The sequence below is a fragment of the Rhamphochromis sp. 'chilingali' genome (genome assembly GCF_963969265.1).
Source record: "Rhamphochromis sp. 'chilingali' genome assembly, chromosome: 18".
Classification (NCBI taxonomy): Eukaryota; Metazoa; Chordata; class Actinopteri; order Cichliformes; family Cichlidae; genus Rhamphochromis; species Rhamphochromis sp. 'chilingali'.
The window spans coordinates 7,721,156-7,865,334 of record NC_137945.1 but is presented as its reverse complement, the minus strand read 5'-3'; the positions used below and the strand labels follow the sequence as shown (position 1 = coordinate 7,865,334).

Sequence of the window (144,179 nt, the reverse complement as noted above, 5' to 3'; positions counted from 1 at the left end):
AGGGATTTTTGCTACATTGGTTTTCAAAAGTAATTAAGAGAACATTGTATGGACAAAACCGATTGCTGTCCAGACCAGAAATTATGCAGTGCCAGGTCAGCCTATAGGCCTATTTGTATGAGTAAAAATTGTGTCTAATATTTTCCTCATCACATAATCACAGTAAGTGCCTATAGCTGTTTCCAATATTATGGACCAGATAAAGTACTGACTGGGTTTCTTGACATGCACAAGAATAATGTAATCAGCATTCAAGTTGGTGTTTGTCTCCTAATGCCTTCTGTAAACTGCTAACATTTTGCTATTCTGATCTTTGCTTGCTTTATCCCGACTAAAAAAAAAACGCTTTCTTGAGTGACTCACTGGGTTAAATAGGTAAATCCTAACATAAATACAGAAATAAAGTGAATATTCAAATGATCTGCAAATGTCCTAACCTTATTCACCCCACTGAAGCAAGCTAACAAACAATATATTTAGTTGTACTGCCATAAGGGTCATAATTTCTTTCAAGATTCAACCTTTGATACTTATTAAAATTCTATGTTTTGCTGAGTGTCAGAAAAGCAATGTTTTCATGAATTATGAATGCTAGTTTAGCCAGCCAAGAACCGTGTCAGGTTTACATATGCATCGTGCATAGATTTGTTATGTAGCATGCTTCTCCTTTCAAAAAAGTATTACCAATTTCAGATGGTGTGTTATCTTCTCAGACAGTAATTCTAGGATTTTGACCAATTGTACACCAGTCCATAATGCACAACTGTAAAAGTTTGCACTTTTAAAACTAGCTATACTTTTGCAGAACTTGTTTCGCTGGGTAGCATTTGCCTTGAGCAGCATACAAATGTTGATGACTTAACCTTTTTATATATCTTTATATTTAGAACATGTTTGGATCGTTCATGATTTATGACAAATCTACAGTATGACAGAAACAACCTTTTCTGAAGAAGTAGCATATGTCTATTTTGGGACACAGAATTCTGTAATTTTTTCATTAAAGCTGGTTTTTCATATGAAGTAAGCCACTCTTTCATCATGACTAAATCTAGTAGTTCTTCCTTATGTCTGTATATGTCTCAGTTATCCAGAACATAGTTGAAGGCAACTAGACTTCTTTAGGTTGATCCAAGAGGCTTCTTCAGTTCTATAAACAACTGCTCAACATTCACAGGTATTTAACATCTAGCGGGGGCCATTGCTTTGGAGATATTCCTGAGGGTCGCTGACCAGCTATTCCTTTTTAATCGTCTTAACAATTAAAATTATATATGTAGTTTAGAAAATACTAACCATAACAGTTTGTGTACATTGTTAGATGCTAATGTCATTTCATGGAATCCAACATTAGCTCGTGTACATCCATCCATCCAGCCCTTTTCTTCAGGTCACGGGGGGCAGCAACCTAAGCAAGAAGGCCCAGCCCTTCCTCTCCCCAGCCACCTCCTCCAGCTTATCTAGGGGAACACCAAAGTGTCCCTAGGCCAGCCAAGAGATATGATCGCTCCACAATATCCTGGGTCTGCCCCAAAAACAAACACCTCACCCAAGAGGCATCCTTGTCAGAACCACCTCAACTGGCTTCTTTTGATGTGGAGGATTAGTAGCTCTACTCTGAGCCCCTCTTGAATGGCTGAACTCCTTACCCTATCTCTAAAGGTCGGCCACTCCTAGGAAAAAGGTCATTGTTGCCACATTAGCTAGTGTACATAAAATTTTAAAGTCCAGTTAACATAAGTGGGACTGGTTTGGGAAGAATTGGAATATTAGTCCTAAGATTATTGCTTTGATGATCATTAGTACAAAAACTGAGCTCCCCATTGAATCTACCAACTTCATGCTAATACTAGTTGCTGATATTTAAATTTTTGTAATGCTGAGATGATATTAGTGGAGGAACTGACAAATGCTTGAAAATTACAGTAGCTAAACTGAGGTCATGAAAAAAAAAGTCTTATTTCATATCTAAGTCCTACCTTTCATTCAAAGGAAATATAAAAACTTGTGCGATTAGGATTAAGATTCAACTTTGTTTATGCACATGTATAAATACAGGGTAACGAAATACAGTTTGCATCTAATCAGAAGTGCAATTAAATTTTCTGAGATCTTGGTGCATTTATGTTTCCAGTACTTTCATATTAAACACTGATATCTGAACAGAAGCCTGAACACAGTGTTTGCTGAAAACTATCAGTACACCCAAACATACTATGGTTATATTACGGATAAGAATTTGAAAATTACAACGATCTATTTTTTTTAATGTTTCAATGCATGTTCCTGCATTATATCAGTCAAACCTCTGCTGATTAATTATACGCTGCATTTATTATATAGGTGATATGTTGTACTTTGCATCCCTATTGCTGAACAAGTGGTAGTCCTCGCTGCCTTTTACCTCACACAGTGGTCACAAAATTGCACATCTGTACCACACCTGAGGGGAAAAAACAAAGTGGGAATTTTAACCCAGACAAACTGTTTTCTATTGCTCTTCAATTCTCTGTTATATTAGTAAACCTATTACTGTATATGGCAGCAGACAATTCACAATTACACAAGTTCCAGCCACTTCTCATCTGCATAAAGAACTATCCATATTGAGCATGATCTAAAGAGTAAAAAATGGGCTGATAAAACAGAGGGAAAGGGTCATTAAGCACCAGGTTGGGAGACAGACAGAGACAGCTAGGGAGACATAGAGTCCCAACTTCATCAAGATTAATCACTGACATCTGGTGCCTTGGAGGACCTAGTTAGTAACCCTCTGTTTTCCCCCTGGTTGGGTGTGAATCATCGATGGCAGGCGGAGACGGAGGAAACGCAGCCCCGGATGCCTGTTGTATCTTTTGTCACACTGGGTGACAAAAGTGTGTAATGAATGACAGAGAGAAGGTAAAGAGTATGCCAAAACAGTTTTTTATTCAGATTGTACTGCTGCCAGATATCTACATATATACTGTAATTGAGTAATGGGATTTAATACAGTATTTATGACATAGTAGATATTTGCAGAACAAACAGATGGATAGACAGATAGATAGATAGGATTGCATTAAACTGAAAGCTTATTAAAATTTGCACAAATGCCAAAATACAGTAATAAATCCTGGTGTGTGTGTGTGTGTGTGTGTGTGTGTGTGTATTCACGAATCAGCTTAATTATGTGTACAGTGTTATTTTCATTTCTCCAGTGCAGGTCTATATAATCGATTATGATTACGATTCTAAAGCTCATAATTTGGTAAAAATCCAATCCATGTAGCTTGCCAGGTAGTAAAAACCAGCCAGCACATTATACTGAATTTAGAATAAATAAATATAAGGTGAGAATCCTTGACACCTATCGGTTGATTTAACAGCACCCTCCTTGCAGATTGCATGGAGAGAGATGAATTGACGGCGTGGTGAGGATAGACAGAGAAGGTCGTGCAAGAGTGGGAGCTGGGGGAGAAAGAGAGGGGGTGAGGGAGTGCGGAGTCAGAGTTCTCTATTAACTAGAAGCCTAAAGGAGGCTCCTCTTACTAGAGCCCTGTTCTGGCTACGCTGTTTTATTATGTTCAGTTTTAGACCTTGGGCTCTGGCTTATATAGAAAGACTCTGACCCACATCTATAGAAGCTTTGTCATAAACTTATTTTTATTATGAAAAAGCAGGGCCATGGGGCCAGTGCTGATGCTTGTAGAAGTGGAGCAGGTGAGCCGGTTGATGCTATTACAAACTGGATGATTAAGTCTGAATGAAAATTAGATAATTAGATGTGATACAAGAGGAGATGGGAAACAGGGCAGAGGTCAGTCCGTACTGGCATTATTATGGAAATGTGTGTTAGTATGATGTTCAGTGTCCGTCTTTATTTTTTCAGATAACTGTTGTCTCACTTTGGATTTATGATAACAAGTAAGCAAGTTTTTAACTGTTAATTGTGACCATTTAAACAATGAAACAATAGTAATAATACAAATCTAGTTACCATTCAGTTAACTACAATTAAGGAAGGAATTAAAAAACATTTAAACTGTGAAAAGGTTTATGTTATATTTAGCTTGGTCCTGGTCTAATCTAAAGAAAGTCTAAAGTAAGATTTAAATATTTGAATCTTTAAGCTTTAACCATGTCATGTACACCTTGGTGGTCCTGAGTTTTTTTCCTGCCTTAATTCTAAATCTAGATTCAACAAGGTGCTGGAAACACTCCTCAGAGATTTTGATCCACATTGACATGATAGCATCACGCAGCTGATGGAGATTTGTCAGCTGATTCACATCTGTGGTGTGAATCTCCCGTTCCACCACATCCCAAAGGTGTTCTACTAGATTGAGATCCTGTGACTGTGGAGGGCATTTGAGTACAGAAAACTCAATGCCATGTTCAAGCAACCAGTTTGAAATTATCTGATCTTTGGGGCTGGAAGCAGCCATTAGAAGGTGCATACACTCCAGCCATAAAAGAATGAACCAGATAAGCAACCGTACTTTTAAACAATGCTTATTTGGTTAAACTTAACCCAAAGTGTCCTGAGAAAATACCCCTCAAACCATTACACCACAAGCCTAAATCACTGATACAAGGTAGGGTGGATTCATGCTTTCATGTTGCTTATTCAAATTGATACTTATCAGGCAAGAAATTGTTGTTTTTCCAATTGTCCGTTGTCTGCAATTCATTTTCTATTTGTAGCTTACAGATGTGGCTTCTGATGTGGTCTTTCACCATAATCCACATGTTTCAGTGTCTGATGTGTTGTGGGAAGATCTTCTGCATAAATTGGTTGTAATGAGTAGTTTGGGTAATTCAGGTTACTGTTACCTTCTTATGATATAGAATAGAATAGAATAATCCTTTAATTATCCCACAAGGGGAAATTTGGGTGTAATAGCAGCAAGAAAGACACAAACAAACAGTACACAAGACACAGAACAGAAAACATACACAATTTTTACATATTCACATCAAGGACAAACAATCTTTACATATTTATTTCAAGGATATGAAAACAGCCTGGGCATTTTCTTCTGACCTTCTGTTCACTGGATATTTTTGATTTTGCAAATCCAAGAATAAGTTGTGTGGAAAAATCCCAGTAGATCAGCAGGTTCTACAATATCAAGGCCAACCCATCTGCCACCAACAACCATGCAATTTTCAAAGTAATTTAACATCAGAACCACCAAAGAAAAAAACAAATCCTGTAACTCTGTTAAATTAAATCTCCGTCATGTTTTTGACTTTTCTTAAAATAGGCTTATTCATCAAATACTGAAGCTCCAGGTGTACGGGATCAGAAGAAAAAATGATAAAAAATAATCACCACATTCACCAAGTACTAAATGTCAGGTTGTCTGGCAAAATGGTTGTTTACATGCATTTTAATGTGAAGGCGGCTGTAATACTAGCCAGAGCTAGCTAAATGGGATTGATAAATTAATATCTAGCGTACTGTCGTTAAATAAAATATGAATAATTTCTGCTGGGATTTTGAATCGGGGCGGAGTGGGGAGCGTAACCGATGGTGTGGCGGAGTTGCTGGCTGTTCTGAGCAGGAAAACGTAGCTGAACTGAGCAGAGAGTCCAGAGTGTGGAGAACTAATCAGAGTAAATAAAAAGTGAAATTCAGATCACGGCAGCCAAACAGTTTTCTGGCCTGAGGAGAGGAGCTGAGGAGGGCTGTGGATGGTGAATGAGAGTTTTGGTGATCGGCAGCAGATGTGGACGAGGTAAACTTTGACCGCTCAACTTTTTACAACAATTATTTCAAATCTGTTTCTTATGTTTTTCTAGCCAGCTGTGAGGTCACTTTGAAAATGTAGGCAGTCTGTTTTTATGTTGTCTTTATTTTATCTAGAATTCATTTTTATTTTTTTAAATTTAAATAATGTACATAATATATATGCATAATGTCCTTCGTGTGTGAAAATATTTTTTAGGTGTTTTTGTGCTATCTGTTATACCCTTTGTTTATTGATCTGTTTAAACTTTACAATCTGTAATTAAATGATCAATGAAGTCATTGATAAAACTAATAAAATGCCTAAAAATTCATCTTAATCAAAATTAAGATTAGAAAAAAAAACAGATGAAAGTTGTCAAACTTACTTTTTTAAGAAGTGACATACTTGCCGTTACTGCTGTTATTTTTTTCTGGGGAGTTATCTCCTTCATCTGAACTACATTAATAAATCCTGACCTGCAATTGGCTGATTACATATTAAAAACAACAAGTTTACCTAGTCTTAAATCTGTTACTATGTGTCAGCATCGTGGATGAGAGTCATTCATTCCTTTAGCCTTATGGACACTAAATATTAATCGCAATAACGTTTGTACCTAAAACTCTGAGTGTAGGTTTAAAAATAAATTCCACCGTCATGTCAATCTAGTTTAGAAAGGCGCTGCTCTCTGTGGTCTCAACAAATATAATACCCCATTTGAGTAATCTATCCTGCATTTCCAAGGGTGTCATCTCATTATTGATTGGAGGAAAGTGAAGAGATATGGATATTAGGAGGCTGAAGGCCACAGAGGTACTGAAGGTGATTCATGGGAGGGTCTTCCTCATCATTCAGACCCTGGACAAATAGTTCATTTCCAACAGTGTTGGCATTTGAAGAAATCAAATTCTTGAGGTGAATTTAAAGCAGGGCAAGAGGCGGGTCTGTACCTTCCGCATACCTGGTAGACTCCTTTGAGGTCTCGAAGTTGTCTTTCAATTACAACCACAGTAAACCTCTCCTCCACACACAAACACCCATTGCCCCTAACACACTGTAAGCAGTGGCCTCTGAGAGTCCCTACTGTTTCAGTCGAATAGCTTTTTTTCCTTCTATTTTTCCTTCTTTTTTAGAAATCAGTGCAGTATATTTCATTATAATGGTTGCTATTGTTGCACAAAATCACTAGAAGATTATCGTTTTGCAGATGGTGATGAAAGAGTAGTTCTCCCAGTGCTGCAGGGACTAGCCATTATCATTTTCCTGACCATGCCCTTCCTGGTAATTCTCCTCCATATAGCCTCAACCTTTCTTATGGCTGTCAGTTGTAGAGAGCCAATTAACATATTGTGTCCGAGGGAGTCATTCTTCCCAGCGCTCCTCAGTTTCCCTCCTTCTGTTGTTTTCACACTGCTAGCTAGTGGGCAGAGTCACACAAATTAGTGGTGTGGGCTGGAAGGCTCAATTACCTTTTAAGGACTTTAGAGGTAGTCTGTGTCCATGTCAGCCTGTCTCAGAGCTTCCTCCAACCTGCCTCGATAAGGGCATAAAACAAGAAGTGGAGCGGGAAGGGGCACAGCAGAAGGAGAAAAGCAATTGGTGTGCAAGAGTTGAATTTCTAAATGATCTAATTTCTGTGTCTGCAGAGCGTCTCACTGTTGGCATCCCTGTTCCCCTTAGAGACAATGGCAACTCTCTTCTTCTCATCAGCCCACCTCAGGCTCACCTCAGCCACCCTCCTCCTCTTCTTCCCTCCCACACCTCTTGCTATCTTTTGTTGTGAGCCGCGGAGAGCAAGGGGACAGCCAGCAGAAAGTCCATTTGAATATGATGGCAGGGGTGTATTCTCAGAGGAACAGGGCCACTCTGTGAGCTGTGCCAGGCATGGCCTTGTTATCCATCTGTGACCATGTAATGGAGATGGATACTGTACCACTGGCAAGCTAAAAAGGAAGAGATACATGGGCCAGTAGATATCACGCCTCTCAAATGCTGGAAATGCTGCAAGCATTGGAGATGTAAAGCACAAGACACGTATGGAAGTGCTATGATTTGTGATTTCTGTCATATCGCTCTTGCTGAAGGTGGGAAGCACTCATATGATTTCCACACCATAGATACTATAAGGATTCTTGAAATAAGGCAATGGTGCATTAAAGTTTGAGTCAGTTTGGTTTTAGGTTTTTCTACTCATGCAAAATGATACTGCACTCAATTATGGAGATCTAAGAACATAATGGAATCGCTGTAACAAAGCCTTGGTAATTCGAACATGAGGCTGAATGATTGTCTTCATTTTCTACAGAAGTGTGAGTCATCTCTCTGGTCATGCAACACTTATTTGCAACAGTAATCAGGCTTTAAAGGACAATTAATGCAGATTCCAGATTGTGCTTTTTATCAATACAATCTATTATCATAGCTTGTCAATAGTCAAATTAGAAAAAGAAGTCCATCACAATGTTAACTGGCAACATGTTTCATCTTGTGTATTTTCGTTATGTGTTCTCATTCAAAAACTACTTGTAGAAACTGAAGCAGTGAGAATGCCTTAGTGGAGTTTTAATGTCATAATATTAACATATATGTCTATGTAAAACTTGATTTTTTTAAAGAAAAAAAAGATGGCGCTTTTAAAAGTAAGAGGTGAATATAAAGTTCTGCTTACTCCACAGATTAACTTTCCTTATTATGCGTCAAACTCAATCCCTCTATTTGCAGCTCTTTTCACATGATAAAGACATTGTTGATAATCCAAGGGGAGCTATATCTTTAAAAAATGATAACACTACCAGAGCTACCAATTTCTAGACATTAGAAGAAGGCTCCAAATCAAAGCAAGATAACCAGTTAGACAGCATGTTTCTTTCTGTCTTTCTTACTTGGATCGCAGTCTTCAACCTTATCTGACTTCAGTGACGTCTCTTCAGGCAAATTCATAAAGACTTCCCATATCATCCTCATATATTCCTCTCATATATCACACATGTAATCAAAAACTTACAGGGATTGGACTGCAAAAATTAAAAACCTCACCTGATTGAAATTTGGCCAGCTCTCCCTCTCAAGGTCGTCTCTCTGGAGATGTCTGGACAGCTTCCAGCAGCAGCTGTTTGTACCTTCCTCTCCTGACAAACATCAAATCTGCGAAGAAAGCCAACACCCAATTTTGTTTTTAAAGTGACACAGATTTTTCATGGAGAGCCATCACTGGTGATTAGAGCTGGATCTCTGGCTGTGAACAAGCAGTTTTCAGCTGAAAGGTCTGCAGCGTCCAAACCTGAAAGCAGTGTGTCAAGGGCAACACCAGGATCATACACAGTACTTTTTTGTTTTTTCTGACTTTCAGTGGGTTGTGGATCAAGAATTCATCTCCTAAGCTACATTGAGAATGAATGTTTTTTGGGGGGCTTTCTGGCTTTCCTGAAAAAATAATCAAATTATAGTTTGACACACTGGAGGTGATCCAGCTATCACAGAAGTGAACAGGAGGGACTTCAGCAACCTTGCTGAAATTAGTGCAGAGCAAACTTTATCACGTAATTGAACCAGCATCTTTTACAAAAAACATTTTCCAGTATTTCCCTGCTGCCTTTACCGAACCACAAATGGATATAAGATGTGAACCCAGTCTCTGGAATAAGTAATGTCCACACCATATGTTGCTCTTACTTGTTTATAATCAATTGTATAATATGTGAGGTTTAACGTTCCCTCTGCTGCTATTGGACACTTTAATTACCAGTGTCACATCATTTTAAGTTTTATATTCTGGGCAGCATTTCTAAAAGGGAGGTAATGAGAGTTTACCAAAAGTCTGCAAATATTACCTGATCCTGGAAGCTCTCACAGTATGAGTCTCACAGTATGCAGACCTTTGGCTCCTACAGCTCTGACCCTCTGACCCTGTAGTGGACACAGACACCCTCCAAGATCTAGAAAATGTAGGTGTAGAGTTGACAGAGGGCATACGATCCTCTTCCATTGTTTTTTCTCGAAGTGAGGAAATAAAATATTAACATTTGGTGTAATCCAGCTGAAATCCAATCATCGCTGAAGGGTGTTTCATGGGGGGAGAGCCAATAAAGGCAAGCTGAGCGATCAAAGATTTCAAACTGATTTCTAAAGTGTTCACTGATGACTGATGAATGACATTAATTGTTGCACTGAATAACATGGAAATAAATAAATACATAAACTTTAAAATCTCTGCTGGTGTCCACATTTACAAGTGAAGAGAAGTCTGGGAACAATGTTGTTTTATCGACATGAACTTTATTTCATCTCACTGACCTTTATTTACCTCAACTGCTGAGGGAAGCGTGTCTTTTCTGTTTCCTCCTGTTTGTTATAGTAAACAAAGCAATGTTATAACGAGCCATCAATTCATTTCAGTTTGTTTGATCCTCTCATCACTGTTAACGTTATTACAAACTCACTATTTAGGGTATTTGTCTCAGATTAAAAACGCTTTTCCTACTCTGAAACTAACTCAATTGAAAACATATGTGACGTGTACGATAAACCAAGATGCACTCTGCAAAATTTCGATGGAGTTAGTTCCATCTTTTACACGTAAACCTCTTCAAAAATAAACAACCAAAAAAACATAATTAACCATAAATCGTTGACTTTCACCCAAACATCCTGAGCAAATATTTGCTTGACTCGAGTAGGAAACAACATTATGAAAACAAATTCTGTTTTAATCACTGTGCTGCACTCATATCAGTTTTTACTTTACAGAAACAAAACAGTACATTCAACATGCTACAGAAAAAACAGAGCACCTATGCCTCACTACTGTTCTTAAAAGTGCTTAACATAATTTATTGCCAAATCATATCAACAGTCAAGCGCCTTTGTTCTGTGAAGTAAAGACTAAACAGTATTCAACACATCTTTTTAATGACAGCATGGTTCTTGTCAGTTAGAGCTACTTTGAATCTGCGCCACACTATGAACGACTTCGCATAGAGCACGCAATAATCTTTATCCACACTGTGAGTATAAGGACAAAAGGTCATATTGTGTTACTATATTAAAGTTAGTAATTCAGTACTATTGGGTACTGTATGATGATTTTAATTAATAGTCATGAAGTAGTAATTAGAATGATTTGAACCATTAGCGAAAAATAGAGTGAATTATTGTTTTTATCACGTGGTGGCATTCGGGAACATTTGGATATTGTGATGGAGAAAAATGCTGAGGGGAAAAGCACTCTCTCAGCAGTGGAAGCGCATTGAGCACATATAGCTCAATTTTGTATGACAATATTTCAGTTAAAAACATTATTTAGTGCCCTAGGTGCATTCCAATAAAATATATTTTTGTTATGCTCAAGCTCACCAAGAAGTCCCAGTCAGCAGTTAAATTCACACATTACAGAAGATGGCAGGTTACATTTTATTTATTGATATATTTATAAGTCCAAGCTCATGCATTATACATTTAGTGGTATAAGGTCCACATAAATCTTTGCACAACAGAGAGGGCAATGTGATGAAAGAAATACTGGCACAAGAATAGGTAGGCACAGTCATGATCAGTGGGTTCCTATTAATAGAAGAAGAAAACTAAAGATATTGAAACAATTGTGCATATTTACTTGTATATAACATTTAGATTGTTGAATCAACACTGTCAGACCAAATGGCAATGAACGAAACAATGAATTAAATTTACATTTTATGCACAGTACATTTATTTTAGACCAATCCAACTAGATATTATGCAATAAGTTGTGTCTTTGTTTGATTAATGAACTGCTTGCTGGCTCTAATCCATAAATGTCAGCTCTACCATTTTTTTCTGAAACAAATAAAGTACCCCTTTTTTGTCCCATGAATCTGAAATAAATCGCTCATTACCTATTCTTGTCAGAAACAGTCTTGCAGCTGTTCCTACTGTATCTGGTGCATAATTGGAATGAGTAGTGGTGTGCTTTGTCTTAACTGTGGTATATGGAAAAATGGTGTGGGAGGTGCATGGAGAGAAAAATGATTTCCACATGCACTGAGCACTGCATGGGGGCAGCCTTTGCCTCCCTCTGCCCAGTTCTGTCATCCAGACTGCAGTTCTTTGTGTGCAAATGTGTACAGAGATGATGGAAAACCAGATACATCTTATTTGAATTTACTACCTCTCTCACCTTGCGTGTCAATAAAATCCCTCTGTACTCTGCTCATTATTCACTCTCGCAATTTAAAAAGTGAAATGGCAATTTCAGTCCGACTAAGAGTTTTTACATCATGCATCATGAAAAGATTATTTTGGAATTTGAGATGTTGCCTCATTTATTTATTTATTAATAACGGGGGACGCGGAAGGAGCTGCTAAGACGTTTGTCTTGGTTGTTAGGGGAACTTTAGTCCTCCACCAGGGGTCACTGTTGTGCAGGGAGATTGATCTCCACTAACCCCCTCCTGAGAAGATCAATGAGTCCAAGTCTCTATGGTAAACCCCCCCACCCCCCTTCTGTGCATCTCTGAGTATCTCACTGTCTGTGTGTTTTTGTGCTTTGTATTGATGTATGTGTAAGAAAGAGAGTGATAGAGGGAGAAAAGGGAGGTTTGTGTGCGGCTGTGTGTACACATCCACATGCAAACACAGTTGTCATTTCACCGTGCTGTCGTTACTTTATGTGCTGAGAATGTGTAGTGCTAAGTAGTCACAGGAGGAGCAAACTGCTGAATGTGAAAGTGGTCCTTGTGCCGTGGCCTTGTGCGGGTGCCAACATGGACTTGGGTACGGGTGCAGAATGTGAAACGTTTTCTTCAGAGCTTACATGCGATATCCCGGCAGCCAGGTGAGTCAGTTATCCCATACAAGTCAGAGTGTTATCTATGCAACTCCTCACTAAGGAGTCTTGGCCTGCTCTTCTATTGATCTGTCTGTCCATCCGGTATGATTAATTTCATAACCCTGTACAGTGTACCTGCATGAGGAAAGACAAAAAAAAACAAACACTTAGCTTCAAATTAAGTAATTATCATAGTCTATACAGTCTGAACAGTGAACTAAACATAGCCATTTGCAAAGACACAAAAACAAGAGTGTAAACTCTGGTGATAGTTAATGTTTATAGGATCAGTTATCCAAACAATATAATATTAAACTTCACAGACAACCCCATATTATCACAAGGAAAGTTGTGTAGGGGCCTGTCTCCTTTGTGTCAAATCAGGTATAAATACTTCAAGATGAAGTGGGACTATACAACTGCTTTAAAACGAAACACACACACACATGAAAATCAGTTGCAGGAACAAGAAGAGACAAGTGTTCTTTCTCCTCCGAGTTTGATTTCATCAGATAACAGTAACATTAAGTTGGAGTGTAGCTTGCACTTCATCTCTCTCTGATCGGTCTGTCTTGCTAACCTAGCAGAGCAGTGCATCTTTTGCTTCTTTACCAGACATTTCCAGGGCTGTGTTATTCTGTCACTTCATACCTGACAAGAGTGTTAAATGCAGCTATTGTGTGTGTTTAATAAATGGCAACTGGCAATGTGTTGCCAGTTGCTATTATAAAACTACAATAGTCAATATATGCTTGTGACGGCACTCACCAAAGGCTTTTCTGTGTTTACCAAAATTTAGTAGGTGTACTCCTAATTTTGATTATGAATCATTTTAACACAACAAAAAACTTAAGCAACTACTTCCAGATGCTTGTACAGGTGTTGGTGAACTACCATTTGAATAAGAAAAAAAAGGGAGAACAATAAGCTACGAACTGGATCAGTGGTGCAGTGAGATGAGATGTTACTATACAGACAGGATAAGTGAAAGCCAAAAATGACTACAGCCATCTGTAGTATTGTGTGTGGATCTCAAAAATATAAATAAATGAAAAGATGTGTAGTGCAGACCCCAGTTTGAACACAGCATATATGCACATTCATTCGGGAATCTCAAATTCCAAACCCTCTGTTTATGTTTTTATCATACTTTCAGATGGACATGCATAACTACACCCATTGCCTACATACCTATTTATGTTTACATTGAAATGTTAAAGCTAACCAGCAGAGCTAAAATTCAGTGTTTTCCGTGTACATTTTTGTATTTTTCATGACCAGTTTAATGTCTTAAGTTTATGTATAACATTTTTATTTCAATAAATAATCCTTGTTTATGCGTCACTCTGTTTTGTTCTGTATACGTCTGTTTGATTCTGCTACAGGCCTGCTCATCTCTGCTTTTGTTACCTGCTGAAAATCAAGCTGTTGCTGCTTAGTTGGGGTCCGCATTCAGTGTTAGCATGCTGCCTTTGCAAGTGTGTGGAGAAATGTGATGTCATGTTTGTAGCAGTGGGTAGTTGTTTCTGGTCTCGACATGGTTTGCAATTTAACTTCACATTCACCTCTCTTCACAGCTTTCTCACACACACACACACACACACACACACACACACACACACACACACACACACACACACACACACACACACACACACACACGCGTGCCTGAATTGTGATTTAAAAAAATTAAGATAATATTATTTTTATTGTGTTTTAGTTATGATGTGATTGCAATAAGGCGTTATCACGAGGATTGTTTTTTGTTTTTCTTTCTTTGGTGTTGTGACCTGTGAAAAACATGTTTGCCATCTATGATCTTGAACTACTTCATTGTAATCTGAACTAAACTTTGACTTTGAAATCTTAAACGTACATAAAGCACCTCTGTTGTTTTTGTGACAGTTAGCGTTATCTTATCACTAGCAGTGAAATTTCTCTTCCAGTTTGCAGATCTGAAGCAGTCAGGTATGGTTATCATAACCAGAATCCTCCCAGGAGTGGACATCCTAACAAATTCATCCCAAAGTCAGGCTGTGCAATACTAAGTAACTGGAAAAAAAATCAAACAAACAAAATAAAGACTTACATTTCAGTTCAGGAACGCACAAGTAGAAAAAAACTGAACACATATGATGTGTTGCCAGGAAAAAGTCTCTTTCTAAAAACAACATCGCTTATCTGAACAACAAATCAAAAGACTTCTGGAATAATGTCCTTTGGACAGACAGTAATAATGCACAGTGCCACGTTTGGAGAAAACCAAACACAGCGTATTAGCACAAACACCTCATGCCAACTGTCAAGCTTTATAGCGGAGGCACTGACTGGAGCATGAACTCCTCTGTATACAAAAGTATGCTACAGTCAAATGCGAGGCCATCTGTCCAACAGCTAAAGCTTGGCTGAAACCGGGTCATGCAACAGGACAATGATTACAAGCACAGCAGCAAATCTACAAAAGAATGGCTGATAATAAAGGAATCAAGGTGTTGCAGTGGCCCATTCAAAGTCCAAATCTCAACCTGATTGAAATGTGGGGTAAAAGAGTTGTATTTAAATAATGCTTGCAAACCTCAATGAACTAGCATATGAATATAAACCTGCTGAAGTTGTACAGAAAACTGTTTCTTACATTTATTACTGCCAAAGGTGGTTCTATATGTTACTGAAACAGAGGGTTGTACTTTGTTTTTCACAAGGCTGTAAGTGAAGTGACCATTAAAAAAACCTATATTGGTTTATGTACCTTGTGTTTTAGTATTTTTTTAATTGTGTGTGTGTGTGTGTGTGTGTGTGTGTGTGTGTGTGTGTGTGTGTGTGTGTGTGTGTGTGTGTGTGTGTGTGTGTGTGTGTGTGTGTGTGTGTGTGTGTGTGTGTGTTATTATTCATTACCACAGAAAATCTGTAATTTTATAACTGAAATCCGGCATATTTGCCAACAGCTTTCTTTATCTATGCGCAGCTTTAATGTGGAATATCTTTTCCATTAAAATAACATTTGTTCAAAAACACTTACCTACTGTGGTAAACTGCAACAAAAATAAGACACAAAAGCTCAAGAATACTGAGCTAAGTGTTACTAATACATATGTCTGTAGTTTCCTTTAATGGACAAACCATCTGTCCCAGGCAGCCTGGAGCTTCCCTCTTCTAATTGTCCCGTCTGTGGTGTTTGATATGCATAATTAGACTTTTAATAATCTTTGCTATGTAGGTGCTGTTTGCCATGAGTTCATAGAGATTAGTATCTTCCCATGGGTTGTAAGGGGTTTGGTGAATCTCCAATTACCTGTTTTCTAGTCAGTCAGTGACACAGGACATTAACGTTCTTAGATACACACTGTAAATTTAAATCACAAGCATTTATTTAGATATGATAATAAAATAATTTTAAAAAATAACATGCCTCTGATAGGACGTAAGTAACAGTTAGCATGCTAATGTGCTGTGTCTACACAAGGTGCAACTCTGACAAAGTACATCTGAAGCTAACAAGCAGATTTAACTACCTGTTTGTTTTATTGTATCTTATTGTGATTTTCTATTAACTATTGTGACACTAAATGTTCTTATTTATTTTATTCTTTTCTGTTGTGCAACATTTTGTGACTCTAAACTTTAATTACACATATTTTCAAAAAAAGCTAGGGTTACTGGGGCCCCGGTGTCTGAGGGCCTTAGTCCATGGGATCCGGCCCCAGAGAGGGGACATGGGCCCACCCTCCTGTCGGCCTACCGCCCACAGGAGGTTCTGTAGAAGTTGGGTGCAGTGTGTGCTAGGCGGTGGCCAGGCTATGGCGGACCAACCCTCAGTTAACAAACGAGCAAGATTGGGACATGAAACGTCACCTCTCTGGTGGGAAAAGAGCCTGAGCTAGTGTTTGACACTGAGAGGTACTGGTTAGATATAGTCGGGCTCACCAGTCTCCTATACCAGGGTTGGACTCCGTCTCAGTCTGGATCCGCCCTTGGTGAGAGGCAGGGTGGTGGGGTAGGTATTTTAGCATCGCCTTGGATGGATGGTGCTTACATATAGAAGATAATCACATTGTTTTGGATACATGTTTTGTCAGTACTTACACATTAAAGAAAACTGGTAAAACTGATTATCTGCACTTTCCTTCCTACTCCTTATTACACCTGAAAAATGATTGACTCTTTGCAGTTGATAAAAGATATAAACATTCCAGTACTGATGCTTGAATTGTGAGGAAACAAGAAGAATGTATCCTTTGATCCTGTTAATATCGCCACGTTCAACCTCACGTGTGAGTCTCACGACTTTACTATATATTGAGCTGTAAAGATTGCTATTGCTGACACATTTTACAAGAACAGGAATGAGCTTTTTGTGAAAGGCTGCATAAAGAGTACAATATCATAAATAATTCCTTCATTATACCCATTCACACTATATACCACTTGATAGTAGCATCGAGTGCATATTGGATAATAGTCATTGATGGAAAACTGTGTTAAAAGAGCTAAAAATAAACTGTGAAACTTACAGTATATAAAAATATTTTATATCCTAGCTACCCGAGATGTGAACAGCCTCTTGGTTTTCACTGTAGTGCTCTATTTAAGTTTAAGAAATGATGCAGGAAGTCCTCTACTAAAAGAGAATATGTTGACGGGAATTAAAAGTTACACTATGTCCCACTATGGGAACTCTATGAAACTCTATGAAAAATACAAGCGGTGGGAGCAGGCGAAGAAATGCATTACCATACTGCAGCATTTCAAAAGTGATGTTGGACAAGGCAGCGTTACGCACATGTTCAACATTATTTAAGATGATTTGAGCACAGCAAGCATTAAAGGAATGCTGTTTGATCGCTCGGCTTCATGTTTTCGTATGCTCTCAGTGAGTTTTATAGAGGAAGATGCTTTAGCACAATGGTAGTGTTGTGGCATTGCTGCTGATGTCCCCTGAATGCCCACAGTGGCAGCGGAGATTTAAAGAGCACACTCAAAGGACTCGCTGATCAAAGGAGTGTTTCATCTGTGAATTTGGCTGCTGCGTCGAATGCCAGAGACATGTTATGACAGAGATCTGATGCTAAGAGACTGACAGCAAAGTCTCTGATGACCTCTCTGTACAATGCAGAAGAGAATAAACAGGAAAATAAAGAGATGTAACAGATGCCTCATATTACACTGTATCTACAATACATTTTTAATTAAAAGTTAAACACAAGGTAGAATTACAAGGTAATATACATATACTGACACAAGAAGTCTACTCAGTCCTCGTCCAGAGATCAGTTCCTTCATTAACGTTCGCTGCGTTTTTAATTGAAAGCTAGATTGGCTGAAGGTATTACAAAATCTTTTCCTGTGCAACGGCAGGTTGGGAATTCAACATGAAAGCGAAGAGGGCATTGCTACTGGTTACTGAATGGGTAAGGGAATAATAATTACTTTAATATAAATTGCACTGCAGTGGTTCTGAACTTGATTGGTAATGGCGCAACCTTTTATGCACTGGTTGTAAACATGGAGTATATTATATCTTTTCTGCATGTTTTGTTGTTGCAAAACAGAACCTGGATAAAAATGTAAAACTAATGAGCAAATCTAAATTGTCTGTACCCAACTCTCTTGCACCAGGTCAGGGACATGACCATGACCATATTTCTTTTTGGTATTGGCTGAGTAGTGCATGAATTCATCTCCCCATAGTCAGACTATGTTTGAAGTTATACTGTAACATCCAGAGGGATCTGAGGGAGAACATTTAGCCAAAGCACCCTGAACTGGTGCATGCCATTGTCTTCCAGTACACAGTGTATTAAAAATGCATTACTTAGTGGACCATACCAGTGCAGTCTTAACTCATCACACACTGCACTAGCCAGATTTAGCTCCCTGGGACTTTGTCCTCTCCAGGTTATGGAGTAGCTGTTTTGACAGGACCAGTTCAAACACGAGACTTTGACTTGCATGGAGCATTGTAAAAATAGCAGCTGCACTTGAAGCCCTGTGTCATGCACATGGAGACGCAATGAGAGGTGGACCAAATTCAAATTATGTGGGGTTTTTGTTTGTTTGCAAAGAGTCCATTTGAACACGCCTCCTGTGTTTATTTAAAATATATTTTTTAATACCGTGAGGCGTTAAGCTTAACATGGAGCAGTGAATTGGACTGCGAGTCTTTGACCACGTTTTTTGTCAAAACTACAGAGAGGTGGAAAACAAGTCTGCACACCTGACGTTTTTTGGTTTGTTGCTTATCCAAGCAGAGTTACAGGAGAGGGTGCTGGAGCCTGTCCCAGCTGAGAGGACAAGAGGCAGGGTAGACTCTGCACAGGTTGTAAAGGAAAAGCAGATATCCATTACTGCCTAGACACCTACAGCTAATTTAAAATCACCAGTTAACATAACATACATGTCCTGGGTCTGCAGGAGAATATTGGAAACAGAAACAGAACATCCAAACAGAAAGTCCCCAGTTGATCCCCATCATCCAAAGGTACCAAAGGTATTATTTCAAAGTGTTTAATGCAGAGAAAATGCTTTTTAAAAATAATTTAGTGTAAATACCGTCCTAAAACAGCATTAAAGTGAACATCTGGAATAAAAGTACAAGAAATATAAGAGTTTTCTTTTTAGTAAATATGTACATGCAGTATTTATCAAAAAGACAAAGATATGTGAAAAAATTGCATGTAAATCTAAGCAGCCCTGGTACTTTGATTGCTTTGCATTTAAGTGAAAGAAAGTTTTTTGTTTGTTTGATTAGTCCTTGACACATCTACATTTACATACATTTATGACCTTGAAAAGAATGCAGGTTGTTTTCGTATTACAGCTTTTTATTTGCACTTATATAAGGTTGGGAGACTTGTCAGGCACATAAAAAATAAAACACAATGGTTCAAATCAATACGGGAGAAGTGGAGCGCTCCAAAGACTCTGGCTTTTGCACTTTACACAATCCTTTTGTTAGGTCTTGTCAAACTCTGTGCCCGCCGTAATACAGACTTTCCATCAAAATTAGAACCTCTATGATATCACCAGTATTATTTTCTCAGACTTTTGAGAGCTCCCACTAGAGCCACAGACAAGTGCACAAATGTTTTCACAGGCACTCTCCCGTTAACAATCTGCCGCTTCAAGCCAACACTGTACAAAAATGTACAAAGCTCTGTTTTTAATGGATGCTCATGCCAGAACAGAGTGAGCCATGTTCTTAATGACCATACCCCCATTTCAAATTCCACAAATAAACCTTTGTTATTGGAAACACTTGATTACACTCTGTTCCATCTCTAACTTAAAACACGCATCATTCATTGTTCATACATGTAACACATGCTAAACAAAGCAGGAAAACAGTTTCACCGTCACATGACCAACAACTCATCCGTCACTGACCCTGAACTGAAAAGGTAAGAGGTCAGGCGTAGTTAACCTTATTGCCTTTAATTGTTCCCAGGTGCAATCAAGCACACTCAGATTCTCCGAGGGCAACAGCCAACTCATTGTTGAGGTCACAGTACGTCTACTTTGCTTCCTGGCCCAGTTCATTACAGAGGAGATCTCTTCACTGCTGAGATGTGAGAAGTCAATTGCAGAGCTGGAGCGAGGTTAAGTCTTCTTTTGAGGAGTATTTGTTCTCATCAGTTATGTAAACACATTTAGATTGGGGAAAATTTCATGCCATTCGTCAGGGTGATAGAGTGCATGTGCACGGCACCCACGCAGTCATTTTTAACTGTTTCGAAATGTGCAAATAAAAACTTATATATAATATTATTTCCCCCTTGATGCTGTTTTTGTTCACTTTAAAACAACTCATTTTAAAGACAAATTGTCATGCATTTGAAAAAAGAGGTTGGGACTATGCGGACAAATGCATAAAAAATAAAAACAGTTATGAATTGTAGTTTGATCTGTTTAGTTTTGATGTTTGCTTTGGTTTATTTATAACTCGTGTGTCACTGAAGATATTTTTGTTATTTCCACATAAAGACCTGTTCTAATGTTTTTCTTTATTTTTATTTTTGTTAATCAGATCACCTTATAATTCATTTATCGCGTTTCTTTAATTCCCACACCTTTCCATCATTCTAATGTCATCCGCCACTTGATGTTGCTTCCACGCCTCACAGTGAGATTGCAATGGATAATGTTTTAATGTATAATGAATACACTTTTCAAGCTTTCATGAGAGCAGCTCTGATTTTGGCAGCTCTCTGACAAACTTCATAAATCAGCCAGCAGCTTGATAAATCAACAGCTGCATTCTACCTGCCCTGGCTCGGCACATACCTAAAACCTGGACTTCGGCTAATCCAAAACAATGACACATGTGTGCGGAGGCTGTGGGCACTGGAGTGTGACATGTTATGGTGCTTGAGTGGCTTTTCGAGGTTAACTGCCCATGAAACAGCATTGTTAATCTTTGCTGCATTGATGGTTGTGTCTTTTACTCCAGATCAGCACACACTGAAAAACAAATTTTCCCAGCACAGTACATTTATTCTGTGCAAACAAAGCCCAACCTTAGGAGCAAACACTATGCATATATGCATAGTTTATAACCACAACATTTGCACAGGTTTATAAGTCAAAATTTGCTTAAAAGATTTTACTGGGGAAAATGCAACACCTACAACACTCCAAACATAGCGTTCTCTATCCAGCCTGTAAAGTCAGGGTTTTATTACAGTGCATTAAGAGCAGTACTCCATGCAGGCAGGAGCACAGCAGGCAGCATTATGTTGCTCTGTCTAGAAGAGAAATACACCTTTGGTGACTTTAACACATAGTTGAAGCCCATCAATCAATCTGTTGTTCAGTGCATCACAGGATAAAGTGTTGTAATTTACCCTTTTGGTGTGCCTACCCTCTCACATTCTGCCTCGTCTACTTGTACTTTAGGTAGTGATTTCCACCACCGCAGAAGGGGGTTATCTGTTGCATGTAGGAAGTGAGAGTGAGAGCTATAGCACAGTAAGAGTTTTTTATCCTATTTTTTCCAAAAAAGAAGAGTTCTTTTAAATTCAAACACAGAAAGATATATAAAACCCATGCATCTATTTTCTTTTGCTTATCCGCTTACTTTGCTTTCTTTTTCTAATCTCAAATTCAAAGAATTAAATTGCAAAAAAAAATTAAATATTTTTCCCTCCTTACACCTTAGTGCACAAATTAGTTTTATTAGGACATTTTTAAATTTCCTTTGGTAAATCTGCTCTTTAAGGGGCTGTTTTTTAGTGACAGTGAGTCATAAAATCAGCACACCTCTGACCCATGATATTGCTCTGCTAGCTATTAAAGCATGAGCTAATGGCCCAGGAGAGTTTTATATAATGAGCAAGGTTAGCTGGTTGCCTCATATGCTCTTTTATTGGCTAGATGAATGAATATGTTTTACTGTTCAGGACAGAAAAATAATAATAATACTGTAAAGAAAAAGAGAGGCATAGTGTCTGGGGATGTTTGACAAACAAACTGATAAACGAACCTTTAATCCATGGACATTGAACTTTGAACTTGGCCTTTAGGTGTCCTATGCCTTAAGCAATAGTTTTAGGTGTTTCTCTGTTTGTAATATTAAGTCCCTGCCAAATTTTCTGGTGCAGGAGTCTGAGTCAGACTTTGTGCATCGCACCTTATGAATGCTTATTGTTTATTGACAAAAACATCATGGCTATTAGACAGCTGTGGCTCAGGAGGTCGTCTACTAATCAAAAGGTCGGTGGTTCCATCCCTGGCTACTCTAGTCTGATGCTGAGGTATACTTGGGCAAAATACTAAACTCTAAATTCCCCCAGATGCTTCCATTAGAATGTGAATGTGTGGGGGTGAGTGTTGGGCAAGTATGAATTAGTGAATGAGACTTATAGTAAGAAAATGCTTTGAGTGCACAAACTGAGTAGAAAAGCTCAATATACATTCAGCCCATTTACCAAAACATATAAGTTGCAGTTATCTCTGTCTAAACATTTGAGCTCGTGCTCACATGCCTATTGTGCTCTATTGTGTTCTATTCTATCCATTTTATACTGTCAAAGTAAGGTGTTCATTACATCATCTTAACCTGAGTCAGTTATGCAAGTACTGTATTTTACCCCATTACACATTGTGAGTTTCAGTCAAGCTAGAGTAGAGTGGAAACAAGGACTATATTGCACACATTGCTCCCAGACTGTCATGCAAGGATTCCAAATGGAACAGTCAACCAAATTTACGATTCTTACCATTACCCGCAAAGCAGAGCTCCTCATTGGATCACATAGACAAGACATAAAAATAGCCTTCGGGGAAATTTGTCAAGCTCCTTAAACCTGCACAGTAATTTGAGGTTTGGATCAATTAAATTGCAATGAAAAATAAATCAAGGTGAATTTGTCCTAGTTTAACTTACAAACACAATTAAGAACACGAAAACAAGCATGATGCTCCTGGATGACTGACATCTCCAAGCGTGCATATTCTCTATTATTCATCAAAGTAACCACAGTTACTGCATAATAAATTAAAACGATGATAGACTATAGGCTACAGTTTCAGTTTGTTTGCTCATAAATCCGCATGGCCTATTTTAAACTCACCAGGAATCCGTGCAGGTGTCAACAGACTCTTTTCAAAGTGGAACTACTTCTGGAACAAAATCTGTTACGATGTCATGATGACTTGTGTTAAGTTAATTTTCATATGATATGATAAATGCATGGCCAATTCAGGACTGCTAACGTAGTCTAACATAACGGTCTGGACACGTCATTAGTTGTACCTCACTAGTACCAGGCTTTTATTTTTCCATTTTGAGGTGATAGCATCACACAGTCGCTGGAGATTTGTCAGCAAGTTTTATTTAGTGCCAAGTCACAACAACAGTATCGTCAATGCACTTTATATTGTAAGGTAAAGACACTACAATAATACAAAGAAAACAACAATCATATAACCTCCTATGAGCAAGAGCTTTGGTGAAGGTGGAAAGGAAAAACTCCCTTTTAACAGGAAGAAAACTCGAGCAGAACCATGCTCAGTGAGGGGTGTCCATCTGCTGTGAGTGCATAAAGGCAGGACAAAGACATGCTGTGGGAGAGAGCCACACATAAAAATAATAACAAATAATTAAATGCAGAGAGGTCTATAAACACATAGTAAGTTAAAAATGGCGATTGAAGAAGAAGAAGAAACACTCACATAAAGGAATTCCCCAGCAGCCTACACGTACTGCAGCGTAACTAAGGAAGGATTCAGGGTCACCTGATCCAACCGTGCCACTAAGCTTTGTCAAAAAGCTGTTTTAAGAGAAATCTGTCTGTCTCCTGAATACAAACTGGAAGCTGCTTCCATAGAAAAGTGGACTGAATGCTGAAAGCACTGAGCATCTGAGGTGATGTGGTACTATAAGGTCATTAAGATAATATTGGGCCTGATTATTCAAGACCCTGAATGTGAGGAGCAGGATTTTAAATTCAATTCTGGATTCAATTCTGACAGGGACCCGAAGATGAGAAGCCAATATAGGAGAAATATGCATGAACTAGTTTGTCACTCTGAGACAGGATGTTTCTAATTTTGGAAGTATTCTGCAAATACAGTCCTACATTTTTGCTTAATATGTGCATTGAAGGTCCTGGTCAAAAATGACTCCAAGATTCCTCACAGTGTTACTGGAGGCTAAGGTAATGCCATCCAGAGTAAGCATCTGGCTAGAAACCACATTTCTAAGATTTTTAGGGCAGAGTGCTGTTGCTGTTGCACTCTGCCCTAAAAATCTCAGTTTTATCGGAATTTAGAAGCAAAATGAGTATAATTAGCTGTTGAATCAACAGAGGGTGTACTTTGGATAAAGCATGTGAAGATTATATGATGAAATAAGACGTTATCTATACTTTTTTTAATTAAATTGGCTATGCAGATAAGCTACACAAAAACAACACTGTGGGCTGTAACAGGAACAGGAAGTGATACTCTGATACTACAGAGAGAGCCAACACCAAGCTGCACATTCGTTATGCAAATTTCCCATTCCACCAGCTCCCAAAGGTGCTCTATTGATTGAGAGCTGTTGACTGTGGAAGCCATTTGTGTACAGTGAACTCACTGTCATGTTCAAGAAAGTAGGTTGCGATGATTTGAGCCTTATGACACGGTCTGTTATCCTGCTGGAAGCTGCCATCAGAAGATGCGTGCACTGTGGTCATAAAGCAATGGACACAGTCAGCCGCAATACCCAAGTAGACTGTGGCATTTAAACAATGCTCAGTTGGTGCTAAGAGGAGCAAACTGTGCCAAGAAAATGTTTCCCAGATCATTACACCACCACCCTCAGCATGAACAATTGATACAAGGAAGGATGAATCCATGCTTTCATGCTGTTTACATTGTTCTGAACCTACCATCCAAATATCGCAGGCGAAACCAAGACAACAGACGAAGCTTTTCCAATATTCTCTTGTCCAGTTTTGGTGAGCCCATGTGAATTGTGAAATCTCTGTAAACCAATGTGTGTGATGGAAAGTTTTGAAATACTCACACCAAGAAACACGCCACCTTCAAAGTTAATTAAATCCTCTTTCTCCCCCCATTCTGATGCTTGGTTTGCATCAACAACTGGAAGAAAATGGATGTATTCAAATGAAACACTTTTGATTTAAGTGGGTCACCACTTTGTGCAACATACATTAGGCTAAGGAAAAAGGCTACGTCTGCTTTTTGTGTCTGGATTGTGAAAAATCAAGGAGCAACTAGACTGTCAGTTAAGTCTGTGACGCAAGCCGGTTGTGGGATTTGTCCACATATTTACAGCCGAAGCTGTCTGGTCGGACAGTGTTGTGAATGGTTAATATTTCTGTGGATGACAAGGGTAAACAGAATGAACTTGTGATGGCAGTTCACAGCCTCAGGACGGTCGGACACGGATAGCTGGCTGACAAAATACCCTTAATCCTCATCCCTTTAGATTAGGGAAACAATGCTTGCAACAGGAAAGGGCAAAAAATGATAACTGCTGACCTGACAGAGAGCCAGCATGAAAATTGCTTTCCGGATTATTCTATTTAAAATATGCATTCACATATATTACTGACCCAAGATGGAAGGTATGCTTTTATTTTCTCATGAGTGTGGGAGAAGTTGGGTGTCACATTAATCTGTGGTTTATGTATTCAGCCTACATTTCCATCCAGTCTACCTTCTAGTAAAACCAGAGGTATAGGAGTCCAATTTGTTGCTCAAGGACACATTTAAAAATGAGGATGTTTTACTATAGTACAGAGCCATGATGCCATTAAGCTGTTTTTGAAATATCACTTTTTTGAACATCTATTATGAGCGTGCATTTCTAAGACTCACTACAAAAGCTTTTTCATAAGACAAAAAGTAGCAGTAAGTCATTGCTTTTAATACAGAATAAACAATAGAGGAGTGTAAATCAGAGTTTCAGGAAATAAGTCACCTTCTCCTTGCACAGAGGGTAAAAAGCTGAGTTAACCCACTTTACCAGTGGGATTGAAGTCTAATCTTTGCAATATTCCTGTCATCCAGCTGTACTTCTCATTCAAAATACAATGAGCGTGTTTATATTCAGGGCCACAAACCCGCATGAATCTCCATGATTGTAAGCAAGTCAAGTGTGGATTTTTAGAAAAAGATTGCATTCTTCTTAACACATTTTCATTCTATACTTTGATGTTTTTTTCATACCAACTTTTGTCTGTATTTCAGTGTCTTTTTATAAGCATGTGCATAACAACAGAATGGTAAAAAGCATATTACTGTTGTGTTGTGAGAAGAGGAAAAGGACAGGGTCTCGAAGAGAGTAAGGGCACATAAAAGAACATTGGCACCCAAGAGCATAGTTCATTGTAATGCTAAATAGGAAGCAGGAATGACTCTGCCTGTGTTTATCTGCCAGGCAAAAGTTATCACACCCAGTTACTTCAGCTTAGAGGCATTCATAGGGCGCTTTTTCAAGTGCTACTGATCTAGTCCCGTGCCAAAGGTTACGCAGATCAGCAAAACCTACTTGTAAAATGCAAATGCTGAATAAGAAATTAGAAATGAGACTGTAGAGGATAGATAAGGTGGCACTAGTCAGATTCTGCACGTTCGACTGAAACTCTTGCAGGAATTTGTATTATGACGTGAAGACTTTTGTGTGTAATGCTGGCACCAAAGGACTGCTCTGCGGATGCACAAACCTTGAACCACAATAAGCAATTCGATACACTTGTTCCAGCTGATTTCACCTACAGCTGGAAGAACAACACGACTGCTCGGTCAGGGACCACTAACACTTTTTACACTTCATAAACAATTTGTTGTTTTTAGAATATCTGCAAAGAAGTGCCACAGGCGTATAGTACATACAGTTTAGCAGAGTGCAGGGAGAACACGGCAATGCCCGTGGATTTGCAGGATTACTGAGGATAGGAATGATGTAGTTGAAAATAGGAAGATCATGTTTCCACCCAGCTCCATTTCAGGAAAATCTGGGTTAAATGTTCTAAAATAATGCATTTCTAATCTCATGTTTTTTTTTCCTCTTTACCTTTTGGTCAACAATTTGACCGTGTGCATTTGTGCATGTGAAGCTGTGTTGTCATTTTGCTGTCTTCGTTTTTTTATCTTTTAATCCTAAATCAAATCAGTTCATCTTCACATAAATTCGGTGAGATAAGTCATAATGTCCCCATTCCTTTATATGTTGTCCAGAAACACAAATGCAGAAAACAGGGAAATGGGAAAACCTCTTAATAATAGATGAGCCTATTTGGGACAGTGTCCAGTCCAACCGCAGGGGTTTGTGTCCTAATATTTCAACAACAAAGTGGCGTGCATGCCCATGCTGCTCGACTGCCACCAGTTCTAATTCACCCTTGGTCTCTCTCTTTTTCATTCAGCCACGTGCACACATAAAAAACTCCCACCGGCACAGCAGGTTAACGTCATCACTTATGAAAAGTGCAGCAGAGTGTACATACACACAACATTGCGAACAATGAAAATTTTTGCTGTAGAAACTAGAAACTTGAATAAAAGGACCATTTTTTGTGGGGACAGAGAGAAAAACAAAGGACCGCAAGGTGTTTGTAGACTTGGTTCATGAAGGTTGATTGAATGCTTAGAAGATAAGCTCGGCGACATTAGATATCCCAGTGGGTAGAGGATGGGAGGTTAATCTCATTCTCCATGATGATGTATCCGAAGTGACTCTTTTTGCCGGTGGTATCGTGAACACTCCTTGGGTTCCAAGGGCAAGGAAAGTGTCCATTGGAACTGGTGCATTGATTGCTCCAAGATTTGATTAAACCCTCGGCTGTACTCCAAATGTAAGACAATAGCATTGAGATAATCTCACCTTCTCTCCTCAGGTCACACATAATGCAGTTTAACGATATGGCTGTGCACTCCTCCTGTGTAATACCTCACCTAGGACATTTCCAGCTAGCTTTGGGCTTTGTTGAGCTATGCCATGTCTAAACTGCTGCGATACCAAAAGCATGTCATTAAGTCTTGTGTGTCTCTTCTTCAGGCTTTTCACCAGGCAAGCAACACCCACTACTATAGAATTCATTTACAAGGGAAGCGAATGGAGGCAGTTTGGAGAGGCTTGTGCAGCTTGTGCATCACAAATCAAGAACAAGGCCGTTCACCTTCAAGATAAAAAGTTGGCAGAATGGGGTTCATTTTTCTTTTATCCAATGAGATCACACCTTACTTTGAAATGACAAGACGGAAAGAAGTTGAGCGTTTTGGCAGTGATGGACTACCCACCGGAGCGTAAACCTGAAGACAAGTGTTGGGGAGGCGAATCTCAGAGCAGCCTTTTTACTTCTTCTGACTGTTTCCTCTGTAATGCTTTTGTGGTGGCTTTGGAGTGCAATCACAGCGCTTTTCCTCTTGTCTACAGCCATCTGCAGTTTGCAGATTTGAGTGTGTATGGAAACAGGTCAGAAACAAATTAGAAACCAAACTTTTGCAAATTCCACAACTGTCCACCATGTTCCTGTGAGCCAGCTGGGATGCTGATGTGATCCAATGTTTGCAAGTTAGCTGATGGCACTAACAAGCGCTATCTTTATCATCCAAAGTGGTGCTGTGTGTGCTTAGATTTAAATCCCATTAACTTTATTTCAGGCTGCTGTAGAAAAACCTTGAGTTGAAAATATGTTGTTACTGATTTGATTGCTTGATTACTATACTGCTTGAGATACTGCTTCCTCTAGTCATGACAATATGATGTCTTTTGAATGAGAGGCAGGGCAGACAGCGCTGGGTGGGAGGGCATGAGATCTGTTCCCATGTAAAAAGCAATTTACCTTTAATCACAAAAGAGGAAAGCTTGCTGTTAGATAAATTATCATCCAAAATGGCTACGCTGATAATTAAGATCTAATATTTAGAAAGAAATGTTAAGGTAAACACCCTAACAACCCTGCAGTCTCAGATGGGTCATCTCTGCCCAAAGGGCAACTCCTGTGACTCTTAAATAGGACGCCAGTCCATCTACTGCAGCCCATGGCTAACATCTTTATTAGTCCTCATTAGCAGCCTTCCTATACAAATTTATTCACTGCAGATTACAAAACCAGGCTCTGGGGTGGGAAACCACAGCCCGGTAAATCATTAATTGATGATCCTGCAATTCCAGTCCCGCTACAGTATTTCTCCGAGCTGTACGAGGGCAGACTCAAACTAAAATCCTCACATTCACAGCCTGAAACATTCTCCTCACTATAAGATCATTTTCCTAATAGGGTCTGCGGAAAGGCACTGTGTTTCTCCAGCAAGGATCTTTAAATGACCTTGTCCCAATCCATTCCTCCCTAAAGCTGCACATTTATTTTGCTGTGCAGTTTCAAAGTTATAATCTTCAGGGGGGGAAAAAGAAAAGAATACTGTATATAAAAGGCCTTTGTCTCACAGGATTTAACAAAGGATATGGGGATTAAGCTGTCACGAACTGGGTATAGTAAGTAGGGTAGGGGGTCTGAAATAATACTTCTGCCTCCCAATAGGGGAGTAATTTCCTTGACTGGATGGGTTCTCCAAAAAAGCGTGGGTTTGCTATTTCTGGGAAAGAAAGATCTCATTCACTCACAGTTAAATCAGAGATCCTGCTGAGGTGAGATGGTTGCTCTTCTGCTCTGTCTTCTTTTCTTTTTTTACGGTGTGTTCACACCAAACGCGATGGACGCGAATAGAGCGTCAGGTTTACATGTAAAGTCAATGGAAAGGCGCGATGACGCGCGATTGCGGGTCCCGCGAAAATTCGGAAGCAGATTTGCGTCGCGAAAACGCCAAAACGCGTGAAACGCGCGTCAGTGTAGCGCGTCTGGCGCGTTTGACTCGCGAATAAAACCACGCGCGTGAGTTTTTGTGTTGCATTTTGTGCATACGCGCGTTTCGCGTCTACCGCTCGAGTTGGAAAAATCTGAACTCCAGCGTCAAATCGCGCCGCGACAACCAATCAGGAGCCTGGTGACGTGGCTGTTACCTAGGTCAAAGGGGCAGATCCAGCCAAAGCCTTTCATACTTCAATGGAGGGGAAGGCTAATCAATGCGGTAGCAAACAACTCGGAGCTGTACAACACCAGCTGCTTTCAGTACCGAGACAGGAATAAAAAGGACCGAGCTTGGAGGAAGATATGTGAAGAGATCGGGCAACCTGGTAAGTTCATTCATTTCTCTTTTGAAAGTTTTCACTGACCCGGGGAAGCCGCACAAAAGCTAGCAAGCCACCGCTATTTTCCCACTGACGTACAAATACCGTTCTGCTTTTATGCATGTTGTCATTTAGGAATATATTTTATTGTTTATTAATAAACAGCACACAGTGGTCCCGCTGTTCATCCGTCACTGCTTTGCTTTTTCGCTGATTTTTTATTGCACAGTACAGCATTGCATTCTGCAGCCTGATTGACAAATCTCCTGCGCTTGCCAAATTTATCACGTTTGGTTTTGATAACCATCGCGTCCAATAGAAAAAACAGCACAAAAACACCCATAACTATGAGCCTCATTCGGAAATAGACACCTGCACCGTGAGGGAAAAAGGCGCACGAAAGTGGCGGGCAGATGAAGACAAACCGCGGCATAATAATACTTTTACGTTTTGCAATCTACAAAGGTTTGCACTTTGAGAATCAATTGTGAGAACTGTGACCAGGGGCTAGTTATTCTGAGAACCCCTGCAATAAATGAGGGACCACTGTCTACTCTACGATTATTATATCCAACCTGTTAACATTTAATACTGTATTGATAGAACCAACTGATTCTGCAGCAGAGCATCCCCAGTCCCTGAGCTCCTGCTGCTGCACCCACAGATATGTACAGCAAGCACTGATACCTTTTTAGTCGGTGGGATTCCCTTGTGATCACCTTTACTAAATATCTACAACCAATCTGATTATATCCTGTTATTGTTTTTTTTTTTTTTTCAATGTTGAAATTAAAATCTAGTAGCAGCCTTCTCATTTCTTTGTGTTTTGTGCTGTTTTACAGGCCCACAGAGGAGGACAGCTCCGAGGCAGATGAGGGACGGGTCCCAGGACGGTCCATCGGCGCTGGAGCTGGCCATCCTGGAGTCCCTGAAGAGGCCACACCAGTCTCCAATGGAGCATTTCCTCCTCAGCCTTGTTCCTGCTCTGGAGAGCAGCTGGTCCTTTTTATCCCTGTCTCTCTGTAAATTCTTATATTTTATATATTTATGTTTAATGTTTTTCTGTTTGAGACTTTTAATATTATTTTAAATAAATGTTTATAATGAATAATGTCTCAGTTCTACTACACAGCAAATGTTGGCACACAACTTGACACATGTAGAATTTATTTCATATTATACTAATGACAAAATATACTGATACAGTGGGATGCAGAAGTTTGGGCAACCTTGTTAATAGACATTATTTTCCTGTATAAATCGTTGGTTGTTACAATAAAAAATGTCAGTTAAATATCATACAGGAGACACACACAGTGATATTTGAGAAGTGAAAAGAAGTTTACTGGATTTACAGAAAGTGTGCAATAATTGTTTAAACAAAATCAAGCAGGTGCATCAATTTGGGCACCACAAAAAAGAAATGAAATGAATATTTAGTGTATATCAATGTGTGTGTCTCCTATATGATATATGGGGTGCCTTTGTCTGGATGTGCTTCCCATCCAGAGCTGCACAGCACAGAGGAAAGTTCCAGCGCTCCTGGAATCCCTCTGTGATGGACCGCCAGTCTCCAGGTGAAGGCACAGCCATGAAGTCGTCCACTAGACAGTCCCAGATGGACGTCGCTGCCTGGGGGGTGATCTGGCTCACCGTGGACACACCGACTCTGAAACTGAACGCGATGGTCCTGAAGGAGTCCCCGGTGACAAGGAACCTGGACAAAATTGTTCAAAATCAGTATTATGTGTGCTGCAGTTACAAAATACATTATTCAAATTCCAAAATACTTTTGTGATGTCAGATTTAAATCACAAAACTTAAATCTTACATAAAACATTTTGTAATTATAAGGATAATTACAAAATGTATATTAGATAATATCTAAAACAGTTGTGTTTTGTTTTAACTTTAATATATCATAATTTGATTGGTAGCAACTTTCACAACTACAGTGAGCCAATCACTCATAATTCCTAAACATGTCAATCAGGTAGGAATGAAGTAAGACATTAATAGAAATAAAGAGTTGTGTGTTGACATGTAGCCCTTTCCTTGCTTAAATCATTAATATTTTTGAAAAATTAATCTGTGATAAGACATAGCTTATCAAGATAGAACCATGTAACTAGAGATGAACCAAACTGTTCACAGTTTTATCTAACTCTGTTTTAATAAAGGCTGTGACCCCTGCTATAGAGTCTGACAGCTGCAGGGATTATATACAAATATTCAACTATCCCAGAATCAAACCAGGTCTAAATAAAAAGGAGTGAGTATCACTACAAGGTTAACTCAGTGGTCCTAATGCTACAGTTTGATATCAGCAAACACCGAGCGCATACATTGATGTGACACCACAGCCATGCTATCATGCAAACACTGATAACAGCATAAATCGAATTAAATCGGGACTTGATGAGAGCTTCTGAGTATCACTAGAAATATTATAAAGAGTCGTCTCTGTACCACAGTTTGCTTTCAGTAAACACCGACAGCATTCACTGTTAGCATAGCACATCCATGTTAGCAGTGTATAACTGGATGGATTAGCATATTAGCACAGATATCAATAAAGGACTACCGTATTAAATAGTTTTACTAACCTCAGGCAGACGGACAGGCGCTCTGCAGGTGGGATTGAGCGTCTGTAGTTGGTGTCTAGGCGGGCGATGCTGGGACCGACGAGGGAAAGCAGGTCCTCAAACTGGCCGACGGTGATAGCGCTGGAATCGGCCGTCATCCAGGCGCAGCTCCTGGAGCAAGTGGTGAAACTCACCAAACTGCTCATGCCTCTGGAGGACCTGATGGACCCAGGTACGGCGAGGACGTCTTTTACGCTGCTGCTCTGCTCTCCACAGTACATAGAGAAGGGAGACTCTCTCTTCAAGCGCTAGCTCGATAGCTGCCATCTTGCAAAGATACCGGTCTGGCACAACTCCCTCCCACATTCCTCCCACATTTCCGGTTCAAGCGATGGATTTTTCTTGGACACGCGTTGAGACGCGAATGTACACGCGTCAAATTAGGGGCGTTTGGGGCGTTTTATTCGCGTCCATCGCGTTCGGTGTGAACACACAAATTTAGAGTTTTCCAGTCCATTTTGTCTGCTCAGCTCACTCCATTAATTTCTCCGATGCTCCACTGAATCCTTCTGTAATGATGACAATTAACCTGGAATCACAGTAATATTAGAGACTGGAATCAGTGCACATCAGCCTACGATGAATGCTAATTGACTTGATTGTTATTAATTTTGACATTACGTTCCAATTAAAGATAGCAAAACACTGATTTCATTTTCTTTTCATTTTATGGTTGGAGATTAAGAGGGCATTGATCACACCTGAATGACTCAGTGTGTGTGTAGCTAATTAAAGACTGAGATCGCAATTAAGATAATGAGTCAAAGTTTTTAAATGGAACATGCAAACAGTTTTTTAACCCTGTCAGTCAGGGGCCCATCCCTTTAACCACTCAGTATATAGTTTAATGCATGATACCATTAACACGCCTAGAAAAATGTCCTTAAATGAGTGTGACAGAACAAATATTTGCCGTCTTAAATTCACCGTAATGTCTGGAATGTGCTTCTCTGGGCGGCTACCAGCTTGAATCTAACATAACTCATTGCTGAAATTTGGTAAATGTGAGTAATCTACAGTTGTCCATTTGTATAGACATGCGGAGAGAAGCATGCATGTAATTCCATCTTTAGGCAAATTACATGTTTTCTACACAAATTAGTGACGAGCAAAGAAAGGAGCTTCATGCACAGGATTAAAAGATGGCATAGCATGTTTAGATGCAATCTCCGATCTGGTCACGCCTTTTTCTGGCAAGATTTTCAAACTGACTTTATCAAAATGGTAGAAAGTGTATACTGACAAATGCTCTGACTCAAACAGTTTTACAAGAATTGTGTTTGAAATGGCTTTTTCTTGTAGCCTTGGAAAACATTAATATGATCACAGATCAACACTGGCAAATTTACACCTCAGTGTTCTCAGGTAGAAAGGTTGGTTTGGGAAATTTTTATTGTGAGGGGAAATGAACAGCCTAAATCACAAGCTTTTGTTGTCGGGCAGACATTGTGAGATTCTGAAAAACCTTTGGATAATGTTGAGCAACAACAGATATTTCACACAGTAGAGCTGAACATTGAGGTTCATAAACACTTAACATTTATGTTACCCTAAGATCAAATGTTAAGTGTTAAGGCTACGATGGAACATGAGCTATATAAGGAAGCTGCATATAAGGAAACAGCGCATCTCATATTTCTTCATGATAATTTTACACTTACAATCATCAAAAGAAAGACTGTGCTCTTGACCTGTGCATATGCAGAGAAGAGGACTGTAGAACTTGCAAATCTATTGGCAATTTATGATTCATTTGTGAAACAGGTTGTGCACCATTTGCTGCAGTAGAGCTCTTAAATCACTCTTGTGTAAAAGACACCCACTACCCAACCGTCTACCGGCAATAACCTCTACACTCTTACTCTTCTGCTTTGTGCATAAAGGGCACTCTGTTTCCTGCTTTAGTAGTAAACTCGAAATTATGAAGTCAACAAAGGTCCAATATGTATCTATTCGGGGATACCCTTTGCACAGTTTATTTCTGTAACGGTTGAGTGGATTTTCATATTAAGCTTTTCTTAACTTTGCGAAACAAGAAATTTCAGTGAACAGAGCTGCCACGTCTATCATAATTAGCGTAGGTTACAGAAATAGAATCGGATTGCCTCCTCTTGTTTCCACTGCTGCTTAATTTTCTGACTTTATGTAATGGCAAGTTGCCAAATGGAGTTCAATAAACAAGGTCTCTGTGACTTCATGTGCCTTTTGTTCAGTCACCCAGTTGCTTGTAATTTGCAATTGTGAACATGAATTAACCAAAAACAGAACTGCAACAAAGTCAATGTTTTCAGTCTTGTACAAGAGGAGAAATCACTGGTGTGACTCCACCATTACACTCTGAGCAAATCAGATGTGTCGATACTGTTTTGGGAGTTTTGATATACTCAAGCGAGAGAGCAAAACTCTCCACAGTCCTCATCTGAATTCATTCAACACCTTCTGATGTAGCTGAAAATCAGACTATAGGTAGTCAGTACTAACAAATATAGTCTTTTAGGTGGGACTTCCCCAGTTGTTAAGCTGTTTGTTTTATGAGATTTAGGCACTTTGCCAAGATCAGTCTTAGACTCAGTCAATTTACCCATGTTAATCAGTCAGCTGCTTGTTCTTGGATACGAATTAGGGGTACGTGTCAATTAATTTACCATCTTCCTCGTCCATTTCTTCTTATAATAAATGACACCCAGCGGTTCTTTCCTTATTTCCTTCCATATTTTAATTGTGAAAGTAGGCATGCGCTCCGAGGTGCAATGCCCTTCTTAGGCTAGTTGTTTAGAAATAGCTCATTAACAACAATACTGACACGCTTGAGTGTAATTACATATTTTGCCTTGGATTTCCTCCAGACGCGAAGCCTGACCTGATTTTCTTAATGACTAAAACCTCGAGTCCATGCTGGTCCCAAAGACATTTCTGCACAGTGACTTTGCAGAGCAGTTGAAAGGGATCTGGCCTAATTAAATGGAATATCCTGATGCAATGGGGCATCCTAAGGAGCGTGCAGTAGGATGTTCTTTGATTAGAGTGGTAGCCTATTTATTATTGGATGGAGCGAACTTACACTTACCTTCGTAAGTGTGGCCGCTGATGCTCAGTTTCTCTGCCTAATGCAGTGAATATGATTTGTCCTTCATTTTTTATTCATCTTACTTTTACATAACTTTCAATTGAAAAACATTAATGACTGGGAACTATGACCCTGTACTGATAGTAAAGTTCTAGACAGAAAAGTGGCTACATGAAGTTTGAGTGAGGGGAATTGTTTCACTTAAATAAAAGCTTTTTGTGTTAGCGTGATGGTTTATCTACCTGCTTGTTAACGAGTACAAGGCAAAACATAAATAAAACAGAGTTTAGTAATAATGGATTATAACAGACTGAGTAATGCCATTTGGGCTGAGTCATGCATTAAATGATATATTGTAGCTTGGCACATAAATGTCAGTGACATTAGCTGCTTTAATGCTTTGCCTCATAGATGCATTTCATTTTTATTCATACTACAAAAAAATAAAATAAATAATAAACAGCTTGGTGCTTTTATTCATGAAGATTCACACCTGTATGTGAACCACTTTGGTGTAATTTAAAACCCATTCATCAACATTAGGCTCTGACTGATTATTCAGGTAAGGCAGAAATGCACATTTTAAACTGCACAGGCATGGCATAGCGATACAGAACAGACAGGTGAGTTCACAAAACTAAGGTTAGATGGGGAGAAAAAAATGATGTGCCTTAATCCCCTTTATCACAATCAAACCGATCAAATTCCATGCTGTGTTACTTAATTAGGGCATTTTCCTGATTAGAAGCTCCCGGTTCTAAACTGATTACAGTTTAATATTCCCAGACTTAAAAAATATAGACTCGCTCATGATTAAGAACGAAGCCTGTCCAAAATTGTGTCATTTGTAGCATCATAATTGACCCGCGTCTGCACATATTAGCCACAGAAGTAAGCAGAATAAAATAAACGTTTGAGGGAATACAGCATGCGGTTCTTTAAATGTGAAATGCTCAACTGTATAAGTAAAATAATTCCTCATAGGCATCGCAGCTCCTTATATCTGGCCCCGATGGTGTTTCTTTTTCCTTTTTCTCATAATTTTATCATGTTCTTTTCTTTCAAAGCTTACAAAACGCCTCTTCAGAGGAGAGGAAAAAAAAAAAATTATCACAGTTCTAGAGTAGAAAAAAAAAGAAGAGGTAATTAGCACCAGTGAATTAATCAGAGATAGAAAAATTGCAATTATACTTGTTCTTATTAAGTTCCATTATTTTCTGGACCACCATGAAATTATTTTTGCTCGTATTGCATTCCCTTGTAGAATTTATTAATAACAATGGTGTATTCTTTTAAACTTAGAAGTGTTGTGTTACAATTTAACTTAATCCTATTGCTAAAAGGTCAGTCTGACACAGGCTGGGCTGCATTAGAATACAAATACGAGAGCCTTAACTCTAACAAGGAGCAGTTCTCAGGAAGTCAAGTTCAGCTGCAGACTGCTATTCAGGCCAAAACTGAAATCGCCTAACATAGTTTTCTTTTTATTTCTGTATATTAAGAACATTTTTCACTTGACTATAACATATGACAGCAGACTGCATGAAAACAGTAGTTAATAATGTGTTCTTCAAGTAGTATAACGGAGTACTCTTTCTTTCTTTATGCTTATTATTTGCATGTCCATGTGGGGAATCTCCTACACACTTTTGAGGTAATTTAACATTTTTACAGTGCAGTAAGGAAGACTTCTAAGTAAACATGGATGTAAAAAAAAAAAAATAAAGAAAACAAACAAATAATCTTCTTCTTCTTCTTCTTTTCTTCCACCATCTCCAAGCCATACATCATAACAGGTCTTTATACAATCTTATAAACGTTCCTCTTTACTCTTGCAACATAACAATGTTGGCTTTAAATTAATGTTTTATTGCAAATATTTTATAAGAATGGAAAGGCAGGCCATTTGTTCAAGGAATTATTAAGGTATTAAGAATGCCTTGTTTAGAGAAAAATTCCAAAAGGCCCCTTCAAACCTAGAATATACTCCATTGTGGACAAGAACATGAACAGCTGGAGACTTGACAGCCTGTTATACTGTAACGTCTGCCACCAGGTGATGATAAAATTTACGTCACCGGAACCTGAGCGGACTCGGAGACACGGAAAGTATAATGTAAAAGCAGGACTAACAGACATTAAATCCTTAAAAGTATAAAGGCTACACTGTAACAAACGTCCATGATTCCAGGAAATAACTGGTGACTAGATTCCCCACCATGATGTTGTGACTTTACATTTCATCGTCTATAAGCTATAATAAATATAAGCATTACAGTATAATACTGTCAGCTGTATGCTTATTGTTATTCAGTTATTTTTTGTGTGCCATTAATATTCTGAGAAAACAGTTTCTTTCTGAAAATGTATGAAACTACTGTTGATGTATATCTATAAAAACACCTTTCTTCATGTTCCCTCTGTACCTTGGATTGAGTGTGTTGTCTTTTTTTTAAGTAAGTGAAGTTATCTGGAGCCAGGAGGGTTGGGGTTTTCATGATTCACCTATTTGTTGCAGCACACAGTTACAGGCTTGCTATTACTGCTGAATAATTGCTACAGAAGCGCCAGTCATGGTGAGTCATTGCTAGCCAAACCTTATAGCTGTTCTCTGACGCATATCCACTGGAAATATGATCACACAAAAATCAAAGTCTGCACACAACATAAGCACAACACTATTGAACTGAGAGGCTCACATTTGCTTTAGCCTCTGCATTGGACAGTGCTAAACTCCGCTTTATCTGAAGGAAAGGGGTCACTCCTTCTTTTTTCATTGGGTCCAGTCACCAAAATTAACATTGTGGTGTGATAATACTTCACTGTTCTTACCTTGATGTGTGAGCTGGTATGTTAGTTCGAGTGTGTGCAATATTCTGATTCTTTTTCCTGTTTTGTTACCATGGTTTATCCGCACTTCTTCTTTATTGAATTAGCGGTAGTGAAGGCAGGTTTGCAAATTGTGCACAGCTGTGAAGAATAGGAGAGAGGTTTTCTGAAGTCACTGACATTTTTTACTGGCATCATATGGATCAACACTATAGCCAGTACATATAATAGGTGGCCATATTTAAGGCTTATATCAAGAAGATATATGGGGGATATGACGGGATATGGCAGCATCCACATGGAGACTGCATTTTGTTTGGTTTTATTTTCCTTCTCTTATGTTTTATTGAGTTCCTTATGGGGTTTTCCTTTGTTGCATCCATCCATTTTCTTCCACTTATCTAACTCAGCGTCGTGGTGGGGTTGGAGCTACCCGGCTCTCATAGGGTGTGAGGCAGGAAACACTCTGGACAGCTTGTGAGTCTGTCGCAGGGGCAAGTGCTTTATCAAGAATTTCAATAAATGCTTCTTGCTTCAAGAACTGATTCTTAACCCTTTAAGACCTACCATAGAACCAAGTTCGCCAGAGCTTATATTATATTTTTACCTGCTGTGGAGCCATTTTTGGGAGCATTTCAAGTTGATATACATCAATACAACCATTATAGCCCATATTTTAATAATATGTCTGCATTAAGTGCACAGGAATTACATAACTTGCAAAAAGTGCAATAAACTACAAAAAAATTGAAAATCGTTTTGTTTTTTTAACATATATTTCTAGTTAGAGAAATTTAAGAGGCTTATCCCTCAAAACTGTAAATACAAAAAAGTTGCACAAACAAGTTTCCCACCACAGGAAATTTATTTTAAGTGTCTTCATAGTTTTATTTTTGAAATACACCAATCTTCATGTACTGCAGGAAAAACGAAAATAAATATTATAATGCAAATTTGCAAAATAACAGCATGTGCATCAAAATAAACTATTTCCAGCAGTGCAATACGAGTCCTAAGCATCCCAGAAACGACACAGAAAGTCATAAAGTCAAACATAACTTTTAAAAACACCAGTATAGGCTCATGAGGCCTTGATGATAAAAAACTACATTTCCGCAAAATGACGTCACTTCCGGTTTCGGCCAGGTCATGCCGGACATGCGATAGTTCACGGCGATGGACGTAGGAAGTTTTCTGAACAGCTGATCGGATCGGCAAAGTGTGTTTCTGGAATATTATGTTTTTGTTGCTGCAAGTGATTTTTATGCAGTTTTTGCAAAGCTATATGTGGAAGGAAACTGTGACCTAGGACAAGCTGATGGCATAAGATGTAAGTACAACTCCTCCGGTTTCATATGCAAAAACAATTACTGCGCTTGCTTACGTGGTTGCAGTGCTACCGGGATTTAAAAATCGTTAAGCAAAATGGAGCGTGTCCACTCCGACCCGCTTTAAAGGGTTAAAGATTGGTTGGAAACATTCTGATACCAAAACAAGAACTGCTACCTTTTGCAAGAGGGCTCAGACAAATTGACCATCTCTTCAGGTTCTGTGGTGAATGAGGTAACAAGTTTGACCTCCTGTAAGGGACCATCGTGGGAGCAGTAGATTCTAAGTTATGATGCATTTTAGATAATAATTTACTTTTGTTTTGCTTAAAGTCATAAGAAAAACAGTTGCTTGCCTGTTTTTCTCTGTGTTGATCAAATTTTGCTGATTGTTAAGTAAAAACTTGAAAACTTTGCATTCGCAGTGCGTTTCAATGTGAAGACTAATCGCTTGCAGGTGTGGTTGTTTAACTCTCAGACTGATGGTCCAGATTCAGCTGGTAACCTTCATGTTACTGAAAGCTTTGGCCTAAGAGTTTTCTGTCTGTCCCTTAAATCAGTGGAGTCGTTTGGTAGCGGGCCGCGAGAGTTGAGGCTCGGGTGTGAAATTTATGGTTTTCAGGGTTTTTATCATTAACTCTGTTTCCCTGGGTCTTCTCCCGTGTTGTAGTTGTGTCTTCTTTTGAAAGAAATAATTACGCATTACCAAACGCAGAGAGGAGGATATTACTCTCAATGTTGTTGGCGCATTTCAGGAGGATCCTGCTAATAAAGTTACACAATTACACAGTGAATTTGCATTTATTATTATATTTACAAAATACCATACAAAATATTTTGTTGTATTTATCTGCGACACCTTAAAGGCCGGTCCGTGAAAATATTGTATACCATTAAACCGGTCCATGGTGCAAAAAAGGTTGGAGACTGCTCACTTAAATGATATATCATGAGCACCTGGTGAGAATTTCATTATATCTGGCAGAAACCTTCACTTGAGCTCAAAGGTGAACTGATTAGAATCTGATGGTCAAAGGTCAAGCTTGCTGTAACCTCATGAAACATAATTTAATTTTTTTTTTTTTGTCATAATAGACCTTGTACATCTGATATCTTGTGAACCTTTGGATAGGATTTCTTAAAATCTGGTAAATGATAAAGGTTCAGCCACTTTATTTGTAAGAGATATTCTCATCACTCACCCATATCTCATTATTGTCTGCTGGCTATAATTCTTTTGTGGAGGACCTGTGACTGTTATTAAGAGGGTTAACTTGAAGTGGATGGAGGAGCACAGTTAATAATAATGATGATTAAAAGCAAAAACCTTTCTTCATTGATGACTTTCTGCTTCTTTGTCTCTTGAGTGTTGTCAGCATGACATGCTATCGGTTAATTGTGTGAATTTTAGTGTCAAATTTTACTAAAGTTGAACCTTTTTTCCCTCCATCATAGAACCCACTGATCAATAATTTGTTTGCAATTAATTAAAAGAGTTTTACTTCTGAAACGCTTGGTGACACTTTTTTCCCATTTATTCTTGTTCTAACACCAACTTGTTCTTACCTTGTTTTGCGTATTTTTAATATTTCAAAAACCATTCTCATGTATCATGTATCAGCCCGTCCTCTGTATCCTTAATGTGTAACAAACCACTGACTCCTTAGATTGTCAATGTTTAATGCACAAAGTTTCTAATCTAGTTACAGCCCTGAACCATGATCTGTGATGACCTGTTACTGATACGTGTATCAGTTATGTACACACAGCTCAGCGTGGGCCCAACCAAACCACAGATCTCCCACTCAGCTCTTATGTCTATAATTAGTTTCATAGTGAGAGGAAATTCATTTTCACATGCCTAACAGCTTCCAACTGTCAGGCACTGCCAATGGATATGGATGGACTTTGTTCAGCTAATTACCCGAAAGCAAATTTGCCTTTTTCTGCCTTAGCAATAAAAAAAAAGAAGAACTTGTACCTTTAACTAAGAGTTTGCTAAGTTCCTGTTTATTAGTTTTGGTGTACATATGAGCAACATGAGGTATGAACAATAAATAAATCAATAAATTATGTTTACAATGGCTCTCTAGTATGACCCCAGTGATGACAAATCAATTAGCACAACTTTTGAGAAATTCCTTTAGCCAGTACTTTTCTTTTTAGCTCTTTGTGATTGCTGGTCATATATTTTTTGTGTATTGGTTTACTGTTATCAAGGTATAGCACAAGACTGTGGCCATGCTGTCAACTGAATATTGTGTTTACCATTTCTTCTTGAAATGTCCCTTGTAAACTTTTCATTTTTTGATGTGGCTCAAGCACTTTAATTTCACTCCAATGCAGCAATGAGTTTTATTTACAAAATGTTTTTTATCAAAGTAGATGTTACTTGTTATGATTGGTAGGTATATCATTACGCTTCCTTTGTTTTTTTTTCCTGACATAATCTTGACATTGCAGCTGAAATCTGAGCAGGTCCATCATCGTTTCCAGTCGGGCTAAATTCTTTGCAGGTTAATTATTCAGTAGGTCAGATAACTGGTTAAAAAGATTATTTACAACTACAGCTTAGTTTGTGATGATTCATGTTGAAAAAGTTTTAGTGTTTAAGTTTATAGTATTCCGATATGAAAAAACTCTTCTATTGCCACACATACAATGCCATGGTTCAGTGAGCTTATTTTAGTACACAGTTTGTGCCAATGGGCTAAACTATAAATTACTTGCTTAGAATTGTTGTTGTCAGGTAACAATTAACATACATGCACATTCATTGTAATAAAACATAAAGGTCACATTTATTTATTATCACTTCATTTGCATTTCTTATCTCATCCAACCAAAAGACAGATGAGCTTATGCCATGACAAGCCATCCATCATCCATCAGCCCACCCATCAAGGTCAAGGTCACATTTGTTGTTTTACAGCCTATCCACTGTTACTGGTCATATTTTTATGAAACCGACACATGATGATCACTTAATGAGTCGCCCCTCACACTGTGCTCATTGTCAACATACAGTTTGTCATTTTATAGCCATAAATATGGCCAGCAGGGTGAAGATGCTAGCAGGCAGGACATTCATGGAGCACCATAATCAAGTAGCCGGCATAGTATACAGAAGCAGATCCCAGGAACAACATCTGAGGTCTCTAGAGCACAAATGCACACACACATATATACAATATCAGATCAACCATAATGAGATATGCAGAGTCTGCAGACAAGGGACAAAAGGGACAACACTAGCTTGTAGTCTGAGAACGACTGGCCACTCATGTTTGAGCAAACCTAGGCTGCATGCATTTTTTGCACTGCAGAGTGCCCTGTCCATCTGCTTTTGTTGTAAATGCTTATATATACATATCGATGTTTTAGAATTGGAACAACACTTGCACTACAACTTGAATGTACACCTTGAATTACAACTCCGCTTGATAAGGTAACTGAAAAGGCCGTTTCCATGGATATACCACAGGCAGACCAGCTTCCCAAATCTCCCACCGTTCAAAGAAAAAAAAAAGATTCCTAGTTATGGCCATTTTAGAAGCACGACTGGAGATGTGTCTCCCACATTCAGCAAAGACGTATGCTATACTTGTTTTTCTGGCACATCCTATTAGTAAGTAAGAAGCCACTGCATCTATCAATGCAGCATGTTTCCAACTGTCATAGCTGGAAAATTAGACCTGAATTTGAAAGTATCTTTATGTTCAAAAGCTTCCACATTTCAGAATAAATGACTAAATAAAAATAAATAAAAGTCATTTCCCATCTATCTATTATGTGCATTTGTTGTGTTTCATCAATGTCTGTAAGCACTACTTCTAATCACCTTTATTGTGCATACACTTTGTTTCGCGTGAAGTCCTTACAGATATGCAGTTGTGATTTATATTGTTGCATAGAGGTCGACTTTGATCTATAATGCAGTGTCATTTCTTACAGGGACTGCTGATGAGATTTTCAGCTTCATTTGGCTGAGGTCTGAAAATCATATTTTGTCTAGAGGGAAAAGGCATATGGCTAATAAAGCCAGGGAGTGAGCTATCAGTGAAGTTCTCTGTAGTGCATAATAATGCAGTGTAACCACCAAAGTGTCACAGAGTAATTTTACTTTGATAGGAAATGCATATTTGCATTTGTTGCCGTGTTGTCAGTGGAGGTTTAATGTTTTCTGTTGGGAGCTCTACTTTAAAGAGTAACAGCATTTTTTAGCGTCTTCAGGTGTTAACTAATTATTGTATCCTTTAATTTATCCTTTTCCTGAAATCCAAGTCATGACATTATTTCTTTCCTGTATCATTTGTCATTACTGACCAAGTATAGTTCAAATGCCAAGGGAGACAAAGATGGTTGAGAACCAAACATGGTAAATGGCCTGTATTTGTATAGCGCTTTCCTTAGTCCCTAAGGACCCCAAAGCGCTTTACACTACATGCACACATTCACACACACATTCACACACTGGTGATGGCAAGCTACATTGTAGCCACAGCTGCCCTGGGGCGCACTGACAGAGGCGAGGCTGCTGGACACTGGCGCCACCTGACCATCTGACCACCACCAGCAACGGGTGAAGTGTCTTGCCCAAGGACACAACGTCCGAGACTGTCGGAGCCGGGGCTCAAACCGGCAACCTTCCGATTTACAAAATGAACTGCCAACTCTTGAGCCACGCTCGCCCCAACAACAACCAAAAGCAACCCTTATAGCCTTGGCTTACCACAACACATGAGGCTACTCGGTGAAGGTCATAAACTGAGTCTCTGACTACATGGACTTCTGTTATGGGGAAAACTAGCACATTTTGCTTTTGTGGGCCCTCAAGGCAGCAGCGAAGGCTTTGACAGAACTTCTGTTGCTAAGACTCATGGGATGTATTGTTGAATTGTAACAAAACAACCATTACTTTAGCACTACTGATGTGTTTATGTCACTTTCTAGTACACTTGCAGGAACCCATTCACTATTTATCAACAGAAAGCCACTGTATGGTGCTTTGTTCTGAAAAACAGGTGAAAGAAACTTTTCATAGAGTCTGGACAAGCTAACAAAAAACAGCTTAAAAATGAAAAAGTGTACAAGGCCATATTCTTTAAACATAGGAGTGACACTGAAAATGTTACAGCTGTAGTATTCAGTTCTGAGTATTATATGAAAATATATTATATATTCTACAGTTGTGGTCTGAAGTTTCCATACACTCACAATGGGTATGAATGTCACTGTAATTGTGGGCTTTTAATGACATCTTTGAGTGGTTCTTTTTACATGGGGTAATGATTATACGGTGTACTTTTTAATGACTTTAAAAGACAGGAATTGTTTGCACAAGTTTTTATTTATTTTGGCTATTCTCCACTCAACACAGAGTTAGAACTACATATACAGATGTATACACCTCAGCTAATATCTGGTAAAATCCCCCTTAGCAAACTGCAAATCGATCAGATGCTTTTGGTAGCCATCAATAAGCTTCTGCCTGGATATTTGACCATTCTTGTTGGCAGAATTGGTAAAGTTCATTTTAATTGATTGGTTCCCTGGCACAAACCCAGTTTTTAAGTACAAACTTTTGATGGGGTTGTGGTTGGGGCATTGAGAAGGCAATTTAAGAAGCTTATTGCTGACCCACTTTATCCATTCCTAAACCAGTTTTGATGTGTGTTTGGCATCATTGTGCTGTTGGAAAACCAAGTACTGTCAAAGTTTCAACCACATATTGCTGCCGGGTTGAAATGAAGTTGAAGAATTTAGATTGAAATAGATTATTTGAAATTTAAAACAGCCTCAGCTACCACCGCCATACATGACAGTGGGTACAGTGTTCTCAGGTTTTAATGCCTCACCTTTACTTTTCCAAACAAACTTCTTGCTATTGTGGCCAAAAAAAACTCATTGTTTGTCTCATCTGACCATACGAATTCTCTCCAACAGGCATTTGTTTTTTGGGGGAGTTTTCCCCTTGGTTCACACCCTATCCGTCCACCAGGATGTAAAACTTTCTTCACTGTGGACAGTGACACTGGTGTTCCAGCAATTTTCATATCATGGCAGGCTTGAGCCGTGTTGGTTCCTAAGTTGTTCGTAAACATCCTGACCAATTTCCTCTCATCTTAGGATTCTTCCAGACCTTTGCAAAGTGGTAACACTCCCAAATATCTTATACTTACATGCCAACGTTTGAGATGATGATCTTTGAATCTCCAAGAGACCACCCAACTTGTGTAAAGCGCTTAGAGCTCTTAGAGCTTTGCAGACTTTCCCATTGCTCTGAGGTTTGAGTGCTGGCAAACAAATCCTTTTTTTAATTCTGGGAAAGAGAAACAACGAACTGTAGTCAATCATGATTACTAAAGAGACGTTAATAGGCCTTGACCTTATCAGACATTGTAGAACACTCATCACCACTTATTAAAATATTTAACTTAGAGTATGAATATATTTGAGCTTGTATTTGTTTATACTTTTTAAGTATGAAATAAAGAAAATCCAAAATAAATTAATTAAAGATGTATATTCAAAGAAATCATTAAAAGCTCGAAATGACCATGACATTCATGCCCATAATGAGTGTGTGTACACTTCTGCATTTACACTAGATAGAAAGATACTGATAATAGTGATGATCAAATAACTCAGGGATTATAGTAAGGGAGAAAAAAGTGAGAAGCAGACACAAAAACCTAAGCAAAGATGCATCATACTGATTTTGAGAAGATAACTGAATGAGGTGTATAAAGGACATCCAGTTTGGCCATTAAGTCACCCACAGACCCTGTGTAATGCTGTGGCATCTGTGACTGTCACTCTATGGTTGGATTAATGTCTAGTAATCATACTTAATTATTATCCCCACCTGCTTGTGGACTGCCTGAGACTGTGGGACCTTGTAAAATGCAGAGCTGAGAGCCAAGCAACCATCTCTGGGGAGATGATTGAATGTCACAAAGCAAGCCTGGCCAGCCAGGGAACATTCAAGGCTGTCAGGTTGGCCCAGTGCTTTTGGAAACCATATAAAAACAAAAAGGTCACCAGTTCAATGGCAGCAGCCAGTATACCCGTCTACTCTGGTGAATGCTTCCCAAGTGGCTGTCTGTGTCTTAAAACTGAGACACTGAAAAAGTTGATTTTGTGTTAGAAGCAACATCTGCTCAGCAGAAGAGGGAATAACATAAACCCAAATTTGCTTTGTTATGGACCTATTTCATAGTATGCAACACAAAAAGGGTTGTTTACATCCCAAATTTTTCAAATATTAACTTCCAAAGAATATGTGCACTGTTCTCATGTGATTTTAGTTTATTTTTATATTTATTTATTTTTCCTGCTGTAGGGAAACAAACAGTGCATTGCAAAATACTATAAAACCTAAATAAATATTGGTATGTGTAGCTTTTACTTATGGGACGGTGATAACTGATTTTTAGTGGTACCCTAATGGCTTAAAATTACATTCCCATACAATTAAAATGGATTTTAAATGACATTTTATGAATCCACATTCTCATTTGGATTATAATTTCTTTGTGACAATTCATTAACGAGACATTTTTGCCCTTTATGTTTTTGGCTTTCCTACTGATTCTCCCTTTCAGAAAACCAGTTATATGTTAGATGGTGCAGGATTAATCCCCCATAGGGGAAACACTCCTAACAAACTCACTACTGGGAATTGGTGTATTTTAACCCTGATCTCCCTCTCAAACCTAATTAGTATTTTGCTGTCTATACCTAACAGAACAGCACCTGAAAATGAAACTAAACAGCAAGTAAAAAACTACTTCAAAAGATATACATACTAAACTGAGTTATAAAAAAGTAGAATAAATAAGACTTTCATCCAGGAGTGTTCCTGGATGAAAGTCTTATCGATTATCCCTCCATCAACTCCCTGCTTAACCATTCTTATAACTGTAAGGCATTTCTTTGCAAGAAATACATTTCTTCTCAAAAATAACTGAGAATGCATTTCAGTGGTGAAAACAGTCATTTTTAGGAGACAGATTAGTTTTGAGACCATTTTATGTAAATCTATTGACAAAGGCACTGACTCATAAAAAATTATTAGCAAATATTTCTGCATCTAATAAGCATCGACTTCTCTCAATGTCTTGGTTAAAAAAATACTTCCAAAGTGAAACTTGTGCTGAAGTTGGAGATGCAAGTCTATTGAATGTACTTTTTTGAAGTCCCATGGATGTCCTTGTTGGACTTCTTGCAAAGGAAAGCTTATGTGTTTCATACAGTCATGGGGAAAAGAAAGTTTTCACAAGATTCTTTGCAGTCTTGTGAAAAACTGAGAACGACTCATGATTCCATAACAAAAGATTTTATTTTTTTGTGCATTTTTTTGCATGGTTTTATTGGTCTCTGACACCCCACTGTTTTCCCACTCTTCTTTACAGTGTTGCTTCAGTTCATTGAGCTTTGCATGCATTCATTTTTATAGAACGCTCTTAAAACTCCACATTTCAGTCAGGTTGAGGTCTGAACTTTGGTCGATCCATTGAACCACCTTGATTCTTTTCTTTGTAAGTCATATTTTAGATGTGTTGCTATGTTTAGGATCTGTTGCATGGCCCAGTTTCAGCAGTTGTCTGTAATTGCAAAGTGCCGAACTCATGTGGCTGCAAAGCATGCCCAAATCATCACCCTCCACCTCCATGCTTGAATGGCATGAAGTATTGGCACATATATGGTGTGTTTGTGTTTTTGCTTGATGTGGCATTGTGCATCTGTTCAAATTACATTTTTCTAGATATGATTTAGCAAACCTAAGCCATGCTGCCATGTTCATTTTAGAGAGAAGAGGACTTCTGTTGGCAGTCTTAGATAAACCTCTTGGCTTTTTTTTTCTGTGTGCCTATTCTCTGAGCACTGCATGGTCTGAACTTGGGTTAAATTTTCTTGGATGTTTAGTCCTGCAAAGATTATAGCATTTTGTTTTAACACACAACTGAATGCTCTAGAGCAGCAAACTGACAAAACATCTGATTTTATAGAGGTGCTCACATTTCCTATGATCAGTTAAATGACCATGTATCACCCCAGTATCACACAGACCTCCTGATCACGATTAAATAATTCTCATCTTTCTGGAACCATTAGAATTTTCTTTCTAGCCCGAAATGGTTGAAAGTTATGATAATGCGAAGCACACATGGTAAAATCTAGGCAGAGCTGATTTTTCTGTCTGTGTTCTGACAGCAGTACCTTTTGAATGCTTTATGATAGCATGACACACTGACTGTCCCTGCAAATCGTACTTTCTATTTTTTTCTGAAACCGTTTGGATTTTGTCTGAAACACAAACAGTAACAGAATTACAGTCATTTAAAAAGTGCTTGCAAAATAGGCCCAGTAAAAAAATTGCTACATAGAGACCTGTGAACACCTTGTTTTTGACTGTAGTATTTGCTTTTATCTCTCTTAATTAACAAAACCATAAAAATTCCAGGAAATAAAAAATAAATAAATAAAAGTAAACACTTGAGGGTAAGTTCTCACCTTTAAAACTAAGGAACAAATCATGTTAGACAAAAAGCATTGCATACACCAATATGCACAGTCCAAAATGATTTAAGGTAAGTGCTCTGCATATTCTGTTGCCTTTTCGTAATACTAGTCACATTTTATTTTTACCATAAGCAATCTCAGTTGTAGATTCACCAGTTTGTGCCACGCGCCACCTCTGGTACAATCCGAGGATGCACGCATTATTTCTGCATCTTCCTTCTGTTGAATCTGTTGATCTGATGCAATTGAAGCAGGCAGTTACTGTGCAGCAATAATTAGCTTCAAATCACAGAATATCATTTCAGACTTGGGATTTGCAGATGCAGAAAAGGTAAATTTGCATCCATTTCCAGTGATCAAAGGTATATGAGTTTTTGTCGGGTTTCCCGTGAATTTCTGTGGTATCTCATTATAAGTTGTTTTGTTTATCTTATACAGTAACTTAATTACTGCCTTTGGAAACAGATGTCTCGACACCTTTCATTATGAAAGGGTAGCCTGCAAGATCCAGCAATTGTGCTCCACAGGCAATGAGAACAGAACATGAATTTCAATTCACACAAGACAGAGAGAGTGGTTCTATTAGATTAGCAACAAAACAGTGAAAAATAAAGTGAAACATAAATAGCATCTTCATTTAGTTTCCAGCTTGGTCAACAATTGAACATTCTTTGAATGAGGAGCAAAATAGTTTTTTTTTCTTTCATGTTTTTCTTTTCCTTCCAGTGTACAGCTTCATTTGATATATTCACTGTGGGATATGAGGACTCTGGAAAGAGCATTTCTCTGAGTCTTTTTTAATACCAATATCCTGCTGGGTGTGTTAAGCCAGGGAGCGGTATAATTATGCTAGAAAGGAAATCTATGAAAAAAAAAAAGAAGGTAAAAAGACATTTCTGTTTCACTCAACGCACCAGAAAAAGACAAAGCTGTTTTGTGTTCTGTGTATTCCTATATTTACAGTCGCGGAGAGAATATGTGCTTCGCTGTTACTGAAAGCAATATGACATGGACTTTGCTAACAGAGTTTAGACGGGAGTAATGAAGTGCGTCCGAGATGCCTCTTCATATCACTTTCATACTTGTAGCACACTGGAGGACTGATTGCTTTGTGATATTAAACTAAAGACAACAGATTACTTTGGAGAAAATTCAATGATAAAAACCAGCGAACCTCGCGGTTTACTACTGCTTTACCGAGGGAGAACAAACTGAATGAGTAAGATGATAACATTTCAGTACTTTGTTTTATTTAACTGGAAAGACCACAAAGGTAAATATCTCATGTGCCTTACCTAAAAAATTATTCTGACCTCTTCTGGCATGATGATGATTATCTACTGTAAGTCAAGATTTTCTTCTATTTTCCTATCATTTCCATCTAGTTTGTGCCTCCTCATAAGATTTGACAATTCCCTCTTGAATGAATGACTTAAGAAATGGAATAAAAAACAGCCATCAGAAGCAGTCAGGTGATGTCTGATTTACCTGTTTAAAGGTTTGAAGCTGCACAGAGATAAATTCTGAGCCTCAAAATCAGTCAGATATACCAAATGATGCTTGAAAGCATCGACCTTTGGCCATTAAGAAAATACAACTTATTTTCTTCCCACCTGGCTCATTAAACCCTCCAGTAGTGTTTTATAGAGACCATATATGTTTTGGACTATTTTTCATCTTTCGGTGTTGATATGTATTTTACTAATGCTTTATGGATAGAGTTGAAATCTTTAACCTGGCCTGCTTCCCTAAACTCTTCATAACACAAATGTTGTAATAAATTAATTAGTAACAAAAATTTGGCAAATTCTAAAGTTTATTACTGTGACTAGATCTTTCCATCTTAGAGCAAGCTAATTTGCATCGATGTGATGGAAAGCTGTACTGTTTCTATGGAATGCAGGGTATTGATGTTAAAGTCCAGCGCAAACTACAGCATTGGAACTGTTTGTTCCACTGTTTGTTCATTATATTTACCTTCCAAGGAGCCAGACTTTCTTGTATTTTTGTTAAGTGGTCTTCAAACATAGTTGTCTAGGCTTTCTGGAGGTCTTTCAAATGTTTTCTTTTAATGTTGGCTGCAATTTTACTCGTTTTCAGTCCACTCCTTGTGCCTGACCATTTTTGGAGAAATGTAAAATTCTATCTTTTAACAAACAAAAAGATTCCCAAACAGCTATCAGCTGAAAACTTGGCATGTCCTGGCAGTGTGGACAGTGTCCTTAGAAAAATGAGGAAAGTGGAAAGGAGGATACAAACAGACATGGCAGGCCTAAAAGACTATCACTCTAGATGAACAATAACTGAAAATCATGTCCTTAAGAAATAGTTAAAATATTAAGTAAGGCATACAGGGAGAAAAAGCTGAGGTATGCCAATATAATAAATGAACTGGACGAGAATAAGTGACGCCAGGTCTTATAGAGCAATCAATACAAATTTTAAAGTTTTGGTTCAAATCCTCAGTATGTACAGAGGTCAAGAGACAACACCAAGTGTCTACAACCAACTGTAGAACATGGTGGATGCGTTGTGATGTATTTATGTCAGTGGTGTTTCAGATCTTGTCAAAATGTATGCAATTGCACACAGAGAAATGCACTGTGTAGCATCAAATTTTGCATTACCATCTTGAAAGCATCTGATTGGCAATGGCTTCTTTTGTTCAGCGTGACAATGATCACACTGCAAATGCAGTAAAAGCATACCTGGATGGAAAAACACACAATGGTAGACTATCAGTCAGGGACTGGCCTTCGCCATGAGCATGCATTTTGTTGGACATCGATGTGGATGACTTGTTTTATGAAGGAGACTAAGCTGCCCATTCGCTTATGTTCACTGTTTTCTGGACTGATGCCCTGGACAAGTTGTATATGTGTATGTTATATAATAACTTATTAGGAGGATAATAATACTAGTTATTTTTTTTATATTTTCTTCATTTTTTTAGTGTTGATTTTATTTTTTGGATGAAACGTTTAAATAATGCAAACTATAGTAGATCCATCTACGTGGATTATCAGCATGCAGTTACGTTTGCATTCCATTTTTACAACTGTGTCTGCTGTAGACTGAACATTGTGTTATTGTTCTGACTGGAGAACCTAAAACCTTATTTTGTGGTCTGGGCTGGCTTGATTTTGCCTGTTTACAGTGGTTACAACATATTAACCTTTTTATAGAAATGGGATTGCAAACTCTGCTTGCCTTCAGCAAATACTTGCAATGTCACCAGAGCCCTGGAAGTCAATGAAATAATACAATGTCCTTAATGCCAAAGATAACATAGAATATGTTATCAGAAGCATTATTTGGTCACAAATTGTTTCATCTTTATTATGAAGGGACGTATTTTGACTCTGCAGGCTTTCCTTATTTTACTTGTCACACAGTGTGTAAGATACTGAAGAACAGCGTCTGGGTTATCCTGGTCCCAAAATGAATAAACCCTGTCCTTATCTAAAAATGTAGAAACATTCCAGAAACCTTTGTTCATCTCTGCTGTTTTTTATTAACCCAACCTTTACAGTACGTATCACATTTTGTGGGTCATCGTTGTCAATTCCTGATTAAAATATGTCATCCTTTTTTGCATAATGCTGTTAACACATTTCCCCCTTTTTTTGCTGGTTTACTGTCAAAACAAGTCATCTGGGTTACCCCTTTATCAGCTACCCACTCAGCACTGTTACAGATAAATCCCTCTTACTCTTTTACCATGCTGCTTATCACTTACTGTGCCATGATGTGGTCACAGCAAATACAGCAAAAAGAAGATGAATCTGCTTGTCTGCAGAAGTCACTTCTGCAGATATGCCTGAATTTTAAAATTCACCTCAAACGTAAGCTTATTTAAGCCTAGCAGCAATTAAAGTTTCCAAAGTGGATAGTTGCCATTTTTCTTTTTAACAGATTTTTGGGTTGACATCTTATGGCTAGGAAAGAGGGGAAATGACAGGATTTATTTTGTCTAATAATATTATACTGAGAATTTGCAGGAGGCTCCTTGTGAGAGGAACACGGATAGGCGATACTAAATCCTCTTTGTGGTTTGTTTGTAGACATCCAATTATATTCAATTGTTATAAATACTTCAGGTGTCAGTGAACATTATTTTTCTATTAATCTAAATCTTCACATTTGTGTTTGACATCAGCACATTAGCGCTGTCAGTGGGAGCATGTTAGCAGACTGATGGGTCAAACTGTATTGATGAGCAGTTCTCCAGGTTTTCTGGAGGTCTGTCAAAGTTTTTCTGTAGACATTTGGCTGCTTTGAAACTAATTTTGAAAGTTTGTAATTGAAAAGGCACAGGAATCTGGATGAGGTGCAACTTGCTAAGGTACGTTTAGTGGTATTACTGAAATATGTATGTGTTTGAGTCTAATGTGTACTTTTTCTTGCATCTTTCACTATCTCGGAGTGAAGTGAACTTTCATTTTTTACTCTCCCTTGGCAACACATCAGCTGGACCTTTAGCTAGCAGACACACTAGTGTGATTAGCTAGTGTGACAAACTGCACACAAACAGTTTGTGTGTTTGCTAATGTTTGTTAAGGTGGTAGAAACATTACATCGTTGCCTGCCACTTAAAAACATTACTCCCTTTATACTCGCTAGCTACATGCTAAAGTAGCACGGCCACAACTTATGGGTACCTGCACTTGTTTCGTCCCATTTTAACCCACAAGTATTAAAAGCTATAAATGATAGAACTGAACCTAAAGTAAGGAGTAGAAAGTACAGATAATTATATAAAAATGTACAAAGTAAAAGTAAAAAGTTGTCAGAAAAATAAATACTTAAGTAAAATACAGTTGATACCTAATAATTCTACTTTTGTACAGTAACATAGTATTTGTACTTAGTTACTTCCCACCACTGGGGATAAGTTACGGCTTAGGCTAAGCTGTAGGGTAAAGACAGGCATTAACATGCATTAGACTCTTTAATAGTTATAAACTCTTAATGAGAAATTCTTTACTAACCTGGAATAAATGTATTTATCATCCCTCTTAATAATTAGCTGTGAAAAAAAGCTGAAGGTTCAACCCAAGGAAAAATAGGCTAGGTTTCTAAGCTTAAAAATATTTAACCACCTTGTGGGTGTAAACCTCCTCCATGAAGTCAATTAATAATTTTTAGCTGCCAAGCACTGAAAAAACAAATATTGTATGCCTCTCCAATCGCCTGTCTTCAATTTTCAAAATACGGCTGAGAGATTGATGTAGATGTTAAAACTGCTGCATGCATGTCCTTTAAAACTTCCACAAAGGAACTCTGAATAGAGAAATACAGACTTACTTATCATCTGCCTTCTACCATGTGCTGTATCTGTCTCTTTTGTAATGTGAATTGCAATAGTCTTTTCCTGCTCCTAGCATTTGGGAACTGCATCTACCATGCTTGAGAGACTTTATTTTTCATCTGTATGAGCTATCTAACCTTGTGACAATCACATCGCTACCCATGTGTATAATAGTTGTTTGGACATCATTTCAGAAAATGGAAGTTAACACACCCAAACATGTTACTCTATTGCAGATACAAGGTCATTCTTGTCAAAGATGCACGCATACATCTACCGCATGTGAAGCTTAAAAGGACAATGAAATAAATGCAGAGTGTAAGTATGCAATATGAGTAACACATAAAATTTAAAAAGAAAATAATGAAGACTCTATAAAGATATATATAACTTGAATTTAACAAACAGTGAAGTGCACATTTAGAGGCTTCATTGTGTTGCGGACAGTATCGCGTGTGTATGTGTCCTTAACAGAGCACTACAATATGTTTGGATGATTTGAGGACATGAGGCGTAAATGCGTGTTATAAATTTAGCCAGTGTCTTGGCCTTCCTTCTCTGTCTTGTCCCCCTGACGACCAAGGCCAGGTCCCTGCTGATGGAGAGAGAGGGGTCAACTCTGGCAGCAGGAACAAAGTGGACTTGACAAGTGTGAAAGATTTAGTGCTGGGCATTTAGAGTGATCATCTTTTCCCCTTTGTCAGCAGGTAGAGAAATTTTTCCGCCCTTACTGTGTCCTTGATTCAAGTTTGATGGCAAAGGGGGAAATCCTGTCTTGGTGCCTGCCTCCCCTCTGCTGTGATGCGGAGGCCAGTTAGGTATATTGCTCTGCCGAAGACTATTATTGCTCAGAGTGTGATTATTATTATTACTGCAAATCCTCAGTTCTAACTTCCTGCCTGAAAGATCTGCATTTTGCTTATCTTTATATATAAAAGGAATGGATCCATAGGGATTGTAAGAGTTTGCACACGCCTATCAATCTAAAAGCTGTCCCCTTGAAAGAAATTACTATTCATTTGTTTTCTTATTATATTTCAACACGTTTCCTCTTATTTCATTTCCTCTTGCTCTCCACAGCTCCCCTTTGTGTTATATGACTTAATTTTCCTGAAGAGCAGCAAATGTTACAGTTCAGTGGTATTTTGAGGCCTCTTAAATCCCAGGGACTGCGCCTCATAGATTTCAGTAAACTATGAAATTAAATATGGGACCTCCTGTGTGAATTGGATTTAAATATCCCTATTACTCCAGCAAATGAATAAAAAAAAGGTAAGATTAACTTTTAAATGATGGAGAGAATCCTCCTGTGCTATGGCTTCATAATTAGGTCATTAGTGCAAGCATGATGCTTCATAATCCTTCCCAGCAGCAAGTGCGATACCACAGATCTGTATCACCCTGTTATCAGCTCTCCAGAGATATAACTATTGCTTTTTTTCGGGACCTCACCTGGACAGTGAAAACAAACAATAATAAGCCATAAATCCACCTCCATTACGTGCTCCGTGCCTTGATGTGATGGATTTAGATGAGGCAAGTTCAGCTGAATCCTGAGAAGTCTTAATTATGGCTGGCACACGAGTAATCCACAAAGAGCACATTTTATATTGCACGAATTAAAAATAACCATACCAAATGAAAAAAAAAGACATGGCCGTTTAGAATTTTTCACAACAAAGATAGTAAACGAAGATCCTCTGATGATCTGACGAGGCAAATTTGAACTTTTCGGGCAGAGCCGTGGATGCATGTAAGCAAGAAACATCATCTCCCATTTGTCTGTGTTGAAACTGAATTAACCCTCCAGTTTTGTGCACCACACCCCTTTACTTTAGTGTTCCTGGTCAAAATTGACTGGTCTGTTTTAACTGCTCTTAATTAGCATAAAAAACATTTTTCACCACCAAATTTAGTTCAGAGGGTAGTTCAATGGGTCGTTCAGTGGTTGTTCAGTAGGTCATTCAGTGGATCTTTCATTTGGTTATCCAGTTGGGGCCGGGGCGGTGGATTCCCATTCATTTCCTATGGCAGTCATTTTGACCGGGAACACCAGAGATGTAACAAGGTTGATTAAAACACTCAAAATTCAATGAAAGAGGTGCTCATTACTTTTATATGTTCAAGTGCATAGTGTGGAGGATGTCAAAAGGCCTTGAGGTAATCAGATGTAAAACACAATATATATGAGTGTTTTACGTTGTAAATCAGTCAGATTTGACCCGAACACGACAGGAAGGTGTTCGTTATATGGTTAAAGGCATCTTTTCTGGCTGGAGTCTTCCAAATAAGGAAAGCGGAGTTAAGCAGGCAGTGACAATTGAAACCCACTCGTAGAAAACCATCGAGCATCAGTAGTATGTGGGCTAATAGACAAAGTGGATTTTAGGCTAAACATTCTAAGAATAAAAAGTGGAAACTGGAAAAAAAACTGGAAACCAAAAGGGAGAGTAAAAATTGGAGGCATGGGAGTTTATTTTACTCAAAAAAAGTCAGTTATAGTGATCAAGAAAAGAGGCTACAAAGAGTAAGGCTGTCTTATATAAGAAATGAATCACAGCATTGTGCATGCCACATGAGTTGACCCATGACTGACACTCCTGGCCTGCCTTTCCATCCAGCTTGTCAATCAATCCAGTCCAGACCTGCCAATCCAGCCAGTCAACATGGCAACACACACCTCTAAAATATTTTTTTGCCTCCAAAACATATTTTCAAAATGCCAATAAGCACAATAACGAGGAGGAGCAGAAGGTTGTTGGGAGATGTTGTGGAGCCAGCACCTACGTAATGTCCCTTGTGCAGCCAAACAGTTCAACCTCCCCTCCCTTTTCTTCTCATGTGAAGGTTAAAACACATCACTTGGCATCTCCATCCTACACAAACTTCATCGGCATGAAGGACAGCTTTTAATGTGCTCTTTTTCAGTTTGTTCCTTGCCAGCTTTCAGCAGAACACACAAAGCACACATTATGTTGCCCAAAGTCAAAGCCAGCAATGAGGCGGTATTACCCGACTCTGACCTTTGAATTGGCCTAACAAACAGCAGCATTCATCCAACCTTTTTGTAAGAGGGTTTAAGAATAAGTGGTTGCAAGCCCATAAGAATAGATACAAATGTGTTTGAACACTGTTACAGGAAAAATGATTCTATGTTTCTTTACCTTCTTTTAAATGTACAAAGATGCCTTTTGTCTGCCCTCTGCCTATGGTTAGATTAGTTTAGAATTATCTTTTTAGACTTTCCCAGCAAACACATCTTGTTTCTGGGACATATTGTTTTAGATTGTTTTATCTTCCCTAGCTCTCTGCTGACGAGACTAGCACCATATATGGAGTTGTTTTATTTTATCTGTTTATTATTTGTTATCCTGTTCTCACTGTCTCTGTGCTCTGTGCCTATAAAAATTACCAAGCCACTGTGCATGGGGTGAGTTGTTCTTCGCAGCTCACCCGTGTACACGTTTGATAAAGAAAGTAACTTTGTCTCATTGTGTCTTTATTTCTCCTGGGTTTTTTACAGAGTTTTCCCCCAACAAACACGTATAATGTTAGAAAGAGTATCAGACCATTTGAAGAAATGAACTTATCATTCATATTACTTTCTGAACATAGTAACTTTGTTTAGTATTAACTAGCATAGTGAATAGGTTGCACACCAGACGTACCATGTTGCATGCATGCACTCTTTGAGTTGTGTATATAAAAATGCAATGTCTGATATTAAATTATGCTAATCAGGTTTTGCACTTTTTGAACAATAAATTCTGCTTTTGCATTTCATACCAGGAAGATGTTTCAGTTGGTTTTTTTGGTGTTGTTTTTTTGCATTGGGTCAAATCTTCCTTTAAAACTTGATAAATAACAACTTAACAGACAAGAGTTCTCTTCATATTTTTACAGTAGTTTTATGATGGTCAAATGGATGCCAAGTGTGGGCGGTGGACTGTTCAGCTAACTAATTTTCTGCTTTAGCAAGAAGTCCAAAACATAGTTTAGCATTGTTTTGCTGAAATGAGCAATACCTTCTTTGAAAAAGGAATAGTCTGAATTGTCACATAATGTATTCTCCTCCATATCCATATAACCCCCATATCCCATGTTGTTCAGTCTTTACCAACTGAAGTCATATCAGTCATATGAGGCTAAAATAAGATGGCAACCTCCTTGCAACCAGGAAAAAAGTGGTTGCCCAGTGATTCCACTGGTGGGGTTTCTATTCACCAATCACCTGATATGCACAGATCACATCGCATGCACATGTGAGACAAATTTCACATCGCAAACTTTTCTCAGATCAAGAAATTTAAGCTGCATTCAAGTACGTGAGTAAAACTGGGACATTTGGGCTACCTCTGCATTCCTGCAGTTTGTTTTTTGTTTTTTTGTAGTTGTGATTTTTTTTCCCCACATCTGTTTTTTAATAAACAAAATGTATATTTATTTTTCTAAACAAGCAGAAAAGCTCATCACCCCTTTACTAGAAAACACAGATTTAACTATTATAAGCTTTACACCGTAGATTATGAAGGTTGATATATGGTTAATACATGGTTCAAATAAACTGCTGCTAAGTGCCACCACTGCTACTGTTACTAACATCAGTGTTAAACTGCTATTATCAGAGAATGGTAAGATTAAAACCAAAGTGTCATTCCACATTACCTGAATGATCCACAGTTATGTACAACCATAGTGTTCCTTCATCTGCAGCTGATCTCTCACTGACTTTTCCCAGCAGGCTACTGTTTAGTGTGTATGATTGACAAAACTATGAGAAAACCAAAAACAAACAAAAACAAAAATGGCAAAATACCGAGGACCCCACGTGTGCATGCGATGTGATCTGTGTCTATCAGTCGATTGTTGCGCACATCTTTAAACGAGTGAGAGAGGGATGCTGCGTGTAATTTTAGACATTTGCATGCACGGAAAGATTTTTGAAAGAGAAATGATCTGACTCCTGAAGCTGAACTCGATAAATTGTGAGTAAATAATGACTGTTTATTCAGGTTTGGATGTACACATTTGTAAAGTAGATTTATATGTGGTCAAATTGCTTGGTATTGGTGTGTGGATTGGAGCACACATTTGTGAATCCTTAAGAGTTACACACAAATCACTGCACACATTTGTAAATCTTAGTTTAGGCTTGTGGATCATATCATTTGCCACATACGTTGCGCTGAATGAGTATCATTATTATTAATGTGCTATAATACTTTTGTTTTTCTAAATACTTCCCAGTAATACCTTTCCCGTTCTTCCAAGTTTCTAGCAATCTTTGGACTTGTCCTATTCTTTTCCTTTCAAATATTCCAAAGGGTGCAGTCCTCTGGAGACATATAAGTAACTGCATAAATACATAATTATCTGGCAATGAGTAAATGAGTGTAAAGGGAAAGGTCAAGATTATCATAGCTTCAAAAGAATATTGGCATCTCTTCTGTGGAGTGTTTTTACTTTATACAGAACTTCAGAGAGAAATATCTTTATACCATCATTTTTAAGACATGGTGAAAAGTCATATTTGCTTAGAAACATAAAGATAAGAGAGTTTCTGTAATGACCCCTTTCGAGCTGTTGGGCTGAACCGAGAGAATATTTGGCACCAGCCTAATTTCTGTTCATGTAGCTGTTCAGAAAACATCTCTTTCTCAAGGAAAGTATTTTAAAGTAGATGAAATCAGTGCACCACTCTAAAACTAAATATGTTAAACTGTAATGCATGTGGGCTTATTGTTAGCACTCAGAAAACATTAGTCAAGATTTTTTCTTCCCAGATTTGATTTGACAAGTTTAAGTTTAAGGTGTCCGCGTCATGTGAATAGAGCCATGAAATACTGTATCTCCACAGAAAACTACTACTTCAAACTGAATTTGAGATGTGGGTTTAAAACAGGGGAAAAAATACTCATTATAAATATAGGGAAACTCTATAAACCATCCTCAAAAGGAATTTTTATGAGACTGGAATTTCTAATAAAAATCAGTTTGAGATTCAAAACTAAGGGTGCTCTTTGTGAGTTGGTGGGAGCTATTCAGCAGTCCACTTTGAATTCCTATAGTGGGGCATTGTCTTTGAAAACATGCTTCATGTTTCAAACAGACAGCCCATGAAATGAAAGAGTAAGCATCGGATAAAAGAGTCTCACTGCTGATAATGGCTAGAAAGCTAAGATGGCAGGAAGCAGCCAGCTATGTCTCATTTGGGCCTTATTCAAACCAAACAGACAATGGGCCATTAAATTGTGACATGTTTACAGCTTTGTGTCATTTATAAATGATGTACATTATGTAGGGGAAACGAGAAGTTACAACTGCAGCTGCAATACACCAAGAACACGCAGATTCAGCAGGAAACAAAAACTATGACAAGTGGATAAGGGCGTTGGCAAATGGCTCCATATGTCTTGTCACTTACATATATGCTTTCCCATGTGATCCATCAAGGCAATGATTGGAGCCGGTGTAAGGGGCAGGTCGAACCTGAAGCTGGCCCCTTTAAGGGAGAGCAGAGAGAAAGACACTTGGCATGGTTGGCCTGTTTAAAGGTGATGTAAACAGGCCCTGATGGATGAAGGACTCCCGTCCATCCATCATCCTTCCATCCTGAAGGGCCTTAATCTTCTGCAAACACAATCCTGCCACTGTGCCCCTCATCTCGTCTACCTTGTCTCTCAAGTCCTTAATAATATCCCTTCGTTTGGGGACCTTGTTCCTGCAGTAACAAGCACGCTCTCACTGGGCAGAAAGAAATGACACCGTCTAGAGGTTAAAAGCTCTGAGAAGCATTGGGGAAAGGACTGTTGAGCTGAGTTTTCTTAATTTACCTGGCTCATTATTTATTAGTGCTCTGACATGAATAATGCAAGGCCAAACAGTTGTTGACATATCATTAATTGACAGAACTCCAGATGCTATAATCTGCTATTGAGGAGATCTCTGAATTTGCTTTCACTTTCTTTTTTTCTCACTTTGAATTGCTGTTATTCGAAGTGTGAATTTAAAAAAAATATTGAAATGAAGAAGAAATAAAGCTTATTAAAAATACAGGTGTTAAGATTTAATTTAGAGTTAGTTTGAAGGTTTTCTACATGATAGTTCACATATGTTGCATGCTGAAACGAGCTGACAGGGAGGTTAAAATGACATGTGCACAGAACGGTTGCATAAACCACTTTATTTCTGCACACTTCTGTTATGGTACTACACATGACTTTGAATTCATATGCGGCATTAGTTAAGTTTTTGGCTTTCTGTCAGCTGTTGTCTCTCAGTGCCCTTCCTGTTAACGCTGGAGCAGCCAAGCTGCTGTCTCAGCTAAATAATGTAGGACTTCAGGGCCTGATGGGAAGTTTTATAAATGGTTGCCAGGCTGGCCACCAGACATCATTAGATTTTGGTTGCCAAAGTTGATAGAATGGTTGACTTATCTTGATAAATTTCAAGATGAGTGATAGTGGTCCAATGTGCGTATAGCCCATATTTCAGCACAGGCAAGTGATAAAAGATGATAAAGAACATTTGTCAACAACATATTTTTTTCTTCTGACTATTATAGACACAGAAACACACAAATATAGGTTATTTCAAAACGATGTATCCATTATGATGTGATTACCTCAAATCAAGTGAAGCATTGCCCGTAACACGCAATATTTCAAGTTTTTCGGAACTTGGTGCTTTGAAATGGATTTTCCAATGAAAATAAAAAATATAAAATGTACCATGGATCCAAATGTACATTAACAAAACCTACTGTTGTTGGTTAGTTAGGTTGGCACTAGATGGCCACTTACAGACATGGACAATTCTAGAGCTGCATATTGCATACAGGAAGAGCAAACTCCACTTCTAGAAAAAGAACACAACACACTTGTTTCAATCTGGAAGAAAAGCTGCCAGAAAAACAAGTGTTGCATATAGACCTGTGTTAAAAATCTCAGCCTCACTGCTGCAACTTAATTCACAGTGAACCTGCCTTCCTCCTAGTGTGGATTATGCATTACCTGAGCTTTACAGTTGGTTACTCTTACTGCAAAATTGAGTTCATGTATTGATGGTTTGATGCAGGCATCCATCTTTTTGTTCTCTTTTAGAGTAAATAAACCATAAAGTTACTACTGCACATTCATTAAAAAAATGGCGCTTGTACTCATGGGATGTCAGTCACGCATCGGTGAACAGTCTCCAGTCTGTATAATTTTTTGTCTTTTCCATGTACCTCAGGCCCTAACCATCAATTGAGTGGAAAGTTTAGTGCAAAAGCAACCTATAATTGTGAGAAGCACAGGAATGAAATGGATGCCTTAAATGCTTCTGAGGGTGACCATATGTCACCCTCAGTTTGGAGCTCCATGCAAGATCAGCCCAAAACTGCATGCTTGTCGAAGGCATCAGGGACCACAGTCACCAAGAACACCACTATGCTGTAATGGACTGAATTGTTGCAAAGCCCACAAGGTTCCACTGCTCAATAAGTCACATTTACAGGCTTGACTTATGTGAGCTAATAGATATCTACATGATTTGGAAATGGCTTGGAAGAAAGTGATGCAATCAAATGAAACAAAAATTTAGCTGTTTGGCATCGACTCTAACTGCTGCATTTTTATTTATTTTTTACATTAGGGTACATGACAACCTCACTGCAGGGGCCGGTGGACAGTGCCATGTACCTTAACATCTTGGACGAGAACCTCCTTCCCTCAGCCAACACTGAAGACAATTCAATTCAATTTTATTTAGGTAGTGCAGAATCACGACAATAGTTGCCTCAAGGCACTTTCTATTGTAAGACAAATTCAACAATAATACAAACAAAACAGAGAAAGCCCCAACAATCATATGACCCCCTATAAGCGTTTTGGTGACAGTGGGAAGGAAGAACTGCCTTTTAACAGGAAGAAATGTCCAGCAGAACCAGGCTCAGGGAGTGGCAGCTATCTGCCGTGACCGGTTAGGAGTGAGAAGGAGTTGAGATGTCCAGCATGATGCCACAAAACATACTGTCCAGGCAATAAAGGAGTGAATAAAAAAGAAGCCCGTTAACATCATGGAGTGGCCGTGCCAGTCTCCAAAGGTCAGTCCTATAGAGAATCTGTTGAGGGAGCTGATTGAATATGTGCAAACCTGGTGACCAATTACAAGAAAGGTACTGCTCACTGCTGTGATTTCCAAAAAGTTATTTTTTCCACCAAGTACTAAGTCAAGTTTCAATTGAAGATCAAATACTCAACTTATTGAGTTATATGTAAATCAAAGTATATCTTTTATGTAATGTATTTTCTTGTTCGCTGTGGTCACATATGGAGTCTGTATTTGGCTAAATGAATAAACCAGTTTATAAAAATAACAATTGGGTTGAACTATTAGGTCTGTAGTTTTTCTGGTTCCAGACCTCTCATTTGACTCTACTTCAGTCTTGGTCATTGACTCATCCACATTTTTGTCTACAAGTGAAATAATTCACCAATCAGAGCGTAGCAGCCAGCTACTTTGCTACTTGACTGAAAGCTGGTAATGTTAAAGTCTAACCTTGCAGTCTTATTGCATTTGACATGGTTACTTTAAAGATGGTGACTAGGCCTGCAACCAGTCGCAACAGTAAAGCAAAGTCCATCTGCTATCAGTCGGTTAGACTGTGATTAATGGCAAAATGGCAATTATTGGCAACCTGTTTGCAAAGTCTGATAAAACAGCAAAAGTTGTAAATCTATTGCAATTTAAAGAAAGAGAAAGGCACGATTTCTGTGTATTTTTAATTCAGAACACATCAATGAACTCATAAATTTGAAACTAAAATTCACACGTTGCTCAACAAATAGTTCCTGTGAAATGTCAATTTAACTATAAAATGACATAGGCACTCGGCAAACTAGCTGTATAACTGCAATATAATCCACTTTGTCTTTCTCAGACTGTACACCTTACAGTGGTTTTTAAATAAAACAGGGTACCACTTTACAATAAGGCTCCCCTTATAGATGCTAATAAATAGTTTATAGCTATATTATTAATTAATTTGTAAATGCTTTATAAACCATTATTAATGGTTTATTATGCATTAGTTAAGGGTGAGAAAGAGGAAAAAAACTGACCGGTTTCTTGCCAAATAGTGAGCCAAATGTGTTCACCTATATATTTCATCTAGAGTTGCTATATTAAACATTTCAGACTAAGTTACTATCCTGTAAGCACAATCAGCATTTGTAAACATATTTTTTATCATATAAAATTGTACTTCAGAAATGCATTATAAATATCCACAACTATCAATCGGAGCTTTGTTGTAAAGTGTAAAGCATAAAACCATTTATTAATGAATAATAAATATTTATAAATGCCAAATGGGAGCCTTATTGTAAAGTGTAAAGCATGACACCATTTATTTATGACTAATAAACATTTATAAATGCCAAATGGGAGCCTTATTGTAAAGTGTAAAGCATAACACCATTTATTAATCACTAATAAACATTTATAAATGACAAAAGATAGCTTCCCAACCACTGTAGCTAGCAGCCAAATGGCTCGGTAGTTAGCTAGCTAGCATTATACTCACCTTCATGTCTAACTGCTGACGTCGTTGGCTTAGTGCAATCTAGATCATCCAGTCTCTGCTTTTTGTATCTCTTCGAACGTGTGCTAACTGTGTAAGTCGCAGACGCACACAAATTTTTATCTTCTGCTCCATCCATGGCGCAGCAACTTGAACGAGCGCCTTCAGTGTGTCTGTTCGTGCCCCTTTGGCTTGACCTTCCAGAGCGCTCCACTGCCTGTCACGCTCTGAGAGGAGGGGCTTTCCTTAATAAAGTTAACTGTGATTGGATGGTTGTATAAGCTCCTCTGCGTTTAAATTAAATTTGTTTTCCCTCCCTTTGGCAGCAGAACATATTTTTTTAGCAAGAATCCAGCGGGTTAGATCTACATAACAAAGTCGGAGATACATTATAACAGGTGAGACAATCCTCTTTTTTTGCGTGGGACTATTTTTGATTATAGGGCTTGTTTTATATAGCATGTGAAGTTCTTTAACTCTGAACCGATTTGCACTAGACTCCCATAGAGTATTTTACGGTGTTTCGAGGTGATAATAAAATAAATTACTCATTTTTTTCCACCAGAATGTCTTTGGGAATGAGATTGCGCGCCAGAATAGAAGGAAAACAAACTAAATATAAGGCACTAAGGCTCATTAAATGGCTGCAGAAGAAACACCTGCTAAAAAAGAAGCTTAGATGTCCTGTTTGTCACCATAAGATGAAAATGATTTCCGTGGTGAAGAAAGACCAATATATGTGGTATGTATAATGCATGATAATGTAGTGCATGTAGTAAATATAACAAAATATTTCGGTTATCAATGCAAGAGGGAGCATTAACCTCTTTTCATTATTATTTTCTTCATACTTAATTTTGTGATTATCTTTTCAATTAATGCTCTTGTTTAAGGGTCCATTTCTTTACTTAACTCATTGATATGTTCTCAGGTGTTGCAAAAGAGCAAGTCATAGGAGAGTTTCCAGAACAATTAGAACTGGCTCCCTCTTTGAGAAATCAAAAACATCTCTTTTCAGTTGGATGACGTTCATTTACAGGTATATGTAGAAGTAGACATTAATAGCAATGCACCTTTCATAATTGAACACCAATACGAGACTTGTGAAATAAAATTAGGGCCTCAGTAAGTAATAATTGCCTCAATTTCTATCACAGATTTTCACAAGGGCTCAGGCTCAGACAAGTAGATATGATCGATGATCAGAATCAGAATCAGAATACTTTATTGATCCCTGGGGGAAATTATTTTTTGTTACAGTGCTCAGATGAAGTGGCTGGCAGTTTATAAAGCATTTACAAATTAATTAATAATATAGCTATAAACTATTTATTAGCATCTATAAGGGGAGCCTTATTGTAAAGTGGTACCTAAAACGGTTGCAATGTGGCTGGAAACTGACTTTCACTTTTAATTCAAGGAATTACTCCAACTGTTTAGGAATTACACCCATTTTTATCTACAACGTGACCCAAAAGCTACCTTTATTTAAGTTATGATTATAACTGATGATTATATGCATTTAAAACAGTAACACGTTTATGATGGATTGCGATGCACTTGTGCCGGCCAATAACATATTTTTGTTTGCTGTTGGCATTTGCTACAAAAAACTGGCAGGAAGGAGAAACTGCCTAAAGAGCTACAGTGTGGAGCTTTATTTGGCGAGAGGAGGAAAGATATATTTAGTGAGTTGGAGATACTGAGTGCTTTACAGAAATATTTATTGCCTGTGAAGAGATGTCTGCATTTCAGCGCTGAGAGTCCATGGATATGCTTAGAAGCTGTGATTCACAATGACTGATATTATGAACTGTCTTTTATTATTCTCCTGCTCTGCTTGACTTCAGCGTGTGAGAGATAAAAAGAAACCCCGTACGATCTGTCATTCTGTACTAGGAATATTAACTGTGGAAACACGGACAAAATGAAATATGATAAGTATGAAGAGAAAACAATCAATATGACAAGAGTTTATCCTCATCTAGGCTGAAAATCCTTGTAAGGGCGTGAGGGTTATTGATGTTCAGCGTTCTCCTTTGTCTAAACCACTGTGGAAAAGTTTACTTTTAAACAATATGAATTGAAACAAGCCAAAGTCAAAACTTTTAGAGGCAAACTTCCACTATGCTGAAGGCAAAAGGAAACTATAAAGAAAGTACTGCAGCAGATAAATGTACATGTAAAGTTAGCATTTGCAGAGGGAGTGGCCTGCTGTGACTGCTAATCAGAAAAGGTCTTAAGCTGCTGCTCTGGCACGATCACAAACAGAGCCCTGTTAGGGGCCTAAGTGCCACCTGGTCCTCTCCTTAATCCTTTAACCTATCTTACATGCCCCACTAAACAGTCACACCCCTCACTGTGGACAGCGATTAATCATCCATTAAACTTTATTTCAGTTTGGTCCCACATGACTTTCTAATATCTGGCCTAAAACACACACACACACGCTGTGTGCTCTTTCATATTTTTCTGCTCCGCTCATGTGGTCTCTTGCCTGTGCGATTTATTTTGTAATCATTGAGGCGTTCCCTCATGGGTACATTGTCCTTTTAGGGAGAAATGATAGGTATGAAACAGACTCCCAGGCCTTGGATAGATGTGTTGTTTTATCTTGCTCTTAGCTGTACAGCCAAGTGAAGTGTAAAATCACAGAAAATGCTGCAGCACCAAAGCTTCCCCCAGGCTTAGAGTCAGCAACAGGTCTTGGGAATCCATGCAAAACAAATACTAATAATAAACATCGCACTGGCTGTGACACACAGCTTGTGTTTAACTTGTCAGTAAAATCTGCTTTTTTTCCCCCAGCCCTTAGAATATTTAATGGCACGGTAATGTGCCAGAGAAAAGTGTCTTCAAAGGGTGGCATAAATATACCCCCACACACAGATGGAAAAAGATCTAATCGCAAAGCTCTCACATGCCTAAAAACAACACTATTGGACAATCACTAGTGACTTAAACTGCAAGGGCACAAGTATTTAATCTTTAAGAAATCCTTCTGAGTCACTCTGCTCACTGGATTTTTATGTGTTTGTGTTCCAGAGGCATTTCAGACTCTGTAGAAGTCAGAGAGAAGGACTTAACTCTCTCTGCTGGTGTGGCTGACATCCCTACACCAGAGGTCATCATAATTCACTCTCAAAGTCAATACTGCTGTGTTTGTCAAAACAAGAACAATCTTGACTAGCATTCGCCTTTCCTGTAGAGACTCTCACATCAGTACTTTACTGGAGCAGTAGCAATTTTTCTATCACAGCGCTAAGACTCACCAGATGGCTGCTGTATTACTTGGGAAGGTCTGACGTCCATCAATCTGGATGATAAAATTATTTACAGGTGTAACACAGCAATCCAGAGACATGCCTGTGAAAATGTGTCACATGGTCCTCATGCTCACATGCCTCCATGTATTTGTCAAATATAGACTTGATGCGGAGGGCTTTTAATGTGTTAATGTGAAAGAGCACATGCTGATTTTGACAGAATGACTTTTACCTTGTTCCATTAAATTTAATTGGGCTTTGAGTAATTTCAAACAGATGTAATTTAATTGGTCTTGATATCTGTCGAGGATGTGTAATTTGTATGTCACCATAAGAGAAAATGATGCAATTCCTTTAAAGTTAAACTGTTAAACTTTTCCTTATTTATTATCATAGATAGACAGAAATCAACATATTAGGTTCTTAGTAGGTGGATTGAATAACTATATATTTATACTCTATAAATGTATACTGTAAATGCGCTTTCTGTTCATTTGGCCTATTTATTAGTGGTGGGCAGATTGATCCAAGTATTGATTGTATCGATACCAAGTCGGCATCGGTATCAGATCGATACTAGCCTGGTGAGATTGATTCTTTACTTTTTTTTTACCGTTTTAACTATTTAATAATAAAAAAGGAAACATCACAAAAAAAACTCTTAAGGTCATAAAATTAATTGAGATTTAGCAATTCAATGGCACATCCACCTTATTTATTGAAAACTATCGGTATCAGTATTGGCGATACCGGCCAATATCGGATCGATACCAAAATATGCAGTATCGCACACCACTACTATTTATGCTATTATAATGCATTTTATATCTGTTTGCAGTGCATTAAAAATATTGCATGCAGAGGTGTGCAGCATTTAGCTGAGATTTTCTTCAGCAGTCACAATCCTTTAACCATAACAACATTTCTGTTTATGTAGACAAGCAGTTTGACTTTTCTAAATCTTAACCATAGATTTTATAGAGCAATCTTGTTCTTTCTTTATAATTCATATGCTGGAATTATAGAGATTATATCCTCAGAGACTAATTCAAAAATCAAGATCGTTCACACCTATCGTTCACCTATTGAAAGCCACTGTGGGGCATCTGCTATCCTGATGCAACGATTATAGGAAGTGTCTAAAAAGTTCTGAAACCTTTTGTTATGTGTTGTATTATCACACAACAGCAAAACCTGAAATAATTCATCAGCTGTGCATCAAAACATTGAAAAAATGAATGCACAAATTTCATACAGCTCTTTTCAACAGCATTCATCTCAAAGCCAACATCCAACTCAGCGGCAAAGAACTGCAAAAGAGCTGAAGGTGTGAAGGTGTCATCTTTTTCATTTCCTTCACCTTCCCCTTGGAGTGGATATTTCCGAGTTATTTCACACTTGCCTGGGGGAATAGGAGTGTAACTCGGCTAAAGCTGCAACTACTGGTGGCACTGCTTCACCCAAGAGTTAATAAATAACATGCAAGAATAATGTGAAATTGTAATGGAATCTGAAAGTGGCAATGATAACATGCCACTAGACGTGAACAGTTTCAAAAAATTTTCCTAATAATATCATAACGTCTAGCAAGCATCCGGCTGTCCAACATTTTAGTTTTGTGGCTCAACTCAGTTGCACTGTATCACATGTATAGTATTAAAGAAAGCACATACAGTGGGGTAAAAAGTATTTAGTCAGCCACCGATTGTGCAAGTTCCCCCACTTAAAATGATGACAGAGGTCAGCAATTTGCACCAGAGGTACACTTCAACTGTGAGAGACAGAATGTGAAAAAAAAATCCATGAATCCACATGGTAGGATTTGTAAAGAATTTATTCGTAAATTAGGGTGGAAAATAAGTATTTGGTCAATAACAAAAATACAACTCAATACTTTGTAACATAACCTTTGTTGGCAATAACAGAGGTCAAACGTTTACTATAGGTCTTTACCAGGTTTGCACACACAGTAGCTGGTATTTTGGCCCATTCCTCCATGCAGATCTTCTCGAGAGCAGTGATGTTTTGGGGCTGTCGCCGAGCAACACGGACTTTCAACTCCCGCCACAGATTTTCTATGGGGTTGAGGTCTGGAGACTGGCTAGGCCACTCCAGGACTGTAACTAGTACTGCAGAAAAAATCTTCCATGCAAACTACAGGTAATTGCAGCAGTGATTGAAGCAGGAAGGTTTATACCCTTGTACCCCGTTGCAGCCGGTTTCACATAGCGAGTGGCAGCAGCTTCCTGCAAGCATTTCCCAAACAATAGGAGAATGAAAATTTTTACTTAGTGACCAGGGGTTGCAAGGGTATCGCCGACTAGTCTCTGGGCCTGCAACCACAAATATATTTTAGCATTCTGTCATATGTCAGGTACTATCCCATATGGAAACGATATATATATAAATCTTATAAAGTGTGTATCTGTCTTGTGTGAAACTTGTATGAAAAGCATACAAGAGTGAAAACAGATATAAGATCCCTTGAAAAATTATATAAATGAAACTTGTATGTTTTGGATACTTACTAAAACAACACGTTCTCACTCCCAACTCGTCAAACGTGTGACGCATGGTCAGGCTCCCTCTGCTGCACTTATGGACGCGCAGGGTACCCCTTCACGTGAAGGGTCCTCCGATTGAAGAGATTGCCGGGAAGTGCCTGTTGTCGGTATATTTAGACATTTTCCAAATCACATTGTAGTGACGTATACAGAACACAATAAATTATATAATGTAAACAACTACCTGAAAAACAGGTAGAACGATACTTTTGTATGGTTTATTGCATTTACGGAGGGAGTGATGTATGCTGGGTAATGGCACAGCTAGCGACTGGGTGACTTTATTCACCCGCTTCGGCTGTTATCAGTCCATACATTAGCGTTATTAGCACAAACCAGTCCCATAGATATGGGCCATCTCCTGCTAGATTGTTCAGAAGGTTGTTCTCATCCATCCAGATGGAGGATCACTAACAGGAGCGTGGGAAGACTCGAGAATCCACTCTGGCTGGAATCCGGTGGATATGCAGTGTGTACAGGTAAGACCATTTAAACGGACAGCATTTATAGAATGACTATTAAAAGTCAGCGAGTGTCAGTAATGTTAATGTGGTTATGTTAGTAATACACCGAGTGCTAATATAACAGCTTTAAGATGCATTTGTAGATGTTATTACGTGTTTTACCGTCTTTATGGTGCTAGCTTAAAGTTACGGTGTAAACGTTAGCTTATATTGGAGGAAAGCTGTTACTGGTTAAACGATGTTAGCACAGAAATATTAGCTTCTGTCATGACTGATGAAGTTACCAGTTAATAAAGTTTTCAGTAAAGTGTTTAATCGCAGCCACAGATTGACAGCAAATATCTCGATTAGCTTCAGTGCATCTATAATAAATATGTGCAAGTTTCAGTGCTTCGTTTAAACTGTATGATACTTATACTGACCCAGGGTCAGTGTAAAATACAATCCTAGCTGTGTGAACAAAGCCTGGCTCCTTTAATCCTGCATGACAAACCTCAGGATGCAGGTTATTATTACTCTTTCCTGCTGGCACACCTGTCACACCTGAGAGTCAGCTAGAAACTTACAGTGACGTGGACATCATGCAAAGACTGCCAGACTCTGTAATACTGCAAATGATCAGTGACTCAGGTTAACACTAAACTTTAAACGGCACCTCTGTGTCTCTGTGTGCTGAACATCTAGGATTGAGTCAGGCTGCATCAGCTGAAGCTGTTATTTGTATATATCAGTATTTTTTATTCAGGTGTGGGGAAAATGCGTAAGACTGCAGTGAAGCGATGCACCAGAGTAATCCCTGGCCAAAGGTATCGTACTTAAATCAGACTACTGATCCAGCCACATCAGCCTTTTGTGAGGTCTGTTTAAAGTAGAGTAAAAGTGAACTGCAGGTTCCTGAGAGGTGGACTGTGAGCACAGAAACACATGTTCATACATACAGCTGCAGCAAACTTACATTAATTTTAAATAGATTTTAAATAGTGCTTATGCATATGCTTAGTTGTGACACTGTTATAGACTGTTCAGTGAAAGTTTCTAAAACTAGATGAACTTACTTCAGCGTCAGCAGTTTGAGAAAACAACTCCCTTTACAGGTGCTGATAAGGCCAAGGGCACAAAACAGCTTAACCATTGATCCGTTGAAGTGTGGTAGGATCAGTTTGTAACTTCCTCCCTCTTCCTTGGAATGCATAAAGGAGGAGGAGCACAACTTCTGTGGCAGCGCTGACATGACTGAACTGTGATGTTTGATGTGTGTTGGCGCAGTAATAAATAGCTTGATCACAGCTCTTTCTGTGTTGCAGACTTTATTTCTAAAATTCCACGACCCCCCCACCCTCCCACTGTGAACCTGAATTGAATATTCAGAAGACATTTGTTTAAATAGTTCTACAAATCTGAGCTGTTGGTGTGTCCTTGGATTGTGTGGTAATAATATTAGAGCCTGCAATCCTTCTTACTGAATCTCTACTATGAGTCATGTTACCTGAGATTAATTCTATGTTTACCTGTCAGCCTGGACAAATGTGCTGTGTGAAGGAAATTAAATTAAATCAGATCTGAACTGCGTACATTTGAGGAACCTGTTCATATTTAATTGAAATATGAACCAGTGATTTTTTTGATTGCTGATTCCAAGAGAGTCTTTGTGGAAATCCTGTTTGGCTTTTTGTCATTTTAATTCTCTTCTCTGTTTTCCAGAACAGTTCTCCACAGTCGCTGTCCACATGGGTCAGTGGGACCAAGAAGCACTCTGCTAATGTGGGACTCTGACCAGCAACATCCAGCAGGACCCAGACAGCGTTTTCTATCTCCCAGCTGGAGTTTTTTGTTTGTCTGTGACTGGAGAGTCAGATTTTTGTTGAGCTTCACACTTGCAGAGGTAAGTCAGTTTGCAGAGATCCCTCCCACCCTGGCTTTTATGTGCTAGATTTCTTATCTGAAACGGTAATATTTCAGTGACTGCTGCTTCTACACTCTACTGATCCCTGATGGGAGAATCATCAATTTTGCCAACAAAGAAGCCTGGTGGATGTTTGTTTACAGTCTGATGATGGGACATCATGCTCTGCATCTTCAAAGTTTGCCTCCTCATTATTATTCATACCCAGTAATGTGAAGTATGCTCATATCTACTATAACTGAACCAACCTGGTGCTCTTCATTTATGGAGGCTGTTGAGTCTGAATGTTGGATGTTGTGTATCTCGTGTTCTCTGGGCTTTGTTGTCCTCAGTCTTTTTGCAGGATCAGAAAACAAAACCAGGAGGCGCGTAAATGTTTCTTTTCCATGATGTTTCTTCAAATGTTTCTTCTGGATGATGATAAGACTGACACGGGATGCCACCTTTGGTCTTGTGATGAAGCAAAGCTCAGGAAGAAGTGTGATTAAATGGTACCCACATGTGTGCTGCTGAGAAGGATGTACAGGGGCACCTGCAGCCAAATCCAAGCTTCAGGTTAGTTGTAGTTGCAGAACGCTATAGACTGAGACAGCTGAGGCATCAAATGTTTGATTAAACGGATGAAAAAGAGAAGTTTCTTCCCTATAATTATCACTTCTTAAAATCTGTAGCAACTTCAAGTCTGTCAGCGTGCTGAGCATGCTCAGAATGTGACAATATATTTTTGTTCAATATTTAATTTCTTTCAGTTGCAATTGTTAAATGAAAAAAAAATAAAAATATATTCTTATAATTTAGCAAACTAATTTATCAAAAGAAATATACATATATCTGTATTAGTTTTAATAAATTAATTTGACAGCTGTATTGAAAATACCATATTGTATTCATACAGAATCAGTTTGGTATCATTGTTTGTCTTTTCACTGATTGTTGAAACTAAGAGTTGCTTTGATCTGTTTAGATCTAAAGTATCCAAAGTTGAGCTCTGATGTTTCTTCACCCTTGTGTGTGTGATATGTGATTCCTACATGCTGGCAGAGCAGCAGTTTGTGCTCACAGATGGTGACGGTGTGGAGAGACGGTGGTGTTTCCTCAGAAGAACCAGCAGAGTCACTCGCTGACTGATGCTCGTCTGCACTGCACAGAGGAAATCAACTGACCGAGGTTTGTCCAGTGACGTGTTATGAATGTATATTTGTTTTATGCTTACAGTTATGTTTTTCTTGACAGAGGCTCTGCAGAGGTTAGACAAAGCAGAGAAAACATGTGCTTTACATTTTACTGTGATTTATTGAGATATTTGTTGCCTGATGTTCAGCAGGAATGGAGAAATGGAATCAAAGGGAGATGTTTTTGCTGTTTTTGTAATGATGTAAGTAAATCTTCAATATTATTTATTTGCTTGGTTATATTAGGAGTGTTTCTGAGTGAGGGAGAGAGGAGTCATCATCCAGGTAAAGTGACGTGGATCAGTGGATACACTTGTCTCCCCTTTAAAGGAGACACTCTTAGAGAGAGACGATTAGAGTCATCCTTAAATGTTAGTGCTTTCAAATACACAAACATTTTTAAAGGACAAAAATGAACATCCAACTTTGACTGTAATACAAAATAAATCTTTGCATGTGTGTTTTCAAACTCTCAGATGGGCAGCATATCAGTCTTGGACTGTCTAACCTGCCGGAGCAGCACTGAATGACCACCACACATGAGCATGTTCCTGCAACATTCAGCATCTGATCCTTCATCTGTGTGCTTCTGCTTTTGGTAAGTAGAGTTACCCAACTACAGTAACTCTAAACACATGCCATCCATTTCTAACGGCCTGGTTACTTCCTGTCAGTTACTTTAGAAACCAAGTGGTCACCTGACCTAACACTGTTTCTTCTTCTTCCCCTTAATGTTCAAGTGTCACATGTCAAACAGCTGGAGAGGAAACTACACCAGTGTACTGGGATGTTTCACCAACACGTGCCAGATGCTGTTCCTTCATGGTGACATCACCAGAGACAGCCCCACCCACCTCAGGACCTCGCCATTGATCATGATGATTATAATGATGACAGCGAGTGGAACTAAGACTGTAAAAATCCACGACCAGAATTTTTCTTTCTAATTATTAATGAATACTGAGAGCCTCTTTCTGTGTTTTGTCTGTTTTGGTTTTTTTTACCTCATTTGTTACTAACAAAGTTCACAAACTCACACAGTTTACATTCTGTATGTTTCCATCTTTACCAGCCACACTCTAACTGCATTTAAGAAAATGATCCTTAGAAATCGTCGTTTTTCTCTTTTGTAATTGATGATAATTCAGTGAATATATTGCGCTGCTTCCTTCTATTGCGTCACACATTGCTTTATGTTTTTCAGTGTCCAGTTATTTTTTACTGCTGTTTGAATTCTCTGTATGTTTGACCCTGTAGACTGTTTGATGGACTGCTTGTCCTTCCTGTTTGTAACCGCCGCCTGTTTTTTAATAAAGATTTGGATTTCTGACTTCAACACAGCCTCTGCGTGTCCTCCCTTTGTGTCCTCTTCCTCTGTGAATGTGTTGCATGTGTCACAGATTCATTTTATTAACAGCTTTCCCACAGTGAGTTGCATCAGCATTCATTCACAGCACATTTCAGAAGGATTCAGATTAATACAGTGATCTTACAGTCAGAATGATCCTGACAGAGTGCCACTGTAAATGATCTTTCATCAGGTAAATTTTAAAGTTCAGTATTTCAAAGCAGGAGTTATGAAGAATCATGCTGGCATTAGGACTAATAATATGTACTTAAAGTCAAAGTTTTTTAATTATGCTAGAATATTGGAAGACAATCAACTTTTAGTGTTTTCCGCATATTAATTATTCTGAAATAGAGACGGTGACCCTAACTGTACAGAAGCACTAAACAGCTGACAATCTAACAGACATAATTGGCCTGAGCTGTCATGCACAGTGAGTCTGATCCTTTGCTGTGAGAGTCTGACAAGCATGTTTCTGGTCAGTTTGGAAGAAATAATATCACAATGTTGATCTTTTTTCCAATATTCCTTCTCTTTTACAACAAACTGTGATCAAAGCTACTTATGTTCACAGCATGTAATAATACTGACAGTCCAGGGCACTGTGGTCTGTTGAGCTAGGGTTAGGGTTAGCAATTCAGACATATGTAATCAATATTAAACGTCTCTGACGTGGGCCACTGTCTGCAGTGTTGGGAAATCCATACCACGCTGGAACGAGTCAAGGTAGGTGAGCATCCACGAGAAGACACAGCAGATGCATCCTACTAATACTGACAGGACCAGGAGACTCCAGAAACCGAGCATCTTCTCTTCAGTGCCATCCTCTCCTGTCACCCTCTCTGCCCGCAGCTCTTTGAGTATGGGGTAGATAAGGGCGCAGAGAAACCCTTATTACTAATTCGTATTATAATTCAATTTTCATGAAATATTCATATTCAGTATCGGTCCTTTTATATTATAACCACGTATCCACCCAGGCTCATGGTGGGGCAGGGCTCTGTCCTGGGATGCTTGAGTACAAGGTAATGTACACCCTGACCAGGTATCCAGTCTGTCAGAATTGTTTTCAATATTTGGTTCAAAAACACGAGTGACAACAAAAATCCAACTAGGATTCTTGCATATGATGAATGAAGTCTGTCTTTGACTGTATTGTCCAGCTGATCCATCAAACCCCCAGCAGGTGAACCTTATTCATGACATAACACGGCAACAATGTAAAAAATTAAACAGCAACAGTCTAAATGTAAAGTGCATTCTAAAGTCCTCTTCAATAAATCATATGCAAAGAGTCATTCAGGACTGTAAAACGTGAACTACAGAACCCAGAGTCTTCATCATTAAATCTCTGGTTGCTTCATTTTTCTATCCTATATCAGATACTTTAAGGTTAAGTTAGGTAAAGTTGCATTCTCATGGTGAGGCAAATGCTTTATGTGTGTGTGTGCGTGTCATGAACGGCTATAAAAGGCCTATAATTAAAGAACAAAGCGGGGTTTGAGTTCGAGTTGCGGCAGACTGTCACTACTTGTAAATGGAACGCAGCCTTCCTGCGGCGGACAGCTAATAACAGGAATCGGACGCGGTCCAGCCAAGTCCACAGCAACCACCATAGCAACCGCCTAGCATGACCTTAAAAACATATTCTGTCTTCATAACTATCAAAAACATGAAATGATTTGCAAAGTGTTTAAGTGTTACAGCTGCAGAGAGCTATGGCGGTATCTTTGGAAGCTGTTTGCATAGCTAATAATATACGATGTAACCATGGAGACAGTCAGTCACGTGAGCTAGCGGTGCACGTTTACTACAGTGAATAAGGTGATTGTGTGCACAGCGTCCACACGCTGCAGAGGGTAAAGACATTACTTCAATATTGTTTTATATTTGCCTTCTGTTGACCATCACCTCAGGTTCACCATTACAGTTTCAGCAGACAGATGCACACTGTCTAAATATGAACACATTCAGAAACTCATGTCTCAGAAATAAGCACAGCTGTTCATGTTTGTCATTAGAGTTTTATTTGTAAGAAAATTATGAACTTCATATTGTGCATCAAATAAAAGAACATTTCACAACTCTGAGTCAACAGAAATGTCTCTAATGTAGACGTGTACAGTGTAGTGTAAGCATTAAAAGATCATAAAGGAAACACTAACATTCATGTGAAACTAATTGTAATAAAAAAATGAACAGGTGGTTTATAGATGTAAAAGAAAGAATCTGAAAACAACACTTTTTTGGTCTAAGTGATCAAAGTAGAAAACAGAACTGATGTTCAAAAACAAACCGTAGCTGCACTAATATTACACATCTCCATTGTTGTGGTGAACAGACATGTTGCTTTTAAAACCACATGCAGTGTGTGACCGTGACTGTTCACTGAGACCATGAACGCCACTTCGCTGAAGCCTTCGCCTTCTTCTTCTTCTTCTTCTAAATTGGAAGCAGAAGGAGCACGAGCTGCTTTGATCTACTGAAAGGAAAAAGCAGAACATCTGAGCTGAAACCATTAAGACAGGAACAATCATTCAATGCAGTGTCTCAGGTTGGCTTAGCCTGTTACAACTGTTGATACAAGCTAAATACGGTTAACACACAGTGTCAGGGAGCTCCAGTGTGGGAACTAGTGGCTTTAGGTTTGTAGTCATTTAACTTTCATCCATTCATTCATTTAATTCAGGAGGAAGAAATGTCAGGTTGGTGCAGGCTGGTTACATGCATTTGGTCCCATGCTGTCTTTAACTAAATGACTTGGTTCACTTTATGGCTGGGCTGTATGTGGGGTTATATCATGTTATTTGGGCAGGAGTACCTGTCCCCTGTTAGACTTAGAAAGTTTCTCCATAAGTAGAGTTTCTAACTCTTCTAGCACATCTGTGGCTGACAGCTTTTTGGTGGCTCTTTTTACCCCACACTGGTTGTGAGTGTGTAAATAGCCCCACTAGTTCTTTTGGGTTGCAGTTAACTTGGGAGGAAGAGGTAGGTCTGCCATGACTAGATGTATAACAATTATCTGGGATACATAAATTTCATAATGCATGCATATATCTCTATAAACCTGCCTGAGGGCTGCCATTTTTTTACATTCAGTTATTTCTTTGTTGAATCTAAATAATGAATGTGTTACAGTTAAACTGACACTGATCAGTGTAAATGGCTCATTGGGACACAGAAACCTTTAAATTAAACCCTATCACCTGATATCGAGTGTCAAACAATATCAAAGCTGTAAAAGCTCTTTACAGTCAGAATTTATAAAACTATGATTGTAAATTAATTCAAACAAGTGAGCTTTTCTCTTTGTGCTGAATATCAACACTGTGGTTTCTTAGACTGTAAGCTTTACTTTAGCACAACCAGTTGTAGAAGCCGTCACTCCAAATGTCTTTTGATAACAAGAAAAAAATACCTTTTCAGTACACGGCCTGAAGTTCTTCTCCGACATCTTCTGCCATCAGCTTTGTCTGCTGGTTTGAAGACAATAAACCACAAAAAAGATGATTTAGTCACTTTGTCTGCATCATGCAGCTCGAATGTGTCGTGTAACGATGTTGAATAGCCGTCGTTATCCCTCTGCTGTGTCAGCAGGATTGTACTGTACAGCATCTCATTGATATGTGAGGAATGCTAATGTAAACAGACTTACATCATTAAAATATAAAGGGCAGGAGATATTTAGATATTTTTATATTTATATTACATTTTATAGCTGACGGATATTACTAAATAGATAGAATTTACTAAATAGCTGGATGAACATGAAAAATATGTCTATAATCACAAATGACCATGAGAGCCAGTAGAATTAATTCAACTGGACACTCGAAAGACGTCCTTAAATGCTCTTTAAGTGGCAGAACAGATAAACAAACACTTAATTGCTTACTTGAGATGAAATCTGCTCAGCTACTTTGAAAACAGCTTCTAACTGGTTCCTCCTGTAACAGGATGACTGCTCAGGGGTAAGGCCATCATGCAATCCAGCAACCTTTATGGTTCTGCTTTGATTCACCAGGAACTATTAGGGAAACCTTCCAGCGCCTCCTGTGAAAGACACAGGCATAAACACACAAACATTTATTAACATGTTCCACAGTCTTCCAGTTTGATTTTCTCATCCTGTGGACAACAACGTACATGGATGCAGGTTTATTGTTGACTTTTGTAAGGTTTATTTAGTGAACATATCCAGCTGCAGCTCCACTGTGATCCTGAGCTGGATAAGCACTTAAGATAATGTGTCAATAAATGGACATACATCAACTTACTATATTTATCCAAACAGACGGGACCAATAATGCTTCACTGAGTTAGAGACTTTAATGTCTCTTCTATGTAAGAAGATCTCGTGCTGATATACCAGCAAACTTGACAACAAAGGTTTTTCAGACTACATGTAGCTGTCCTCTATGTCAGCTCACACATTTACATTCATGTCACACTTATTTCTGCTATTCCATTTTATAATTATTACTTACATTTTGATTATAAACCTTGAGTTTGTAAATGATCAGATTACATAATTGGAATACAATGTATCCAATTCAGGGTTGCGGGAGGATGAAGCCTATCCCAGCTGATACAGGAAAAAGACAGGCTGCCAGTTTATTGCAGGGCTAACACAATATGTGTAACAGAAAATCCACTTAAATGTTTGATATTTCTTATAATAATCATAATTATGACTATTATTTAAAGGTTTCTTTATAAATACATTTTGATTTTTTATAACCTCTAAAATATGAACCTGAGCTGTTTCAGATTCTGACCTCTGACCTCACTGCAGCTCCCTCTTGGAAGTACGTCTGCTTCTTGTCTACCCCCAGTGTTGACCGCCTGCCCTTGATATCACGTACTGTACCTGAGGAACAACAAAGGACAAACACTTGCCTTCATTTAAGAAGTACATTCATACAGAGGTAATCTATGGAAACACACTAGTTCAACCTTTGGGAGGAATCAGTTCCTGTGAAACATTTCTGTAAATGAACATCATGTGGAGAATGAATGAAATGAGTTCTTCAGGTGACTCAGCAGTCCCACACTGACAAATGAAATCTAGTTAAACTATTAAGCATATTTGCTCTTCTGAAATCTGTGTTAAACAACAACAAACATAAATTAGTAACAAAAATACAGCTGAGTAGAGGCTTTACAAACCACCAGCAGCCATAATGCTAAATTTTAATCTTCAAATGTTTCTGAGCCGTCTTCAACCTGCTTTTAACACATTAAAGTCCCACAGTCAATGCAGCCTGACTCAATCCTAAATGTTCAGCACACAGAGACACAGAGGTACCGTTTAAAGTTTAGTGTCAACCTGAGTCACTGATCATTTGCAGTATTACAGAGTCTGGCAGTCTTTGCATGATGTCCACGTCACTGTACGTTTCTAGCTGACTCTCAGGTGTGACAGGTGTGCCAGCAGGAAAGAGTAATAATAACCTGCATCCTGAGGTTTGTCATGCAGGATTAAAGGAGCCAGGCTTTGTTCACACAGCTAGGATTGTATTTTACACTGACCCTGGGTCAGTACAAGTATCATACAGTTTAAACGAAGCACTGAAACTTGCACATATTTATTATAGATGCACTGAAGCTAACCGAGATATTTGCTGTCAATCTGTGGCTGCGATTAAACACTTTACTGAAAACTTTATTAACTGGTAACTTCATCAGTCATGACAGAAGCTAATATTTCTGTGCTAACATCGTTTAACCAGTAACAGCTTTCCTCCAATATAAGCTAACGTTTACACCGTAACTTTAAGCTAGCACCATAAAGACGGTAAAACACGTAATAACATCTACAAATGCATCTTAAAGCTGTTATATTAGCACTCGGTGTATTACTAACATAACCACATTAACATTACTGACACTCGCTGACTTTTAATAGTCATTCTATAAATGCTGTCCGTTTAAATGGTCTTACCTGTACACACTGCATATCCACCGGATTCCAGCCAGAGTGGATTCTCGAGTCTTCCCACGCTCCTGTTAGTGATCCTCCATCTGGATGGATGAGAACAACCTTCTGAACAATCTAGCAGGAGATGGCCCATATCTATGGGACTGGTTTGTGCTAATAACGCTAATGTATGGACTGATAACAGCCGAAGCGGGTGAATAAAGTCACCCAGTCGCTAGCTGTGCCATTACCCAGCATACATCACTCCCTCCGTAAATGCAATAAACCATACAAAAGTATCGTTCTACCTGTTTTTCAGGTAGTTGTTTACATTATATAATTTATTGTGTTCTGTATACGTCACTACAATGTGATTTGGAAAATGTCTAAATATACCGACAACAGGCACTTCCCGGCAATCTTTTCAATCGGAGGACCCTTCACGTCAATTCCCGACGCGAGAGGGGTACCCTGCGTGTCCATAAGTGCAGCAGAGGGAGCCTGACCATGCGTCACACGTTTGACGAGTTGGGAGTGAGAACGTGTTGACTAAAACAATATATGAAAGTAATGAGAAAGTGGCCACTTTCATGAGTAAATCATATAAGCCTTATATGATTCACTATATGAAGTAGGCCACATCTTATGCAAGTCTTTTATACGTTTTTACGATTTCTTTTCCATATGGGATCCTTCACTTTCATTGGTGTTCACTTCAGTCAGTGAGAAAAGTGTAACTCGGGACACTCCCACTTTATGTCCCCATTGTTCTTCATGTTATTTGGCTTCACTGCTGTTTGTCTTTGACTTTCTGTGATCTCTGCTTGCTACATCACTGTTTCTATCTCTGTGTCTGATGTGTTCAGGCAAACAGTTACATGCCATAATTTGATATGTGACCTTAATACCACACATCCTCAGCTTTCTTGAGCCTGTATTTGAAATCCTAAAGCCTTGTTGGTATGTCAGGCTTATTAGCAGCAGCCACCAGAAGCCTTTCAATGCAGGTAAGAGCTTCTTGCAGAATTTTCAATTGTTTCATTTATTCAGAAAAGCAGGGCTGCTTTTGTGTTTTCATTTTTTTCTTTTCCTTCTTTTGAAAAATTTTGGAATAATAACTTCATTTCTCAGAAAATAATGCAGAGTAGTTGGTAATACTGCTACTTTTTAAATAATATTAATATTATCAGAATCTCAATGTGAGTACAATATTATTTTTTTATTATTCATTTTTGCAAACGTTTAAAACAATTATTGCACTAATTCGATAAACCAGAGCACACTTCTGCATCTCTCAGAATAGTTTTTCCCTAGCACCGATCTGTAGTATGAAAAATACTACAATATATGCTTTGCCTTGACATTTCTGTCACCTTGACCCCACTGGGACCTTTGTAAGCTTTATAGCACGCTTACTCCAAACTGCTGTACCTTAGATGCAAACAAAGACTTCCATTTATTTGGCCTTCTCTCTCAGTGCCAGAGTACTTTTACAATCTCATGGTACAGCTTGAGAAAGATCATCTCAACACTAATCCAAAAATTTTCTGATGGTATGAAACACATTCTCGATACAGGAAAGTAGAGAATAAAGGAGTATTCTGCAGGGTAGTAAATGCAAAGGGGTGTGAAGAATGACTCACAAGTTGCTTGTTTCACTCTGTTGGCAATAACAATCTGTCAGACAGCTTACCGGGATTCACTCAGTGTCTTATTTGAATATACACCAGGCCGAGGAGGAACACCTTATCACAGAGATGTGAGCAACTGTGATAAATTTGCTGTATCCAGCTGCACTGTGCTGATAAGCACCCAAATTATATTCTCTCTACATGCCTGCTCTAATTAAAAAGAGTCTCTCAGTTTTCTGCAAGTCACCATTTGATGTATTTAATCTTTGTTTAAAATGATGCAAGTAGTGCATAAAATTTTGAGATTAGGTTTTCCAGTTCTTCAGGTAATATGGAAATAAACAGAATATCGCATCCGTGCCCTCTTTTCTCCGACCGCCTGCTGCTCTCACTTTCAGTCTGTGCACATGGAAGCTGACATCATCAGTATTCAGCCCGCCTCTTCCCCCTCCTGTCGCTTTTCACAAAGGAGCCCTCGGGGCATTAGTGGTGAACCTCTGCCCACATGGGACCTGTTGGTCCCCCTGACACCTGTCTCCCTCAGGTTGACCCCAGTCACGGTATGGATCACGCTACGATGCCTCCAAGTCTGAATCTGTCGGCATAGTCAGACATTGACAGGCAGATACCAGTAGCCAGCATGCAATAAGCTTTTGAAAACAAAGGAAAGCTTCCAGAGAACGAATTAAAAGTATCAACAGTAAGATCATATTTATTTGAACAAGTCTGGTCACTTTCACGGTCTGGTTGACTATTGATTGTCAAGCACTTTAGCCGAGAGATACACTTAATGGAATTAAAAAAGTTTTCCAGAATTGACTTGGAAAAGGCCAGGGCTGTAACGGTGGTAAAAGTCACGCTGAAAACAACAAGATGGAAATCTCTGCCAGCAGAAATCAATGCCTATCACTATGTACAGTATTGTATATGATGTTAAAATCTTTACTCTTTTTCTGTCACATAAAGAACAATTAAGTTTTGTTTGACGTTTCTCCATGAATAGCTAGAGAGTCATTAAAAAGACAGATGAATACATTCCAGTAACTGTGTCACTATGAGTTATTGAACCAGTATACCATAAATGTCTATTTGCATATGTTCCGCATGCTCATTACACCATAGTACTTTGCTACATTTTATAACTGTCTGCAATACAGACAAAACATTGGCTCCGGAGAGATCTCCTAAAGAATATCAGCCCCTGACTTTAATTATTTTTGGGTGATTGTATTTCCAGCATCACTGAGGTAGAAGAAACACAAAAAGCTGTTTTGTGTATTGAGTTCTTTCCAAGCTGCTGCTGTTACAACGTGTTACTCATTTTTCATTCACGTTGGCTCCTGTCAGATTCGCGCTGCAGTAGAAACCATTTGGATGTTGTTTCAATTATTTTTTATTTTAAGCTAACTATTTAAATCCATTAAAATATGTCTTGGTATTTTTGCAAAAATAAATGTGCTTTGTCACTGTTTTGGAAAATGCTTTGGGCTCCGTTTCTTCTTTATATACATATCATATTGGGCTAAATCATTATTTATAACTGAAGAACCTGTTTTTAAATTGATAATAATAATGTATACTTTATTGATCCCCATGGGGAAATTCCTCTCTGCGTTTAACCCATTCACTCAGTGAAGCAGTGGGCAGCCATTGGGCGCCCGGGGAGCAGTGTGTAGGGACGGTACCTTGCTCAGGGGTACCTCAGGGTAGCCGTTCAGTGGATTCGGACCTTTGACTGTCCGATCACGGTTCCACCACTCTACCTACTGAGCTATCCCTGCCCCCTTATAATATTAAATATCAGAAATTTTGTGTGTATCCACACATCCTAATTAAAAACGCAGGCCTGATTTTACAGTCATCTTTGCAAGACTACTACTGTAAACACACGTTTTACAACATAGTACTGCATGAATAAGTTAAAAGAGGCTTTTTCTGGACTCATGCATGAGCCAAAAGATCTGCCACTCAACTCTGATCTACATTTGAATCGCTGATTTTTTCATATTTCTATATAGACCTGAATTTCTTTCTATTTCTCTTTTGATCTTACCTGTCGCCTACAGTACTGAATACAGTCACGCATATTCACTCTGCATAGTTATACCAGCTGGAACTTTTTTTTGCTGACAAGGCAAACTGTTCACTTGTTCCACATAGCAAGCCATGAAAGTGACTCTGTGTTTTACATCCTAACTGCACAAAGTAATTTACCCTGCAGCAGCTACAAGAGCCAGACAACAACTTACAGTTACCGTGAGCTGTATGGCTTTTCATTTGTGACTACTGAGGCACAAATTTAAAGTTGCCAGTAATCAAACCTGCATCTATCATGATATTCTTCTCTCTAAATTTAAAAATGACTGTGTGCGGTCTGCACAGAGACAGGCTTACCTCCACTGAACTTGCAAGGTAACAAGCTAGCTAACACAGCATGGCACAAACTAAGGAAAGCTGATGCTGAAGGCGGACAATTTCAAAAGACACACGGGACTGATTAGCCCACATCTTTACCGAATGTAAGAGAGAGGCCTGTTTATCCATTTGCCACGAGATGATCACTTTTTTCAAAAAACATAATTTGAGTCGTCATTTTCAGTCCACACACCACCAGAGATATGGAGCGATGGACAGAGAACAGAGGCTTCAGAAAGTCACTGAGCTGAAAACAGGCATGCAGCTACAGAAAAATATGTTTCTTCAAACTATATCTCAAAGTAAGGGAGCTGTAAAGTTTCATTTTCATGTGCAGCCAGTTCCACAGCAGACAGCTTGGCTATGTTGCACACGTAAATATTGACTTGTCATGCTCATAATATGTGTAAAATAAGTCAAATGAAAGGTTTCATCATTTTCCTTTAATGTCAGGATGTAATTTGTTTTATTTAATTCGCCATACAATCACACATATTCGGGCTCGTAAAACAGGTTGTTGTGAGTTGTCTGTATACTATTTTGTTGGACTACAGGTTTTTAAAGCTGCCGAGTGGTTGAGACTTTATTTGAATCCAATTATATTTGAGAATATGTATGAGATATGCATTTTCAATGTCAGTTAAACCTCAATGAACTAGCACTTGATGTGATTTTACAGCGTGGTACAAAAGTCTTATCCTTTAGTTGTTGCTTCCACGCAGCCAGACTTTTAAGGTGGTCTTTAGGAATAAATGTTTGATTAATTCACACCACCTAAACAGAGGCTTAGAAGTTTAGCAAATATCTTAACAATCTGTAACAGCCTCAGATTACTGTATATTTGAGGTTATATATGAGGTTAATTTACCCCTGATTTGCCCCTCTCAACAAACAGTGCAGAAATCTAATCCTTGGATTTTGTTGTTCCAGATTTTTGGATCAGAATATCTCTTTGTCATCACTGAGAAAGATTATCTGCATCTACTGATCAGCAAACATTAGAGTGATGTTTGAATAACAAAAGCTCAAATCTGCCATGGATACAGAGCAACGAGAGCAGCGTGTAATTGACTGGATGTTACAGTACATTAAAATGTGAATATGAATTTGCATTTTATGTGCTTGTTTTTAGACTTCGTATTACATTTGCAGCTGCAACTACCAAGGACCTATATATCATTAAACAAATGTTTGTGTAGCAACTAAATAATAGTGTTCAGCGTGTGATGTATTTATTAGATACATTCACATTAATATTGTGCTTTAGCCTCCCGGAAATTAAGTTCTGTTTTGACCGCCTCTCTATCTGCTCCAGTGTTACCGGGTTCCAGATAATGACGTTCTCTGCATTTCTTGCAAGGGAACATTTCCCCAGCTATTTGTCAGTGTCCACTTTTCGGTGTACAGTCTGTCATGTCACACTTGTCTCTGCAGCCAGGACATGAGACACACGAGGACTCGGGTGTAAGGCCAGAGCTTTGCTTGTCTTGTGATACCGAGCCCTCTGGTGAGAAATGACACTCAATTTGTTTCCCATCATGCTACCTGTGCAGTCGCGTATGATTAACGTACCCCTGCCAAGTGACCCGTGACGTGTTTTTCACCCAGTCTGACTAGGCCTGCTTGGGTAGTCGCAGCACACGTAGCCCCTGACTCACTGAGCGTACGGTAAACTTGTAGATTTAACCTCACACTTTCTTTAATGCACTCACATCTGGCAGAGTGTGCACTTGTGTTGGTCTTTTAACATGTAACAGAATTTAGAAAAACTCCTCCAAAACTGTTGGCAAGGCTTAGAAGTGCAAGGATTTGCTCTATTTGCAATTCAGCCCACTGGAGAAAACCTTTCTGACACCATTACTTTTTGAACAGAGTGATGTACTTTCATACTGAGAAGTGCAGCTGCTGAAAAATACAGCAGGATGCAGGAACTAGCCAGGTGACAGCTTTACACTAACCGAAGGTTTGATCAAGTGGAGAAAAAATAAATAAATCTAAACTCCTCCATGTTGTGGAGGAAATTGCTAAAATGTTGCATGAAATGTGGCATACATATGTTGCGGAGTGATTCTATTCTTGATAGGTAAACATACGAAAAAGGAGATGTTAAAGGAAGAATAAATTACAGCAAGGGAAAAATGGTGCAGACTGGGTCTCCCGCAGATGTGTGAAATGTGTTCTTGTTGGCCTTTGGGGAGGAAAATTGGAAAGACTAGACGACAGTTTAGAGAGGCACAGAGGGAAAGAGGAGATCTGTCTTCCACAGAGACCTTGTCTGTGAAAAGAAGATATGGAAGGGACATGTTTATAGATCCGTGGACAAAGCGAGGCACGCACGCTTGCAGGCACACACCCCAGACCCAAAACTTCCCGAAATACGACTTCCTCACTTGAAAGAAGACCGAAATACTTAAGAGAGCTGGAAGAAGGGGGGAGAAAAAACTGATGGAGTGAACAGCATGAAGTTGCAAATGTGAGCTTGGGGAGAAGAGAAAATAGCAGTCTGCGTCACATGCTGAACATATTTTTTCACAAGGCTGATACTAAAATAAAAGTAATATTCAGCACTGTCAAAAACATTTGTCAGAAATCTTTTCAAAAGTTGTTCACTTTGAAGTTGTGGGAACTTTTGATGCCTCGTTTTGACACCGGAGCTATTATCTAACATCTGACTCCACCAGCTACCCACATAAAATATCTAATTTACCATTACAGAGCTCTGGATGGAACCATACCTTGTATGGGGAGGAAGGAGAATTTAATGTAAAACTGGAAATGTATTTTGCTCGTGTACAGCTTTGTCTTCCTCTCAGATGAATTGCAGATTAAATGTTAAACTGTTGTGTCTAAAAGAAGAGCCGATTCTCAGAGTATATTTCTGTGGCGAGTTCTGTGTGCATGACCCCTATCAACACTGTCTTTGAATCGCTGCTAGAGACAGTGAGGGGGGGAAAAGAAAGAAAACTAGCCGTGAAGAAAAATTGGTGAGCCTTAAAGAGTTCAGAGGGTTTAGATTGGAATTATGCAAGACGATTAGAAAGACAAAACAAACAGTCGGTAGTAGCAGAGTAAGTTCTCTGAACGAGAAACTGTACCTCCGTAAAGTGGGACGGCGAAAATATACTGTGCAACACATGAGAGACTAAGCAGAACCTAATTTAAATTGTGCTTTATTTTAGAGGTACAATGGAAAAAGACCACAGAGGATTCACTCATCAAACAACCCAGGAAACGTCTCCATGGGTAAGGAAAGAAAAAAGGAATAATAATTGTGTACACTCTGAAGGTCTAAGATTTGTCATTATAGAATGGGAGAACAGAGGGAGAAATAATAAGCAAGGGATTTCTAACGTTATTTAAAGAAGTTCTAATCATTAGTCCGCTGTGCAGCACGGTCAGAGAAGCCACCGAGGCTGCCTCCTGTGAAAAGAACATGATCAAAGAGGATGAAGGTTAAATAAGTTTAAAGACAAGGGAACTGACGGGGGTTTCTTTGCTGCTCGCACTATGACAAAAAGGAAGATGTATAATTTGTATAAAACCTTAAAACATGGACAAAACGCAGGGAATATGCTTTATAGATTTACCGAAATTGTAAGGAAATGAAAATAGAAAACAAAATAAAGGCAGCTTGGTTTCATTCCATATCAAAATGACTGAGCCAGAAAAAGCTAAACAGCTGAAAGTCTATCCAAATCTCACCATGTGGTGTAAGGTGAAAATCAACTGTTAGTCAGCTGCTACTCTCCAGATGTCCTTGTGTTTGCCAAGACTGAGCTCGCCCCCTTTTTTGTCTCAAACAGTCTGTGTCCCCTTTTACAGCACAGCACAGCGTCTCTCTTGTGATTATTTGTTGTTAACATCAAATTCAGCACTCATATAGCATATTCTGTGAATAAAACGACACGCTCGCGTGCCAAAATCTCGTCAGTACTTCAGTTTCGATTTGCACTCAACCAGTATTTAAAAGTAAATCATGTGGTATGCCTTCATAATTACACTTTTGTTATTTCTGTTTGGACTGAGCTAAAGACCGCCAGGCTTTCATTGCTAGTAGAAATGCTCATATAAACCATGGGTGATATAAGTTTATCTACTAGCTCTTGGCTGTTAATATAAAACAATACTAGTCAAAAAAAATTGTACGAGCACTTTAAATATGATATTGATTCTGCAATATATCCAACTGCTTCCTTTTTATTGGTTCCTATGCAGTAGGTTTTGAAAAATGCCGTAGACCTCTTATCACATAGATTAGAATGGATTGCTTTTAATATTACCTCCAATAACGGGCCTTTGTTCCAAATGGCCATTTCCCTTCATTGCATGAAAAGTCAACTTCCATTTGACAAGACATTTACTATGGCTTATGTGGCACAAACTGTGCATAAAGTTTCAAATTGAACTTTGGGGGGAAATTTGAGGATATTTGTGGGTGTTCTGTCTGAAACTGGAATTTCTGGATCATTACATGCATTTCTCCCTCCTGTATATCAATAGGCAGAATGTTACATTTCCCTTTCTGCCATTAGTCAAAGTGGGCTAATTTAAAGGAGGGACACTATTGGGGTTTGTGTGATTAATGACCCATGTGAGAGCAGCCCACAGTGGGTAATGGAGGGAAAGGGTTCTGTTACAAGCAGTAAGAATAAAATATCCTGCTTTTTTCCTCAGCTGGGGTCTGACAGTGTGTACGAGGTATAATATCGTTTCTGTACCCTCAATTCTGTATTTTCGGTGTCTTTCACAGTATATCCAATTTTAGAATGAAACAATTGCATTTTCTGTTGTGTACATTTATATAATATACAATCCTGGAAAGTACCTCTAGGCACGGAGTAAATGCCTTGTGCAAGGCCATTCTTATCATTTTGGTCATTTTGTCCTGGCAAAGCTCAAGAGACATTAGCTTGAAAGAGACGTCAAACTAAGCTAATTTATCTACAGACAGTTTTCTCGCTACACTCAACACATCAACATGGACCTTTTCTGACTGGATAAAAACAGCAGTCATGTCAGCATGAGATTTGCTTCAGAAATAATGTATTAGATTTGTTTTGTTTTTAAGTCTTCATACTTGAAGAACAAAGTTGTTAGTTATTGCTTCGATAGGACCAATACATCCGTGATATTATACAAGCATTAACAAATACTCATATGGCATATTTCTCACTTATAGGATGAGAAGAGAAATCAATAAATCAATGCATTTTTTTCAGCTTCTCCAGGTCAGGATCACAGTCAGGCTGGATCCTATCCCAGACGTCGTAGGCTGAGAGGCGGGTATTTAGAATTTCAAATTAACTTCACTAGCATGTCTTTGAATTGCTGGAAGAAGACCAAGTACCTGGAGAGAACCCATACAAGTATGGGGGACAGCATGCAAACACCAAACAGAGAAGGTAACCAAAACAGACTTTGTTTTGATCTCGGGTCTTAAAAAGGGCGACATGATTGATGACCTGATTGATTGATTGATGGTGGAAAAAAGACTGAAATTACATTCAGCCAAGCCCTCATCTTAAGGTAGGTTATTGTGCGAACAATGACCTCCTGAGGCCATTGTTAGGGAGGTCACTTTTTATAAGAAGGGCTTTGTCGAGTTATTCTTAGGTGGTTGAACAAGTAGGGTCAACTCCTATTGATCAAACAGCGATGCTTAAAAGATGTCATACAACTGCTGGCTTATGCCTGGCATAAGTCTGCTGGTGTTATCACTGACATGGAAAACTGTGGAATCAAAGAAATGTCAGGAAAGTTTGTTGCCGTTGGAAGAATGTATGAGTTTTAATGTATGATTTAAATGTAAAAGGTTATATTTTAACATAAATCATCTTTTTTTTGTCAGCTTATCCAGCTAATGGACCAATTACGCTATGCCGTGGGGAGGCATTTGTTGTCTAAACCTAGAGAGAAATTTTATGGTTAGGTCTTCTGGTTGAAAGTTGTCCTACCACAGTGTTTTGTTTTGTTTTTTTGGTTTTTGCTGTTGTGTCTCAGAAAGGTAGTCTATGAGGATAAACTATGCATTGAAATATGATTAGAAGGAGCTTCTGATGTGATCCACTATGCGAATGTATTGCGTTGGGATTAAGAATGTGCTGGCCTGGTAAAATAAGTGAACATGAAAATCATTTTGCATGTTAGCAGTGTGCAAGTTTTGTCTTTCTTTGTGATGTGTTCATGGTTCATTTTATGGGATTAAAGCTGTAAAAAAAGATTAAAAACTGCAGGCATGACATAAATTATGTGACTGAAGTGTTTTGCTATTTATAAAAGCAACAAAATCCCTCTTTGCATTGCTCAGCTCTGCCATTTTTTTCATGAGACAATGAACCCTCCAAACAATAGAAAATGGTGCTTATATAGCGCTTTTCTACTCAATTTGAACACACAAAGCACTACCAAGCCTCATTCATCCATTCACACACACATTTATACCTTTTTTCATGCCTTCGTTCCGTGCCAAAGCACTTTTACATTCACTCAGTAACACTGATGGATTCATCGAGGGCAACACAGGGTTCAGCATCTTGCCCAAGGATATTTCAACATGCGGGTCGGAGGCAGGGGTCAAACCACAATACCATCTCGATTAGTAAATGACCCGTTGTATCTCCTGAGCCGTAGTCGCTCCAGTGTATGTATACAAAATCAGTTTTGCCAACCTGAATTTTCTACCAAAAACTCACTAATACATTAACTGCTCTGTTAAACTCCAAGTGTGCTTCATAAATGCTTTTTTCTCACCAGTGGTTTACATTCTCACCACATCGTTACACTTTTAGCACAGTTTCTTATGCACCTACTCTATGCCATGGGCTTGAGGCATCTTAGGGTTCCCTAGGGGTGGGTTTCTTGCGGGGGGTTGGTGCTGGGTCGTCATGACCTGGATGGGGCTTTGGTGCTTTCCAGATGGTGTTCTTCTGGCGGTTGCATGCAAAGCTGCTGGGGGGTCTGAGCCTGCAGACGTAGGTTACCGGCCTGGTAGCCAGGATACTCCCCTGCTGGTGACCCCCGCCCACAGCGCTCTCCCCTGCTCTTCTCTGAGTGGGGGCCGCAGTTGTCCTTGCGGGGTTTTCCTGGGGCTTTCATGCCCTGGGGGGCCTCTGGATGACTGGGAGCCTGGGTCTCATGAAGCAACCTTATGAGCTGCTGTCTCTGAAATAGCTTGTATTATTAGTGCTGTATGATGTTCAGTAACATTGTCATTATTATTTTGCATATGTTGGTTGTTGCTGTGGTTTCTCTGCTGTTTTGCTGCGTTTTTTGTTGGTGTTGAAGCAGATTCTCAGTGTTTTTTCTTTCTATCTCTCTCTATCCTGCTCCTTCTGTTAGCTTTTCCCCAACTTTTTGTTTTTTTTTCCTTTTCCATCCTTTGGTCTTGTCCTTTGGGGTTGTAATAATGCAAATAAAAAAATTCTAATAAAGGTCTAATGAAATATGACTATCAAGTGGACTATTGCAGCAAATGCTGCAATGCTTCATGTAAATCTGTTTGGCATTTTTGGCCTCCAGACAATTCTGATTGCTACACTGCCGGACAGGACAGGGGGGGCAAAAAAGTTGAGTCGCCATAGTAACCCTTGGCTGCTACACCCAGGTGATCCAAGTCACTTAGTACCTTTTTTTTCTAGCAAGAAAAACAAAACATGCACACACTATTTGTGTCATAATCTCATCTCCTGAAATAAAACAACAGTGCTGTATTTATTAAGTTGTAGCACCACAACCAAACAACAGCTGTCTGGCTAAGTAATTAAAAGGGGATAGCACTGTAATCTCTGATGTAACTTTTTTAATTTAAATATCCTCTATGTGAAGGTATCATCAGTGTGTAAACTCTGTGCTGCTGCGACGCATTTCAACAAATTTCAATTTTATCTGAAGGGCTTTGTGCGGTCTTTTCTCACACAGAATTAATACATGTCATAACAGCTGTTGCAAAACATCAATACACTGTCAAGCAATAAAAAAAAAGCTGGCTTTAAGTGAGATTGAAAAAAAATTGGCACAGACCAATAGAAGCAGCTAAAAATGTCATCTGTCTGGGAAGATTTGGGGAGCTCTCGTGAAGAGGCTTGCAATTATATTGCACATGTCACCACAGACAAGTAGATAAACAACACTCTTTCAGTTTGTATTGAATGAGCCTCAGAAATTGATTGCAATGAGTGTTTCATAACTGTAATTGCCTTTTTGATTCTGATCATTGATCTAAATCTGAACGATTGTCTAAGAAATGCAGAAAAAAATTATCAGAGTCTGAAAATGTATTTCATTAACCTTGATTTCCATATTAATGTAGAATATTACATTATTGATTGGCTTTGATAGTTTAACACATACAAAGGACCTGAGGGATTCTACCTTCAGGTTCATATTAAGAACAAGTAATACCCAGTGTTTCTAATTTCTTTTTCAGTTAATTTTCACAATAGAATTGGATGAACCTGTAATTTCATAGCTTTCAATGTGACTTAAAAAGGCATTAGAGAAAGGACGGGGGAGTCACTAACCTCTGTGACATGTCCTACATTTCCTATACTCTGTCTGGAGGCAGCCAGCCGACAAATACATCACCAGCCAGTCTGAGAAGACATTAGCTCACAATGATATTTGTAATGCGACATTTTTGGGAGAGGTATTTCTCATTTCATGACAGAACGAGGAAGGATAGGTATGGTAAACAGTGGCTCCAGAGAATAATTTGACCTCAGAAAAGCAGGGCCATTTATTTTCCTGAGCTTAATGATACAAATAATATGGTTGTATTTTATGAAGAAGTACCACCACAGCAAGGCATCTGCGTGCATTCAGTCCTGGAGCGATATTAGAAAAGAAACCATAGTCGCACAGCTTCAGATTTTAGCTTTATACTGTCTGGGCTTCCAAAGCTTCTTATCAAGATAAATATCATAAGCTGTCAGCACTGAGGTGGTTTTGGTGAAAAGTGCTATTGCCAGATCTTTGCTGAATGCTATATTCCAAGTTGAGCATGTAAGAGGGTTAACCCTCTGCACCCCATAATGGCCAAAGCTGGTCAGTTTCTACTCCTGTCTGTGATTAAAAACATTTTTGTACATACTATAATTTAACATTTCAACATTTAACAATAAACCAGTAAAAATCATATCTGTTCATTAAAAATGTTGCAATATTTTATGTTTTGTTTTTGTTTTGTTTTTTTTGGGGGGGGGGGGGGGGGGGGTGTCTTGTTTTGTTTGTTTTTCTCCAAGTCACCTCAAAGCTCTGGACATTGATCCATAGTACATGTGGGCTGTCAGTCACTGTTTACCTCAGCTGTCGAAATGCCAGGTGTGAAGTGTCCACGTCTATTTACTCTGGAGGAGAATATGAAGCTCACTTCTGACCAATGACAGTGATATCGTGGTGATTTGTTGACAATATGCTGCATTTTTTGTCAGTAAGGGCTGCTGCTCGCCCGTTTCTAAAAAAATTCCCATGAAGTGGATCTAATGTCGTCAGACTTGCGCAATTAGCGAATAAACTGTCGTATGATGTGAGAATGTAATCAAACTATTTATCACAGGGTTAGGGTGTGATTTTCCGCACACTCAATGTAAGCTGGCATAATGTTAGCTTATAACCAGCTGTTGTTGTGATCACCCCTTAAGTCATCAGCTGTCTGGAGACAGGAGGGTCATGTGTAATCTGCTCACAGAAATGAACTGTGACAATATTGGGAATGAAAAAAAGCCTAGTTATGCATGTTTTCTTATATAATTTATAATTGACACTTTTTGATCTATTTTTTGGTTACATTTAGATGTTTAGCGCGTTCATCGAATTTCCCATTTATGTCGCTATTCTCAGGAATACAGAACATCCTAATTGAATTTTGTAGGTGTATCGAGGTCTTAAATATAAAGAAATGGAAGTACGCTGAAAATGTAACACCTGCATAACGTTACAACTTCATAAGCTATTCAGTTGTGTTATGATGGCACCAAGAAGTTAACATCTACTGCTGTCTGGTGAACTTTTGTGCCCTTTCAAATCAAATTCATCTATATCTTAACTCTAAGCGCCTAAAGCCTCTTCAGTACATCGAAAGCCCTGCACAGGATTTCTTTTTTTTTTCTGTTAGACTAACTGTAATGATACTCTTTTGTCAGACATTTAACATTTGACTAGTAAAGTGTAATCTGTGAACAGAATGGGGTAAGTCACTGGTAGGTCAGAGTCTACATTTGAGTCTACTGTTGAAGAATGTACATTTGTCAATAAAATGTGACCATTGACAGTTCACTGAACCCATAATGGATTCTTTAGCAACCCTATCAAGGATCTTCTTTGAAGAGGAGTACAGCCTGAGGGTTTTTTTCTGCAGTTTCAGTGAGAGGGCCTGTTACAAGCTCCCCTAAAGGATTCTTTGTTTCTTTTAACGGGTGAGAGCACACTGACTCAGCACATTTAGTTAATTCAAGATGCTCCAGATCAACTTGGGTGTTCTGTCACTGTCGCACATCAAACGAACCTTTGCCACAGCCCACCTTTCACAATAGGCCCAATTATTTCCCCAGTAACAGACTTGGATCTGTGCCCAAAAAAAAGCAAATTATTTTCCCACACTAGTTTCAAATAAAGAGCAAAAGTCTTTATTTAGTTTTCTACTCAGAGAGGCTTATTAATCAGCTGCAATATGAGTTTGATTCTTTGCACATGTGTTCGTGTAGTCCTAACGAGTTATTCAAATAAAAAAAAGAAGTTTGAATTAATTTTAATGAGTCCGTAACAAAAGGGCCAGAGCTAATTAGCTAAATTCTTTCTCTTTGAAAAATGGCTAATACTGACCCCCAGTTGAATATAAAACGAAGCCAAAAACATTAGAATATTCATTATGAAACATATTTATGTAACACTGTGAGCTTTATGTGACTGTGCAGTCCCATGGGAGGAGGAGGCAGATTGTAAGGTGGAAACACGGAGTTTAAGCTTCAAAGCACAATAAGGTATATTATATTAATTCATTCTGCTGCCTGCAGAGACTAAAGGAAGTGCAGCAGCATTATGTGCTCATGTGTGCTGCATCTCTGCTTCAGTTCCTTTCCACAATAATTTTCATTTTAAAGTTCAGGCATTGTTATAAAAAAGTCCCCTTTATGAAAGACAAAAATAGTTAAACATATGTACTAATACACTAGATTAAGTCTTTTTTGTTTCTTGTATCCTTTGGATGAGTAACAATACCGGATGCTACAGCAGCTTGATGCATGGTGCCACCAGAGCACTATACCATCAGGTATAGTCATTAAGGGACACAACAGGAAAGCATTTCTAATAATGAATGCAAGGACACGGACAAGAGGAAACCATTAACACTGTGAAGAAGAATCTTATAATAAAGGTGAGACCAGTGTCATGTTGTTAATGGCTACAATTATCCATCAATGAGCAAATGAGCCATCAGCGTTTACTACTAGCTCTCAATCACACAATCTGTCCTGATTGCTGTGCCAGTGAACAAGCGCCCCCCCCCACCACCACCTTTAGATCATCTCTAAAACCAGGTACCATTCCTTTAATTCCCCTGTCTGCCATTTTCACAGTCATTAACCATTGTTATACCAGTTTCAACAATGCCTGGGCTGGAAGTTGCTTCATCAGCTGAACTATTGCATATGGCACTAGCAGAGTGGTTAATTAGCAAAATGACTGTGCACAAATGAGCTCAAAACATATCAACCAGCCGAGGACAATATCCATCAATCTATTTTCTTCTGCTTTCCAGGGTTCGGGTCATGGGGCAGCAATCTAAGCAGAACTGCTCAGATCTCCGTCTTCCCCATCACTGCTTCCAGTGATGCAAAGACGGTTCCAAGGCAACTAAAAGGTGCAATCTACAGCATGTCCAGCAGCATGGCTACAAACCTGTACACTGATGCCAAAAGACAAGAGATGGAGTCTTATCTTACATTAAGAGCATAAACAGTCAGTCTAGTGTTCCACAGAAGGAGCAAAACCTACAATTGTCCTCCTTAATCTAAAATTCGACCAGTGGAGATATTCTCCTTTCCAATGCCTTGGCATAAATTTTGTTTTGGTAAGTGAGACAGAATTTAATATTGTTGCTGTTGGTCAGCAGTAGACTCAGTTCTTAAGTCATAATTGCTGTTGTTATTAGTCAATTATCATCTGCTCAATTATATTTACGTAGTCGTGCCTATGCTGATTGCTTGTACCATGAAATAACAAAAGTTTATAGAGCTAATTAAAGCAAATAATGCCCTGATTGCTGTGACAGTGATTAAGTGAAAATATTGACTATAAATTTAGTGAAGGATTCCAAGAATCTATTGTGTGTGTGACAGAAAGATAACAGCAAGAGTGAAAGGGAAATTTTAAAAGATAGTAGTGTATGGTGTGGAGAAAGTTGCACTAACAAAAAGTAGGTGGAGCTGGAGGTTGTATAACTGAATATTCTAAGATTTTCACTGGGAGTACCTAGGATGGACAAGATTCGAAATGTCACAGGGAGAGCTCAGATTGAGCATTTTGGTGACAAAGTTAGAGAGGCAAGGCTGAAATGGTTTGGACATGTGCAGAGAAGGGATAGTGGATGTTGAAGCTCAGACTTAATTCATGAATGCAGTAAAGGGCAACATGCAGAGGGTTGGTGTGACAGAAGAAGATGCAAGGGACAGGGAGGCAGGTAATCCACTCTGGCAAACCCTAAAATGGACTTGAATCAAGAATTGTGTGTTCATTAAAACATAGCTGCATTATTATTGACAGACATAGCTGCATTACCAAATTACTGTGGTAAGTGAGCTAACAACTAACAAGCTAGCATGCCAGGAACAATACTGTTTTGATCTCTGTAGTGCGCAGTTCTCGTCCTCCTATGATTTTGTTCACAGGGTTAGATATGATTTCATTCAATCAAGAAAGACAGAAGAAAACTATGTTGCTTACTTTATGTCCCAACTGTCCTCAACAAACATGGTGGACCCTCATTTTGGGGTGAGATAGCACCTTTCAAGCTCCATGTTACAAAGATGCTCCAAAGACCTTCCTTAACTTAAAAAAAAAAAAAAGAATAAAGATAGAAATAAAGAAAAAACTAAGAAAGAAAAACCATCTGTAGAACCCCTAAATCTGGAGACCACAACCATCACTGACTTGGCCATCAACCGTAACATTTTGTGGCTGTACCTTGCGTGGCTGTGAAGCTTTCACACTGACAAAATATGTCTACAGACAGAAAAACATTAACACCTGCCAAAGGTATTGCTGCTACTGTGGTTGGTCCTGAGCACCAGATGTTGCTATGCTGGCACAGATACAGACAGAAGGTTGAAACAATTCCAGCTATCCTTGTATCATATGTTTTTACAGCAGATGAAGATACTTCATATGGGCAGGTACAACTACATTGGAAAGTACAGAGAAAGTGCTGTCTTTTGGACCTCGACATCTGCCACAGTTTATTCAACAGTGAGCAATCATAAACAAATGAAAACAATAAGAACCATTTTTACTGCATACAGTAGAAAGTATGAGACACAGCTTTTGTGCACGTATTTTATAAAGATGCACAAACATCTCCAGAAGGACTTTTCATATATTTTAATATCTTTTATTTTATGCTGAAAAATGTGATGTGTTAAATATATGTAAAATATCACTTTAACATGATTAAAACTATAAGCAACAGTTTAGATTTTTGACATTCAAGTAAAAATTCCACGTCTTTATAAAATGAAGCAAAATCCTCTCCTAAGCATGCTCCTGAAACATGCTAACTTAATGCTCCTCTCTAGGCTCAGGGCCCTCTTTGAAAGCACGTTGAGTACTTAACCAAATAGAAATTTGCTATATAAGGCAATTTGTCAATTAGAATTTCTGGCAAAAGGGTCTGTTATTCTCAAGAGTTTCACTTCCTTGTCAAATAAAGGTTAATAAACGACCAGAAGAAAAGATAAGACAGGGTTTTCACCATGTAAGATCAGTGAGTTGTCACAATTAAGAAGCCAGTTTATAAGTTACAGTTAAACTAGTTGCTCACACAGTGTCCACCTATGCTAGTTTCCTGTTTGTACAGGTCAAATCCCTTTACATCATTCCCTTATATGTATAAGAACGTTCCCACAAATACTTATACAGTGGGGGAAAAAAGTATTTAGTCAGCCACCGATTGTGCAAGTTCCCCCTGAAATCTGAAAGTGGCAATGATAACATGCCACTAGACGTGAACAGTTTCAAAAATTTTCCTAATAATATCATAACGTCTAGCAAGCATCCGGCTGTCCAACATTTTAGTTTTGTGGCTCAACTCAGTTGCCCTGTATCACATGTATAGTATTAAAGAAAGCACATACAGTGGGGCAAAAAAGTATTTAGTCAGCCACCGATTGTGCAAGTTCCCCCACTTAAAATGATGACAGAGGTCAGTAATTTGCACCAGAGGTACACTTCAACTGTGAGAGACAGAATGTGAAAAAAAAATCCATGAATCCACATGGTAGGATTTGTAAAGAATTTATTCGTAAATCAGGGTGGAAAATAAGTATTTGGTCAATAACAAAAATACAACTCAATACTTTGTAACATAACCTTTGTTGACAATAACAGAGGTCAAACGTTTACTATAGGTCTTTACCAGGTTTGCACACACAGTAGCTGGTATTTTGGCCCATTCCTCCATGCAGATCTTCTCGAGAGCAGTGATGTTTTGGGGCTGTCGCCGAGCAACACGGACTTTCAACTCCCGCCACAGATTTTCTATGGGGTTGAGGTCTGGAGGCTGGCTAGGCCACTCCAGGACTTTCAAATGCTTCTTACGGAGCCACTCCTTTGTTGCCCGGGCCGTGTGTTTTGGATCATTGTCATGTTGGAAGACCCAGCCTCGTTTCATCTTCAAAGTCCTCACTGATGGAAGGAGGTTTTGGCTCAAAATCTCACGATACATGGCCCCATTCATTCTGTCCTTAACACGGATCAGTCGTCCTGTCCCCTTGGCAGAAAAACAGCCCCATAGCATGATGTTTCCACCCCCATGCTTCACAGTAGGTATGGTGTTCTTGGGATGCAACTCAGTATTCTTCTTCCTCCAAACACGACGAGTTGAGTTTATACCAAAAAGTTCTACTTTGGTTTCATCTGACCACATGACATTCTCCCAATCCTCTGCTGTATCATCCATGTGCTCTCTGGCAAACTTCAGACGGGCCTGGACATGCACTGGCTTCAGCAGCGGAACACGTCTGGCACTGCGGGATTTGATTCCCTGCCGTTGTAGTGTGTTACTGATGGTGACCTTTGTTACTTTGGTCCCAGCTCTCTGCAGGTCATTCACCAGGTCCCCCCGTGTGGTTCTGGGATCTTTGCTCACCGTTCTCATGATCATTTTGACCCCACGGGATGAGATCTTGCGTGGAGCCCCAGATCGAGGGAGATTATCAGTGGTCTTGTATGTCTTCCATTTTCTGATGATTGCTCCCACAGTTGATTTTTTCACACCAAGCTGCTTGCCTATTGTAGATTCACTCTTCCCAGTCTGGTGCAGGTCTACAATACTTTTCCTGGTGTCCTTCGAAAGCTCTTTGGTCTTGGCCATGGCGGAGTTTGGAGTCTGACTGTTTGAGGCTGTGGACAGGTGTCTTTTATACAGATGATGAGTTCAAACAGGTGCCATTCATACAGGTAACGAGTGGGGGACAGAAAAGCTTCTTACAGAAGACGTTACAGGTCTGTGAGAGCCAGAGATTTTCCTTGTTTGAGGTGACCAAATACTTATTTTCCACCCTAATTTACGAATAAATTCTTTACAAATCCTACCATGTGAATTCATGGATTTTTTTTTTCACATTCTGTCTCTCACAGTTGAAGTGTACCTCTGGTGCAAATTACTGACCTCTGTCATCATTTTAAGTGGAGGAACTTGCACAATCGGTCGCTGACTAAATACTTTTTTGCCCCACTGTATAACCCCGATTACAAAAAGGTTGGGATGTAAAAAAACAGAATGTACTGATGTGCAAATCTTATTAACCCATATTATACTAGGAGTAGAACTCGGAACAGATATCAAATGTTTAAACAAAAAATGTATTATTTTAAGAAAGGAAAAAACCCCAAAACAAATAACCCATTTTGAATTTGATGGCAACTTATCTCAAATAAGTTGGGACATGTTTACCAGTCTTCTCTTCTTTTAACAACAGTCTATAGATGTGTGGGAACTAAGGAGAAGAGTTGCTGGACTTTTGTAAACGTAATGTCCCATTCTTGTCTGATATCGGATTTTAGCTGCTCAGCAGTCTTAGATCTTTGATGTATTTTTGTTACCAACAATATATATATATATATATATATATATATATATATATATATATATAGGCAAAATGTCAAGAGAGCAGGAGGACGCTTTCATTGAGTAAACTAACTACTTGAGTCAGCTCAAGTAAAGAAAGAGGTAAAACTCTTTTTAAATGACAGACTGAGCTGGGACGAAAAGCATACAGGTAAATGTCCAAGGAGAAATATTTCCACATTACTGACTTTTTCAAAAAATAAAGTAAGAAAATGTTCACAGTCTTAATTTTTTTTTAATTGGGAGAGTAGGTATAGCAGGAGTCACGTTATCACTAATAGTGTCAAATAACACCTTAGGATTAGCTTTGCTCTTTGAAACCAGTTTTGAAAAGTAGGCGGCATCACATCTCTGACCGAAGTGTTAAAAGAACTAAAAGATCCTTCAAATAAAAACGGTGAATGTGTAAACGAGCTGATCTCCACAAGTGCTCAACTTTTTTGAAAAGCAAAAAAGTGACTACAGTCAGTTATTCAAGGCGATGAAACAGGAGCTAATCTTGTTTTAACAAGTCATACTTCATCTAAAATAGAAGGACAATGATCATTTAAAAATTTAGAGATCAACATTGTTACATGGGAAATTAAAAGCATCAGAGACATTCTCGGTAGCAAAGGAATTTAAGATATGAGAGCTAACTACACGGCAAATGGTGGCAAGAACCAGTTTAAAAAGTCCACAAAGAATACAGCGATGATCAGAAATAAAAATGACATCAGAACAAAATAAATATTACTTAAACTCAAAGTAAAAGACGGTCCAGAGTGTGTCTTTTGTTATGTGAGAGTCCAGACTCATGCTGGTTAAAATTAAAAGAATCCATGATGCTGTCAAAATCCATGGCAAAGAGGTCAGAGTCATGATCACTGTGTATGGTAATATCTTCTCAATTATGACCAATTTGATAAACAGTCACTGAAATACTATTTGGGCCAGATGGATGATACACCACAGCACGGTAAAAAGGAATCCTTATTCCAGACTTTAGTCAACTTTATTTCAAACCTTAAAACTGGCCAACATTCACTGAACGACAGGACAACCGGCTTCCAAACACAGCAGCAAGACCTCCTCCTCAACCAGACATATGAGGTTGGCTAATGAAGGAGTAACCATCTGGGAAAAGTTCAGTGAGGGATGAATAATTTGAGTTGTGCTGCCAGGTTCCAGTAAGTAATAAGAAACCCAGTTGTTTTAAGAGTATAAAATGAACATTTTATTAGTCAACGTCCACCTTTTGTCAGAAGCTTGTGACTTCCGTCCACCGAGGAGAAAGAAGGCTAAACAACCGGAGAGTCTCATGTACTATAGGTGATACGATACTCAAAGTCAATTTTACATTAAGGAACCTTATTGTTCCAAGTTGTTCAACAATAGACCCTGTTCATGTGAAAATGCTAACTTCCTGTTTTAAGACCAGATGTAGGGTTGTATATTTCCTGTAGCTTTATTTTGCGGTCAATTGCTACTGTGAACATGGACTCCAAAATCATGTCCAAAACACGAAAACGGAAAGATTGTGTTAAGTTACAAAGAGCAGAGGGTGGAACTTCACTCAACACAGGCCGAACTGCATTACAAAATCAGAATACACATCGTTCACATTCAGAAGCACATCTCTGTATAGTCACAGTTCTTATGATTTAAACAAGCAAATTAGTATTTACGAAGGGTATGTTGTGATTTACCTTCAAAGTTACAGTGGTCCCTCGCTATAACGCAGTTCACCTTTCGCGGCTGCGCTGTTTCTCGGATTTTTTAGTGTAACTTTGCATGCCTTTTCTTTTTTCTACAGCGGATTGTGTTCTGCATCCTGATTGGCTGCAGACCACTGTTGATCTCCTCTGTGCCGTCTCTCCTGTACAGTACAGAATCGCTGCATCGATCACTAGCAGTGTGACTCTGAAGAAAATAACCATCGCACAAAGAGTTGGACTTCTGATTCATTGATTCATTAATGATTCATTGATGTTGAATTGCAGCTGTTCTATTCCCATGTTCTGGACCTGAAAACAGGATTTGACCTTTGGTTTCATTCTATAATACTGGACTTATTTTTCTACAAAGGTTTGAACTTTGAGAGTGTTTAAACAAGAGAGAAACGTGTGATAATGTTCATGCCTGTATGAGAAAAGTGTATAGTGAGTGATTTTACAGCCTTAAAACATCTGTAATAATTGTAAAAGAAAATAAAGTTGGCTACTTTGTGGATTTCACAGGTCGCTGGTTATTTTTAGAACATAACACCCGCGATAAAAGAGGGACCACTGTATACAAATACTGAGAAATATAGAATTTGAATCCTTTCTCTCTTTTGCTCTGAGGCGCGGTGGAAAAAATATGACAAGTCGGTAAACATCATCTACAGATATATTCGGTAAATGCCCAAGACATCTTGAGAAATGTAAATCGGCGCTTGATTCATCCATTTGGTTGACTTGTTTTGGAAAACCCGACCGTAAACAAGGAGCGAATATCACACCGGAAACGAAGCGCTCTACAGGAGTTCCCCCACCGGAAGTAGCATATGCTAAGTCTATTTGTAGATACAGTTTTTTTGCAGATTGATGTACCTCCACCCATCTGCACTTCTGAGAAACTCCACCTGTCGAGAACACTCTTTTTATACCAAGTTGTGTTATTGACCTGTTGCCAATTAACCTGAATAGTTGAATGGCTGCAATATAATTCTTAAGCAGTTTGCCACAATGTGTTTCTTTTTAGTATCACTTATTTTCTTGCCAATTGTTGCACTTCAACTTTTTTGAGATCTAAAATGAGCTAATTTTTTTCATGAAACACTAAAACATCCATAACAACAATTTAATATGTTTTCTTGTGAATGAAATATTGGTTTATGAGATTTGCAAATCATGGCATTCTGGTTTTGTTTGAGTTTTTTTGACATTTTACACAGTATACCAACTTTTTATTGGAATTGGTGCTGACCAGTTTTACCTAATATTTATATATGACATTGTGTGATAGAACTTTATGGAGAGACAGGACGCACTGAAATTACCTTAAGCTCAAATGTCAGTGTTGTGACTCTGGTATTAGTCAGGGATGCTGAAATCAGTAGCGGTTTTTGATACGGGTGGTTGCCCGGGGCGGCATCGTGGTGGGGGGCGACATCACGGGCATCGGCAAAAAATAAATAAAAATAAAAAATTGCTCGTACTCATGCTGGCCAGACATCAGCCAGCGCATATTGGGAATGGCATAGGCACCGATCAGTTTTCTATCGCCCATTTGCTGGGAGTAAGGGCGCCCTCCGTTTGCGAAGTGTGCCTGCTGCTTGCGGCACAGGGAGGAGAGGGCGGGGCGGCTGGGGATTCTCTGGCTGGCTGGAGCAGCATCTAATAACCAACTCGCAAAATAAAAACAAAACAACAAACATGAAAACACCAGACATCATGATAGAGACTTATAATTTGCACCGATGTTTTTTCGAAATTCTATACACGAAAAGTGAGCGCGAGAGCCCTCGGTGCACCTGCTCGCTGCTGAAGTCAAAGTAAACTTTATTGTCATCTCCGTTACATACAGTCCAGTATATAGAGAGACGAAACGACGAGGCTCCAGTTACAGCAGTGCAAGTAAACAAACAATAAATATAAGAAGAGTAAGAAAATAAATATACACTTTAGGACTCGGGGTAAAGGGATCAATAACAATTTAAAATTTATAATTTACAGTTTGATGATTTAAAGTCTCACACACAACAAAGGGGAGGGAGACCTGCTTCTTCCAAATAGAGCACATTTCATTCATAATGATGTAAATCCAAGCCCATCATATATTCATGATTTGAATCCTGGGTTGTGTGAAATCCCAGAAATAAACCCTAGACAAAGCGCCAGAGGGAGTGTTTGCCCGGGGCACCAAACAGGCTGGGACCGCCTCTGGCTGAAATGAACTAGTTTTGTCTTAGAAATTCACAGTTTTAAATGCTTTTATGTCCATTCCAAGTCATTTTGCCTTCTGGTAAATAGTACTGTGTTAACCAATTAGTGAGTGAAAGTTTAGAGTAATATTCTACTTGGAGAAGCAATTTGAAACAGTTTGGCTAGTGTGTTGCTTTGAGATGAAAACCTTTGTTTCTGTTGTGTTAAAATGTATTGTTATCAGTATTTATGTAGGTTATATAGCTATATGAATGAGATTGTATTCTTTTTTTTTTTAAACTATTCTCACAAGTTAGAGTACAATCATATACATTTACTGGTAACTTTACACACACCTGTTCTACAGCTTTTTAACATACTGTTTTTTGAAATTCAGTTAAGTTTCAATATTATAGGGCCGAATCACAACAACGTTCATATCAATCACCTAAATCACAATCTAATCACCCAATCATATTGCAACTACTGATTGTATTAAGCATCTAAACACAGTCAAGACAACCTGCTGATTTTCAACCAAACATAAGAATGCAAAATTTATTTCTTAATCAACTTCTAATCTTCTGGGATTTTCCCACACGACCAGAGGACAGTCTGAGGCAGGGGTGGGCAACTCCAGGCCTCGAGGGCCGGTGTCCTGCCGGTTTTGTGTAGTGTCCTTGATCCAACACAGCTGATACAAATGGATAAATGACCTCCTCAACATGGCTTGAAGTTCTCCAGAGGCCTGGTAATTAACTAATCATTTGATTCAGGTGTGTTGACCCAGGGTGAGATCTAAAACCTGCAGGACATCAGTCCTTAAAGCCTGAAGTTGCCCACCCGAATGGACAAACTGATTTGAGCTTGTTGGTAGGGTCAGTATTTGGCGTAGGCAGCATGAAAGGATCCATCCCTCCTTGCATCAAGATTTCACCCTGGTGGTGGTGTAGGTGTCACCCAGGCTACCTAAGTATGCGGCTGACCATGTCAATCCCTTAATGAACACAATGTACACAATCAAAGATCATATTATCTCAGTCACCAGCTCCCAGTTCAATAGAGCACCTGTGGGATGTGGTGAAATCGGGGGTTCACACCACAGATGTGCAGCAGACCAATACACCACACCTGTGATGCCATCATGTCAAAATGGACCAAAATCTCTGATGAATGTTTGCAACACCTCGTTGAATCTGTCCTGTGAAGAATTAAGGCAGTTCTTAAAGCAAAAGGAGTTCCAATTTAGTAGTAGAAAGGTGTGCCTAATAAAGAAGTGAGTATGAAGTATGAAAATTACTTTGTCCTCTTCACAGCCCTGGCTGTTCAAGCTGTTCAAGGAGGACCTCGAGTACGACTTACCAGAGGGGGAATTAAATGACCTGAAGCCCTCTGTTCTGTGTTACAGAAGAACTTGCTGCTCCTTTGGCCTACCCCCGGGCAAAGCTGTTTGTATAGTTTAACAAAAAAATGAATTATTTGACCTAATCCGAATCATCATATGTATCATTTGTTTTACTCTTTGGATCTTAATGAAGAAGATTGTGATTTTTATATATCTGAATTAGTCACAAGACAAAAAATAAATAAATAATATAAAATGGCTGAAATTTCTTTCATATATTAATTTGAGAAAAGCAAAGGTTCTCATTCCTTTAGTCTTAATTTTTTCTTTATTCTTTATGCTTCAATAATATGGGCCATAAGAAATGTTTAATTCCTTTCTTAGTTGCCCACTCAGCAGATGATTATTATTAGAAACATAATGTGCTCTAAATCAGTTTAAAAAATCTATTACATGTATGGGATTTTACATGAAAAAAAACTAAAAATCAATATTAATTACATTAATAAACTTTCTAGATGGGAGATCGTATTCACTGGATTTTTTTTCTTGCCTGATGGCATTCCTGGTGGCATTCCAATATTCGTGACAATGCCAGGATTCATCGGGCTCAGATTGTGAAAGTGTGGTTCACGGAGCATGAGAAATCATTTTCACACATACAATGGCCACCATGTGAACTGACCTTAACCCCAATGAGAATCTTTAAGATGTTTTGGAGAAGACGTTGCTATTTTCTCATCATCAATACTGAGAAATCTGAAAAACTGAAGAAAATCGGGACAAAATACATTTTGTGACATTAAATAAGCTTATCCGAACTATGGACTATGTTTTTGGCCAGGCTGTGCACTAGTTCATACGGCAAAAAGTTATTTAATTACATGTTAAAGAATATATAAAATATCCAGTATCATAAGTAGAGCGAAATTGCAGTAACTGTTAGTCTTAAGAGGGAGATAACTGGACTCTGACATTTAGTATTCTGCAAGCTTTGTTAAGCCTTTAAATACACAGAGGTGTTTGCTGGTCTCAGTACTTCCCTCGCCATCTGTCTATCCTCTGATTCTTTGGTCTAAGAAAACTAGAGATATTCTTCTTAGTCTCTTGGTGGAGCATTTCATGTCCCATTTGGCAGAGATTCATTTGCACTTGATATCAAAGTACGCATCACTCGCTTGTTTATTAGTCAGTGTTTAACAACAAAACAACAGCATGATGTTTTGGGCATAGTCAGGCAAATGCACAACTTGAAGTTCATAATAATGATGGCACGACCTTCATGTTTCTTTACTTTAATATTGACGTGATAATATATTTCAGACTAATTACTGGACTGGGAAACGGATTTGTTTTGGAAGAACCACTGCCGAAAGAAGTGTTTGTGCTGAGTGAATGCACACTGGATAAATAACTACAAACAATTACATTGCCAACAGGCTGATGCTAATGGGAAAGTCATTAGGTCTGAAGGTATTTAGTCATAAAGTATTTGACAGATTGAAATGTTGACCTGAGGATTATGCCAGAGGACCATGACGTCACAATGAGGATTTCAGTTCATCCAGAAGAACAGTTTGTGAAAATACATCCATAAGATGGATTGACCTAAAACTATAAGTACGAACTGTGTAACCCAAATGAAGCAAACTGAAAAAACTTTAACACGCTGTTGCAAGTGAAAATCTTGGGTATTGCTAAAGTCAATGGTTTTTTTTTTCTGTTTTCTTTTTTATTTCCATGACAATCCATTATTTTATTTTATTTTTTGGATGGTTGAAACATTTCAGCCTGAACCTAAACTGTGCACCTCCTGACATTGCCTTCCCTTAAAAGCATTATGTGACCATCTTGCAAGTCATAAAAAGCTTCTGGTATCAGATAGCTCAGTGAAAACGTATTTGTTTTCATACAAGATCCTCCTGCAGTATGTATCCACTCCTAACGACTAAAGAGCAGATAAACTTGTATTGATATGTATTGTACTAAGTTTCACTGCTGGAAAAAAAACATCGAGAAACATCATTTGTACTATCATACTAGTCTTCCTCATCCTCTTTTCATTTCCCATAGAGTGGTACCATACATCACTGTTATAAACTGATACATAGGGAACATTAAACTCAATGTATTGTCTCTGACTAGCTGGGTTGAAAATGGCAGTGTTACATAATGCATTTGCCATAGCTAGAGTTAGGTCTATTGTCTTTAAAGGGACAGCACATCCCAAAGTCAGATATAAATGTTTTTCCTCAGGCCTGCAGTGTTATTTACTTCATTATTTATGTATTAGTTTGGTGCTTCCTCAATTCAAGGTAGGTAGCATCTAGTTACATTATGCCTAATATCTCCACAAACTACGCAACTTATACCAAAATAATTCAGATGGATAAACAGCAATACAAGCCAGAACTGTCCCTTTAGCAAAAGTTAAGACAATCAAGATCTCATTTAAAGATGCAAAGACTTGATACTGACATTTAGCTTTTTTTATTTTGCAAAGCGGCAGTTTAGGTAAAGCATTTATATTCTACCTCAATAGCAAACACCATTCTTAAGGCAGACTGGAGAGTCCTCGGTCTGCAACTTCAACTAAATCCATGCACGTGCGTTAGTAAGGAAAATGGAGAGTCCGTGGGCAGTTTGGAAGTCAGATGATTTATTTATTCATTTTGGCATTCATGAGTAAACTGCTAGTTACTTGTTAGTTATTTAGTTACTTGTTCAAACGCGTTGCTATAACAACGACCACGCACTTTAGGTGGTACTCTCTTGTATCGGAAAACCAGTCGATCCAAGTAGGTCCAAGGGGCTAAAGCAGACTAATTGTAATGTGGGATAGTTTAGCTCATACTTTTCTCACCTAAGTGTGTTTTTCTGAATAATAAAGCTTGTAGTTGCAACGCTTCTTCTCAAATCTTCGGGCCACCTAACAGGGGGAATACATGGAAATACATGACAGCCTTCAATTTATGTTAAAATTTAGTCTTTATAAGAAGTGTCAAGTTTTTTTTTCTTCTTTTTTTGTTCCCAAACAACAATTTACTAAGACTGTTGGCATTTTGCACTAGACTGAATCAACAACAAAGTCATGCTCTGCTCCTACCAGGCACTGCATGCCTCCACTCTGGACTAAATCTCTGACTCATCTCTCACTGCTGCCCCTCTCACTCTCTCCATCAATCCATCTTTGAACTTCTGGATTCTCTTAACACAGGTGTCTTTGCCTCTACGCAACCTCCCACAGTCAGAGCCACAAGCAATACTGGTTCTTGAAGACTTGGATTTCTGTGGGAAAAAACGGACACATGAAAGTAATGTTTATGCGTCTATCAGTGTTCATGAACCTTTTTCTGGTGCTTTGAACTATAGATAGTTCAAGTATAGTTAGTTACACTAGAAATCACATTGGTATATTTTCCCTATCACAGACAAAAGACTCTGTGTTGTGCTTCATAGCTTTAAATACAGCCCAGTATGTGTTTTATTCTTTTAAAGAAATCTAATAAAAGGAGTAAAATAAAGCTGACAGACTTGAAACTTTCCAACATGCCTGCTATATGGCTGCCCTATGCCTATAACATATTAAACCGTGGAGATTCTAATTGCTACAGATAAGGACTGCAGCATTTATTCAAATTAATCAATAGTAAATAGTGCAAGTATCTGAAACCATATTTAATGATTTTTCCAGATACAAAGCTGAGAAATTTGCAAGTGCAAAAGACTGTGAATTTAATTATTTTAAAACAGTGGCAGGAAGTATTTCAGACAGCAGGTACACAAATAACAGACAATAACAGGATTTTAACCAGCAGCAGAGAAAGCCAGCAGGAAATTTGTTGCACAAGAATGAATTCCACAAGACAGTAATCTTAGTAATATTCAGTTTGAACTATACCTATTTTCACAGTGAGAACATCATCACTAGGTTTAATTACTCTTGTTTTCCCATCATTACCAGATGCATAAGGAAATGCTGCAACAGCAGTTGTTGCTAATTCCTGCTTGGGTTTCCGTTACAATGCTGTATATGTGCAAGCTTCTTCCAAAAGTTCACCTTTATTTTATTTTTATTTATTTATTTTTTGGGATGTTGTGAAAAGATAAAGAATCTGAATGTTGTCCTCACTCTGTCATATCTGATGGATCTGTGGCTGTGTAGAAAGTTTTGCCCTAGTTTGTAAGTGAGGAGGTCCGGGGGTGAGGAGGAAAGGTTTGCCTCAGGCAAGCGCAGCTGTGTGGTGGGCTGTTACTGGGAGTCTCTCCCAACCCACTGGGACAGAAACAACTCTCTGGTCAGTTTCAATCTCTGACCTATACCTGGACAGGAAAAAAAGTATTTTATTATTTATACGCCTGATATACCCCACACAGTGTCTCTGAAATCTAATTTCTGAATCCCTCTATCCTCGATTGGTTTGTTCCTTGTTTTTATGTCTAGCAGACTTGCAATTAATATTTGAGCTCTCCAGTGTGACTCGGGGATGATATTTAATGGAAGATCGATGCTTATTTTCTTCAGTATTGTTCCAATTTCCTTTTCAGTCACGGAGCTGCTCGAACTGATATAGACAAACGTTAAATGTGTTGTTTCACACATTTTCTGCTAAAACCCCAACTTGTGTTTTGAATGACAATAACGTGATAGTGAAAATTTCGATTATAAAGTTAGGGCTCTTGCAAGAGGTGTTTTTGTTATATAGGAAAAGGAAAGAAATGAGGCAAAATGTACTCAAAAGTGTTAGATTTCTGTTAGGGGGAAACAATAACTCTCACAAATAACATCAGTGCTTTGAGTTTTATTTCTTTTTCACCTCTGAAAAAGGTTAAAGGGTCATTGTAGCCAGGATACTTTTCATGGCTAAGGAACACTCGCTGTTTGTCAATCGCCCAATTGTGGTAAACACATAAAAATTGCATCTCTGTGATTGATGTCATCCGTTTTTAAGTGCTCCCATGTGTATAGTCTATTATATGAAACTGAACATCCACTTAACGTCAGCACACACTGTTTAAGGCAGCATTTAAACGCCCTACACTTGTACCTTCAGAAACAGGTAGTGGGTGTACTGATATGCTTTTCATTTCAGCAACTGCACGTTTCAACTCTGATCACCCTCGTTTAAATAACATGAAAACACTGCCTGTTTTGCCAGTGCATATTCACTTAATTCTTTTTTATGTCCCTGCTTGATGTCTTAATATTATATAAAAACAACTGGAAACTTAGACATGTTTCTTAGGCGTGCATTAATAATGCATTTCCACTCAGCAAACTGCAGGGAAATGTACTTTGACCATTTTTTTCCCAGCTTATGTAATTGTTAAATATTTAAGAAGCACATCCTCCAAACATAAGGTTGTGTCACTGGAATGACATGCATCTAGATTAAAGCTTATTGCCCTTGTGAGGCACTGCTGATTTGACAGTGCTGTTGCTGACACTGCTTGCTTTGCAGTCAGCTCTAGCATCTGCTAGCACATTTGATGGTACATCAGAGGACACAGCAAACATTGACAGAAACATCTATCTTTCCTGGCAACCTGTTTTCCTAGATTTATTCCAGTTTTGATGCAGGCTTTCATAAATATAACATTACAGTGATCACGAACAGCTGTGTTATTTAGCCATACCACATAAGAACTGGAATATATTTTGCGTTTTGATGCTTTGTCCAAGGGATGCAGGCCCCATTACTTTGAATAAACTCCCACTCTGATATCTGATAATGATAATGTAGCAATGAATTAGCTATATGAATACTTGAAACTCAATTACCAGAAACAATTCCATCTGTTACTCTTAACCACTAACTGGCCTCCGTGTCAGCTGTATGCCTCGTTCGTCTAGCCCTTAAACATTCGCACAGTAAAATATGTCAATTTACTTAATCTTAATTTGAGTGAGTGTGTAGTTTATCCTAGCAGCTTTAATGAAATTGAAATCATGATTACACTGTTTTACATTGAATAATGTAATATTCAAGTTTTATGCTTTAAATAGACACATCAGCATCATTAAGATCTAATTACGAAACCACAGGAAGCCGTGATTTGAAAACCTTAAATGACAATTCAGCTACTGCACAACTTAGTGCTGATATTGAGTTAATTAAATGACTGCCATGGAAGCAATATTTGCTTTTAAATTGAGAAAATAACATAATGAAGCATGCAATATCTTATTCATTTATTGTTTTCTTTGCTATAATTTAATGTTTTACGAAGTAGGATAGGTTTGATAAGGCTAATTATCATTATATATATATATATATATATATATATATATGATAGAGGCTGGGGTCTATCACACCAGGCAAGACCCCATGTGCAGGCTGTGTAAAGATGCCCCAGAGACAATCCAGCACATAACAGCAGGGTGCAAGATGCTAGCAGGCAAGGCATACATGGAACGCCATAACCAAGTGGCCGGCATAGTGTACAGGAACATCTGTGCCGAGTATAACCTGGAAGTCCCGAGGTCAAAATGGGAGATGCCCCCAAGGGTGGTGGAGAATGACCGAGCTAAGATCCTGTGGGACTTCCAGATACAGACAGACAAAATGGTGGTGGCTAACCAACCGGACATAGTGGTGGTAGACAAACAGAAGAAGACGGCCGTAGTGATCGATGTAGCGGTTCCGAATGACAGCAATATCAGGAAGAAGGAACATGAGAAGCTGGAGAAATACCAAGGGCTCAGAGAAGAGCTCGAGAGGATGTGGAGGGTGAAGGTAACGGTGGTCCCCGTGGTAATCGGAGCACTAGGTGCGGTGACTCCCAAGCTAGGCGAGTGGCTCCAGCAGATCCCGGGAACAACATCGGAGATCTCTGTCCAGAAGAGCGCAGTCCTGGGAACAGCTAAGATACTGCGCAGGACCCTCAAGCTCCCAGGCCTCTGGTAGAGGACCCGAGCTTGAAGGATAAACCGCCCGCAGGGGCGTGCTGGGTGTTTTATATATATATATATATATATATATATATATATATATATATATATATATATATATATATATATTAGGGGTGCAACGATACACAAAATTCACGGTTCGGTTCGGTTCGATACTTTGGTGTCACGGTTCGATATTTTTTCGATACAAAAAAAATGTTCATGCCTTTTTAATTTGTCATTTATTAAAATTATAAATATATATTTTAACTCAAAAGTACAGTTTTTAAATTTAACCCTAACCCTTGTGCGTGTTTTTTATTTTGACAGCGAATGCGCACCACTTATGTGCAGCCCTGGTTATTTAGCTTGTCATATTGCAGCCACAGAAATTATTTTGTCCATGAAACCATAAAGCTGCACTTTCTTTTTGCCTTATAGTCTGATTTGTCATAACTTCTCCGTTTTGTGGTAAGCTTTTCTTTGGCTGTCACTTCTTCACCCTGACCTGTCTTATTTGGCTCAGCAGAACTAAAATATATATCTGTCTGTGAAGGTTCTCAGTCATCCAGGTCATCGTAGTCAAATATAAATCCTGCTGCTTTTACACACGGACTCACATAAGCTCAGCGATCAACCTCTCACATGTTTAAGCTGCGGGAGATTTCACTTGTCATGTTTGCATAGTAAGCTAACAATTAATAAGACGATGTCAGAGGAATTGGTGCACAAATTATCATCACTCACAGATCAGTGCTGTCGCTCTCTATACACAGTTCGCACGATTGCAAAGTGAAAGCAAAAAAACAAGCGCAAATTCAAACGCGATTTCAATATGTCACATATTGACAGTGGCTCACCGATGCCAATGACATAATTACCCAGCTACATTTCTGAAAGAATGCAAAAGCATTGACATATATTTTTCCTTCTTACAATAGCCCGACGGGCAGGGAAGAGATAGATTTTGGTAGCCCGACTGAAAAAATCGCTAGCCCCAGGACGTCAGGCTAGCGATATTGCAAGCCCTGTATCTGATTGAGGAATCATGCATCTTTGGAAGAGAGAGTTTATTACAGAGAAATGTCTCTTTCCAAAATAAAAGCTATACTATCCGCTTCTTCTGGGTTATATTCTCAGCAGCATAAGGAGAATCATGTGCTAACAGCTGTCTAAATGACTCGGCTAAAGTTAGTAGCATGCTTGTTGTTTTTGTCTTTGCACTAGGATGATGTCGGCGTAAATGTGCAGTCATATTCGTTGTGTTCCCACTAGTGCTTTCAGGTTAATCTCGTTGAAATGACCTTAACACCACAACATGGCAAATCTCCGTTAACGAGCTACCGCCGATCGCCCCGTGCATGGGGCTAGACGGCCAACACGTTAACGAGCTAACTGCGCTAACACACTAGTTCCCACCCATGTAATTGAGCATTGCATGGCACATCCAACATACTGTTTTACTTTAGTCCATGACTCGCTTACCTTCAGGGTCATACGTCACATGAAAACCAAAATAATTCCAAACGCCAGATCTGAATGAGGGTGGGGGAGGTGCCCTGCGCTCTTCCTTCTGACTATGCTGTCTGTGTTGAGCGCTCAGTGGATCTGCGCTCGACAGTGCAGCCTAGGCGGAGTAGTCGAACGCAGATTCACTGAGCGCTCAACACAGACAGCATCGTCAGAAGGAAAGTTGATAAAATAAATTACAAATGTTGTATTGTTCGATACATACGCGTACCGAACCGAAAGCACTGTATCGAACGGTTCAATATCGATACGAATATCGTTGCACCCCTAATATATATATATATATATATATATATATATATATATATATATATATATATATATATATATATATGTATGTATGTATGTATGTATGTATGTATGTATGTATGTATGTATGTATGTATGTATGTATGTGTGTGTGTGTGTGTGTGTGTGTGTGTATATATACAGTGGGGCAAAAAAGTATTTAGTCAGCCACCGATTGTGCAAGTTCCCCCACCTAAAATGATGACAGAGGTCAGTAATTTGCACCAGAGGTACACTTCAACTGTGAGAGACAGAGTGTGAAAAAAAAATCCATGAATCCACATGGTAGGATTTGTAAAGAATTTATTCGTAAATCAGGGTGGAAAATAAGTATTTGGTCAATAACAAAAATACAACTCAATACTTTGTAACATAACCTTTGTTGGCAATAACAGAGGTCAAACGTTTACTATAGGTCTTTACCAGGTTTGCACACACAGTAGCTGGTATTTTGGCCCATTCCTCCATGCAGATCTTCTCGAGAGCAGTGATGTTTTGGGGCTGTCGCCGAGCAACACGGACTTTCAACTCCCGCCACAGATTTTCTATGGGGTTGAGGTCTGGAGGCTGGCTAGGCCACTCCAGGACTTTCAAATGCTTCTTACGGAGCCACTCCTTTGTTGCCCGGGCCGTGTGTTTTGGATCATTGTCATGTTGGAAGACCCAGCCTCGTTTCATCTTCAAAGTCCTCACTGATGGAAGGAGGTTTTGGCTCAAAATCTCACGATACATGGCCCCATTCATTCTGTCCTTAACACGGATCAGTCGTCCTGTCCCCTTGGCAGAAAAACAGCCCCATAGCATGATGTTTCCACCCCCATGCTTCACAGTAGGTATGGTGTTCTTGGGATGCAACTCAGTATTCTTCTTCCTCCAAACATGACGAGTTGAGTTTATACCAAAAAGTTCTACTTTGGTTTCATCTGACCACATGACATTCTCCCAATCCTCTGCTGTATCATCCATGTGCTCTCTGGCAAACTTCAGACGGGCCTGGACATGCACTGGCTTCAGCAGCGGAACACGTCTGGCACTGCGGGATTTGATTCCCTGCCGTTGTAGTGTGTTACTGATGGTGACCTTTGTTACTTTGGTCCCAGCTCTCTGCAGGTCATTCACCAGGTCCCCCCGTGTGGTTCTGGGATCTTTGCTCACCGTTCTCATGATCATTTTGACCCCACGGGATGAGATCTTGCGTGGAGCCCCAGATCGAGGGAGATTATCAGTGGTCTTGTATGTCTTCCATTTTCTGATGATTGCTCCCACAGTTGATTTTTTCACACCAAGCTGCTTGCCTATTGTAGATTCACTCTTCCCAGTCTGGTGCAGGTCTACAATACTTTTCCTGGTGTCCTTCGAAAGCTCTTTGGTCTTGGCCATGGCGGAGTTTGGAGTCTGACTGTTTGAGGCTGTGGACAGGTGTCTTTTATACAGATGATGGGTTCAAACAGGTGCCATTCATACAGGTAACGAGTGGGGGACAGAAAAGCTTCTTACAGAAGACGTTACAGGTCTGTGAGAGCCAGAGATTTTCCTTGTTTGAGGTGACCAAATACTTATTTTCCACCCTGATTTACGAATAAATTCTTTACAAATCCTACCATGTGAATTCATGGATTTTTTTTCACATTCTGTCTCTCACAGTTGAAGTGTACCTCTGGTGCAAATTACTGACCTCTGTCATCATCTTAAGTGGGGGAACTTGCACAATCGGTGGCTGACTAAATACTTTTTTGCCCCACTGTATGTATGTATGTATATATATATATATATATATATATATATATATATATATATATATATATATATATATACACATACACACACATATATATATATATATATATATATATATATATATATATATATATATATATATATATATATATATATGTGTGTGTGTGTGTGTGTGTGTGTGTGTGTGTGTGTATGTGTATATATATATATATATATATATATATATATATATATATATATATATACACACACACATATATATACATATATACATGTGTATATATACATATATACACACATATATATACACACATATATACATGTGTGTATATATATATATATATATATATATATATATATATATATATATATATATATATATATACATATATATATATGTGTGTGTGTGTGTGTGTGTATACACACACACATATACATACACACACACACATATATTGCCATTTATCCTTTACTTGTATTTGTGTAAAATGTGGATTAAATGAAAATCACTTGCACATCCTTCTAAACCTGCAAAGTGTTGTGAGTTGGCACATATTATGCTATTTAAAATATTTTTGTAAGACAATTATATCTGACAATCACCTGCTATTTAACAGATTTAGAAACTGACAGTTTGAGTTAACATGCCTACACACTGTGCAGTGTTGCTAATCTTATTGGTTCATTATCAATCACACTACGTGTGACATGATCTAATAAATTTGTGTAGAACATTAAGACCGATGTGTGTAAACTGTACATGAAAATACCTGCTGAATAAAAATGCTTTTCCTCCAGCATTTCACTCAGTGGGATGGGAATTGATAAGAATTTAGCGATTCTGATTCCAATATCGACATCAATTATCATTTCCAGTCCTTATCGATTCTCTTATGAATTTTCGTTGGCTCTGCTTTGAGAGTCACCACGATTGCTAAGCAGCATATCAAAGACATTACATATGAGCAAATTAACTGATGGTTGGTTTTTTGTGGGTTTTGTTAGTTCCAAAGACACATGGAACAACATCTCATTATATGCTACATTCCTGTTCTGTGACTATTATCGTTGGTCTCACTGTGAGGTATAAAACCACCCTTTTTCACCTATGATCCAACTGTAGTTTTGTCGTGTTGGTGCCATTTCTTCTGGGAAAGCACTAAATTGCACAGCCTATACCAGACTTTACATGGAAAAAGGGAAAGCTTTGACCATTCATGAGCTGGTACTTTAGGAACTAAATTCTAAGAACACTTTTAATTAATAGAATACTATGTTGATGGTGGAAATCAAGAGACTCTACCAGGGAACGGAGAAATTCTTAACTGGCTATAGTTATTGCAATTTTACCTGATAGCCCAGTTAAACTTTTGTAGAAATAGGATAGCAACCTCACTGTAACTGAGACAAATCTGTAGTTATCCAGCTAACTTCCACACCACATGCTCGCTGGACCTGCTAGCCACCTCTTCCTCACCAGACTGCTGTTAAAATATACGAAACTGTGCATGTCCTGACCTAAATCTTTAATATCTTTTTATTCTTCATAGCAGGAGAAACATAAGAAATAGTGCCATATGACATTTTTTTTTTTAATTGAATTTCCAAATGCTATTGGAAAAAGAATCTAAAAACAAATAAAAAATAGAGTAAAATAATCGAATGTTGCAATAATAATGTAGTTCATGCTTCTTAGAACTGCATTTATTGCATAAATACACTAGTTACCTATGAATGAACATATCGCACTGCTTTTAATTCATTCATTTATACTTCTCTGACATGTACCGCTTAAATCACTTCAGTTGTTATCTCAGCTGAAGAACCTTGTCAGATATGTGCTCCAACAGTGGATTTTCCCTCCACAAACTATTAGAAAACTACTCTCTATTTTATTTATTAATTTTTTATGGCAAACACTACATTTGAAGCACAACAGGGGCCAAGGACAGAGCATATACTGTAACAGTTTTATTAGGAAACCACAAAGTTCAAAGATGGATTGGGAGATGCGATCTGCCATCTCCAGAGGTTTTCAGTCAAACTGAGCGCACACCCACATAATGGGGCCCAGTATGTGTCAGTGTGTGCACACTAGGCTCCGGCATTCTAATGGGCCAGACACCCCGAGGCTGTATGTGGGTGTGCGCACTGTACATGTGTTCATGTGTGTCAAAATGTAAGTGTGTATATGTGTGTGTGTGTGACTGTAAGTGATAACTAAATGGGTTTTTGCCTCTTTTGGCCCCCATCCGTGACTATAACAAAGCATTTTGTCTTTTCCCAAGGGTTATTACACATCACAATGACATCAGGGATACACACCCAAGAGTGTTCACTGCTTATTGAGTGAACTGAGTTGGTTATCAATTTATGGTTGAAGGGAATAATATATAGACTACACATCATCTAGAATCTCGGAATCATAATGCTGCGTTACAAAAACAACAACTATATAGTATTGGCTGAATGAAAAAAAACTAATCTTGCTGTCACTCTAAATAACACTGCATTAATCAGTGACACAATACCTTCCCTCAGAGGCATGCACTGGCAAATGGATTCAAGATCAATTCCTCTGCCATCTACACACACACACACACACACACACACACACACACACACACACACACACACACACACACACACACACACACACACAATTAAATAACAAAACTAAGCACACAAAAACTGATACACATCTATATTAAATAATATATATATACAAACGTGGTTTCTTCGACATGTAGTTTAGGGAAAAGTTTAGCTGCCACTTTTAGAAAAGTTACTTTAAAGTTTAGTGCTGTCCTTGGTTTTTATGGAGTTTGCTTACAGGCCAAGAGACTCAGTGAAGGTTTGCTAACAGTCATGATTGTAAATGTTCTTTGTCTCCCGTTCCCAGTACAAGCAGAAGAGCTTATGTACTTCAGCGAGCCCTTTACTTCCCTGACGAAGGAAAGGTTCTTCTTTTCAGACTGCTTTTCCTCCAGTCATTGCTATTTTGTAATCATTGTCCATCTCTGACGTCTTTCTGCAACACTGCTCTTTTTGTGCGACTCAGTAAAATGATGGCCTTTGTTGATGAGTCTCAATGAGCTTTCACCGACTATGATCAGCACTTTTTTATATTTTTTATATGTAGCTTCAATTTACAAGAAACACAAGCATGAGTAACTGTTGTCCTTTTGGATACTGTATTGGAGTTGTTCATACTCGGGTCCTCTGGTGTGTCATTTTCTTCATATACAGTCATTCTTTAGGGTTTTTCTGTTTGTTGTTTTTCTTTGCACTGAGAAGCCACCAAAATGTCATCATTTGTCCAGAGTCCTGTTCATTTCTGGATACTAATTCTTTTTTCTAATAACAGACAGCCATTGTTATCAGAAAATCAGAATTGATGTGTAAAGCATCTGCTCATGCCAGGCCACTTCACTTCTCCTGTAAATATATTTTTTATTAATAAAGTGAAATTAAACTGAATTAATTTATTTCCAAGTATAGCAGGCAGTGGTATCAAACAGCCTGAAATGAATGTATGTCATGAATAATTCATATTTTAGGAAAACTGAAAGTATATGAAAGTATAATAATATATCTTATCATTCAGAGGTAGTTCTGTGTTGACAGGGCAGCAGCAATAACACCAAGGTTATATTTTATCTTCATGATTTTAAATCAAACTTTTCATTTTAATACGGCATTTTAATTGTAAGTTAAGATTAAAAAAATATAGGTGAACAGCTGATTAACTTGGAGTCACTAGTAAGGGTTCAATTATTTTTCCAATTATTATATCCATGGTAACGTAGGTGAGGGAAAGACCAGGAACAATTTGAAATGACCCTTTTTTACATATGACCAACATGGAATGAAAAACAAGTAATTCTCAATGAATCCCAGATTACAAAATTATTTCAGGCCACTGAATGGACATTATTAGTTGCTGTCAGTTTTAATATGTGGCCTCCTCCACATACTAGGAGGACAAAAAAGGAATAAATAAATTACCCATAGTTGGAGGCTGAAAGAGTGGCAATGACAAGCATGTTTACATAGGTTGCATACCCTACTGTGTAGGCTATGCACAGGTACACACCTATTTACTGTTATCATTTAGATTAACTTTCATTATTCTGAGCAGAGCTCACCCTTTGATATTGATACCGACATCGGTTGGATCCAAGTGGAATCAAAGGGACCTTAGCACCCCCATGAACACATAAACTATAACCTCACTTTTACTCAAAATGAGTCTTCAAGTATGGGTCATGACTATTGGTATTGCAAAGCTATAACAGGCTCATTTTATGGACCTGCTAATGGCATGTTGAATTTTTAAAATTCCTGTTTAGGCATAGAAACTAAAATGTAGCTGGTTAGGATTAGGGACAGATTATAGTGCTCTCAACACCCCCAGTGATGAGTTAGGATTGACAGACCTGCATCACTAATGCCAAAACCCTCTCTATCACTCACTGAAGATTGACAGTATAAAACATGGAAGTTGCTACTCTGACATCATCTGTTGACTTTGAAGTCCATTTTTGACACCTTGAGATTAGCATTTCCACCATCGCCATCTAAAAAATGGACGCGTTGGACAATGAAACTATGTGCTGGTTGGAAAAACCTTATCTAATGAGCATTCCCTGGATAATGCTCCTTTAAAAAAATAGTATTACCAAGATTTAAAAAATAGAGTTAATCTTTATTAACAATGTCCCAAAATGATTGACTGAGCCAATAAATTCAGCAGGAACGTGTTTACAAAGGTCAAAACAGAAAGCCCTTTTCCCATACACAGCTGTGATTATCTGGTGGCCTTTGAATGAAATACAGGTTTAAGGCAATTTCGCATTTCTAAATTTTTCTAACCTGGAAGCTGCCTCCACATTTTATACTGTTCATGGCACAAAAGCATGGATTTTTAAGCACCACCACCAGGTTAAAGTGCCAGGTTTAGGATTTTTTTTTTTTTCAATTAATGGCTTGTAAAGACGTTTTCTTAATTATCTACCATTTTAATCAGTATGTCCACAATTGCAGTATGAAAACACTTTAATAAAGCTTAAAATGTAAATTGTTTGTCTTTGCTGAAAAAAACAGCAAAGATAAAGCCAATGCCAACAAAAAAACAAGCAAAGAATAAAAAGAAAGAAATTAGAAGATGCAATTAGTCATTACAGCTAGTGACAAAAAACATCTACTGTTTTGTGCTAGTCTTTTTATGAGGTACATTTGCAAAGATCTACTCCCATGCATTATTTGTTTCTCTTTTTTGTGCTTTTTGTGTATTTTTGTTAAATAAAGGGGTCCCATTATTAAATCTAAAAGGGAAAAGAAAGGAGCCATGCAAAATGCAACTGATTGATCATATCATGATAAAAGGTCATGGAAGTATTATGCTTTTAGGTAACAGGGGTGAACTAAATTCTAAATAGCTGATCTGGAAGAGGAACAAATCCTACTAAAGCATAATACAGGAGAAAAAAATGACAGACCTACATTTTTTTTTCCCCTCAATGTTTTGGTCTATTGTGGTTGTTCCTACTCCATCATGTTCGTAATATGGCAAAAACTAGAAGGCAGAAGTGCAGCGTTTCAACCTTGGTCCCTCACCCTGACTGCATAAAATTTGTGAGATATGAAAACGATGAGCCTTGCAGCCCTTCTGTTGGGTATGGCTCATGAAAATTGGGGGTTTGGAGAGGGGTGTGGAGCACATCAGAGGGCTGGGCTGTCAGAACACCAGCCCGCTCCATGAATCATATAAGGTGGTGGGAGAAGAAAAGAATGAAAGATGGAGAGGTGAGATGTAAGTGATGGTGTAAAATGGTTTGATGGGTTGAGCATAAAACGGGGCAGAAAGAACACGTCGCTGTCATGGATCACAGGGGGAGGAAATGAAGTCGTAACACTGCCTGATATGCCCATTACCATACAAGTGGTTCCCCGTACTGGCTGCGAAACTCCTCAGCCTAATGCACGACATTGCTGCTGTCCGCTAAAAACCACGTAACTCTACTGCTGTCGATTTTTTTTTTTTTTTTTTTTTTTGGAGAATTTCAATTTTAAAAATGTATGTGCTCATGTGAAGACTGAGCTTAAACTTGTCTCTGTCAGCATCAGCACCTTTTCAGAATCCATCTGAAGCACACAAAACCCCATAGCTGTCAAACTTTACAATAAATCCATCCAACAATGTATACTGTCTGTACAGCCTCACCGTTTCCTCCTTGAGCATCTTCTATTTTTTTCCTACACTTCGTAGACAATTTTTTCCTGTCCCAAATTCAGTTCCTGCCAAGAAGAGCATAAGAAACTGGCACAAGGACAAAAGTGACCCTCCTCTGTTTGCCTCAGTGTGCTGTTGTGCATTCGATCAGACCCTACAAAATCAGATCTAAGAGGAAGTCACAAGCAATGATGCCACTGTATCGATTTTAATTATCCCATTACTGAGCCTGGAGGTCTTATAAAAACAGATAAGCTAAAGACCTCCAACTAATTATATACAGAGCAGCATCATGCATTTATTTTGCTGTTGATTAAATTGTTTCGATTTATGTTAAATAACAGTGTGATTCAAATGCAAAAGGTATTGGGTTTGACAGAAGGGGAGCAGGATGCGTGAGAGAGGGAGAGAGGTATGAGATGGATTAATCTGAAAGCACATCTTTTTTTGATTTCTGTTTGGGCTCGCTGTCTGATGGAAAATAATGCTGTGTTGGTGAGGGCATGTTGTTTCAGGTATAAGTAAAATGATGAAATATCCATGAAGGCCTTTTTATACTGCAGCTCAGAGTGTGAGGATGTGTGAGATCTCAGACAAAGCAATGACACTTGGAATAGTCTAATGCGAGCCTTTAAAATCAAAAGAAAATTGGGGAACCAGTGATTAGTTTTCCTATTATTTGCAATAATCACAAGATTAACTGTAGATTTACCCAAAGTGCTGTATTATTTATGAATTATGCAGGAAATGTTTGTAGTAACGACATAGATTTTCCGCCATAACCTTCCAGGTAACCTGGAGTGCACTTCCCGAGAAATGTAACTACAAGTTGGGTCGACTGAATGGCTGGAAAGTTGCTTCATAGGGTTAAGAGGGCCTTTCAGTTATTCATAAGTTGTGACTCAGATTTTCCGCTGATGTCTAAATTAAGCCTTTGTAAATGACATTATGTTATAATGCAGCAAAAAATATTTGCTATGGTAGCAGTGCCTACATCAGGCCCACACACACACACGCAGACACACACACACACACGCACACAGTAATGTTTGGGTAAACTATGTGTTTTAGTATTTCAGCCACATGTAAATGGCATTTTATGTCCCTGAAAATTGAGCTTGTGTAGAATTCCTACCATGCTGACGATAGTCTGAAGATGTTTTTCTGCATTTACATGTGGATAAGAAAACTGAATTTTCTTTCACCAACATATCACCTTTTTTGACATGAGACTAACATGTTATTGTTTGTAGTTTTCTGATTGGCCTGCATTTCTATATTGTTAGGGTAGCTTTGGCATCCTCTTGACAGTAATTTACATAATTTGCTTTTGGCACGTGGACAGGTATTTTAAAACAAAAGTGGAAAACTGCTCCTTTTAAAAAATATCCATGTATATGCAAACATGTAAACATAGCCTTTAGTGTCTGTTTTGACATTTTGTCCACACAGTTTTCAGTTTTAGATCACTGAAAACTGCTCTTATCCATGATGAAGATTTTCAGAAATTATGTTTCAGATTTACGCAAGGATAAGAAAAAATAAGATTTTGTCCTGTAATGCCAAAGTAAAGCATTTTTTGTTTTGTTTTTTGTTTTTTGCTTGCTTGTTTATCCAAAACACTGTGATAATCCTGAAAGCCAAACTATTTGGGTGAAAACTGAATTCCAACCGCTAGTCCCAAAAACTGCACTTCATCAAATGACCAAAAGACAAGTCACTCCCAAGACACATTTGGCCTCTGTAGCTAATTTCCTCGTTTATAATGACTGTTGTGATTTTAAAGTGAGGTGTGTTGCTGCTTAGACTGGCAGGTAGGTAACCCAGATGGGTGTAGCTAGCTCCCATCTCCCAGACTGCGCTACTCTGAGTCATTAAACTAGATCTCTTGATCGTGTTTGAGGTGTCAGTACCTTTTGGAGGATGAATCAAATTATCTGATAAATAATATGGTTTGCTGTGTGGTGGATTGTATTAACGGACCATCCAAGAAGCCTTCACTCCAATTCTGATGAGTGTCTGTGCAATGCACACATTACAGTTTATGGATGCAGCTTGGCAATGCTACCTGATGAAGTAAATATGATCACTTCTGAAAAATGATGCTTAAAAACACATCAGAAACCAATGGAGGATGTTCACATTTTATGTGCAGTCTGTAGTAACCCTCTGACTTTTCCTCTGGTAATGTTTATGGCCCACCTCGGGATGTAATAATAGCCAAAGCCCAGACAACAACTGTCTTCTCTAATCCTCTTCTGTCATTCAAAACATGCCAATATAGCCAATTACAGAGCACAGCTGCTGACATTAACCTTTATGCATTTTTATTTTTTAATCTATTGAGACGAGATGAAAATGCCTGTCTGCATGCAAGTCATTTTTATACGTAACCTGCATTTCCAGGTTTAGCTGGCTTAGTGCGGATTCAGTCTCAGAATGGCAAAGAGAGGAAGTGAAGAATGCAGAGAGAACAGAAAACAGAGTGGTAGAGAGAGGCAGAAGCAGTATGAGAGAGGTGAAGAAATAGGAAGTAGCAGAGTGGAAAGGTGAGGGCGTAAAGCTTGAATGCTTCAGCACCATTGCCACCACAAACAGTGTTGACCTGGAAAGCCTCTGCTTGGTGGAAATCAGCTTTAAGAAACCCTTTTAGAGACCTCCTCAGGGGATTAATACTGTTTTGGTGTTTGGGGTCTCTCTCTCTCTCTTTCAGTCTTTTGCTCTGCTTTGTGTGCGTGTGTGTGTCCATCACATCACAAGGTGCATGTTTGCGTGTGTCTATATATGCATTCGGTGTTGATATGCCCATGTGAAAAGAAAAAAAAAGAGCGCACAAGTTGAATTCCTGCAGAAGCTGCTGTGTATGTTGGCGTGTGGGAGAGAATGCATGGAAAGTGAGTCAGCGAGCAAGAGGAAAGGCTGATTGGCGTTTTGGCATTATGTACAGGCAGAGATGCAAGGGACACAGAAATGATTCCGTTGGTTGTATTAAACCTCAATCTCAATGAGCAGAGTGTGCGTTCTACAGTTTTTAGAGGTCAACTCATCTAAACCTAAGCTGCGAAGAGTTCGAATCGAAGCATAAAAGGAAGAAAAGAGCACGTTTTGGGTTTTTTTTTTCCATTTCCTGCATCGTCTTTCTTTTCCCTAGCGTTCGTCCATTCAAGCACATACAGGCTGTAATTACTATCCACCAGTTAGGAATTTATAACTCATGACTTTGAATGGAGTGCAGTCATAAATGGGGCATTACTGTCTCTGTGTGTTAATTTAATGGGTAATTAATTCTAGTTTATTATAACTTATTTTTAGAGCTTTGAAAATAATTCATTTTAGTTATGTTAGCATTGTACTCACCATTAGTGAGTAAATAAATAATCTGAAAAGGCAATAACACCCTCAAGGGCTGGGAAGCAAAACTAGTAATCACAAATTATAGATATCTAAGTGTGTTCACCTGCTTTGCATCCAATTACATAAGAGGACTGGATAGCTAAATGTTCAGAAGGCTATGGGCGTATTTGTCCAAACAATGTGGGCTTTGATGTTGCAAATTCCCAAACTTCACCAGTAATTTATGGTATGTTATCGTGTAACCTATGAAAATAAGATCCAAGTTGTAACAGCCCGGATTCAGGTATTGTTTAACTAAAACTCCCATCAGCGCGAAAGGGAGACGGAGCAAAGACAGGAAGATAAAGAGCGAGAAAACCTCCTTGTGCATTCTTTCACAGCTCTTCTTATCAGCGCTCCCCTAATCGCGGGACAGGGAATGGACGCGGTCCAGTGAAAAGCTAATTATCACTGACAACAAATGTCACATCAAACAGGTATTATGTGAGCTGCATGAATCCTGCCGCACTCGGCGGATCTCAAGCAACAATTTTCACGACTCTGGATGCTAGATTACTTTTGACAGAAAACATACAAATAAAACATTACCAGGGCTTACAGGGAGAGCTTGCAGAGATACCCACTGAGTAAATTATTCATACATTGACTTACTGAAGGAATGAAAGCTTCTGTCTTCTCTCTAATCCCCAGCAAAGCTTTCGGTAATAGTGCAGCGCTCAAGAGTTGCCTCTCACAAGGCTCTATTCATCAAACTTTCCAATGTATGAAATCAGTGTCTGACAGGCTTTTGAAATCCTGCGGCTCCTGCATTATTATAGCGTTTAGCCTCAAACAGCCTCTCAATCTAATGACTTCTCTGCGATGGTGATTGCTTTGATTTTAATTGGGATGTTCTCAGGGTGCTGCTGCTTCTAATCCAGCTGTCTCCCACCAGTTAGACAAGGGTTCCTCACGGTGAGCCTTTATTTCCACTCTGAAACCCATCACAGGGTAGCACGGTTGCCCTGTTGAGTTAAGTCACGGGGGATAGCGGGGGAAGGAGCGGTGCCATATGTCACAGAGGGGTGCAGTCATAGGCAATTGAGAGATGAAATATAGAATCCATCAACGTGCTGGAAGTGTCAAATGAAGAATGTCCTCAGTCTCTGGAGACAGAGTTAGGGTATAGTGAAGTACCATTTAGCCTGTCCATCCTTGAAAGACTAAGCCATGACCCCTCTGGGGGAAAAATAAAGAGCAGGGAGGGCTTAGCTGGTGCATGTCTGTCTTCAGACATTTGAATGATCATAGCTGGGCAGAGTTGTTTGTCCTGCTGTCTTGTTGTGAGAATCCACATCGTTGTTACTCGCCAGCAACTTTAATACAAACTGTTGTAACAAGCAGACTTTTTTTTTCTTTTGTTTTTTTCATATACGGTCTTGCAATTATTTCTCTGTGTTTGGCTGTGAAGCCTTTTATTATTTTTGTCATGCACAAAATACTCATATTAAGTGAAAATCTTACCATCTGCCCAGACACAGCAAATGTATTTAATTTGACAGTATTTTGGCACCAGCGAGACAATAAAACAGATAGACACACTGTAATTGTATTCCCTTTTAGATGCTTGATGCTTTTCGCAATGCAGCCAGAGAAGATGTGTCCTTCAGAAGGCACACTACGTAATCTGGGTCTCATTTTTTAGTGCGGCGGAAAACTGAAATTATCTTACATAAGATCACAGGATTTGCATTTTATGAATTTCAACCAGCCAGTATATTTAGAAGATTTTACTTTTGATTGCAAGAAAGTTGAAATAATGACTTAAAAAGCACATTTGTTTCAAGTATAACTAAATATTTAAACAAGCAACATGTAACATTTTATATATGTTGGGGATCATCTAGTGACAATTTATTTGTGTGAATTTTACGTACTGGATGCACAAACACGCCTTTACCCTTGGTCCAGCTCTCTCTCGTGCTGGCACACGTTCTCATCGATAATTTGAAGTGCTTATTTTTTGAAACGGGCAAACACAGAGAGAAAAATAACTTCAGAATCATCTTGATGCAAGAATACCAGTCCTGCACCGTGCAACCCTACTATTTGTTTTATTGGCTTACTTGTCTTACTAATCTAACTATATTATCAAGTTCATGAAGTTAGTTAGTGTTCCCCCCTCTCCTTGTTTTTCTCCACCGTAAATTGAGTGTAATTTCTAAAATTCTTTGTTACCCTCACCTCGCACTCAAAGCACTTTTTACACAGCAGGCTGTGACCGCAGACTCATTTTTAACCCTCATGCCCACATGCAAACCCAGATCCAGGAGATGTGACTGAAACATCTATCACTCGTATTAATACCCCAAACACTCCAACGCAAAGTAAGGAAAAGAAAAACTTTTGAGTAATTTCAGACTTCTTTAGTTGTTTCTACGTGGACAAATTTCAGTCAAAACAGCCAAGTCTTGCTTACTCTATTTAAAAATAAATAAATACCGCCTTTGTCATCAGCCATCATGAAAAACGACCACCATCTCTGGTTTTCAAATGGCTAATTGGCTGTATCAAAAGTAATCATAAGCAGTAGATGCACCAATTTTAGTGTTTGCATGCACTTGTGAACAATTTCCCTGTAATGGTAGGTTATCCCACTACTTGTAATTGTTCTCTGTCAGCAAACTGAATGGTGGTTTCTAAATTACTCAGAAGAAAATGGTCACTTGTTTCCTATTGTCACTATTAGCGAAAAGGGAGACAGACTTATCTTCAGTAATCATGACTCAAAAACTAGAAGCTTTTATATTATGACTAAAACTTTGAAGAACAACTTCTCAATAAAGTGTGAAGTGCCTTTCTGACAAAAGTGAGAACTGCTCATTAAAAAAACATAAAAAAAAATAAAACAAGCATACATGATGTATTTTTTGTCTTAGTAATCTACATGTATTAACTTGCCACATGAATTTGTAATACCAGGAATGGGCGAGAACTGCACCCAAAACTTAGGAATATGAAGAAAAGCATGAGTAATGTAAGAAATAGTAATAGCCTTTGTTTCTCATCAAACCCGCAAAAATGGGTTTCAGAGTGCTGCTGCTTCTGCCCCTGAAATTAGCTCTAGCTGGAGGTAACCCCTGCCATTGTGAGTCATTCTCTGCTCAGTCAGTGTGATTAACCAGACTAAAGAGCACTGATGGATGGCTACAGTGATGGATACCCATACGCACATACAATGTGTGAAGGTGGTCTTAGCCATTTTTGGTTGGTGACCCCACACAAGCAAATATACAGTATTTCACAGTCCACTGCTGAAGCCTAAGTAATTGTCTGCTAGCTTTGACACTGTATAGTGATTTTTATTTTCCCTTTAGACAAATGTCTTCAGTTGACAAATTAATGAAAGATCCTCTCGAAAGAACGAGAATGAATGAAAGAAACCCTAGAGGCTGTAGGTATTCATTATACCCTAAGAACAGGACATTTATCACAAAGATTTAAAAGTTGATAATAAATTTATGTTGGAATTGTATTTTTAAGATGCTATCAGTCATCTTGTCAGACTCCCTAAAATCATCTAAGCATTCCTCTAGATTCCACGGCTAGACAATCAACATGTTTTTCAACTTTCCCCGAGCCAAAGTAGAACTCACATTAATTGCCCGCACTGCAGAAAGAGGAGTCTTTTGTGATGAGAATGATGAGAGAGTGGCAAAAGCAAAGAAAAATACTCAAGACACTTGCGTGATTTCTTTGGAGCTGCTACTCAAACCGTACTGAAGATACCCCCGGCTATCAGTTTGCACACACAAACACACCCTTCTTTTTGATGATATGTTCCCGCTTGCACTTTTGTGTCGAATCGCTCGTGATTTCTCGACTCGCCTTCCCTCTTTTTCCCTTTTCATATCACCTTTGTGTGCTCGGCTTTGTGAATATTTCTCCTCTGAACCTTTCAGTAAATTTTGACAGGGGCATTTTCTGAGCTGATTCCAAAAGAGGAAAATGTAAAGCACTACATCCATTATTAAACAACATCGCAACCTGGGAAGCCTCGATGAGGTATTTACATTTTATGGCCTCTGTCGGTCCCTTTGGTAAGCAGTCATATCCAAAGCTCGTGGATGCTGAGGGAGCAAATTGACAAGTGCTCACTTTGTATTGTTATGCAAAGAGATTCTTCTTTTTTTGCATTTAACAACATGTTTTAAAGAATAAAATGGAGAATTTTGTGCTTTTAGCAGGCACATTACTAAACCTACCCCACAGGTTTGCCTGGGGTTAGACGTCATTTACACCAGAGGTTCAGGCGGGTCATGAAAAATGCTGTTTGATACAAATTTTATCTTGTACTTTTTCTGCTACACGTGGTAGAGTGTTGCAAGTCCTTATAGCATCGTATTTCCCTGGCACTCAATGGTTCCCTCTGCATCATTCCCAAGTATGTGATAGGGGACACTTTTATGATAAATGACAAGGGCACACGTGGCTTAGAGGAAGGTGTGGGATAATTTTAATCATTTTAATAAGTACTTTAGTGGCCTGTGAAACTGCCAATTTGCTGCCTCATGGGCTGCCAGTGATCTAAGTGGTCAGTTACCCAATAGGATCCTAAGGTTATAAAAAAAGGAAAAGGAAAAACAAGTTGCCTGTTGTTAAAAGAAATACTCTAGGACAGCAACAGCATATTTTCATCCTATTGTAATTTGTATGTCTTCTCTTAGGAAGATTAATTGAAAATACAATCACCATAATTCTTCCAAGGTTAATACAACACATTTTCAATTAAGTAGGAGAAAACACACGGCCGTACTGTATTTGAGAAAGCTTTAGTGGCAGGAGCCATGCTATTTTCCATGCTACCTAATGATAAGCCTTCTCTTCCTCAGTTATTTGTAATTAAGTTTCTTTTCAGTATTTAGCTAGGAAGATGTCAAAGAGGAGAACAGAGGAGGGGGGATCTAGTGAGCTGGGGGCTGAGGCTGCCCTAGTCCTGAATAAATGCAGAGGGTGAACAGGCTTAGTGAATTTCAAAGTCACCCAGGCGGCTTAATAGCTTTCCTAAATGACTCAGCACATTATTTCCAGTTGTACAGTAGTCCATTACACGGTGCGTTACCATACCCATACAGGGTTTGGTCTCCCTCCTTTTCTGTCCTTCTGGCCCAGGCCTGGCAAGTGTTCAACAAACCACTTGAGCCTGAATGCAAAATTAAGTCCCTTGGCTATAACTTTAGGACAGTTCTGTCTTTTTAGTGCTTACCCAGAAGCCCGAGTCCTGTCGGTGACACTCATAACCCCTTGCACTGCAAGCTCTGATGGCAAAGGTGATAGCTAAAATTGTATTGCATCGGCCACAGGCATGGATGTGGATGGAAGGAGACAGAAAGAAGGAGATAAATAGAGGAGGAGGGAGCAAGAGAGAGCAATTAGTGGAGCTCTACAGCATAATCCCTAGGAGACAAGGCCCATCAATCATGTTACTAATCCTTTGTTTCTCAATAAAGATAACCATGCTGCAGGGAGTTAACATTTTCTTAATAAGTCATCTCACTATAGTACACCTGAAAAGCCAGATTGGCCCAGAATTATCCTTATCCTTGATGTATGACATTGAATTGATAAGAGGGCACGGAGACATACTAAACTAACTGTAATTTTGATAATAATAAGACTAGTCGAAGCAGACTAAATGTTAAAAGATTAGAATATATGGTTATCTGGTCAAATTATACGCAGACTATTTATTTAATAATTACCCACACCATAATGATGGCAGCTTTCAAAACCAATACACTTTTAAATAATAATAAGTAGTATTAATAAGAGAAATAAATAATAACTAAACCCCTGATGCATCTTTTGGAGTGCAAAAGTGCACGTTAGGTAAAAAATGCTTAGATGTAGATAAAAGGCTTGTAGTAAGAAAGTGTTTTGAGTGCTGAAATTCAGTAGAAAAGTGTTATAAAAGTACTAGTCCATTTTCCATTTACTTACTCACTTAGCACTTAGTTTCTCCTACGCCGAGTAGCGTATCGGGCAGCTAAGAATCTCCATAGACGTCGGTCAGGGGCGACTGTTTCGTCCCAGGTGATGTTGACGGTTTTCAGATCATCCATTGGTTGGCCTTGCTTTCGCTCACCAGTGCGCGGGAACCATGTAATGGTGATCTTGGCCGGGCATTGAGGGGGTGCACGTAGAATATGACCCACAAAGCGGAAGCGCCTTTTGGCAACAACATCGGCTAGGGAGCAGGTGCCTGCTCTTCGTAAGACCTCTTCACTTGTTATCCGGTCCCGGTAGGAAATTCTCAGGATTCGCTGCAGGCCACGTTGTTGAAGCACATTCGGGCATCGAGCGATCGCATTTGTTGAGCGCCAGGTTTCACTAGCTTACAGTGCAGTCGGAATGACGATAGAGTTCAGTAGTCTGATCTTACTAGCTTAGTTAAAACATCAGCTTCTTTATGTGGTTACACTTGGGCAAACTGTACTTGAGATTGCATTTTTTTAGGCATTTTTAGCTCAATGCTAATAATGACAGTGTTAGCGTGCTAAGTATAGCCATTTGCACCAGCTCAGTTTAGCATGTAAGCATGCTAATGTTTGCTAGTTATGGTTTGATACAATGTAAATTTGAGGCTGTCTGGAATGTCACTACTTAAAAATTTAAATACGTTTAATTATAGGGGATCATAAACTAACCAGCAAGAATTTAATCGTAGTCTGCAAAGCATTTACTTGCTGGTGTCACTTACTTACTTTAATAGCAATCATTTTTGGAGTTGTTGACAAACCTTTGCCTGGCAGAGAGGCTCATACTGACTTCAATGTAACCATGTGGCTAGGACGGCTAAATGCACATTACTTAGGTTTGTGGGAAAGCTTACGGACAAAAGGTAGGTAATAGATTGCCAGCAGTGGTCTCTTGTGTGAAAATCACATGTTTGCCTTGAACTAGACCACTCACAGAGGTGAGCGTTTCAGCAAGGTAACAGTGAACAATTGCTGACTAGATGCATGACTGTATGAATGGCGATCTACTGAATAAATCTTATGTTGCCCGCAAACTGAATAAGAATTCAAGATGCATTGCAAACTTGCCCTGGATGAAGGTAAATCATTGTTAATTGTACTTAAATATCTCAACAAATAAGTTTAGGTAGAGTTAGTTGAAGATATAATTGGAAGCTTTACCTTTAAGGCATATGCTCTGGAATCATACAGTAAAAAGATTTAGCTCAAATATTCATTATGACAGCCCAAAGGCACAGCTTCAAGAATGAACCATCCTTCTGAGGAGCAAAAAAGGGAATGCCACAAGGCAAATAAGATATCTTTTGGTTCCTAGACTCCCAGCTAATATTGCATGTTTTCTGTTGAAATAACAACATTTTCTTCAGAAGTCCATGTGGGTGACCTTTGTAAAATCAAGTCAGCCTCAAATTGAATGAATTCACTGGTGACCTTGAAGGCATCTCTGTGTCCAATTCACTCAGCTCTCCTCTATATGATACTTCTTGCACAGGTAGATCTATCCATCATGTTCTTTTGTTCACCTTTGTGTCAGTGACAACATTTTGCACCTTGTTTTTTCTTCTCCCCATTTCTTTTTCCTGTCTTTCCATCCCCCCCATCATTTTTGCAGTCTCCTGGAGAAGTCAGCCATGGATATGTTGTTGTGATGCTTCAAGGTCAAGAGTGCTTAGCTGGATATTAAAGAGACAGATGGGTGTAGAGGCCGAGTGGGATGGCAACGCAATGCAATTATAACCCGTGCCCACTGTCCACCGCACACATACATTCGCACACAGCACGAGGGAGAGCGAGACCAACAGAGAGCAAAAGTGGGTGAGAAATAGATAGACAAGAGATCACTGCTATCTCAGAAACTCTGTGGAGACAATCTAATATCAGCATGAGTGTAAGTCCACAACAGTTAGAGCATGCACGCACTCATATACAAACAAATGTGCGTGCACTTGTGCACACACGCGTGGCACAGAGATTGTCTGATAGGAATTGTAATGGCTCATTAAAGCACCAAAGTGATCCTGTGGATGGTTCCAGGAGGAGGAAAACAGAGTGAATGATTGATACAGTGATACAGAGTGTGCTCCCTCCACCAGCCCATTAGGGGTGATTTAGAGGGACTGTGGAGTGCAACTGGAATAGAAAAGAGGCTCCTTTCTCTACATTTTTGATTCCAACCTGGTCTGTGACTGATTGAGAGAGCACAAGAAAATGACTATGTTTACCACCATCATAAGATCTCACTCTTGTTCATAATGGCATTTAGAAGGGAGTGATTGCTCAGGTAACAGCCGTGACATAATAGGTGGTGCAAATTGGTGCGCCTGCTTAATTGTATTTCAGACTGTTACGTGAGTTATGAGTGGCAGCGGGTCATGGTATGGCTGTGTGTCACTGTCGGTGACAAACCAGGGTGGAGTGAAATGGTAAAGCAAGCTGGAAGTTGTTCGAAGGTGCCTGATCAAGGCCCAGTGTAATTTGCCCAGATAGGATATTATTCACTCTCACTAATGGTCATACAGTGAGACACGGTCTCTGGTTTCATTAGTTTCACATGAGATCTTTCACAGTTACAATGGTCTATGCATATAGCATCAATCTGACCCCGAAGTGTTATTTTCTGTGCAGTATCAGTCTTAAACATGCAGTGCTACTAGACTTTATTCCCTCATAGCACAAATGACCCATTATATACCTGTGGAGAATTGATATCATTGTTCAACAATGCTAATGAGCAAAGGATTTCATTGCCAGGGAGATCTTAACATCCACTCCTGTATGTCAAATGCTCCCAGTCCTCCCATTTTACTCGTGTTTTCTTATCAGTGCTCAACATTAGTTAGCATCTAAAATCTTTTGTTTACCTACCAAACATGCAAATGACAAAGCAGGTGAGTGCATCTGTACCAGCATATTTTTTTTGTTTTGTGTTAAAAAAAACAAAAAACGTCTAAATCTTTTGTATTTAAACACAAAACAACAGTATAGAGTATAAAAGGATGCAGCTTGAAAAATTAAGCCAATACATGGGTGCCTTAAACCTGTAATGTTTTTAATGACCTTCAGGAGATGACATCTGGTTCCATAGATAACTATGGGAAAATGGTCCTCTGCTCTGACCTTTGTAAACAGTTGTCAGATATCTTTTGCATGTTTCAAGTCATGTTTGATAAAAACTTAAGTCTGTTTTGTAGATTTTGGTTAAAGGATGGTTATTCTTCCTGAAAGAAGCATCATCAGCTAATGACTAGTGATTAACTCGTCCACTGAGATGAAGAAAGTGAAAACAGGACTTCACAAACCAATGGCTGACATCATGGTGTCTATATTGATCTGTACTTTCTATATTAGATTGGTTATTATGTATTCATATTCATACTACTAGATGAGGAAAAAGGGAAACTCTTATGTTTTTAAAATTGTATAAGAGTTATATAGCTCTTAGGATCCATATTGTTACTATTACACTGACAAGGACATTGCTTATCTTACATTAATCTAATTCATAAATCAAAATGTGATGTCGGTTTTTGTCCGTTATAGACAATGCTAACTTACCCTCAAAAGAGAAACTGAGGAATATACAAAGCAGCCACTGCTTTTAGTGTCTGTGTTGACTGATCTTAGAGGTCTGCTTTGAAGTAGAGACATCCGATTTTTCCGAAACATGCCGCCTGTGATTTGGTCAGTGATGGCTGATATTAAATCGCTTTGTTCAAGCAGCAAAGTTAAAGATTCTTTTTCTTTCTTCTGTAATGCCTAAAAAGTGTTCAACATATCCTTATCCAAGGGCATCAGATGGTGTCATCCTTTTGTAGAAAGCACAAAGTATCCTTTGGCACTGGTCACAGTGCTCTTTTAATAACAAGCAACAGTGTTTGCATTAGGGTGACAACCAGGAAGCTTTTTTCCTTTTTATGCTTTATTGTCAGTTGACTATTTGTGCTTTTACTTTGGGTTTAGGGCACAAAAACAAACATCCCTAGGTTTCAGAAAGGATTGTGGTTTATGGTATAAGTTGCGCCTTTGCAACGCAAACCCTGCAGGCTGAAAAATGATTATACCCACTGCGTTTAAATGTGATGCCAAGGAGTTCTTTTAAAGCACTGATATGCAAAGACTTTGGAATATCAGACTCTCTCTTTTGTGATACAGCTCTAATACCAAAGGACACCTACACCTGTATATGTGTGTATCTGTGAGATGCCCATTTCTTCAACAAAGCTGCATTATATGACACCCCGGGAATGAGAACGAGTGACACTCATGCTGGTACATGCACACAAAAGGTTTCATAGTTAATGCACAGAAATAACAATTCAGAACTTGTGAATTTGAATCTTTGTTGAATCTTTGTTGAATCTTTGTGAATCTTTGTGAATCTATATACAAAGGCAGGCACAGATGTATTAGGTTATGTTATTGATTCGGTTCTGTCTTATTATTGCCTCATGATATCGTCCAACATGTAACTCAATAAACCAGAAAAAAGCAACTGAAGACATGACTGACTGTTATACTGTTTACAGGCTATTTGTATTTAAGGCTTAACTAAGTGTTTGCTTTAATTACCCCCAAATTTACTTTTAACTCAGAATTGGTCTATTGAATCAGCGGTCTCACAGGAGGCTTTATTGTAACAATGATCCTCATTAAAAAAAAAAAGAGTCTCAACCCCATTAGACATCACAAAAGCCGTATCAGGCATTGAAACACATGATCACACAATGACCCTTTGTCAGTATTTACTCATGACAATAGAGGAGGTGTCAGCAGCATGGAGTCCCACATGAGTCCACATGATTGTGGACAAAAGAAGAAGCAGCGGTGCTGTGAAATGGAGCCCAGCTCATGCTGAGGCAATTGAGACAGGAAATGGGGGTCGGTGTGGGGTCATGGCGTCCAAACTCAGCAATCTGAGGATTTTGTATTTCCCACAATCCTTTACTCACCCACCCGTTCCTGCTGTCACACGTGCGCGCACACACACACACGTACACACACATGATTGCACACACGGTTCAAACCCACTACGCCTCCCAGTCCTTCATCCCCCAGGGGTGAAAGTGTGATATCAACCAATCTGTTCCAACCACCCCCATAACCCTAACAGTTACAGCTGCACCACCCCCGATCCTCTCAGCTCCTTCTCCTACCTAGTGTGTGCCACAGTGGAGGGACAGCCACGCCAAAACACACTCCACCGAGCTCTGGACCAGCACTCGCAAAAAGGGTCAGGAAGAAGGGTTAAGTGAGCCAAGAAGAGAAAAAAGCAGACATGAAGTCCTGCTTGGACTCCAGTATGATTCATACTGATATTTTAACAAGTTTAGATGCCAGTAATAATCACTCATTCAATCATTGCACATTCACAGCAATGATAGGCAACATATATGTATTTATATTTGCTTAGAAATGACAGAAAACTGTTGCCACAGATGAACGGGATAATATGTTAGTAACAGTGGAAGCTCCATCTCTCTGCTGTTCCCATTTTAAAGTGAAATGTCTGGAAACTCATCTGACCATTGAGGCGAAGTCTGAGGCAAAAGCTGTGACTACTTAGCCAGCGGGAGGCCAGCAGGTCTGAGAGCCATGTCATTTCTTGTGTTGCTTTCCTCTTTCACGGAATTCTGAAACGGACATCAGCAGAAACATTGCTTTCAAATGATGCTCTAAATGCTTTTTCAGATGCTTTTATAACCAAAGGAATTGACTTCTCACTATATCGTGTTCAATTAATTTACATCCGGTTGGAGAGCTCGTCAAACCAAACTGACCAACTTGATTTATTTTTAAAATACTACAATATAGTCAGTAATTAATAATGATTTCAACATCAGCATTAATGTAGTTATTTTATAATATCAATCATATGAAAATTATGTTAGTGTTGAAATATTTTTTTTTATTTTTTATTACCAATTCATGTCATACCTTTTCAAGTTTTATTACAAACAGGAAATAAACATAAAAACAACGAGCAACAATCTGCTACAGAACTCACTGCGAGGTTTTTGATGCTGCATTTTCTTTGTTTCACTGATATCTACCTGTCCAACCTCCAGGAACTACTGCCAACTACTATATACACATTTTTCCTTTTTTCCTTTTCTCAGAATTCTGGAAAAGGAAAAAAATAAAGATGCCCACCTTTTTTTCATGTGTTCCTAATCCTCTTCCATATTGTACCACGTCGAGTATGTCACACAGCTCTTGAGCCATGAGCGCATGACATATACAGATATATACTAACAGCAAACAAGCTGGGAGTCAGTGCTGATGAGAATTAGGGCTATTTAAAGTATAAATAAAATTAAAATTGAAAATTTCTATAATAGAGACGAGTGGAAAACCGTGGATTGACTGGATCTTAAAACCTTATTAATGATTATTATTCATTTTTATCATCATTTTATTGTTATTTACTCATTGATTTGTCAATTAACCATTTGTTTGTGATGTTATTATAAAGTATTGTTACCTCCATTTAGAATCTAGACAACTAAATGACTAAGCACACCTTTTTTTTTAAATCATCTCCAGGCCTTGAAGATGGTTTCCCTGTTGCTGGTCTTTATCATTTTGGCAATGGAGACTATGTTTGGATAATATCCCATATTTAAAAGCACAGAGTGAGCTCCATCTATGTATCAGCAAGCCAATTTATCAGTTTAACAGTAGTTTCGACATGTCCTCTGTGAGAACCATGGGAGAGGCGATGAGAGGAAGAGCACGGGGGGGAGGCAGCTAAGAAGGCGATGAAGCAGAGCTCAATTTGGACATCAAACACAGAGGGAGAGATGTGAAGGCAGTCGCACGTGGGCCTAAGATGTCAGGAAGGAGCAGTGTCCTGACTCCATTTCCAGCCCTCCCATGGGAATCCCACGCATGTTGCAACAATGTGGCAACAGACTTCATCCCATTACCCCCGAGGCTCCTTACCCTCAGTCTGCTCTCGTCTCGAAAACTGACAACTTGACTGTATTGAACTTGTTCAAAGGGTTTCTAGTTTCCTGGAAAGACTGGAAGGTTGAGAAATTAATTATTTCTGTGTCTTTGGAGCTTGAGTGTTACAAAAAGGAACGATGCGAATGTATGAGGAAGTATTTCTAAAGTCAGACTGCATCAAGTTATTTGTTACTCTGCCATTCAACGGAGTGTGAAATGTACCAGTTTAAGGATACAGCCTAGTTAGTACGTTAATTCCCAGCAAAAGATAAAATTCCTATTGGACTCTAGCAAGAATCCCTGTTACCATAACAGGTTTAGACATGAGCTCTGACCTTTAAATAATTCACGCTACAAATTAATAAAATAATAACTGCTCAGGAGTTATTAGCAGAAGCTAGATGGGTGGTGTTGCACTCACTTCAGCTCATTTTCATTAAATGTGAGAGCAGTCAGTCCAAGCACTCCCATGCAGAGAATATAAAGGGACCAATTAGCACAGCTATGAGAGGTGAAAATTGCAAGTTGCACCTCTGCAATCCTATGTGGAAAATACTGGGAGAGTTGCATGTAAGTGGAGTAGCCGTTATCACAAGCTGCAAGATAAATGGAGATGGCTCAGGGATGCCAAATCTATAAGCTTTTTAATGATTGGTAAGTCATGGTTTCCGGATTGGAATGAATATGGAAAAGATCTTTATCCACCAGTGGACTCAAGGTCACCACTGATCCCCTGTCCCAGGGGTGCTTAACAGGAACTTTTTACAAGGTGCAAATGATACGTGCTACCCTGCTCCATTTTGCATAGCCAGCATTGGGGAGTGTGACACAAGTCATATCATTTATCATCGTTTTCAAGGTGTATTTAATGGCAAAGGCGGGAAAGAACACAGAATCTAAGCATATATTCTATAACAAACTGCATTTAGGATCTGAGCATGGGATTAGACAAGTGATGGGACAAAATTCTTGAAACACCCTCATTTCTATAGTTATTTGGGCTTTCTGGAGGTCTTTGAAAGTTCTTCTTTGGACATTGCTGGACTTTGGTGCTCATTGTCAGTCCGGGCTTTATACCTGACCCTTTTCAGATGATTTTTTTTTTTTTTTTAGTTAAGCCACTTAACCGGTAAATCATCTAAGCGTAAAAAGGCAAGTAACTCCATTTAACTTTGTCATTAATCATTTTCCAGTATGATAATAAATGCGAAAAACAGTGAAAATGCAGTAAAAGCATACCTGGATAGAAAAACACATAGTGGAACACTATCAATCGCACATTGGTCTCCCCAGAGCCCAAAGTGCAACATTACTAAAGCAGTGTGGGATCATATTGGCAGAGAACACAACAATAGACGGCCAACATCTAAAGAAGCGCTTTCAGAATCAGAATCAGAATCAGAATACTTTATTGATCCCTGGGGGAAATTATTTTTTGTTACAGTGCTCCATTTTAAACCAACAGCTTTGAATGGAGAACTAGTGAATACTACTTAAGGAAATTACAAGAAACAGTTCAGGCGATGTTGAGGAATAACAGTGGTCATACCAAATATTAACTTTCATTAGAATTGTACAGAGTTTTTTACTTATATATTTTATTTTCAAAATTGCTGTCCCTGTGTCCCATTTTCCTGACACAATATAAAGAAATGAGGGGAGGCTAAAGACTGTTGCTCACCTCCTTAAACATGCGTATATAGGAATCCAAGTCTTTTACATGGCACCTTCAAAAACACCGGGGCAATCTGAAATGTTTTACAGAAGACATTCTGCTTCATTCCACTTCAGTAATTTATTTTTCAGAGACGGCACAAATTAATTAATGTCAGTCTCAACTAAATCCAACAGATTTAGCCAAAAGGCTTTTTTCAGTCTCTGGACAGATTTTATATATATATATATATATATATATATATATATATATATATATATATAAAAACACCCAGCACGCCCCTGCGGGCGGTTTATCCTTCAAGCTCGGGTCCTCTACCAGAGGCCTGGGAGCTTGAGGGTCCTGCGCAGTATCTTAGCTGTTCCCAGGACTGCGCTCTTCTGGACAGAGATCTCCGATGTTATTCCCGGGATCTGCTGGAGCCACTCGCCTAGCTTGGGAGTCACCGCACCTAGTGCTCCGATTACCACGGGGACCACCGTTACCTTCACCCTCCACATCCTCTCGAGCTCTTCTCTGAGCCCTTGGTATTTCTCCAGCTTCTCGTGTTCCTTCTTCCTGATATTGCTGTCATTCGGAACCGCTACATCGATCACTACGGCCGTCTTCTTCTGTTTGTCTACCACCACTATGTCCGGTTGGTTAGCCACCACCATTTTGTCCGTCTGTATCTGGAAGTCCCACAGGATCTTAGCTCGGTCATTCTCCACCAGCCTTGGGGGCATCTCCCATTTTGACCTCGGGACTTCCAGGTTATACTCGGCACAGATGTTCCTGTACACTATGCCGGCCACTTGGTTATGGCGTTCCATGTATGCCTTGCCTGCTAGCATCTTGCACCCTGCTGTTATGTGCTGGATTGTCTCTGGGGCATCTTTACACAGCCTGCACCTGGGGTCTTGCCTGGTGTGATAGACCCCAGCCTCTATGGATCTTGTGCTCAGAGCTTGTTCTTGTGCTGCCATGATTAGTGCCTCTGTGCTGTCTTTCAGTCCAGCTTTGTCCAGCCACTGGTAGGATTTCTGGATATCAGCCACCTCCTCTATCTGCCGGTGGTACATACCGTGCAGGGGCCTGTCCTTCCATGATGGTTCCTCGTCTCCCTCCTCTTTCTTGGGTTTCTGCTGCCTGAGGTATTCACTGAGCACTCGGTCAGTTGGGGCCATCTTCCCAATGTATTCTTGGATGTTCGTTGTCTCATCCTGGACTGTGGTGCTGACACTCACCAGTCCCCGGCCCCCTTCCTTCCGCTTAGCGTACAGCCTCAGGGTGCTGGACTTGGGGTGAAACCCTCCATGCATGGTAAGGAGCTTTCTTGTCTTTATGTCAGTGGCTTCTATCTCCTCCTTTGGCCAGCCTATTACCCCAGCAGGGTACCTGATCACGGGCAGGGCGTACGTGTTGATGGCCCGGATCTTGTTCTTACCATTCAGCTGACTCCTCAGGACTTGCCTGACCCTCTGCAGGTACTTGGTGGTTGCAGCTTTTCTAGCGGCCTCTTCATGGTTCCCATTCGCCTGCGGGATCCCCAAGTACTTGTAACTGTCCTCTATGTCTGCAATGTTGCCTTCTGGTAGTTCAATCCCCTCAGTTCTGACTACCTTCCCTCTCTTTGTTACCATCCGACTACACTTCTCCAGTCCGAACGACATTCCAATGTCATTGCTGTATAGCCTGGTAGTGTGGATCAGTGAATCGATGTCTCATTCACTCTTGGCATACAGCTTGATGTCATCCATGTACAGGAGGTGGCTGACAACTGCTCCGTTCCGTAGTCGGTATCCGTAGCCAGTCTTGTTAATGATCTCACTGAG

The 144,179-nt window shown here is 38.8% G+C and overlaps 3 protein-coding genes and 1 long non-coding RNA gene across 26 annotated transcripts; 2 read left to right on the top strand and 2 right to left on the bottom strand.

Annotated features, from left to right (window-relative positions):
* Positions 1-31,313: 31,313 nt before the first annotated feature.
* LOC308386145 (uncharacterized protein) lies at positions 31,314-33,109 on the bottom strand. The gene is made up of 2 exons (XM_080865464.1): positions 32,770-33,109; positions 31,314-31,880 (listed from the first exon to the last, which is right to left on the bottom strand). Exons 1-2 carry the CDS (start codon positions 33,027-33,029, stop codon positions 31,610-31,612), a joined length of 531 nt encoding a protein of 176 aa, XP_080721590.1. The 5' UTR covers positions 33,030-33,109; the 3' UTR covers positions 31,314-31,609.
* Positions 33,110-65,706: 32,597 nt separating this feature from the next.
* LOC308385308 lies at positions 65,707-75,937 on the top strand. 16 transcript variants are annotated; one of them, XR_013969485.1, is made up of 10 exons: positions 65,707-65,833; positions 66,001-66,177; positions 66,367-66,474; positions 71,665-71,744; positions 73,436-73,611; positions 73,689-74,187; positions 74,679-74,799; positions 74,957-75,007; positions 75,281-75,402; positions 75,545-75,937. It is a non-coding gene; the product is annotated as an uncharacterized lncRNA (long non-coding RNA). The 16 variants fall into 16 exon arrangements; XR_013969486.1 differs by having other exon boundaries at positions 73,431-73,611; XR_013969483.1 differs by lacking the exon at positions 66,367-66,474.
* A 2,225-nt stretch (positions 75,938-78,162) lies between these two features.
* LOC308386431 (uncharacterized protein) lies at positions 78,163-128,631 on the bottom strand. 8 transcript variants are annotated; one of them, XR_013969798.1, is made up of 6 exons: positions 128,377-128,631; positions 82,097-82,176; positions 80,931-81,022; positions 80,048-80,205; positions 79,571-79,628; positions 78,163-78,634 (listed from the first exon to the last, which is right to left on the bottom strand). XR_013969798.1 is itself a non-coding variant. In XM_080865955.1 (6 exons), exons 1-4 carry the CDS (start codon positions 82,553-82,555, stop codon positions 80,170-80,172), a joined length of 291 nt encoding a protein of 96 aa, XP_080722081.1. In that variant the 5' UTR covers positions 82,556-82,704; the 3' UTR covers positions 78,163-78,634; positions 79,571-79,628; positions 80,048-80,169. The 8 variants fall into 8 exon arrangements, 6 of the variants coding, with proteins under 6 accessions (XP_080722081.1, XP_080722082.1, XP_080722077.1 ...); XR_013969799.1 differs by lacking the exon at positions 128,377-128,631 and adding an exon at positions 82,469-82,680; XM_080865955.1 differs by lacking the exon at positions 128,377-128,631 and adding an exon at positions 82,473-82,704.
* LOC308386430 (uncharacterized protein) lies at positions 82,770-92,266 on the top strand. Its single transcript, XM_080865950.1, has 4 exons — positions 82,770-83,079; positions 89,298-89,361; positions 91,338-91,520; positions 91,967-92,266. Exons 1-4 carry the CDS (start codon positions 83,035-83,037, stop codon positions 92,020-92,022), a joined length of 348 nt encoding a protein of 115 aa, XP_080722076.1. The 5' UTR covers positions 82,770-83,034; the 3' UTR covers positions 92,023-92,266.
* Positions 128,632-144,179: the final 15,548 nt, after the last annotated feature.

Bases quoted from the DNA above. Each gene is read 5' to 3' on its own strand.
- LOC308386145 (XM_080865464.1), bottom strand. From the start codon at position 33,029: ATGTACTGTGGAGAGCAGAGCAGCAGCGTAAAAGACGTCCTCGCCGTA. The intron at 31,881-32,769 runs GTTAGTAAAACT...AATTTTGTCCAG, and splicing joins CGCCTGTCCGTCTGCCTGAG to GTTCCTTGTCACCGGGGACT.
- LOC308386431 (XM_080865951.1), bottom strand. From the start codon at position 82,555: ATGGACACGCAGGGTACCCCTCTCGCGTCGGGAATTGACGTGAAGGGT. The intron at 82,177-82,472 runs GTCGGTATATTT...TCATCCATCCAG, and splicing joins ATTGCCGGGAAGTGCCTGTT to ATGGAGGATCACTAACAGGA. The intron at 80,206-80,937 runs GTCAGAGGTCAG...TGTCTTTCACAG, and splicing joins CAAGAGGGAGCTGCAGTGAG to GAGGCGCTGGAAGGTTTCCC.
- LOC308386430 (XM_080865950.1), top strand. From the start codon at position 83,035: ATGTCAGGCTTATTAGCAGCAGCCACCAGAAGCCTTTCAATGCAG. The intron at 83,080-89,297 runs GTAAGAGCTTCT...GCTTTATTTTAG, and splicing joins CCAGAAGCCTTTCAATGCAG to AGGTACAATGGAAAAAGACC. The intron at 89,362-91,337 runs GTAAGGAAAGAA...CATTTTTTTCAG, and splicing joins CCCAGGAAACGTCTCCATGG to CTTCTCCAGGTCAGGATCAC.